The 144,179-nt window shown below is 41.5% G+C and overlaps 2 protein-coding genes, 1 non-coding gene and 1 pseudogene across 6 annotated transcripts; 3 read left to right on the top strand and 1 right to left on the bottom strand.

The window, feature by feature from the left end:
• Nucleotides 1–11,757: 11,757 nt before the first annotated feature.
• On the top strand, nt 11,758–12,781 carry LOC139005745 (large ribosomal subunit protein uL10 pseudogene; annotated as a pseudogene).
• A 16,444-nt stretch (nt 12,782–29,225) lies between these two features.
• Nucleotides 29,226–71,027, top strand: APPL2 (adaptor protein, phosphotyrosine interacting with PH domain and leucine zipper 2). Of its 2 annotated transcripts, none has more exons than XM_070410961.1 (21): nt 29,226–29,429; nt 37,406–37,504; nt 45,686–45,745; nt 46,268–46,339; nt 50,827–50,914; nt 53,219–53,260; nt 53,375–53,433; nt 54,140–54,286; nt 58,153–58,235; nt 60,000–60,158; nt 61,166–61,354; nt 62,764–62,806; nt 62,889–62,945; nt 63,045–63,133; nt 64,129–64,287; nt 64,404–64,456; nt 65,934–66,108; nt 67,298–67,334; nt 67,523–67,663; nt 68,392–68,439; nt 70,127–71,027. In XM_070410961.1, exons 1-21 carry the CDS (start codon nt 29,376–29,378, stop codon nt 70,151–70,153), a joined length of 1,881 nt encoding a protein of 626 aa, XP_070267062.1. In that variant the 5' UTR covers nt 29,226–29,375; the 3' UTR covers nt 70,154–71,027. The 2 variants fall into 2 exon arrangements, with proteins under 2 accessions (XP_070267062.1, XP_070267061.1); XM_070410960.1 differs by having other exon boundaries at nt 29,228–29,429; nt 69,918–71,027.
• Nucleotides 71,028–75,179: 4,152 nt separating this feature from the next.
• Nucleotides 75,180–142,508, bottom strand: WASHC4 (WASH complex subunit 4). Of its 3 annotated transcripts, XM_070410957.1 has the most exons (33): nt 142,393–142,508; nt 139,474–139,613; nt 138,415–138,468; nt 138,250–138,315; nt 137,245–137,290; nt 136,582–136,649; nt 134,173–134,255; nt 131,066–131,108; nt 130,495–130,598; nt 129,595–129,715; nt 121,562–121,685; nt 121,324–121,451; nt 119,347–119,507; nt 113,683–113,809; nt 108,503–108,628; nt 106,098–106,205; nt 105,437–105,583; nt 105,235–105,314; nt 99,891–99,996; nt 97,944–98,060; nt 96,376–96,544; nt 95,933–96,087; nt 94,775–94,849; nt 94,397–94,501; nt 92,382–92,516; nt 90,744–90,852; nt 90,216–90,282; nt 89,217–89,303; nt 83,220–83,367; nt 80,047–80,143; nt 79,254–79,450; nt 78,862–78,961; nt 75,180–76,771 (listed from the first exon to the last, which is right to left on the bottom strand). In XM_070410957.1, exons 1-33 carry the CDS (start codon nt 142,451–142,453, stop codon nt 76,704–76,706), a joined length of 3,522 nt encoding a protein of 1,173 aa, XP_070267058.1. In that variant the 5' UTR covers nt 142,454–142,508; the 3' UTR covers nt 75,180–76,703. The 3 variants fall into 3 exon arrangements, with proteins under 3 accessions (XP_070267058.1, XP_070267060.1, XP_070267059.1); XM_070410959.1 differs by lacking the exon at nt 92,382–92,516; XM_070410958.1 differs by lacking the exon at nt 108,503–108,628.
• LOC139007872 (small nucleolar RNA SNORA24) lies at nt 123,695–123,822 on the top strand. Its single transcript, XR_011471010.1, has one exon. It is a non-coding gene; the product is annotated as a small nucleolar RNA SNORA24 (small nucleolar RNA).
• Nucleotides 142,509–144,179: the final 1,671 nt, after the last annotated feature.

The raw sequence follows: 144,179 nt of genomic DNA, 5'->3' as shown, positions 1-144,179 counted from the left end.
TGTTTAATCCATTCAGTCCAGTTGGGCTGATTTGGCCTCCAAAGTATAACCACAACTCTGTGTCTCACCACCTCCACTTGTACCGCCTACATTGAAGCCACAACATCCAGCCTGATGTGTGCAGCAGCCTCCCAACGAGTCCCCCTGCCCCCACTCTTACCCAAACACCATCCATCCTGCACAGGGCACCCAGAGCAATGATCAGACTCCTTAACTCCTCTTCCTGGCAACTGCCAGTGGTTTAACACTACCCTGGGCTCAAAAAGCAAAATGTAACCACATCCTATAGGCCTCTACAAGATCTCCAACCTCACCTCTGACCACCTCCACCCTCACTCCCCACCTCCTCCTTCCTGCCATCCCTCAAACTCTTCAAACTTTTGCACTGTGGAGCTTTGTGCTTGCTGCTTGTTCTGCCTGGAGCAATCATTCCGCTGGTCTACACATGGCTCCTTCTCATCGTTCCAGGCTCAACCTGGATACCTTCAAGAGGTCTCCCTGTCACATACCTTTCCACTCATTCTTTACCATACTGTGCTATTTTGTTCTCATTACCCCAAATCATCTTATTTTTCGGTCACATGATTATGGCCTGTCTTTCTCAACTAGCAACTAAATTCCTGGAGGGCAGAGAGTCTGGCTTATTTTCTGCTGTGTCTCCACGTAGAAGGTGAGCAAAGGCAATGTGCCCCCAGATCGACTCAAGGTCAGAGCCAGTCCTCCTCAGGCAAGGGAGAGGAATCTGGAACCGGGGCCCTGGACCAAAGGCTGCTGTGGTCTGGGGCTCCGATGGGTGCCCATGAGGATAACTTCTCCGGAAATAGGGGATTCTTTCCAGCAAAGCTTGTTTCCATTGGCTCAGAGACGCAAAGGGGCTTAGCCTCGGAATGCCAGGCCTTCGGTCTCCAGTGCTGGAGAGGGCGGGAGACAGGAGGGCGGGGCATTTAGGGACAAGTTTCAAGGATTGTAATGAGTGTTAATAACAACAACATGGGTTGAATGTGATCTGCGTGTTAAACACTATGCCCAGCACTTTATAGGAGTTACCTCATTTAATGCTCACAGCTTCCCTGAGGGATTGGTAGTTAAATACACATAACATAAAATCTACCATTTTAACCATTTTAAGTGTACAGTTCAGTGGCATTAAGTACATTCACATTGTCGCGCAAGCATCACCACTATCCATATCCAGAATTTCTTCATTTTCCCAAAATGAAACTCCATACGCATCTATAATAATAAAAGTATAATATGCTAATTAGACCAGACAGCCAAATGACCTTCTGGATGTCCTTCCAGATGACCTTCCGGACAAAGCCAGGGCTGTGAGGGCTGAGCCCCTTGCACGAATTTTGTGCATCAGGCCTCTAGTTAAATAATAACTCCCCATTTCTTCCCCCCGCCCCCAACAGAGCCCCTGGTAACCACTATTCTACTTATGTCTCTATAAATTTGACTATTCTAGGTACCTTATATAAGTAGAATCATATAATATTTGTCCTTTTTGTATCTGGCTTATTTCACATAGCATGTTTTTAAGGTTCATCCACTTTGTAGCCTGTATCAGAATTTCCTTCTTTTTGTGGGTAATATTCCATTGTATGTATATAGCACATTTTGTTTGCTCATTCATCTGTCAATGGACACATGAGTTATTTCCACCTTTTAGCTATTGTGAATAATGCTGCTATGAATGCTGGTGTAAAAATATCTTTTTGAGTTCCTGCCTTCAATTCTTTTGGATATATATACAATCAGAAGTGGAATTAATGGCTCATAGGGTAATTGAATTCATATGACAATTCTGATTAATTTTTTGAGAAACCACTTTTTAAAAAATAATAGTCATTCTAATAGGTATAAAGTGCTATCTAATTGTGTTTTTTATTTTCATTTCCCTAACAATTAGTGATGTTGAGCATCTATTCACGTGCTTATTGGCCATCTATGTATTTTCTTTGGAGAAATGTTTATTAAGCCCTAAGTTCATTTAATTGGGCTGTTTTTTGTTTTGTTGAGTTGTAGCAGTTCTTTATATATTCTGAATATTAATCCTTATCACATATTTGATTTGCAAACATTTTCCCCCATTTCATAGGTTGTCTTTTCACTCTGTTGATAATGTCCTGAAAGGCACACGTTTGTAATTTTGAAAAAATCTTCTTTTCATAAAATTTTATCCATTTCTTCTTTTGTTGCCTGTGCTTTTTTGGTGTCATATCTAAGAACTCGATGTCAAATCCAATGTCATGAAGTTTTCCCCTATGTTTTCTTCTAGGAGTTCTTTTGTTTGTTTGTTTTAGCTTGTATGTGTAGGTCTTTGATACATTTTGAGTTGATTTTTGCATATGGTATAAGGCAAGGGTACACCTTCATTCTTTTGCATTTGGATATCCAGTTTTCCCAGCACCATTTGTTGAAAAGTCTGTCCTTTCTCTATTGAATGGTCTTGGCATCCTTGTTGAAAATCATTTGACCACATGTTGAGAGTCTATTTTGGGGCTCACCACTCTATCCCATGGGTCTGTATTTTTGTCTTTATATGAGAACTACGCTGCTTTGACTACTATAACTTTGTAGTAAGCTTTTAAATTAGGAAGTGTCAGACTTCCAACTTCGTTCTTCTTTCTCAAGATTGTTTTGGCTATTTGGGGTCCCTTGAAATTCTATATGAATTTTAAAATGGAATTTTCTATTTCTGCAAAACACTGTCATTGGGAATTTTGCAGCAATTGTATTGAATCTGTATATTGCCTTTGGTAGCATTGACATCTTAATTATGACATCTTTCAGTCCTTTAACATAGGATGTCTTTCCATTTATTCAGGTGTTCTTCAATTTCTTTCGCAATGTTTTATAGTTATCAGTGTGTACAAGTATTTACGCCTAACTATTTTACTTTTTTAAATATATTTTATTGATTTTTTACAGAGAGGAAGGGAGAGGGATAGAGAGTTAGAAACATTGATGAGAGAGAAACATCAATCAGCTGCCTCTTGCACACCCCCTACTGAGGATGTGCCCACAACCAAGGTACATGCCCTTGACCAGAATCGAACCTGGGACCCTTCAGTCCGCAGGCCAACGCTCTATCCACTGAGCCAAACCGGTTAAGGCTACGCCTAACTATTTTATTCTTTTGGATGCTATTGTAAATAAAATTGTTTTCTTAATGTCTTTTTTAGATTGTCCATTGTTAACATGAAGAAGCACATATAGACAGTCTAACCCTAATTTTTGTGCATTGACTTTGTATTCTGAAACTTTGCTGAATGTATTTGTCTTAACAGTTTTTTTCCATGGAATTTTTAGGATTTTCTACATATAAGACCATGTTATGGGTAATCAGAGATAATTTTATTTCTTCCTTTTCAGTTGGTACTATTTTCATCCTCACTTTATAACTTAGAAACTGAGTATACCAGATAAGAATGCATTCTGGAAGTAACATAATCTACTGGGGCTTGACAGGTGAATTGTTTGTTTTTCTCACTGAATGAGAAGTCCAAAGTCCAGAGCTGGTGCAGAGGCTCCATAACACAGTTCAACCACTAGTCTCTGTCTGTTTTCCCCTCTCCCTTCTTAGCACGTCGACTCTCTTTTCCAAGCCACGGGATAGTTGCTGTACCTCTAGGATCATGTTAGCACTAGGAAGGAAGAGCAAGGAAGAGTTTTCTCCTCTCAAAGATTTGTCTTACATTTGGGATGGTTCTGCCCCACCTCACCCATCAGCTGATTTGCCCTTACATCTCTCTAGCCATAACTGGGTCACAGCCCACATTTAGATTAATCCCTGGCCAAAAGGAAAGAGATATCTATGACTATTCTTAACAAATCATGATTCATACCCTGGGGCTGGGTAAGATATGGGTTCATCTGAGGTCAGCGATGCCTTGCCAATACTAAATGAACAGATTCATGTTCTGTAGGCAGACAGAAACGAAGAGATGGCTCTTGGAAGCCCAGGGTATCAGTGAAACTGAGGCACAGAGTAGTTAAAGGGCAAAACCAAGATTCTAATCCAGACAGTCTAACCCTGAAGCCTGCTCTTTAAACCAAATACATAGCGGAACAGGAGGTCTGGTATCCAATAAACCAAACCAAGACAATGATTGAGTACGCCTTGTTATCTTAGGGCATGCATGGGAATACCGAGAGAGGTGGCGTTACCAGAGTCCCCTGGCGGGCTTTTTCTGAACTACAGCTCTCCCCAGACATTCTGGTGTGACCCTCCAAAAACACATGTGGCCCATGGCCCAACCCCCATGGGAATCAGCGCGTTTGTGAGCCACGGCTATCAATAGCTCTGTTGAATTAGGGGAAAGGTTAAGAACCACTGTGATAAGGAACATGCAAACTATGCATGAATTCAGTGTTATACTTTTTAGTTGATTTTGAGAGATTTGCTTTTGTCTTTTTCATGTTGGGTGACATTATTTGTTTGCAGGAGGAACTTCATCGGGGATGGAGGAAAATTCCAGCCAGTGGGTAGAGATGAGAACATGGTTTAGCCTCTGGAGAGAGAAAGCTGGCAAAAGTCCTAGCCATACAAGTAATGATTTATAGCTCTGCCATTCAGATCAGACATACAGTGTGGGTGACAGAGGAAGGCTAGAGTTGGTGGCTCCATTGGTATCAGCTTCAATTAATACCCATCGTGGGGAATGGCAGAAAGTCCAAATTCCTACTTGTGGTGCACGTGGGGCATTTTACATGCTATCAGGCTTGGTAAACATTGACTTAGGAGCTGAGCCTATGGGTTGAAAATCTTAGATCATACCTTCGCATTCGTGGATTTTTTTTTTTTTTTAGTGGTGGTTAGCACAGCGAAATGCACAGAAAATCAAATAACTCAATTACAAATAACAACAACTCTGTCTCTCCCTGATACGAGAAGGGAAGACACCAAGTAAGTGCAGAAAAATTTGGGGTAAAAGGGATAGGACTTGATAAACTTGGTTTTGGGAGTAAAGACTTTCTTGCAGGCACTGATTCAAGCAGGCTTATAAAATTATTCAGTAACCGTAGGCATCAGTGAAGAAGAGCTGTCTGACTGTAGAACACAGTAGCTAAGGCAGCATAGTATAATGATCACCAGCATGAACTGCAGCAAGACAGCCTGGGTTCAGATCATGGCTCTGCCACCTACTGGCTGCTTGACCTCGGTATTCCTATTTGCTAAATGAGGGTATAATAGTCTTAGCTCATAGAATTGTGATGATTAACTGGGTTAAATTTTGAAAAGAGTTGAGAACAGTGTCTGACACACAGTGAAAGTTAAAAATCATCATTAAGGCAGGGGAGAGAACCATCAGAGGGTCCAGAAGGTGAGAATATTTTAGGATCTGGTGAATTGATGAGTCATATGGCCCAAAGCAGAAAGGGAAGAAAATAAAATGAAGCCAGGATGGGAAGATAGGCTTGGTGTATACGGGAAAGTCAAAAGGAAAAGAATGAGTTTGATAACCACAAGATAATGGAAGAGGTAGACCAATATGGGTATTTCAGAATTTTAGTTTCTAGAGATGACCCATTTGGAGAAATGGCAAGTACCAAGATGCAACGAGGTAAGTAGAGGTGGCTGATGAGTGTTATTGAAGCAGAAGAGGTGGTGGGGGGGGGGGGGAGTGTCACGTATCTGGGAGGATTGCCTGGCTGTGTGGCTCAGTGGTTGAGCATCAACCAGGAGGTCACGGTTAAATTTCTGTTCCAGGCACATGCCGGGTTTTGGGCTCGATCCCCAGAAGGGGGCATGCAGGAGACAGCCAATCAATGATTCTTTCTCATCACTGATGTTTCTCTCTCTCTCTCTCTCTCTCTCTCTCTCTCTCTTCCTCTCAGAAATCAATAAAAATATAAATTTAAAAAAAACGAATCTGGGAGGTCAGGGATGTTAGGTGACTCGTCTAAGGTCTCAGTGACAGTAAAGGCAAAGCAATAGAAAGCCAATGCCAAAATTCAGTGGTCTAGCTTGCTCTTCCCACACGTGTCCTCCATCCTTCCCCCATTTCTAAGGCACCCGAGGATCACACATGACATGTTAATAGTGTGTGAGCTTCGGGGTCAGGCTCGTGTCAGTCCTGACTCTAGCTGCTATTTATGTGCTGCTAACATAAATTTCTTCACATCTCTATTTTCTCATACGGGAAATGGGACTTATCATATCTGCCTCATAGAATTGTAAGAATTAAATGAAATAATATGTGCAAAGCACCTAACGCATAGTTAGTGCTGAGAAAGCAGTCATGCTCATGTTGTTCATAAATAATCTCACTGAACATAAATAATCTCACAAGACATTGACACCAGACAAGGCCACTCTGAGACCATGATAACATGAGACAAAACAAGGTCATGCTACAGCCCACAAGATACCAAACATCCCCCTCTCTCTGCTAAAATGAGCAACTGCTACTTTTTTTTCTAATTACAGCTTTGTCCCCTGTTTTAGTCTACCCTCCCTGGTGCTAAGATTTACTGAGATGCCCAATCGTAGGACTGCCCCTGCTTTCTGACAACATCCAATCTAGAATGGGCCCTTGCTTCATTAGACCCTCCCCAAGATTACCCCACCAAAGCCCAGGTCCCAGAATAGGATCCCTCTAACGCCCTCCTACTGGGATGCCCATGGTTCCATGTGGTGTGTGTTCTCTCTGGCTGCAATGAGCACTAAACACAGATTGTTCATCCACGGTGTGTTCCTGGTGTCCAAACCAGCTCCTGTTGCTGAAGGACATCGACAGTGTTCCACTAATGATAGTTATTATGTGGAGAGTTTGTTTTTCTTCCTCTTCTGATGTAGGAACTTGTTCACAAAATGTAAACATGCTATTTGTCCTGGGTGTTAAATTGGAAAATCGAAGTTAAGCTTAGCTCTATGGTTCTGAAAGTCTGTGATTCTAAATTTGACACTCCCAAATATGAATTAAACTCATTAACTTATTCAATATTATTTGACTTACAAGCATAGAAAGAACAAGCATCTGCCCAGCCAGCGTGGCTCAGTGGTTGAGCATCGACCTGTGAACCAGGAGGTCATGGTTCCATTCCTGCTCAGGGCACATGCCCAGGTTGAGGACTTGATCCCCAGTGAGGGGGGGGCGGGGGGGCTTGTAGGAGGCAGCCAACCAATGATTTTCTCTCTCATCATTGATGTTTCTATCTCTCCCTCTTCCTTCCTCTCAGAAATAAATAAAAATATATATATTTTTTAAAAATCTCACCAATATGTCCATGTGCAGCCACTGTTCTTAGAGTTTGCTATAGTAAAAATAAATTTCAGAAGAGTGGTTGAACCCCTGTGCTCTACATTATGATATTGTGGGTTGGTTGTGCAAAAAATAAAATAAAAATAAAATCTTGGTGGTATTTTTAATCTCCTCTGGGGTCCCTGAGTGCTGACTTAAAAAAAAAATCTCAAGGTATTACAGAATACTTTTCTCTTTATCTAGAATTCCCCGCACAGCAAGTGCCAGATTATTATTTAGTTCATAATTACTCAGCCCTTGTCAGTTCAGTATGTCCCAGATTTGAAATGATACCAAGCTTTAGCCTTGTTTGTGTAAAGGCCCATTCTTGAACCTAGTACAGTGATAGCCCCATAGGACTGTAGGGATATGTTGGTCCCTTTGAGCAGGGAGGGAGCCAGTGACCTTGGCATTATGAAAGGACATCTGAAATGACTGTGGATAGACTGCTACCACTCCCACTCGATATTTTTTCTCTCATCATATCCACTAGAAGATGAGTAAGGTTCTTTCTAATTCTAAAATTCCAGAAGCCTAGTATTATATTTTAAGGCCATTGCCCTAACTTGATACCATTCTATTTTTCTTCGCCTTACACTATGAAATAAATTCAGCAAACATTTGCTGAACACCTACTACATGCAAGGCACAATTTTAGGCAATATAGAGACTATAAAGATGCAAAAAGATGCAACCTCACTCTAAACAAGCAAGAGAGTGGGCGGCTGGGGGAGGGTGGTACAGGGATGCAGATGGTTTCATGCAGAATGTGAAACGTGAGTGTGTGAACTTCAGCAGGGAGGTGCCTTGTTGGAGGGAACTTGATATTGGTTATTGCTTAGTTAATTGAAAAGAATTAACGAGAATATGGTATCATAAGAAAAATTATAAATCCCTTAGGCATTTTTTGAATTTAGGACACATCATTGTATATGGAATCACCATTCAATTGACACACTATAGCCAAGGCCTTTTATTTGAATCTAGGTCTGTGATTAGAGTTCTGTATCATGTTTCTAGAATCAACCACACTCATAAACCATTTCGTGGGCAGAATCCTTCCGCAGCTTTACCATATTCCTCAATCCATTGCACTAGTTTGCCCACATCTAATTTTGCAACATTTCCTTTTAGCAATTCACTTTCATCGAGTGTTCTCAAAACACTCCCAAGGCATTCAAAAGAGGTTTTGCAGAAACAAATCTCGTTTGGCACTTATATGACATTGGTTTGGTACAACTTAATTATGTAATTATAATAAAAGGCACAACTGGAATAAAACAGTCTGAGGCCAATTGCAGCTCAATGGGTGAGAACAGAAGTGTCCAGATATTTGGCATGCCATTGGCATCTCATAGGTGTCTATCTGTATGTTTTAAGAAGTAATGGAGAGTTGCGTTCAATCAGATGGATGGGTTAAGTAGACGGTAGTTAGTCCTGCTTCTAAGAAATATAACATTAGTTGCATTCTTAATAGATCCAATCTTGTGAGTGTTCCTTTGGCTTTATCCCATTTAATCTTCTCAGCAATCAATGAAGTGAATGCCATTATTATCTTCATTTTAGAAGTGAGAAAATTGAAGCTCGAAAAGATTGTCATTTTTTCAAGGACCCACCAAGTTAGTACATGGCAGTAACCGAATTTTAACACAGAATGTCTTATTCCAAAACTGGTGTTTTTTTACTGCTTCTTTAAAATATTCCTTTTTGAGAATTTTGGTGGTAAACCAGAGGGCAGAGACAGGTAGCCTCAGGGGTGTAATGTATACACAATTGTTTTGCCCCTTGAGAATAGCACCCTGGTTTTCCTTTCTTGTACCTCAAATAGGATCTACCTTGTTTCCAGCTTAGCTCTAAGAGTCAATATGTGACCCAGAGATGTCCAATGATAGTATTGTACTTTATCCCCCTAACCACAGTGATTGGCTGAGAGATGGGCACATGACTCAAGTCAGGCCAATGAGTGTTAAGCCTAGACTTTTCCTAGAAATATTGGAAGAGTACTTTTCCACCTCTTACACTCCTACCCTTATGTTCACTGCTGTTTGCAAAATCCTGTCTGACCAGGAGGTCAACACAAGAAAGCAAAGCCAAGAAGTAGAAAGAAAGAGACCAGTCATTCATCAGTCATTGAGCCTCTGGATCCAGCCATGCCTGAATTCTGACATACCAGTTCCTGATGATGTTCAAAACCCAGTTCCTATCCTCAAGGACTGGTGGTGGGACTCAGATCTCATAAATATGTTTAACGTATATCAAACAAAAAATGTTTAAATCATATTTCATTGTCTGTTTTTATTTACCTCCCTTTTTCCTTATACTTCTCATCATTCCTATTTTACCTTTCTGACTCACTCCAAGTGGATAATTAGAATTTTTCTTGTCTGGAAATACTGTATTTCTGGTCTAAGCCTACAGGAAGATGTATATGTACAGAACCACAAACAGTTTGGCTGTGGAACCTCTTTTCAAATGAAATCTTACCTGGGATTCCAGGATATAAAATTGTAGCTCTTCAGGTTGAAGGTAGTACAGGGGGGCTGAGGAGCACAGACTGATGACCCCTGCTATGACAATGCTGTTGTCTGATAAGTCCTTGTATTTATAGTACATGATGGTAGGTCTTGACAAAGTACAGAATAGAATTTTAACAAACCTAACCATTTTTGAAAACTCTTTGTCAAATCTTGTCATATGTTATGAGGATCCATCAAAATGACAATTTGCACATTCTGCCACATCATTATTTCTTTAAAACAAAGAGAAAATTCATGACATTAACTGTAAAAAGAAAATGTAAAAAGACATGTCTAACATCATCTCTCTCTCTGTTTTAACAATTATGTGTCTTATAAAATAGAAGGTAGATATGGAACCAACACTGTAATTTTACTAGGGCAAAAGTTTCAAAAAGACTATATCAGAAAATAGAGAGGGGGATTTTTGGAGAGTTCAGGTCTGTATTTTAAACCCCTGTGGCTGCAGCAGCAGCAACTCAAAAGAAAAATGAACAGCTGTAATGTTTTAGGGCAGGCAGTTTTAAGCAGGAAGTTAACAAAATCATCACCACCATCATTACCATCATTAACATCACCGTCACCACCAACACCATCATCTTCTCTAATGTTTTGAGCACTGAGCCTGTTTTGGACATCATGCTAAGTGTGTTGTGTACAGCATCTCATTTCATCCTCAGCATGGCCCTCAGAGGGAAATACTGATATTATCCCTGAGTAATTAAGTGACTTGCTCAAGATCACATAGCAGGTAAGTGGCAGAACTGAGACCAGACCTGAAGTCAATCTGGCCCCAAAGTTCTTCAATGCAATCGAAGCATGTGAGCAAATATTGGACTGTGAGGAACAAAATATCCCAATGCAGGTCCACCAGCCAGTGCAGGCTGGTCTCACCCTCTTACTCACCCAAGGAGAATGGCTGTACAGTTGCACAAGTCTGAGATTCATGACACCTTATGCATGCCATTGTATAGTTCAAAGACCTGGAGCAAAGATTCTCTCCTTCATTTTCTCAGCTAAGGAGAGATTGTTTTTGAACTCACAGAAATAGAACAGAACGTTGGCTGCCAGGGGCTGCAGATGGAGAGAATGGGGAGATGCTAAGAAGATACAAACTTCCAGTTATAAGATGGCATGGTGAAGATAGTTAACGATACTGTTTTATATGCTGGAAAGTTGCTAAGAGAGTAGATCTTAAATGTCTTCACCCCTAAAAAAGTGGTAATTATGTTAACAGACCTTATGTATTAACCATTTCACAATCTATGCGTGTATCACATCATCACATTGTACACCTTAAACTTATACAATGTTATGTGACAACTATATCTCAATAAAACTGGGGGGAAAAAGAGAGGAAGGTTTTATTTCTTACACGTATTCTAAAGAAGAAAAAACAGAGACACAGGAGGTGGTGAAACTTTCCAGGCCACACAAGAAATTCTTACTCCTTGTGCACATCTCTCTGACATAAGCCACTGGATACATAAGAAAGGACTTTTGCACTGATCTCTGATCTTTCTAGTTCCAACTTTGTGTATTCCAGTAAAGGTGATGGCCAGAGGGGAGGGAGGGGCAAGGGCTGGGTAGAAATTGGGGTAGAGGAATAGTGTCAACAATAAAAATAAAGTTAAAAAACTTAAGAAAAAAATAAATGGGACCTTAAGAACATGATTATAATAGCTAATATTTGTGGAGCATTTACTATGTGCTTTATATACATTACTAGAGGTCTGGTGCACAGATTCGTGCATCGGTGGGATCCCTTGGCCTGGCCTGTGCCTCTCGCAATCCAGGACCCCTCAGGGGATGTCGGACTGCTGGTTCAGTCCTATCCTCACAGGCCAGGCTGAGGGACCCCACCAGTGCACAAATCTGTGCACCAGGCCTCTAGTATGCATATAAGATCTTTGGTTAGCTCTCACCAGGCATCCTCGTGGGAGTGATATTGTCTTTAAACCCTGCGTGGCAATCCCTGACACACTGCTGTGATGCCCAGGGAAAACAGGGCGACCTGGAAGTCCAACTACTTCCTTAAGATCATCCAACTTCTGGATGGTTATCCAAAATGCTTCACTGTGGGAGCAGACAATGTGGGCTCCAAGCAGATGCAGCAGATCCGCATGTCCCTCCGCGGGAAGGCTGTGGTGCTGATGGGCAAGAACACCATAATGCGCAAGGCCATCCGAGGACACCTGGAAAACAACCCAGCTCAGAAGAAACTGCTGCCTCATATCCGGGGGAATGTGGGCTTTGTGTTCACCAAGGAGGACCTCACAGAGATCTGGGACCTGCTGCTGGCCAGTAAGGTGCCAGCTGCTGCCCGTGCTGGTGCCATTGCCCCGTGTGAAGTCACTGTGCCAGCCCAGAACACTGGTCTGGGTCCAGAGAAGACCTTCTTCTTCCAGGCTTTAGGCATCACCACTAACATCTCCAGGGGCACCATTGAAATCCTGAGTGATGTACAGCTGATTAAGACTGGAGACAAAGTGGGAGCCAGTGAAGCCACACTGCTGAACATGCTGAACATCTCCCCCTTCTCCTTTGGGCTGATCATCCAGCAGGTGTTTGACAATGGCAGCATCTACAACCCAGAAGTGCTTGACATCACAGAGGAAACTCTGCATTCCCGCTTCCTGGAGGGTGTCCGCAATGTTGCCAGCGTATGCCTTCAGATTGGTTACCCAACTGTTGCATCAGTACTCCATTCTATCATCAATGGGTACAAGCGAGTTCTGGCTTTGTCTGTGGAGACTGATTACACCTTCCTACTTGCTGAAAAGGTCAAGGCCTTCTTGGCTGATCCATCTGCTTTTGTGGCTGCTGCCCCTGTGGCCGCTGCCACCACTGCTGCTCCTGCTGCTGCTGCAGCACCAGCCAAGGTTGAAGCAAAGGAAGAGTCGGAGGAGTCGGACGAGGATATGGGATTTGGTCTCTTTGATTAATTACCAAAAAGCAACCAGCTCAGCCAACTCTATTTGAGAAACAAGGAAATAAAGCTTACTTCTCTTAAAAAAAAAATCTTTGGTTAATTAATCTCTTCCTGCTCTCCCCCTCCCCACTTCCCTCTGAGATTCATCAGTCTGTTGCATGTTTCCATGCCAGTGCATTGACTGTCTGCCCCTTGGTGGTCATTGAGCGTCATAGCTACCGGTCAAACAGTCAAACGGTCGAATGGTCGCTTAGGTTTTTATATATAGAGATATCATTCATACCTCACAGCAACCCTCTGCAGTAGGTACTCCTTTCCCCATGTTAGGAAAGAGAATATAGAGGTTTAGAGTGGTTAAGAAACTTGCCTTAAATGACTCAGCGAGCTGGAAGCAGAGCCAGGATTTGAATTCCACCCACCTTACCTCCCATTCCTGCTCTTAACCTGGTACAAATCAACCATGTTCAGTGTACACAAGGATTGTGTTATTTTTCATTTGTTTTGACTTGGAACATGTTTTCTCATAGAAACAACTCCTAAAAGGGCTCCCAGATCAATGCACCGAGGCCTATTTGTGCCTTGTTGTTGTTTAAATTCTACCTGCAGGAAAACTAGCAGGAACAAGATGTTTCAATGGTGGTAATGAAAGTAAATATGAGGGCAAATAAACAAGGAATTTTTTTAAATCTTAAAATATCTATGTTGGGGAACTCCAAAATGACTATAAAAGGTGAAGGAGGGAAATGAACATTTTTGTTAAGATTATGAAAACTCCTCCCAACCAATTTCAAGCACTTTAGAGGTGATTACTGCTGGCCTTTTGTTTTGAATTTCCTGTTCCATGGTCCTGTTGCAGCAGTAGTACTAATAATAATAAATAAATAAAGATTTTTTTCAATTTTGCACACAAGTGAAAATGTGGTAATATAAGAGAAAATGCATGAATTTGGAACCAAACACACAAGAATTAAAAATCAAATTTCTGCCAAATAGAGAAGCAATTAAGAAATCTCAGTCCCTTTATAAGGCATGAGTTTGTAAGGGGAAATACATTTTGGGTTTTCTGCTCATTTCTCTGAACAAAATAGGGTTGAGAACTTGGGTATCATATGTAATAGATAGTTTGAGTAATTGGGTGACTAAGTAAAACGACTGAAATTAAGAAATACCATGAGAAACAGAGCATGATATCTAAGTTAGGAGAAATGAGAACGTTAAAAAAATCAACTCTGACTGTAGGCTTGAAAGAAATCCATCTGTGAACAAAATGAATATAGTAATGAATGCTGAAAGGTGAGCCTGAATTGGGACTTTTCCAAGGTGCCACATGAGGATAAGGAGAAACTGAAGAGTGAACCAGTTATATTTTCTGGTTCTGGCTCCAACTGCTCTTACATCACACCAGAAACCAAGTCTTGGCCCATGGCTTCTTAAAAACACTCAGAAAAGCCAGGCTGGTGTGGCTGAGCATCAACCTATGAACCAGAAGGTCATGGTTCGATTCCTAGTCAGGGCACATGCCCGGGTTACAGGCTCAATCCCCAGTAGGGGGCATGCAGGAGGCAGCCAAGCAATGGTTCTTTCATCATTGATGTTTCTATCTCTCTCTCCCTTTTTCTCTCTCTAAAATCAATAAAAACATATATATAGAGAGAGATGTCCTACTGTTTCAAAAAAAAAAAAATACTCAGAAGATAGCGTAAATCCTTTCTGAAGAACAATTGCTAAAAGTAGCATTCTTTTGAAACCTCAATACTGTTATCACCTGTTTTTATTGACCCTTTCACCTTCCTTTACAGTTCGTACTCTTGCAAAGAGGGTCTTCCATGATGTCAGTTGGGAGACAGATGGCCATTAAAATCCAAATCAAATTCTCACATGGAGATTCAAGAACCATTCAAATGCAGATATTTGCAGCCTTCTTTTTTATTTTTATTTCTATTGATTGACTGATGAGAGAGAGAGAGAGAGAGAGAGAGAGAGAGAGAGGAAGAGAGTGAGAGAAAAACATCAATTTGTTGTTCCACTTATTTATGCATTCACCGGTTGATTCTTGTATGTGCCCTGGCTGGGGATTGAACTTACAACCTTGACATACCAGGACGACACACTAACCAGTTAAGTTACCAGGCCAGGATCTACAGCCCCCTTTTTTTAAATGCAAAAACAATTTTAAATGCAACAGGACTTTACTCAGCATGTCAACAATACCTTAGTGACCTTATTGACAAAAAATAACATTGACCAAAAAACTAAAGAAAACCCTGTAAAATGTCAGTATCTTTTGTATAAAGGGTACTTCTTAAAAAAGGTATTTCTTTTTTCCATTTGGAAAACAAACACACAAGTAAATCAAGAGTTTATATTTGGTTCCTGTAGAGGTTTTATGAAACAATGATGATTTTCTCTTTGGACAGCATTCTTCTTCTAGGAACAGAGTTCGTTATTTACGAATGGGTGACACGGGGCCACAAGCTGAGAAGAGAACATGGAGGTCTTTCAGGAGTCTTGAGATACAGGGTTACCTTGGAAACCTGCAACCCTCCAGTCTCCTGGCAAGGGGAGGAGGACCACACCCCCAGCAGCTGAAAGGCTTGAGTTGGGGCTTGCACATAGGACTACAGACCGAAGGCAGAGAGCTCTCGGAAGTCACCTGCCAGGACTTTTTCAAAAGGTGCTTAAAACTCTGGGAGTAACTCTCGAGATTCTGTTTGTGTTGTATACTCATAATGGGGTGCTGATCTGACACACAAATGGGTCTTTTCTCTCCTGGTGTGGTTGGTAATACGTTACACTCCCAGATCAAAGTACCCCTTATTATGCACTCAATAAGAGGGTAGTTTGCTTGGTCTCATTACTCCAAGAATTAATAAATTCAAGAGGAGGCGAAGATAGGTTTACATATCAGCTAATTTGTTCAACACAATACTTTCAATCTATCCCTAAAAAGGGGGCCTCTTTGCCCCATTCACATTATGCAATATTTGTTCTTCAGCATGAAAAGTAACCAATATTTCAGGGGTAAATCATTGGACTAAATCAATTATTTAAGTCTAGCCAAGTTACATCATTGAAAGTAAGGAAAAGCTATTGTATTCTGTTCTTTCCTTCTGGTTCCTCAGGGCTCTCCCTCCCTCATTTCCCCCTAATTCTTTGCTTGAATCCACTTAGTTGTGCCAACAATCTCTTGCCTTCAGCTGAGAATACTCCCAGCAATTGTTTTTGGCTTGTGTCTCTTCATTTCTAAGAAGTTCCTCTTTATCTGCCAAGATCCCAAGCAAGTTGTTTTCAGTGAGAATTCCTCAGACCATGCCTATACCCTCTTTTCTAGAAGGTTTACTCATTCCTTCTTCCCTGTCTAATAAGATTTTGTAACCACCACTGGCACAGCACATAACACATTGTATTGTTAATATTGGGGAAGAAACCACTCCTTTTTTCTTTTTTTTTTTTTTTGTATCCCCAGTGCCTAAATTTCTGGCATGTGTGTCAGTGCCACGCATAATGCTGGGCCCTATTTATTGAATTAAAAATAATACAGTGAAGTGTTAGGGACCTTACTTGAGGTCTCTGAGTATGAATATCATGGGGAGAAATGGATGGGTATTTGTGACAGAGACTGTTTTCTGAATTCATTTCCCCATTCCTCAACTGTGAGAGAACCCCTGATTTTTGGCTGGGCATGTGGCAATGCAGAATACAGAACAAATTTTTCAGCCTCCTTTGCAGCTAGGTAAGGCCATGTGACTCAGTTTAGCCAATGGGAGTGTCATGTGGCAGCTTCCAGGAATTCTCCTTCAAAGAGAGCTGATATGTACCATACTGATTTTTTCTTTGGCGCTTTCTCTTTCTTACTGTCCAGAATATAGATTTGAGGGCTGGAGCTGAGCAACCCTCTAAGGCAGTGGTTCTCAACCTTCTGGCCCTTTAAATACAGTTCCTCATGTTGTGACCCAACCATAAAATTATTTCCGTTGCTACTTCATAACTGTAATGTTGCTACTGTTATGAATCGTAATGTAAATATCTAATATGCAGGATGGTCTTAGACGACCCCTGTGAAAGGGTCATTCAACCGCCAAAGGGGTCGCGACCCATAGGTTGAGAACCGCTGCTCTAAGGCCATGAAGTAGTGACTTAGGGAAGTTATGTACAGTGGAACATCAAGACAGAGAGAGGAACTGCCTAAATGTCCATCAATGGATGAATGGATAAATAAAATGTGGTATAGATATAGATACATAATATATGATATGTGATATATAATAAAATATTACTTGGCAAAAAAAAAAAAAAAAGAATGAAATTCTGCAATTTGCAATAATGTGGATGAACCTAGAGGGCATGATGCTAAATGAAATAAACCAGATAGAGAAAGACAAATACTGCATGGTATCACTTATATGTGGAATCTAAAAAATAAAACAAAATAAAATAAACCAGATTCATAGAAGCAGAGTAGAACAGTGGTTGCCAAGAGGTGAGAGGTGAGAGGTGAGGGAAATGGGGATGTATGTATCAAAGGTACAAGCTTTCAATTGTGAGATGAACAAGCTCTGAGGATGTAAGGTACAGCATGGTAACTACAAGTAATAACAATGTAGTGTATAATTGGAACTTGCTAAGCCAATAAATCTCAAGTGTTCTGACATGCAAAGAAAGATGACTATGGAAGGTGATGAATGTTTTCACTTGATTGTGGTAATCACTTCACAATGCATATACATAGCAGATCATCAAGTTATACACTTTAAATGTATAAATTTTAATCTGTTGATTAAATGAGGCCCTCATAGAGGAAAGCCACCATACCAACCCTAGACTACAAATTCTGGACTTTTATGTAAAAGAACAACTTCATGTTGTTTCACCATGATTAGTTGAACTTGCTGTTACAGCTAAACCTAGTCCTGATACTGTACTGCATTTTGCTCTTCATGGTTGGTGTGTTTTGTAATTTCTCATATAAAAAAAAAAAAAGAATCTTCCCCCAGAGATTTAGATGAGTCATATCTGGAATCTACAGACTGGAAAATTAAATGTTTCAATATCATCAATTATGATGATGTGCACACAAGCACACACATTTTGGGCATCAATTAGTAGCTTTTGTTATTGAGTGCTTTCTGTATACCAGACAGTATGCTATACTTTATATGCATTATTTTACTTAACCCTCATAAAAAACCTTCTGATGTAGGAATTTTATTATCTCCACCTGATCAGTGAGGTAGCTGTCAATTAGAGAAGCTAAGTAAACAGCCAGCCAATAGCCAAGGCAAGGTGTCTTCCCTCTAAGCCCATGCATTAACCACTCCAGGGTACTTGCTGCAGGAGCAGCTGCAGGAGAGACCCTTCCTCTGCCCACCAGAGAGCTTTACCTGCAAATCCATTAAGCTCCATACTGCGAATGCCAAGTTATCCAGGAATGGAATTCTACCGGCAAGGGGACCATTCAGTACCCCTTGGGAGAGCGACAGAGAAAACTGAAGAGGAAGGAACTCCTATGCTGGACTCTCAATAAAGAGCCAGAGGCTAGATAGACTCATGTTTTCATGAGTAAGTTGGCGGTGGGAGGTATGAATATGGGATTGTGTGGGGTCTCACCGCACAGCCACACTGTGGCACTGAAGTCCAAAGTCAGACATAATGACACCGGCACTTGGCAACCAGAAAATCACATTTCTATATAATAGACCAGAGGCTCAAACACTTGAAATTTATATTTAACAAGAAAGGTATTCAGAAAAAAACACCAAGATTTATACATTTTGCTACTCTGACCTCAATGATAACACCCCAAACATCCTGAAAGAGTAATTAATTTCCATTCATTTCCCCAAGGCATAAACACTCATTCATTCATGACATATGTATGGAGGCACTGCCATGTGCGCGGGCTGTGCTAGCAGGGATTTGGACACACAGTGGAATGAGAGCCCCCAGATGACGCAGTCAGTGGTGGGAGATCCATCTGTAAACAGATCTTCACAGTACAGGGTGCCATGTGCCCTAATGGAGGTAGATGGATGAGAAACATCCATCTACAGAAGGTCTTGGAGATGGTGGAGCAGAGTTTTGAGGATGACCAGGATTTATCCAAGAGAAGAGGTGACAAGGAGGAGATATCTTGTTCCTGAGAAAGGGAAGAGCTAGTGCAAGGCTCAGGAGGACCTGTCACCTTCCAGGAAATGTGCTTCCCTCTAAGGCTAGAGCCTTAGGGGTAAGGAAAGAAGAGGCAAAGAAGAGAGTGGTTCTTAAAGTGATCAGTTTAATGGTAAGCTGTATCAAATTTATATTCATATAGTCGAGCAGCATTCATAGTACTTTTCTTTGTTTTTCACTGTAGTGGAAAAGGTAGTGGTTTCAAACTCCAGTCCTCCAAAGAACAAAGCAATGAACCATTGTCTGGTAGTAGTGCCCAGTCCCCTCCCTCCCAACATACTCATTTCCCAGTTCTTCACACATGTCCACTCCTACCCCACGACTGGAGATGTTGTTTCATGTCCAGGTTCAGGGGTGGATTCTTGCTAGTCTAGGGCAGAGGACCGCCCATGGGCCTACTACCTGTTTTATAAATAATGTGTATTTGAAAACAACCACACCCAGCATTTCCTGTGGCTGCTTCTGTGGTGCAACCGCAGAGTTGAGTGACAGAGACTGTATGGTTAACAAAACTAAAATATTTATTACCTGGTTCTTTCCAGAAAATATTTGCTGACCCCTGATCTAGGCCAATCAGAGCACTGAATTCCCCTGGCAGATCTTATTGGTCCAAAGGTGGGCTTGTTGCTTACACTGGCCAATCATATTAAAGGGAAGAACTTAGGTTTTATGTTTGCAGCAAGGATTCTCTCATTTCCCTCAGTTTTTGCCCCAATTGCTGCCATGGCTGTTCTGATGTTCATGGCAGAACCACAAGATGGAAAGATCTGGGTCCCTGATAGCACTGTTGAGCCATTAAATCAAGCAACCCAGCAGCCTGCCCTATCTCTGGACTTAGTGTCGTTTGAGATAACACATTTCCTTATTGTTTAAGCCAGTTTGAGTAAGGCTCTCTCTTACTTGGAAGTAAAAGCATCCATTGTTGTGACATAAGCAATGCCATCTTGATCAAAGGCAGACTCTCACAGGCTGGGTCCTAAAGCAGAGTCACAAACCCAGAATTAAACAGAGGAAATAAAGGTAAGAAATAAGCACCATCAGAAGCCTGTGCACACTGCCCTTGGGGAGAGTCTAAGGGCAGCCACACACCCTACCTATGGTTGATTGAAATTTTTTGAAAAATAAAGTTTCTAATTCAATGACTCAAGATGGTTTTCAAAGACTAGCATTGTAGATATATTGAAAATTGGAGGGATGGGGAAATATCTAGGAAAAGTGACAGCTAACTGCCTAAGAGGAAGGAGAAAGACAGAAGAAACAGATACAAACAAACGAACAAAAAACACAAAAGTAGATCATGCCAGTTAATATAGAGGCAAAAGCTCCTTATAAGTAGCCTGCAATGGCCCCAGGAGTGACACTATGTTAGACAATCACAATCCGTGCTTATAAAAACTGGCCTTGACACGCCAAAAATAGAATTAGTTATGTCCAGTCTATTTTGTTTAAAACACACAAAGAAGAATGAAGGCTCTTTTATTCCAAGATTTTCTGACTCTGCTCAAAAACGTTTTCTCTTAATAACAAAATGACAATTCAACGATATGGGAAACACACCCTGTTCCTCAAATGCTAGATCAAAGGAATCTTTGCAAGAGGAGTCCTGCTTCATGACCTAGTTCCATTGTGCTCTGGGCCAGCAGGATGGTACTTTTCTAACATCAAATATTGGCTCAATTATATAGCATCCCTGAAAGCAGGATTCAGGTATGGAATCTCACATTTGGTACAGAGGCCAGTGCAGTGCAGTGAACAAAGCACACACACTGGAGTCAGATAGATCTGAATTCAAATCTCAGTTCTGCATTCAAACTAGCTATGTGGATCTCTGCTTCCTAACTCATAAGACAGGAACAATGTTACATTTCTCGCCTGATTATTGTAAGACCTCAAATATCTGTGTGTGTGTGTGTACACACACACACACACACACACACACACACACACACAAGGTCCGGTGCACGAAATTCTTGCACAGGTAGGATCCCTATGCCTGGCTGGCAATCAGGGCCAATCGGGGCCTTCCTTTCCCCAGCTGCCAGCTGCCGGCCCGAGCCTTCTTTTGTTTTGCACCACCCCCTGGTGGTTAGCGCACATCATAGCGAGCTGTCAAACTCCCAATCTGTGGGACTCCCAGTCGGTTGAACTCCCGAGAGGACAATTTGCATATTAGCCTTTTATTATATAGGATATATATATAGTTGGCATCTAGTGTAACACCTGACATATATTAGGCCTCCATTTATGGAAGCTGTTACTGTCTGTTATTGGTATTACTAGAGGCCCGGTGCACAAAAATTTGTGCACTCGGGGCGGGGGTGTCCCCCAGCCCGGCCTGTGCCCTCTCACAGTCTGGGACCCCTCGGGAGATAACGACCTGCTGGCTTAGGCCTGCTCCCGGGTGGCAGAGGGCACGCCCAATCCCTAAGTGCAGCCCCTGGTCAGGCTCAGAGCACGGCCGATTGGGGAGTTGGGGCGCCGCCCCATCATACACAGAGCAGGGCAGATCGGGAGGTTGCAATGCCACCCTCAGTCATGCTCAAGGTAGACTGATTGGGGGGTTGGGGCACCGCCCCCTGTTACACTCAAGGCAGGGTCGATGGGGAGGTTGCGGTGCCACCCCCATCACGCACAGAGCAGGGCCGATCAGGGGGTTGGGGCGCTGCCCCCTGTCACTCACAGAGCAGGGCCCATCAGGGGGTTGAGGAGCTCCCCCCTGTCACTCACAGAGTAGGGCCAATAGGGGAGTTGGGGCACCGCCCCCTGTCACACACAGAGCAGGGCAGATCAGGGGGTTGGGGCGCTGCACCCTGTCACACTCAGGGCAGGGCCAATGGGGAGGTTATGGCTCTACCCTGTCACACACAGAGCAAGGCCCGTGGAGGGGGGAGTTGGGGCGCCGCACCCTGTCACACACAGAGCAGGGCCAATCAGGGGGTTGGGGCACTGCCACTGTCACACTCAGGGCAGGGCTGATGGAGAGGTTATGGTTCTACCCTGTCACACACAGAGCAGGGCCGATCAGGGGGTTGGTGTGCTGCACCCTGTCAAACACAGAGCTGCAGGGCAATCGGGGGATTGGGGAGCTCCCCCCCTATCAGGCACAGAGCAGGGCTGATCAGGGGGTTTGGGCGCTGCCCCCTGGCACGCTGATCCCGGTGCCGGGAGCCTCGCTGCTCCGCTGATCCCAGTGCTGGGAGGCATATTACCCTTTTACTATATAGGATAGAGGCCTGGTGCACGGGTGGGGGCCGGCTGGTTTGCCCTGAAGGGTGTCCTGGATCAGGGTGGGGGTCCCCACTGGGGTACCTGGCCAGGCTGGCTGAGGGGCTGAGGGCTGTTTTCCCGCTGGCAGTTGACTAAAAGCTCCCAACAGCTCCTTGCTTTCTTTTTTTTTTTTTTTTTATTCTGGGCCAGCTTTAGCTCTGAGGCCTCGCTGCTGAAAACATGGATACAATGTTGCGGTCCGGGGCTGACTGAAAGCCGGTTTTGTTTAGCTTCTTATTTGCAACATAGTAATAGTTGCTTAGAGTTGCAGTTGAGAGTCCAGCAAGTGAGGCAGGGGGAACGTTGGAGTCTGCAGTTCCTGGAGGAAGCAAGCCTCCCTGCTCGCTTCAGTGCATGGCTGCCGGCCGCCATCTTGGCTGACAGTTAATTTGCATAAGGATACGCTGATTAGCCAATGGGAAGGGTAGCGGTCGTACGCCAATTACCATGTTTCTCTTTTATTAGTGTAGATTATTATCATTCTATCCCAAGTATTCTAAAACATTGTATTTGATAGGCAAATTTGCTATAGAACAATTTCAAGCCAGAGAGGGACAATCCCATCTGCCTTGTTTAAACCTTCAGTGACCTTCCTTTGGTTTCACTGGCCCCCATGCATGGAGTGCAAGGAAAAACCAAAGAAAGAGGCAGACTGCTCCAGATTGGCAGGGGGAATTTAATGAGCAAGGGAACTTACTGGCAAAGCTTGTCTTGGGTGGTAGCAAAAGGAGGCGATCTCCACACTCACGGACCAGAACCTTAACGTTTACACAGAGGCCTTCTCTGTGTTCATGTATATCATTCAGCGGTTCTCAACCTGTGGGTCGTGACCCCTTTGGCAGTCAAACAACCCTTTCACGGGGGTCGCCTAAGACCATCCTGCATATCAGATATTTACATTACAATTCATAACAGTAGCAACATTATAGTTAAATACATGAGGAACTGTATTTAAAGGGCCAGAAGGTTGAGAACCACTGAGATGGTCTTAACACCTTGCTCTCTCAGGCTGTGTCCTTGAAACAGCTCCCACTGTGGGAAAGGTGGGGGAGTGTATATTCCAAAGACATGGAGGTGTGAGGAGGCTCTGGTTGCCCAGGTCCAGCTCTCAGGTCAATCAGTGGCCATATCCTCTTGGGTACCCCTCCAACACCTTCCAGGGAAGCAGAGTGGGCCAAAATGCTGTGATGAAGAGCTGAGTCCTCCATAACAGTACTTTATTCAGGAATAAGAAGTCCATGAAAGCCTAATTCATGGATTGGAAATGAGTTTAAGTGGTCATTGGATCCAGCAACCCACTGCCCCTTCCAATGTGTCAGAGGTCAGATGGGGCCATCATTTAAATTAATAAAGTGCAGTGAATGGCTGAGGCAGTTGATGTGGTCAATCTAGCTTCTAATATGCCCTGAATGGTCCCACACTATTCAACAGTAGGATCTTCAGAGGACCCAAACTATTCAACAGTGACTGCACTTAACAGAGGCGTGTGGAAGTTAATGATGACGTCAGGAGGGTAGGAAGTCCAAGATCAAAGTGCTGGCTGATTCCGTTCCTGGTGAGGGCCTTCTTCCTGGCCTTCTCACTGTGTTCTCAAAGGTGGAGAGGGAATTATCTTCCTCTCTTCCTATTTTTTTATATAAAGCCACTAATCCCATCCTGAGGCTCCCATCCTTAAGACCTCCTCGAATCCCAACTACCTCCCAAAGGCCCATCTCCAAATACCAGCACATAGAGGGTTTAGGCTTCAGCATATGAAGTTGGGGGGGGGGGCACACAATTCAGTTCATACTATGACCCTTTCGCAACTTCTTCATCTAAAACATAATTGCATTCTCTATGTCATGAATAGTCTTTGAAGTGACTTTTCTCAGATTTTCCAAAATATTTCTTCTTTTAGCCGTGATTAAGCATAAAGAATTTCATCTCAGCTGGGAGAAGGTTGGAGAGAATCAGCTCTGTAGGAGTAAAGGATGCTTTTATAAAGGAAGCCCTCGTGACACTCTTCTCCACCGAAGAACACTTAGAAATTACATGAGGCCAAGGGAGGTCAGGGATAAGGGAAAGGAGGGTGGAAAAACAGGCTTATGTCAGCAAGAACTCAAGCATGCAAACAACGGCCTGCTCTCTCTCTGCTTAGCCTGAGTCCAGCTCTGGAGCCAACCACGCTCCAACTGAGGCTTTGATTACCAGATAGGGTCTGTGCTACAAGGAAATGAAACTCAAATTTGCGAGAGAAACAATTAGGTGAGGGGGAAGAGATTGAAAACAGTAGTCTGCATTTAGTGACTTTCTTGAGCCTAAGTGCAATAATCTCTGGAATAATTTCATAAGAAGGCCCAAGCTGGAGCAGGGGGTAAGGGCTGGTTTTGTGTTCATTCTATGTTGACCTCTGCAGTGGTTGAAAAACAAAATAAAACAAAACAAAACAAAATGACTCTGGCAAGATCAAACATCCATCTCGTGGTACCTGAGAATGGTGCAGAGAAAGAGAATCCTGAGCAGAAGGTGGAAGCAGAGAAAGTCTTAAAATATGTATGACTGATTCAGTTACCTCTTGGGAGGAACAGGGAAAGGAGGAGGAAGTAAATGACTTTTGCTGAGAGCCAAGGAGAGTGTAAGGTCTTAGAAGGAAAGGACCCTGCCTGTCTTGTTCCCAATGAGTTCCTAGCTCCTAACATAGGTCTTGACATGCAGGAAACACTAAGTATTTGTTTCAGGAAGGAAAGACATGACCCAGAGCCCATTATATAGTAGGCACACAGTAGGTATTTTTGAAAGAATCAACTAATGAATAAATGCCTACTGTATGCCAGGTATTGCTTCATTCTTTCATTCAATTCACAGGGATTTTATTGAACAAGGTCTATCATTTGCCAGACATTCTGCTGGACACTTGGAACCCAAAACAGTAAAGGGATAGTTCCTGTCCCTGAAGAGCTTACAGTGTTGGGGAGATAGGCACATGAGCAATGGCGATGACGATGCAATATGCAGGCTTCACCGGACTGCAGGCAACATCGGAGAAGGGATCTCAGTCTCCCTGGGAGAGTCAAGGCAGTCTTTACAGACTTTCAAGGCAGGCTTTGAACTGAAACTGTAAGATGAGCAGAGGATCTCAGACATTTCAGGCAAAGAGAATGGTGTGAGAGAAGATGACAAGAAGTTCATCCTTGCAGGAGGAAAAATTCAGGGGGCAAAGAAAGTGGACGAGTACATTGAGAAAGGAAAGAGATGAGGCCTAGGCCTCACTCATCATAAAGGGTCTGGTATTTCATTTGAAGTAGTTTGAACTCACCTTCTAGAAAGTAGGAAGGAGGACCAACTTCATGGACATGTGACCTGCCCAGTCCCACAGTACCCCATGCTCAGAAGGGCCCTGTGCTTGCTTTACTGTTCTGCTGTTGGCTGTCTTAAAATTCTTAATAATTTTGTCTTTGAGTGTTTGTTTTGTAAGGAAAGTCCAATGGGACAATGAAGCCAGCCCATGAGCAGAGAAGGTATTTGCAATATGCATTATCTTGCTGCTTCATTCACACGTGGGATTCATGAAGGCCCAAGAGCACTGCATCCCTGCAGACCTACTATGGGTGGGAGTTGAGCAAGTACAAAGTAAACACATTATGGAAGCCACCAGCTCCCACCAACTATTGATAGTATGTGTGCATACTAAGAAGTGAGATAAAACAGTTGGGTTCGTTTTGTGCAATGGGCTACAAAGTACAAGTTGTATCATATATGAGTTAAAGGCTCCCATATTTGCATTTAAAACTGGCATTGCACAATATAAAAATGGACAATAAAGTTTGTGCCATAATTTATAATTTGAATTTTTCTTTACATAAAATGGCAAATAAGAACACCATGACAAGTCGAGAGAGACACTACAAAAAACAATGGAAAGGAGGAAGTTTCTTATTTTCACATTTTAATACATTTAATGGCATTTCTCCTTGCTTTCTAAACATTTTGCACTGAGCCCCAGAAATTATGTAGTTGGCTTTGATGCGGAGCCATTAAAAAAATCTCCCACCCTCACCAGCGTGGCTCAGTTGGTTGGAGCATTGTCCCATACACCAAAAGGTTGCAGGTTCAATTCCCAGTCAGTACGGGAAGGTAATCAATGGATGTTTCTCTCCTCTCCTCTCCTCTCCTCTCCTCTCCTCTCCCCTCCCCTCCCCTCCCCTCTTCTCTCTCTCTCTCTCTCTCTCTCTCTCTCTCTTTCATCAATAAGCATGTCCTCATGTGAGGATTAAAGAAAGCAAAAAAAAAAAAAAAACAAGAAATAAAAACTGTTGAGCAAGGAAGACACACTACAAGACTATTTTATTTTGGAAAAACAATTATTACCAGAGTGTGTAAGTTACAAGAGAAGGAGAGATAACAAGGAGAAAGGCTGATGAGGTCTCTGTGAGAGCAGGGTCAGGGGGATGGAGAGAAAGGGATGTGCAAGGAGTTGGTGGGCAGAGTACTATGGCCAGTGATTCATTCCATAGGAGAGGTAAGCAAGGGGGAGCAGTATAGCTTGACTCCCAGATTTCTGGCTTCAGCCCCTGGCTGTTGCCATCCACTGAGATGTGGAGTAGGAGGAAGAGAGACTGTGGGATGGGTGAGGGAGGAGGGATGGGTTGAAGGTAAAGGTTAGTCTGGGACCTGGGGTAGACTTCTCATGCTTGGTCCATGCAGTGCTTCTCACTCCACTTTCTGGTAACAGACCGCTCCTCCTTTGGCCTCAAGGGTGTCGCTGTGACCTGGGCTGGGGCTCATCCTGGTTCTTGGCCACAGCTAGTGGTCCAAGGAGTGGGCAGGTTGATTTCCTAAACCAGGATTATCAGAGCCCTTCCCTAGGATTTTTCAAACTAAAGCTGGGAGGTGTCCCAGCACCAGAAGTGAGTCTGCAATTGCCAAACAACCCTGCTTCTAGTGAGCCAGAGACTCAGGTCGGAGTGAAGCCAATACAGAGAGGATGAGCAGTGAGCCCAGTGACTTTGAGTTCCTGGATCCCCCTTCATTCTGCCCGTCCAGGTAACAGGATCTAAGAAACCCAGCCTCTCCTCATTCCCCTCCACCCTCTCCCGGCCTTTTATGTTTTCCTTAAGCTAATTGAAGTTAGGGCTCGGTCACTTTCGACTGAAAGAGTCCTGGTTAATACAGGACCCGTGCCACATGCTCACGGAAACAGCTTGTGATAGGTATTATTCCCATACCATGGAGAAGTGAACCAAGGCTCAGGAAGGCTAGGGAACTGCCCAACCTCTCATGGCTAGCAAGCCGCAACTCGAATGCAGGTGTGTCTAACTCCAAAGTCAATCATCTCTCCACGATGCCACACTTTCTTCCTAATCTGTTCTGTATTCTTACTTTCCTTTCTATAAACTCAGGACTTCAAATTTAGGGACATTCATGCTATTGAACTTCCAAGTTTCTTGCTTCATGACCAACAGCAATGAGACCAGACGATGAGTTCTCTGGAGCGTTTCCCAGGCTCTGACTATTCCCACGTTGAAAGTCACGGGCACCAGAGGGCCTGGATGCTAATTTTGCAGAAGTTTAAACCTTAGTTTTCTACACTTTGTCTTGTTTTATGAGTTCAAATGGAAATTTAAGCCTTAATTCCTAACAGAGTTACAAGGAGGTGATAACAAACTGAGCCCAAGGCTTCAGAACTTGAGCAAAGCTCTCCGTGACCTTTTCTCAAGCCTGCCTCTCTGTTTGTCACTGAAAAAGTCCTGGTTATTCCAGAACACATAGATAGGTGTCTATGGAAAGAACTTGCATTCTTCTCCCCATTAGTCTTCAATGGGTAAGAGGTTACAGCTCCATAGAGTTCATCCCTTCTCTCGCCAAAGGATACGGCAGCTCTAAATTGCCCATAGTTGTACTTCCTGTCACCAACCTCACAGCCACCTGCGATTTCAGACACAGTTGGGTGAATGTTTGAAATCCACCCTCACAATAGTTTAATAGGGATATATACATACCCCTATTAAAATATATAAAAACATATTCCTCACCCAAGAACGTGCTTATTGGTTTTATTTTTTTATTTTATATGTTTATCGATTTCAGAGAGGAAGGGAGTGGGAGAGAGAGATAGAAACATCAATGATGAGAGAGAATCATTGATTAGCTGCCTCCTGCACGTCCCCAACTGGGGATGGAGCCCGCAACCTGGGCATGTGCTCTTGACCGGAATCGAAGCCAGGACCCTTCAGTCTGCAGACTAACTTTCTGCCCACTGAGCCAAACCAGCCAGGGCAACTTACTGGTTTTAAAGAGAGGGGAAGAGGGGAGGAGGAAGACAGACAGAGAAAGAGAGAGAGAGAGACAGAGAGAGAGAGAGAGAGAGAGAGGTGAAAGAGAAACATTGATCAGTTGCCTTTCCGTGTGTGTCTCAGCTGGGTTTGAACCCGCAACATTTCAGTGTATGGGCACACTTGATTATGAAATTTTTCAAAATGACAACACATGAGCCACGAGGATGAGACCTAATCATAGCGCTCAAATCCAGCTGCTGTGGTCCCCCCCCCCCCCCCAAACGATTACGTCTGATTACCACAAATGACTAAGTCCTCCAGTTATCTGAAAACTAGGTGACCCTTCTGTCCTCAGAGCTGTTTCGGGGGCACTGAGATTTAACTAGAAAAAGTGTGCAAGTGGAGGGTTTTCCATTAAAAAAAAAAAAAAGTGGCGAATCACAGCAGCAAAATCTGTTCACTCCCAGCTCCTCGGACCCAAAGATTTCCTGGGCAGCCACAGCAGATAAGGCCTTATCTTCCGCCCTCGGTTCCCTTCTCGGGCTCTGCACTGCCTGGCATACGGAAGGGGCCCCTAACCGCGGAGACCAGCGCCCCAGGCGCTCAAGAGGCAGCGGGGCCGCCGGCGGGTCTGCGGCTTCCCGCAAGGCAGGGCGCAGCGAAGGGGCCGCCACACTTCCGGTGCCAGGCCCGCTGTTGGCCACACTTCCGGTGGCCGGCAAGGCGCTCGCCACACTTCCTGTTTTCCGTGCGGGAGGGGAGGGGAGGGGAGGGGAGGGGAGGGGAAGGGAGGGAAGAGGAGAGGAATGGAGGGGAGGAGGGCTTGGGGGAGGTCCGGGAGGCGGCGGCGGCCCCTGTGCAGGCGTGGCGCGCGCGGGGCGGTCGCGGGCACAGAGCGTCCGCCTGGTCTCCGGAGCTGGGAGCAGCCTCGGCGGCCGCGCCTCCTGCCCTGCGTCCTTCCACCCGGCCCTCGGCCCCGCCGCGCGGCACCATGCCCGCCGTGGACAAGCTGCTGTTGGAGGAGGCTTTGCAGGACAGCCCCCAGGTACCTCCCGCCGCCCGGCCCCCCTCGCCCGCCGGCTGAGGCCGAGGAGGCCCCTCCGGCCGCCCCGGGGTGGAGGCTGGGAGTGCTCCCAGGGTCCCCTCGGGAGCGAGGAGGGCGGGCCCGGCCCTGCGTCCTGAGCCCGGGTGTCCCCGGAGGGGGCGTCCCCCTGGCTGAGTGGAGGACCCGGGGAAGCCCCCCAGCCGAGGCCCGAGCCTTTGTGTCCTGACCCCTTTCCAGAGTCCGCTGAACCCGAGGCTGCCCGGCCTGGACTCGCGCTCCGCCGAGGACTAGCCGGGTGCCACGGGCACAGAACTTAACCTCCCGGCGCCTCAGTGTTGCCATCTGTAAAATAGGGACATAATTACACCCGCCTCTCGGGATTGTTACAAGTAAATAAGGAGACGCCTGTAAAGTTGTTAAAGACAGTGCCTGGTGCATTGTTAGTGAGGAGTCGCCTCTATTATTATCGTCTCTACTCTTAGCGATGTCATGGGACCTGGTGGGTTTAGGGCCGGAGTGGGAGGCAGAGCCTGGCTCTCCCCCGCGGTACCAGGCCTCCCTTTGGCGCTGCTTTCCCAATTGTGAAGGGAACATTAACAATAGCAGCCCCATTTGTCTCGCAGGAGGACTTCATTAGCGCCCCGAGATGAGAGCCAGGTCCTCTGAGCTCTGCAGGTGAAGGCTGGTGTGTGCGCCCAGCAGATGAGTGCAGAAGAATGACACTGGTTCTCCTTCACCCAGGGAACTCTTCTTCTCCATTAACATTTCCCAGCTTCATATCTACTCACTCCCCTGCTTCTGCTTCCCTGGTTATTTAAATAAGACTGTACCCTGGAGTCCCAACTCCTGAAAAATTAGAATGAGATTGACCTCTTTTCCTTTCCCAGTTTCTCTTGTCTTTCTGGGTCCTTTCCTTTTCCTTCTCAGTGAATTGTAGTCCCGGGGTGATCCTGTGGGCTTAACCTACAGCCACCCTGCATCTCTCCAGTTCAGAATACGTCATCACAGGGGCTGTGTGTGTGGGCTTCGTTGCCTTGTGCCCATTTCTTTGTGAGGCATTGTAAGCAAGCTGTGATTTCGTCTTTTAAATTTGCATCTGCTGGTCTGATGGACTTTTCAGAGGCCTCTTTGAAGTCTCCACACGTCTGGCATGTGCTGGGACCAAAGCCCTTGGTAGAAGTCATTTCGTCCGTCCTCACACATATTGCGTGGGGTCGAAGACAGTAGTGTAGATTGTCTGACTAACATTTTGAACAAGGATTTTCATATGCTTTGAAGTTGGAGAAACGGAGGTGCAAGGATGTATTGCCTTCCTAACTGAGCATGGCGATGGCTGAGCCAGTTTCGAGGGGTTGCACTAACTGTTGCTCTCACTGATATGTTTGTTACCTGAATTTTTGTCTCTCACAAGCCTCTATTTTTGAGTGGTTTACAGGATTTTCTCAGCTGGCAGTAAGTAGAAAGAGGCCTGGCAAACAAGACAGGAGACTTGGGTCCTAATTCTGGCTCGAACACTAGCTTATCATGTGATTTGAGCAAGTCACTTACTCTATCTCCATCCTGGCTGAGTTTTCTCATCTGCAGAACAAGGGACATGGAGCAGATGATCTTTAAGGGGCTTTAGAAGCTTAAAATTGTACTGCATCTTCATGGTTTGTAACTCTGAGCTTGTATGTGGAGGAGGAGGTTTAGAGGCATTGTCATTCCTACTTAATGTTCCTCTTCATGTAGGGAATTTGTCATTGCTTTTGAGATTTGGGTGTCACCCCACTAGGTTTCTTGGTGAGGTTGTTGAATGGATGCTAATTTTCAAGAAGGTCTTTGGTAATCATCAAAGCATATTTATTTAACATTTTTGGATGGGGCATGTGGCTGGTGCAGCTTTACTCCCAAGGAAACTCATAGACTTGAAACTGGAAGGAATCTAATCCAGTTCCTTTGTTTTATGTGTAAAGAATAAAAACAATAGCAAACACCTATATCACACATACCAATCACTGTTCTAAATGCTTTACGTATATTATTTCACTTAATCCTCCCAACAACCATCTTCTGAAGTAGGTGCTCTATTAAAATTACCAAGGAGCAGAGAAGTTAAATAACTTGCTCAAGAGTATACGCTATCAAGGGGCAGAGTCAGGATTGGAACCCAAGCAGTCTGCCTGTATTGTTCACATTAGCCCAGCTACCTAACACCTGGCTTTTCTGTCATCAGTGACCTAAAATGTTTCACTGAAAGGAAAAGATCCTAAGAAACCACCTATTGTTTGTTTCCTCTAGTTTCCTGTTGAGTAGTTATGAGGGTTGCTCCAGTAACCTGGTTGCACAGGATTCATTAAATGAACACAAAAGCTTTTGTATTTGAACATAGTGACCCAGGAAGAGATGAATAGCAGTTGCCAGACCTTAACCACATCTACTCAAGTCCTCCTTTTTAGTACCACACGATGTCTCATACGGCTGGTTTATGTGCATACGCATACTAGTATTATTTCTGGTTACTTCTGATGCACAACATGGAGAGTTTTAGGCATTGAGATACTTGTCTCCATTGCTGTTTGCTAGTGAGCCTCTGCTTCTCGCCAGGCGCTGCTAGATGCTGGGGAGTAGTGACAAATGAGATAAGTGTGCCTGCCCTCTGCCACTTCACAGTCTGTTCCCGAGACAGATAAGGAGAGCAGCAGTTCCAGTACAGTGTGCATACTGCTGTGATAGGAACACAAATGCAGCGTTGAGGGATGCAGCCCATACCTCTTCGGGCGCTTATTCTCTTTTGTGTAAATAGTCCACTTTTGAGATAAGGAGAAGACAAAAGCACTATTGCTTGCTGTTTGGTTTTAACTTTTTGTTTGTTTGTTTCCTTAGCAGTTGGCATAACCGAAGCACAGAGAGATAAAAGGCTTAGTTCTGAGATTATGCAGTGAGTAGTCCAGCTGGGAATAGCCCTTTCTAACCAAACCAGGCCTGTCTTTAGTCAAGCAAGATGCCTCAGAACACAACATGGTGGTTATGTCTTCATTGTGGAGGGGTTTCCTCCCTCTCCCACGCTTCTCTTTGTTTACAGTACATTTCCTTTCAGTAGACAAGGTTCTACTGAGACCATTCTCTCCCTCTGCCAAATGTTAGGTATAAAAGCTTTAATTGTTTTCACATTACAAAATACTTACATATATAATTTAAATACAGTGGGGCCTTGACTTACGAGTTTAATTCATTCCTTGACGGAGCTCATAACTCAAATTACTCGTATGTCAAATCAAAACGTGAACGAGTGAGACACGTGATGCTGGGCTGATGTTGAGGCGTTCACTGTGATGTTCGCTGCGCCAACTAGTGGTGGGGTGTCTGAAGCTGGCTCATAACCCGAATTTTAGCTCGCAACTCAAAGCAAAAAATTGGCCAAGAGACGGCTTGTATCTCGAAAAATTCGTTAGCCGTGACACTCGTAAGTCAAGGCCCCACTGTATATACATATATTTTATAATCAGAGCTATTAAAATTATGCCATTATATAATTATATGGCTATTCTTTAGTAAAAAATGTCTAGGATTATTTTATTAGGTAACGCTCAGTTCCTATAAGATAGAGGGATGATGTGGAGCTGAGGCTGTGTCCATAGGGTGTCAGGTTTTGTGTTTCTGGCCAGGCATACTCTTGAGAGTATAGGGTAGTAGAAAAAGGATGGAATTCAGATCCTGATTCTGCCACTGTTACCCTTAGGCAAGTTACTCAACCTCTCTTAGCTTGTGTTTTGACATCTCTAAAGTTAGAATAAAAATAGGTACTTAATGGAATTCTTCTGAAGAATAAATAGCATATGTAAAGTGTCTTCATGCTCGCATGTCATTGTAACTCCATAAATGATTGCTGTTATTGTCTTTATAAGTGATATGCACCAATATCTTTCTGATATTTTTGTAGGATTTTTGAAAACCTGGTGTACCTTTGCCTGGTCGTTGGTCCCATTCCTTCCTTATGCCTCAGAACATCCCTGTTCCACATACAAGTTTAAGCAGATGTGGAGCTGTTAGTGGTGATGTTAGACCTCAGTTCTTGAGTTCTGCAAAGAATGAATTCAGGGTCAAGAACTCTAGCACAAGAAGTTGACTAACCTTTTAGAAAGAAAGTCACAGAAGCAGAAGCAGTGAACCAGCTGGGCTGTGTGCACTTGGGAAACAAGTCACAGAGGCAAAAGAAGGGCCCTTAGAGCTTAGGAGAAGGGAAGCAAAGATACATGCTGAGGAAAGGAGGCGGTGGGGAAGGCCTGGGCTCTGGTCCTTTGCCTTAAGGGTTTTTATGTGTTTTCCAAAAGGGGGGATTTTAGAAGTCTCAAGGGAGGATCTCAAAAAAAATTCATCAACTTTCCAGGTGGGTTTTTTTCAGGGTCATGGTCTCCACTGATTGGTTGGCACCAGGGTAGGGGGGTCACTAGTCATTGTATCTGGTCCTAATGTCAGTCATGGTGTTGCTTTGTCTGGTTTTGCTTCTTTTCTGGGCGGGGAGCTGAAACATAACTGAGGCCTAGATGTTATCTCTAGTTTGACCAAAACTCTGTCTCTATGGTCAGCAGACATGAGGCTTTGCTCCTAAGGTCATTTAATGTTGATCAGAACCTCATTGTCCCGTGAGCTTAATGCTTAAGGGAGTGGTCCAGCAAAGGAGAAAGAAGCAGGTGAGTCAGGGTGCTGGATGGGGCCAGTTTAAATCAGCCATCTGTCTGTTTTCCCCATTCTGCTTGCCAAGGAATTTTCTTAGCTTTTTACTATGTTGCCTAATATCCAAAAAGTGACTGAGATAGCTGGGGATATTATTATTTTCTAGGGGAGATCATGGCCTAGTTAAATTACAAAGGGAAGATTGGAATTTTCTTGTCAGTTTTAATGGGTGTCATGGTAAATATGTCCAAAGAAAGAAAAACAACACTTGCGATATGGTTCTTGGCAGTTATCATAGGTGAGAGCATGACAGTAGCCGACCAAAGAGAAGCCAGCCAGACAGCCTTTATCCTGCCTTCAGGCAGGACTGTGAGATGTGGACCAAAGTAGAACTTACCCAGCTGGGGACAGATGCAGCCTCCCACGGTGGAGGAAGCATGGCGGTTGGGGCCAGCCACACGGGGATTCACATCCCAGCCCTGCTGCTTCCCAGCCCTGGGAGGTTGAGCAAGTTTCCTAACCTTGATGAACTTCAGTTTCATTATTTGTAAAGTGGGGTTGGTTCTCATCTCCTTCAGTTAAGTTGTTGGAAGTATTAAATGAAGTAACAAATATTTAGTGCTCAGCACAGCGTCTGACACATAGGTACAGAGTAAATGGTAGTTTTAGTTTTCTATCATTTTTTTTCTTTCCCTGTTTTTATTTTTTATTTTCAAGAAAAACGATTTTAAGTATAATAATGTTACATGCAATAAACAATATTTCAAGGAAAACAATTTTAAGGATACAGTCTCTATGCGGTCTCCACTTTCGCTCCTCGGGTGTCAAGGTTCTCTCCTGCGAGTTTTCCGTTGATTATTCAGAAAGTTTTCCTGTATTTTGGTTGTAATACCAGTTTGTTCCTGGGAGCATGTCCATGCAGCATCCACTTACTCTGCCGCCATTTTTAATCTCATGTTCCCTTCCCTCGGTTGCAGGCTCCTCCTTGGCCCTGTTCCTAGTCGGGCACATGTAGCTAGTTTTCTTTCTATTCTCTTCATAGAGGATATTTACAGAAGTTCTCTCTTTTCATCTTATTTCCCATTTTCCATTCTATTTTATTCCTAAGAGTATTGAAAACAATAAATAGGACGCAACTAAATGGATGTCAGTTGTAGTAAAAAAATTAAATATCCCCAATCCAGTTGTATTCCTCTCTTTCCTTCCCATTCTAGACATATTAGTTATAGCAAAGAAAGATAATAGAATCATAACATTGGTGGGCTCCTACAGCACTGGCTCCGGGAAAAGTCCTCTACTATTAGATGGCATTTATGGACAGCTGCCTAGGTAACAGTGTGGCTGTAGTGTTAAAATGAAATCATACATGTAAAGCCTTTAGTGTCCAGAATATAATAAGCAATGAAAATTCATTATCTTTTGTATCATCAGTATCATTTGCTATCACTATATGTCAGGCACTGCTAGGTGCTTTATGTGCACTCATTATCTCACTAACTCTGCAAATTTGGATCCAGGACTGATAGGGTCCCAAGTTGATCCCAGATCCTTTGAGAGGCACCAGCAGACTAAGCTCCTGGAGAATGTAGAGTTGGTTCTCATCACCTTTGAGTTTCAGTTCCCAGCACAATGGTTCACCAGATACTGGATGAAGGCAGAGCTGCATGTGTAAATGAATGAATAGAGAGTGATAGACCATCCAGTGTAGGTTCTAAGAATGTCCTGCAACAATCGTTTTTCCCCCCAAAATAAAAAGTATACTTTAAAGAAAAGGAATGAAAAATTCTAAACCAATGTTTTTTATCTGCTGGTTGATATCCATTAATGGATGATTAGATCCAGTAGGACACAACCGAGATTTTATTTACAAGTGGAACAGAACAGAATGGAATAGAAAAAAAGTCTGTGTGTATGCATACTAATGATATTCTTTGGTAAAATGTGTTTTGTACTGTGGATTTTAACTGTAAAAAGTTTGAAGAACTCTGTTTTAGCAGACAAATTATACACTATCTGCACCCTGTGATATTTTGATCTCATTGAGAACTTTTTAAAAAACCGGTCTTCCATTTTCCTTATTCATTGCATTCTGGTCCTGTGGATAAGGATTGTCCTGAGAGAGTACAGTGGTCTCAGAGCAGGTATTTTTAGCCTCAGCGATTACCTGGGGCAAAGCCAGGCTAAGCGTGTACTGCTGTGAAGGACACCAGAGTTTATGGAACAAACTCTCCAAGTGCCTAGGTTTCTGCTCCAGTTTATTGAGGTGCTTTGAGGTCAGTAATTGCTCTCTTACCAGAGATAGGTTAGAAGAAGAAAGAAGGACTTGGAACTTATTTGTAGGGAAATAATAAGCTTTCATGGATTGTTCATTGTAAAGTGCTTTGCTATCACCTCATAAAGGCATTTCCATAACTTCCTCTCCATTCTAGGTCTGTTTTCTGAAATAGAGATCCCATGATCATTAACGTGGTATTTTACATTCCTACTCTGCTGGGCACATTAACAGAAGTCCCCTGAGTAGATATGGTCTCTTACCTGAGGCCTTGGTACTTCTTCAGACACCATCCAATGTATAACTACGTCCTTACTGCTCAGCGTGTGTCAGATAGGAGATACCTTTCACCAATGACATTGCTCCCCCGCTCCCGGAACACTGAGTAGTTATAGTTAGTCTTCCCGAAGAAACTGAACTAGAATTCTTGTTAAGTTGCTGTTTAAGTTTTGTGCCCAGATCTACCACTGGTGGACCCAGGGTACACAAAATTTCCTGGCCGTGAGTTTGAAAATTGGTTGGATAATGTATGATGAAAGACATGGAAATTGACTGTAGTACTGTAAGGGGAAAGAGTGACAGCCTCTTGCAAGATGTCCAAGACAGCAGAAACCAGACAGATGGTTAGCTGCTGGTGATGCAGTGCTGGTGTCCACGCCCTGGGTGCACAGACAGGCCTGACGTGCTGTTCAATTTATGGGCTCGAAGGGAGAGGCTGCCCTTTTAACACTTTTTTTTTTTAATTGGATAGACTTATTGGTGCTGAGGTAGAGATAGATAATAGCCCTGAGTCTTAATCTTTAAAAAACTGGCTTTCCTTTGCTGGCCCCAATACTCAAATTGTATTGTTTGCCCCGGTTCTGTGGTCTAAAAGATTAGAAAAGGAGTCCTAAATTAAAGCTTTAGGAATCAACTTGTACTAGTACCTAAAAGAATAAAGTCAGAGAGCAGGCACCTTCTCCCCCGATTTCTGGGTATGTGTTTTCTACCTCCTTTGTAACTTTTCCACTTAGAAATAACATTGTTCTCCTTTCTTCATTCCTTGCAGACTCGCTCTTTACTGAGTGTATTTGAAGAAGATGCTGGCACCCTCACAGATTATACCAACCAGCTGCTCCAGGCCATGCAGCGCGTCTACGGAGCCCAGGTATCCTGCTGCCCCTCACCCGAGAGGCAGAGTGGGGGCCCTCTGCCCTCATCTGGAACTTCCCTCAGGAGGTTGAGAAATTTGAAGTAAAACACCATTTAAATTTTTGAAATAAAATCAGATTTGTTTTTCTCACTTCTGTCCACCTTCAAAAACTGAAAAAAAAGAGGGTGATTTCTCTGTAACTAGTAGAAAGGGACCACATCACTCTTTCAATTTTTTTAAAAATACAACCCCAAAGGGAAACATCTGAGTCTCCTCTTCCTACTTGTGAATGAGTGGGTTCAGTATTATGAAACATGCCCTTTGTCTATCTCATAAGTAGGCAGTCTTAGATGTCAGTGCGGGTGGGTAAAGATGTTTTTTCAAGCGCTCCTCTGAAAAGACTTGAGTCACAGTTCTGAAACTATTGGTGGCTTCTTTGTTTTGAGGAACAACTATCTCTGGCTTGCAAAACCATGGAAAATAAATTGCTGAGTAGCAAAAGTGAATCTTTTTAAGATCAAGAAGTGCCCATGTATGTTACTTTTCAAGAGAAGACTTGAGAGTTACTTAAAAATAAAATTCATTATGTTACACATCAAAATGTTATGGCAACTGATGCTTTTGATTATTGATTTTTCTTTGCTGATTGAACGCTGTACATGTTAATGTTTCTTTTCCTCACTGATGATCTCTAAAGAAATACCACATTCAGTACATAATAACAATATATATTAATACTCATGTATAGTCATTATTATACTAGAGGCCCGATGCACGAATTTGTGCACAGGTGGGGTCCAGCCAGCCCACCTCGATGGGGGCCAATCAGGGCGGGCTGGTCAGGGGGTGGGGGGAGGGAGCCTCGGGCAGTTGGCTGGCCGGCCCCACCCCCAATGGGAGTTGGGGAGGGCCGATCAGGGGCAGGGATGGCTGGGGGGAGGGACCTATCCGGGTCCCTATTGGGCCGGTTGGCCACTGCTGTGCATGTCATAGTGACTGGTTGTTCCAGTCGTTTGGTCGCTTGGCTTTTATATATATATAGATAGCTCTTAATATGCTATATAATCATTTATTATTGTCATCATTGTTTTATTAGTCATTTATTCATGTCATATGTGGACTCAGTCCTTGCCATTAGGAGCTTACAGTTGGGCTGGGAGACAGAACAATTACTTCAGAGTGTTAGTTCTAGGAGAGAAGGGGACCCAGCGGAATTGTGTTGAGCACCTAAAAGGAGGATGATGGTGAGAGTTGAGGTTTATTGAATACTTTTACATGGATCATTTCATTTAAATTCTCAACAACTCTGTGAGGTGGGTATTATTCTTATCCTCATTTTATATAGGTCTAGAGCAGTGGTCAGCAAACTCATTAGTCAACAGAGCCAAATATCAACAGTACAAAGATTGAAATTTATTTTGAGAGCCAAACTTTTTAAACTTAAACTATATAGGTAGGTACATTGTTATTAACTTAATTAGGGTACTCCTAAGGCTTAGGAAGAGCCACACTCAAGGGGCCAAAGAGCCGCATGTGGCTCGAGAGCCGAAGTTTGCCGACCACAGGTCTAGAGGATTAAGAATTCTGTTGATGAGTAACTTGTCCAAGTCCATCCCATTAATACATGGCAGAGCAAGTCAGCCTGAAGTCAGAGCCCAAACCCTTAATACTAAGCATGGGAATGGTAGCCTGAACTAGGTTAGTGGCAGTAGAAATGGAAATGAATTTCAGAGGTATTTAGTGCGCGGATCAGAAATTGATTGGATATGAAGTGGTCAGGTGGGTAAAGGATGAATCAAGAGTAATGCCCAGGTCTTTGAATTGAACATCAGTGTGGATAGTTGGGAAAACACAGGAAGAGGTGTGTGTGTGTGTGTGTGTGTGTGTGTGTGTGTGTGTGTGTGTGATGGCTGGGATGTCAGTCACCCAAAGGTCAGGCCAGAGATGTAGATTTGCAAGCTAAAATGTATAATGCAACTATAGCTTACTAATTGGAACTAATTCTTTGACCAAAGGAATTGTGTTGATTTGTAATGTTGCTTGCTTCTTTGGTATGACATGCAGAAAGAAACTGGGCACATACTTTGTCAATTTTTTTAAGCCCAATTTATATTGTATGTCTTCGTATTTTTTCCTAATTATTCAGAATTGAAGAAAATAGAAAATTTTTTTTACTGGGCTTATATCTGAACTTGTTTGCTGTTCAGCAATTTAAATATTGTCGTGAAATGATTTGTTTTCTGTTTAAGGTATAAGAACACCAAGACTTAAGGGACTGTGTCTCTGCCACTCCCAGGGGTCTCTGTTCTGCCTTTCCATATCTGTCAGAGTCATTTGCTTGGAGATGTTCAAGCGCTCTCTTATGCATTTTGTCTTTTGAGCCAGAAAACTACGTTTTGCCAAAGCTAAGTAGGTTTTGCATTCCAAAAGGCTGGAACTGGCTTTTAATTCACACCACATGACCATCACATGGGTTCTCCTTCCAGCCAGAAACCCTTCCTCCTGCCTCGGCATTTCCTGCAGCAGAGGCTAGCGGGAACAGCTGGTTAATGCTGCCAGAATCAGCAACAGCACCAAGCTTTCACATCAGCTGGGTCAGGGTCATTGGTTTCTCAGGTTTAAAGACTTAGGTGTTTTGTTTTGTTTTGTTTTTAATTTAAAAAAAGAAAACTTTCCTGACTCCTCTTTGATGGGTTTATTTATATATATGTAGTATTATTTCCCAATATTTTCATTCAACTTTTTTCATTATGTTTTCTTGGTTTACTTAACATTGTTCCTTAAATACTTTATACCTAGATCTGTGGAATTAGATTGATACAGTTTTATTTTTAAAAACAGAGGTACTTATTAGCAAGATGTAGTTTTTCATTATATTTTAAAAACCAGGTTTATGCTTTCGATAAATGATAAATATTCATAAAAGATATTTTAAATCGGACCACGTAGTAAATTGCTGTATTCTGATATAGCAAATGCCCTTCGTACCTGTTTTAGGAAGAGGAAGGGCAAGGCAAACGAGGAAAGTTATGTGCGCAGTTTTGCTGATTGTGGCTGGTTGGGGGAGATTTTAAATTTTATTTGGCTTAAGTGCTAGAATGAAGTGGCAGTCTAAGCTGTCTTCAGCATTTTATAGCAGGCCTGGAGTCACATCTGGTCTTTTCACTGTCAGGTGTGCCTTTGCACACGGTGGGAATGGAGTACTCCATTATACGTTTTTCGAATGAAGGAAGCTGTACGCATTTCTCAGGCATTAACAAAGCAGAGACAGGTTACTTAGAAAGATCTGCTATGTTTCCAACTATTGGCTAAATAAGTTAAAAACCTCTATAGTGTCTGAATAGATGCATATTCTTACCTGAGCTATTGCAGCATTCTCCTAAATGGTCTTCCTGTCTTCAGGGAGGTGTCCCCTTCAATCCCTGCACCACCCTACAGCTACATTTATCGCATCCGAACCGCCCTTCCCTCCCTGGCTTCAGATGCTTCTGTGGCTCCCTGTGACAGCGCAGCAGAGGTTCATGAACTGAGCATCAGCCGCTCCTTGGCTCTTCTTTCTATGCCATTCCTGCTGCCAGACACCCCCACCTACCCCCTCCCCTGCCAAATGCTCTTCCTGGCTTTTAAGACTGACCTCAAGTCCGAGATGTGCCTGACACCTTTCCTTTCTAACTTTTTTCCCTTCCTGGCCAGAATGCACCTGTGTGCCCAGGTGCCTGTGTACTTGTTGGTCAGAGCACTTACAATATAGCACGTGGGGTTTCCTTGTCCTGCGGACTGTGAGCTCCCTGGGAGCAGATTCTCTGTCTCCCATGCCCAGCACCATGCCTCCCCTCCTCCCCACCCTCCCCCCCCTACCCCCCCGAATGTTTGACACACAGGTGTCGAATGAAGGACTGAATTCAGAACGTCCCCTCCTCAGGTCCTTAGCTAGGGCGCTACCATCCATCCATCATCCAGACTAGAGCCCAGTTTTCTTTGACTCCCACCTCCTTCCCCACTTAGAACATGCTGCAGTTTTGCCTCAGGAATACCCCGCAGATCTCTACCACCTTTGCCTCTTTCAGGTTCGGGCTCAGACGTTTGTATCTCTCACTTGACTTCTTCAGGTGGTCTCCTGACCCTCGTGCCATGGTCCCCTTCAGTGTTTCCTTCTGCCACAGCCACTCATGATTTTTCTTCTGCTCATGTCTGATCCTGTCATTCTCTTGCCCAACTCCCTCAGGGCTTCCGTGTTGCCTCCAGAATCAAGGCCTGCCCCAAACTCAGCTTTCTGCCTCCGTTCCTGAGGCACTCCCCCTCCTCCCATGTGCCTCCCACCCCGAGGTCTCCTGAGCTAGAGCGAGCCCTGACCCCAGCTCTTGGGTACGCACTGGCACATGGGACTGTCAGCCCCTTGGCTGTAGGCAACATTATGGCCACACACTTGGAATAGGTCAAAGCAGATGCCTCCATTGTGGCTGACTGTAGTGGGTTTCCTCTGCCCCTGCTCCCATCCTCTCCCTCACACTCAGCATGGGTGGCGCGTCTGCAGAGCCTTGCGGGCTTTCAGGTGGCCTTTGCAGTTGGGAAGCAATCTGTGCCACTACTTTGCCAAAAGCTCAGTTTTCCTTTCGGGGTTGCCAGTCGCTGGTCTTCCTGCCTTGGCGACAGCCTTGGGAAGTTCCTGTCAGTAAACCCTTCACCGGGTCACCTTTTTAAAGGATTCTTAGGAGGCAGCAAGGAGCACAGGTAGTAAGCAGATTGCTGTTGCAGAGCATCGAAAGAACCTGACTCTCAAACCCATTCAGGATCTGAGAGGCCACCTCTTTTGCTGAACCACAGCTAGAACAGTGTGGGATTTATGTTCCTATCACAGGCCCTACGGGGCCTGCCCGCTGAGTACTAACTAGCTATCATGTGGGGTTTGGGGTTAGAATAGCATGGTGTTAAGAACTTGGGCTTTGGGTTTTGAGTCTGCCAGGCCTGACTTAAGTCTTTGCCTGGCCAGTTACAAGTTGTGTGATTTGAGAAAGCTGTCCTTTCTGATAGTCCCTCTCTACCTCGTAGATGCATTGTTAGGATTAAATGTGATCATGTATGAAAAACATTTAACAGCAATGCCACGTGCTAGGAAGAACTCAGTAAATGTTAGCAGCCATCTTTATTATGATGATTACCAATATTTACTCTTTACTCAAGCTCGTTTTGCAAGTCTTGCTGCAGAGATAATTGTGCGGGCTTACCTGACAGGGTGTGGGTTAATTAGCTGCTGATGGTAAACATTTCATAAACCTTTGTCTACAGTACAGTAAGGTGAGTCAGGTTACAGCTGGTCTTGTAAGGTGCTCTGTACAGGGAAGGTTTGTTTCTTTTCAGGATGCGTGACGGACCATTTTGTGCTTCTGGCTTATTCCCAGTGAAATTGTGCTGATAGAACAGAATCTTGCTGCCTGAAGTCACACACATGAAAATATACAGCGTCTCCATACGGGATTTCTGGAGGAGACGTGGCGGAGTCCACTGGACACGGTGGTGTTGGAGAGCAGCTGTTGTGTGTTGTGCCCCGCTTCCCTACGCTGCGGTGGGTGTGTGAGCAACACACACGTGCTCTCCTGTAGCCTGGGTGCAGTCTGATGCTGGCAGCTGCCTGGCCGGTTTTTCCATTACATTTGCAGCGCTTACCAGAAAGCTCGAAAGAAGAGAAGAATTCAAGCAGCCTGTAGCCCTTGCTTGTTTTGAAGGCAGGGAGGGTGGCATCATCTCTGTTGGCCAGTCTCTAAAGGATACAGATATGAGGGAGTGATATTTTAGACTTAGCCAAAATAAAAAAAAAAAGAAAATAAAAAAAGAATGAGCTAGAAGAATAGAAAATGATTCTTGAATCTGAAATAGTGTAGCTTAAAGGAGAGCGTGCTGAGGGAGCGGTGGCAGAGAGGTGGGCCTTCTGAGACATTTACTGTCTAAAGCAGGATCAGCAATATCCTGTCCTATTTTTATTATTATTTTTTATTTTGGTAAGTAGAGTGTTTTTGGAATGAAGTTACACTCATTCATTTATGTTGTTGGTTTGGCTGCTTTCATGCAACAACCGCAGAGTTGAGCAGTTGTGACAGAGACCATGTATCTCACAAGCCAAAAATAATTGCTATCTGTCCCTTTGCAGGAGAAGTTTGTCAACTCTAGCCTACAGCAGAGATCTTCTCTACTATCTCTTAGCAGGACTTGGGATTTTAGAGAGTACTGTTTAAGCATCAGGCAAACTTGGATTCATATCCCAGCCCAGCTGCTGACTGGCTGTGTGGCCTTGGACAGGTGGCTTAACCTCTCTGTGCCTGTTTCTTCACCTGTAAAACTGAGTTAATAATTAGAACCTGCCTTACAGGGTTGTGAGAATTAAATGAGCTAAGGCCTGGAATGCGCTCAGGGTGGCATCTGGCATGAATTAATTGTAAATTAATTGTAAATGTTAGCTGCTGCTGTTAGGGTGATTCTGTGGGTCTATGAAGTGTAGTCTGCATGGTGCTGCCCCAGGCAGATGCCAAGGCAGCTTGAACAAATCCATTTTAAACCCATTGCCACTAACTCAGAGGAGTAAGAGAGTCTCTGATGTAGCTGAGAATTAGCCCAGTGGCTGGGCTAAGACCCTGTTCCCATGCACTCTGATCTTCAAAACAACACTGCTGAAGATGGGCTGTCTTCTGGCTGTTGCTTCATCCTTGTCCAGTCATTTGTGACGTTTCCTTGTAGGATTAGGAAGTATTTTCCTCCCTGACACCATGATTTCCTGGTATTGTTTTAAACTTAGAATTCAGATGAATCTTCTAAACTTGTTCATTCATTCACCAAACATTTGTTGAGTGCCTGCTGTGTGCTGGGAACTGCTGCACATCCCTGTTTGGATGCTGACACAGTGCTTGTGGACCGGTCACTGGCCTTCCTCCTGGCTGCCAGCTCTGGCTGGTTTTGAAAGGGGTAGCACCCCAGTAGGATGCCAAAGCCAGGAACTTTCATTATGTTTGTTTGGCTTTATCTTGGGGAAAAGGAGAGAGTGCCACATTTCAGGGTCCATTAATGCCTGTTCCTTGGAGCAACTGAAGGAATTTAGGGAAAGGGCTAGCCAGCTGGCTGTAAAGAGGGTCCAAAAAAGGAGGATGAGGCTCTGCTGGGTCTTGCAAAGAAGGACCGTGAAAAATAGAAAAGTCTCTGCAGAACTGAGGCCTTGCCCCTAATGGAACAGCAAACTCAGGAGAACCAAGGCCAAGGCAGGCTGGCCCTTCCTCTCCCCACCTCCATCTCCTCCAGGCCAGACCTGGTGCCTCTGCCCTTCTGTTAGGGATAAGCCGTGAATCTAAAGAGAAGCTTTAACCGAGCTTGGGAAACATAAGACACGTTTTCTAGGCTGGATGCATTGGTGGTGGGGATAGTTACAGAAAACTGCTGTGGAGCCAGAGATTAGAGGGATGAGTAAGAGAAGAGGAAAATGGACAGTGAAAATTGGCACAAAATGGGCCTCCCCGGCTTTGCAGCCGTGCTTCTGTGTTACAATCCATCATTACCGACCCAGTGCTGTTGGGTAGGATCGGATCATGTCCTGGTGCTGCTGAAATCCCCATTGCACCTAGAATGAAGTCTGAATCTGGGCCACCGCGTCCTGCGTGCCCTAGCTCTGCCTGCCCTGCCAGCCTCGTCCTGCCTCCGTGCCCTGCACCCCTTACTCCACTCCTCTCCCTTTATAGCTCTTCCAACAGGCTGTACGCTTTTCCCACAGGAGAGTCCCTCCTGGAAAGCTGTCCCCATGGCTCACTCCCAGTCTTTCGTCAGGGTCTGCTTAAAGCATCTCTTCCTTACAGACCCTCCGGCTCTTCCTGTCAGAACCCCCTAATGCATCCAGTATTCCCTTTGCGGTTCTCATTATGCTTACAACTATTTTTTTGATGTCCGCTTTCCCAGTAAGCCCTGTGGGAGCACAGGGACCATGCCTTTGTTGACCCTGTTATAATTGTTCCGTACATTTGTTTATTGACTCAGTAACCAGGAGCAATACTTTGTAAATGGTTGGGGGCGGGGCACAAGCTTTAACCTTTTATTCTACAAATAATTTCTGAGCAAAATAATTATTTTACACACATATTTTAAAGGAATTCTCCGAGGTGCCATTTTTCAGTGACTGTACACACATTGGACAAGTCTTACTTGCTTTTCTCTTCTCCGCAGAATGAAATGTGCCTGGCCACTCAACAGCTTTCTAAGCAGCTCCTGGCATATGAGAAACAGGTAACTTGATACTTATATGGCATGTGATGTTGTGCTCAGGACTTTCTTAACTGGAGTTCTTTAAAAGAAATTCTCCAAAGGCTTTTTTAAGAGACCTTCTATCCTCCTTCCCCCTTTCCCTCTCTTTTTTTCCATAATCCATTTCCATTTTTTCTTGCCTTTTCCTTTCCCCTGATAAATTCTCACTGGTGATTATCTTAGAGTCTGTATGATGCCTTCTCACTAGCCTATAGAATTAATCAGCTGCCCTTGAGGGAGGGTTCATGGTCCCTGAGAGACTACAAATGAATTGACACTAACAATTCCAGGAAATAAATGCAGATACCATGATGTCTGAACAGGGGGTGATGGCCAATGAAGGAATAGTTTGGGAGGGGCAGTTGTGTGCTCGACGCTCTAGCGTGCCCTGCTCTTGGGAGAAGAAAGGAAGTTGGTGTGGAGGATATGTGTGGTGGGGTGATGCCGTGGTGCTGAATTCCCAAGCATTCCATAATACCTGGCTCTCTTATTCTTTGGTCTTAGAATTTTGCTCTTGGCAAAGGCGATGAAGAAGTAATTTCTACACTTCACTACTTCTCCAAAGTGGTGGATGAGGTAAGTTAGCAACATGGCAAAAAAAAATTGTTTTATTCATTTTTGAACTTTCAGCTTTTACGTTGGTCCGCTTTCCATATTTAGATACCTACTTAAATATCCGAGATGTTATCTCAACTTGTTGATATTCCAAGGTTTGTTTCATAAAAGAGATTGTATACTATCATATGTTTCCAGTTTGAGAGGAAGGGCTTTGATATATATGAGCAATAAACCAAAAGAAAGATTTCCAAGAATTTAGTTTCCTAAGGAGGGTGCATTAGCCTCTCAGAACTGCTGTAATAAATGACAAGTATGTGGCTTAAAACAATAGAAATTTATTTTCTCACAGTTCTGGAAGCCAGAAGTGTGAAATCAAGGTGTTGGCAGGGCCATGGTTCTCAACCTTGGCTGCACATTAGAATCACCTGGGAATCTTTTTAAAATCCTGATTTCTGGGCCTCATCCTCCGGAAATTCTGTTTCTTTGTTATGGGGTGGGGCCACAACATTAGTAACAAAGGAACAAAATTTCTGGAGGAGAGGCCCAGAAATCAGGATTTTAAAAAGATTCCCAGGTGATTCTAATGTGCAGCCAAGGTTGAGAACCACTGCTCTGGCGGGGGGGGGGGGGGGGGGGGGGGGGATCCTTCCTCTTCTGGCTTCTGGTGGTTCCAGATGGTTCTTGGCTTGTGGCAGCATCACTCCCACCTCACCCTGCCTTCACATGGCCTTCTTCCCGGATTACACCTCACCCCCCATGTTTTTTCTCTTTTCTGTGTCCTCTCTTCTCATAAGGACACTTGTCATTGGATTTGGGGCCCACCTGGATAACCCAGGATGATCTCATTTCAGGACCCTTTGTTACATCTGCAGAGACCATTTTCTCAAATATTCACATGTTCGGGGTGAACATTTCTTTTTGGGGGAACAGGATTCCACTCACTGAAAAGGGTTTCATACAAATGTTCTGGTAGCTGTATCGTATAATGCTCTTGGAAGGTTTGTGGAAACAGGTATTATTGTAGGAAAAGTGCATAAATCCTAATTGTTAAAAAAAAAAAAAAAAAAAGAGCTCAGATGCTACTAGTGCTGGGCAGAATCCCCTGCAAAATTAGGTAGATTTAAACTGTTTCATCTTTCAAGGAGTTTGCAAACTTGTCATAGAAAATCGTGACAAAGAATAAGCAAAAAAGAATATGCAGATGCCACTGAACTGTTGAATCGTTAATACGAAGTAGCACTATCTTCAGATTATAAAATGAGAAACTAACATTCATGTAAAATTGTACTGATAGCATTTCATTCATTCAGCAAATCAGTCCAAGTTCATTCGACAACCGTGATTGACCACCTGCTGGTTAGCAGGTGCTGTTCTGGGCACTGAGGATGCACCAGAGCACAAGTTGACCGGTTCTTTTTTAGCTTCATCCTCTACCCCACTACTGTGACTTTGTTTAAAATGTGTGTTAAAATGGATGGATAATATAATTAGAGAGGAGCAGAAAGTAATTTTTTTGGAAAGTGAGGATAAGAATGTTTATTAATTAGCAGTGAATAAATAATCCAGGGAAAGAAGCAAAAACTACACCCACTGAAGCCATATGTTTTCTTGACTGGAAGACAGTGGCTAAGGACATGTGGGTAGTCGTCTGAACCAAGATTTCCAGATAAAGATATTTACTCGCAACCATATTTTCATGGGCAGAGATGATGATGATTTCAGTGGAGAGTGAATCACTCTCAAAGGATGGGGGCCTGGAAGTGTGACTGTCTGGTGGCATCATGGCCTCCTGGAAGTTCAGCACCTTAAGGCATTTTCAGAGATGGAAGTGAGAGCAGTTAGCTCAGGGAAGAGGGGAGTCGCTTTTGAGGTTATTTTTCTACCTGGGCCTATACCAGATTGAAAACTTTTCAAGACAAGTAATTTGGCTCCGAAGTTTAAAAAAACTCCAAATAAAAGTAGTTTATGCAGCTTATATTTAATAGAATGTCCTGGAAGCAGATCTCGCTGTAGTGGCATGCAGAGATTTTGGCATTGGTGATTCCCCCGAAAGCAAGGTTTCTTAGTCACTTTCTTGGAGTTCATCTGAGACAGGAAGTCGTTGTCTTTATGGATTCCATTGCTGAGTGGGTGTCAGGTCCTCTGCTCTGAGTGTTTTTTATTCACATTCCTGCTTTATCCTCACAGCAGCCATGCAGGGAAGATGATGGGTCCCCATTTTCTCTGTGACACTGCTGAAGTGCCAAGAGGTCATCTACACTCTGTCCACTCTCCTCAGAGAAGACACTGTGTTTAGAAATGGTTGTCCCATACCTCTCCAAAGCCCCAAGGCAAAAAGTGGGTGACACGCACCCTTTGAACCTTAAGAAGAAAGTAGGAAGAAAATGAGTAGCTAGGAAATTTGCCGTTCCTGAAGTGCATAACCATTGGAATGCCACTTATCTCACTGAGTTTTGGGTTCTTCATCTGTGGGAAAGCCCACTTAATTACGATGTTACAACGATTAAATGAAATGATGTATATCAGATGTTGAGCCCAGAGACAGGCACATAGTAGGTGCACTTGTTGACTTTCACTCAATTAACTTAGTAAAAAAAACAGTCCATTTCTTATTGAAGTTATTGAGGAAAAATCATTAACACATTCTATCCTGATGGCTAATTTAGAGGCGTGACTGTCTTCGTGTATTTCCAGCTGGACAAAGCTGCCATGCCTTGGCTTGATTGACAGATGGGGAGAACATTACCAGCTCGGCCTGTAGCTCCTTGCCTGGCGAAGGGTCGACCTTGGGCAAGGCTTTAAGTTTATCAAAGCAGCCTCTGCAGGAATAGCCCTGAAGGACCAGAGGACTGGGAGACCTCTGTGTGGAAGGAGACTCGGATATCACTGAGAGAAACTACCCCATGTTTACTCCACAAAGTGACTGCTGGGTGACTCCCCTATTCACCCAGCAGGAACCCTGGGGCATCCTCAGTGACCTCTGCCAGTCCGGGCCCAGGGAAGATCCCTTCCACTGTGTTTGTTTCTAATTGCTAATGTCTGGCTGCCAGAACATTTGAAGTTTTTGGCAGCTTTGTGAACATGAAAAAGTAACTCTATCTCAGACAGTGGAATGGGAAGAGCATGGCGTTTGGATCCTAATAGCCTGGGATTAAATCCCAGTCATGCCACTTACTTGCCTACCTGTAAAACAGGGATAATAAATAATACCTAACTCACAGAGCAGGTGAAACTGAGAACTAAAGCATAGAAAGCTGCCCTACAGAAAATGCTCCAAATGGTGGTACTGATGGGGTTCACTTATTTCTCCTTGACCACTGACAGCGACGGGATTTAGCAAGGCCTTGAGATAGAAGGGGAGGAAGAGAGGAAGAATCAAGAGCTATTAGAACTGTCTGGTGTGAAGGGTCACGTTTGGATACAGTCGTCTCATTCTTAGAAAGGTTTTTTTCTAAAGAGCAGAGGCCTGGGTCTGGCTGAGTTGTTTCTGTAGGGAGCTTTCTTTGCCAGAGCATATTCCCAGGCCCACGTCTGCAGCTGGCTGTGGTTTCAGGGTTAGAAGGCTCCCAGCAGGCCTGCCTTTCAAGTGTGACTGCAGCCCTCTGCGAGTGAGAGAGCTCACAGTGGCCTGGCGAGGCTGCGACTTGTGCTGAGCGCTCCACCCAGTGAGCTGTGTTCACTGCAAGCACATCACAGCGCTCTTGCTCCCCAGGGGGTGTGGCTTAGCCTGAGAACACTGAGCCAGAGTTTGCACAGTAAGCAAACGATAACTATGGCTCAGACTCCTTTAGCAAACTTAACCGGTCAGTTAGAACCTCACATTTAGCGTTTAATACCTCTAGGCCCCTGGTCGGCAAACTGCGGCTCGCGAGCCACATGCGGCTCTTTGGCCCCTTGAGTGTTGCTCTTCCACAAAGTACCACATGTGGGCACACCCGTACAGTGCAATTGAAACTTCGTGGCCCTTGCGCAGAAGTCAGTATTTTGTGGAAGAACCGCACTCAAGGGGCCAAAGAGCCACATGTGGCTCGCGAGCCGCAGTTTGCCGACCACTGCTCTAGGCCAACATCATTTACTGCTTTAAGAGGGTATTTATTTGCCGAAACCGGTTTGGCTCAGTGGATGGAGCGTCGGCCTGCGGACTGAAGGGTCCCAGGTTCGATTCCGGTCAAGGGCATGTACCTTGGTTGCAGGCATATCCCCAGTGGGAGATGTGCAGGAGGCAGCTGATTGATGTTTCTCTCTCATCAATGTTTCTAACTCTCTATCTCTCTCCCTTCCTCTCTGTGAAAAATCAATAAAATATATTTAAAAAAAAAAAAAAAAAAAAAAAAAAAAAAAAAAAAAAAAAAAAGAGGGTATTTATTTGCCAAAGAAGTATAACTGAGCTCTCTAACCACTCGGAAGTGTTCATCGCGATTCCTTGGTAAAATAAGATAAAAAATAAGATTCCTTCAGTAAAATAGTGGATATAATTTTCTTTAATAGATTTCTCTTTCTTTTAGCTTAACGTTCTCCATACAGAGCTGGCTAAACAGTTGGCAGACACAATGGTTCTACCCATTGTACAATTTCGAGAAAAGGATCTCACAGGTAAAGTAACTGAATTCAGTGCCAGTTACCTTTAAAATATTACTTCATTTAATAATAATTCGTACTGCATTAATTTCTTTAAATGTGTGGATTACTGAGAAATGCCCTTTCTTGTTGAGTAGCTCAGTTTAACTAACTTGCATTGAATCCCCACTGTGTTCTTGGCTCAGCTAAAGGAGGTCACAGGCTAATAAAACAGACTTGGAGTCAGACAACGGTAACATCACGTGGTGAGGGCAGCAGGACAGAGACGTTCAAGGAATAGCAAGAAGGACAGAAAGACATCATTGCCCTTTTGAGGACAGGGTGCCAGGGCAGGCTTCCTGGAGAAGGTGATCTCCTAGCGGGGCTTTCAGAGCTGAATTCGCGTTTACCGAGCACACAAGATAGCAAGGCTTGTGTTACCGCCTGGAGCATTTGTGAAGGCACGCTATTCTTACGGATGTAAGGTGGTGGGAGGCTTGGATATCATTTTTAACCATCTGTACGCCATAAGCGTCTGTAGACGCAAGCGGCGGACCTTTTTTAATTAAATTCAAAGTATCATGGCAGTTAACTGGTTAAAAGAAATGTTCTGGAAAGAAAATAATCATCCCCTAAGACCTGGGTTGCCTTTTGGGTTTTTTTTAAAATAATTTTTATTTCTTAAAGTATTACAAAGAGTATTACATATGTCTCCTTTTTTCCCCCCCCTTGACATTCCCCCGGCCCCTACCCACCGCCCCCCGCCCCGCCCCGTGTCTTGTGTCCATTGGTTAATCTTATATGCATGCATATAAGTCCTTCGGTTGATCTCTTAATCCCCCCAAGCCCTCCCCAGGCTTCCCACTGTAGTTTGACAGTCTGTTCAATGTTGCTCTGCTTCTGTATCTACCCCTGTTCATCAGTCTATACTGGTCTCCTTTATCTGTCCCAACCTCACTGGAGTAGTCTCAACCTCACCAGGGCCGTCTGAGCCTCACCAGGGCCGTTATAGCCTCACCGGGGCCGTCCCGACCTCACCGGGGAAGTTTCAACCTCACCAGGGCTGTCCCTACCTCACCGGGGCCGTTTTGTTTTTTGGAATTGAGAGTGTCTGCTCACAGCTTTGGTGACAGTAGTCTCATGACTCCAGGAGAGCTAAACGTGGATTAGGAGTATTTACCCAGGATGGTGATTTTTTTTTTTTAAGGAGAGTATCAATGAAAAAAGTTAAAGTGTCCTTTTCTGATGACACCAGGAAAAATTTGAAGTGTTGGTGCAGGTCATACTTGAGTCAGCATCAGAACCAATTTAGAATCTGGCACCTCCCACCCCCCCACACCCCTCCATCCCTGTTGGTGGTGTTTCATTTTGCTGCCTTACTCGTTTGCCCACCAATACAGGTATGGAATCTGGATGAGGGCAGCACAAGAAATATTAAGAAAGCTATTTAAATTGGTAAGGAAAAACATCACAGCTCTGCTCCAATAGGAAGAAAAAGGGAGAGAGAAAGAAGGGAAAATGTGAGAAAGTATCCTGATATCAAGAAATAAAATGAAGAGAAATTAAAAAGCTGGAGGCAGTTTTGAAGTAAATTGAGAAGCAATATAGATGATGTGAAAATGCTGGGCTTCAAGGAAGTAGAGATGGAGAGTGTTAAAATTGTAAAGCATCAATTTTGTTTAGGTGTCTGTGTTTTTAAGTGTTTAACCTTGGACTCCCATTGCTCTCATTGATCTTTTTGGGGGGTTTGTCTTGGACTTTGTTTAGCCACCTTTGTATGTAAAAGGGTAGCGCCCACATGGGGTAATAGTTATTGGTGTTGGCTTGCTGAAAGTATAGTACACTGGGTTGCTTCAGATCTTTTTCGTTAAAACAAGCACCCATGTTCTTTTGTCGGGTTTTAAAATGGCAATGACAGGAAATTTCTAGGGTTTGGTATAGTCAGGGCATTCTGAGGGGAGATGTCTGAGAACACAGTGGGGGCTGAAGAGGCGGAGCTTATACATACACTCCAGGTCTCCATGCATAGTCCCTGCCACCATGCCCTCCACCTGGTCCTTGAGTGCCCTCTCCTTCATAGATCCCCACAGGCTGTCTGGAGAGAACTGCCCCATGCTCCATGGGCAGTCAGGGTCCCTGGGTGTGGGTGCAGCTGAAGCCACAAGCTCCAGTGAGACCAAGAGTCCCAGCCAGGCCAGGGCCCCGTGAGGGCCGAGGGCCTGAGGTGCTGGCAGCGCCTTCCCGTCCTCGTGGACGGCTTTCTTTCCTTGGGCAAGCACGCAGCTCTGGACCGGCTTGCTTTGTTTCTCTGCTCTAAGACATCTCTTTTCTCTTGTGTAGAAGTAAGCACGCTAAAGGATCTCTTCGGACTCGCCAGCACTGGTAGGCACCCTCCCATTCTTGTGTGTGGGTTCAGTGAGTCTGTGGGCAGAGACACTGAATGATTGTTCTTGCCTTTCACCCTGTCTGGGTGCTAACATGTCTCTTTACTTTTAGAGCATGACCTCTCAATGGCAAAATATAGCCGGCTTCCTAAGAAAAAGGAGAATGAAAAGGTGAGAACGCCTGCCTTACATGTGCTCACTTCTTACGTCGCTCCTTTGTGTCTTCCCTTGTGAGTTGGTGGCATTGAGTGTATCTTGGTGAATTTCTTCTCTTTTTTCCTATACATAGATTTTTAAATTTTTTATTCTAAATCTCCTAAAGTAGATTTTTCACTTCCTAATTCTAGCTTTGAAAGTTAGTTTTCAAACACCAACTTGGGACCATTGTAAAATTATAGTCACACTATGATTTTAACGTAAGCTGGGCACCTCACATGATTGAATCATAGGCACTCAGGCACTTGTTGGCTCTGACTCTTTAACTCACTACTTACTGTAAATAATAATGGATATTTTCAGGCACGTACCTTTCATTTCTGTCACATGATTTCCTTAGAGTAGTCTCACAGGGGACCCAGAATGTGTGTGGCCTTCAGCGACTGGCCATGTTGTTTTCCTAACGAGTGTGGCGCTGGGAGTGCTACCAGGAGAAGGGACTGGCTCCACTCAATGCAGCCTCACAACATGGACATGCTATCCCTTTACTGTTTTTAATTTGGATATTTAAAAACATGAGGTGGAACCTTATCTATGCTTCATTCTCTTTGTTACAAAAATGGTTCTCATGTAGAAATCGGCATGGTTTGGAGTTGCGTGCTCTTACGGAATTGCCACGTCCGTTAGCCAAAGTGCCATTTTCCTCTCACCTCTTAACCAGGTGAAGACGGAAGTGGTGAAGGAGGTGGCAGCTGCCCGGCGGAAACAGCACCTTTCGTCCCTTCAGTACTACTGCGCCCTCAACGCGCTGCAGTACAGGAAGCGCATGGCCATGATGGAGCCCATGGTGGGCTTCGCCCACGGACAGGTAAGCAGTCCTTCCCCTCAGGCATAGGACCTACGCCAGCTGTGGAGGGCAGCGCGGCCTTCTGCTGAGGGAGCACAGGGGACGCACAAGCAGTGCCAGAGGAGGAAACACGTGCACAGCTTCTCAGAAGCTCTCAGAAGCTCGGCACCTGGAGAGCTTGCGGTGGGCCGGACCGTCAGCTGGGCTTGGGCTGTACACGCAGGAAATGATGGCCTTGATCCTGTGCCTCCTGTGGGCAGGAGCTGGCATGGTCCTTGTCTCTAATCCAATGACAGGAGGCCAGGCCCGATTGTCTGAGAAGCAGCTGCCTGTGCAGGCTGTGGAGCCAGGCTCACCAGCTAGGACTCCGCTGCTCAGTGTGGTACAGTCACCTCGGTGGGCTGTTCTCGTGATGTGTGGCGGAGGCGAATGCCAGCACCTGGGCCGGTAGGAGGTGGGGAAATGTTGCCAGTGATTGATGAAATCACTGCAGAATGTTTGTGTGCAGGGAGGTCCCAGGTTCAGGATGGGGCCTTGACTGTGGCACCAGCCTGGCAGGGACAGGAGTGGTGGGAATGTGAGGCGAGTGGCACCAGCCTCGCCCGCCATCCCTGCCCTGCGTTAGCCCCACTTACATTGACTCCAGACTCACTCCGGCTTGTGAGAAACGCATCTGGGAACCTTCTCTGATCTAGGAACAGAAAGGGATGTGAGGAAGCAAAATGTTGAGAAGGAAAAGTCAGCAACTTAAAAACTTACGTGTGAGCACCTATTATTTTCATAATACATTGAAAAAATACATATTGTTTTTTATGTTAATCCTCACCTGAGGGTATTTTTCCATTGATTTATAGAGAGTGGAAGGGAGGGGAAGAGAGAGAGACATCGATGTGAGACACATCAATTGGTTGCCTCCTGCACACATCCTGACCAGGGTTGGGATCGAGCCTGCAACCAAGGTATGTGCCCTTGACCAGAATCAAACCCGGGACCCTTCAGTCCACGGGCCATGCCTCTATCCACTGAGCCAAACTGGCTAGGGCTAAAAATACATACATTTTTTAAAAGCACATCACTTTCATTCAGGGAAAGGAGGAGCAAGAGAAGATTTTTAAACATCCAAATTCAGTTGTCTGTCATCTTAATATGGTTATTACCTTGATGAATAATGCAGACACTAAAGTCAGCTTATGCCCTTATGGTGATATTTAATAGAACAGTGTAATCTTTCGGTGTCATCTGAGTAAGCTGGGTTAAGCCAAAAACTAGCACTGCCCGGCTGTGGGCTGCAGCCCTCAGCATATCCTTGGGTTGGGCGAGCTTCCTCACCATGGGCACCTGTGCCCCCATGTGTGTCCTCTCTGTTGCCCCCTCTCTCCTTCCATCAAACATTGCACCTCTGCCTGGTGGATATCCTGCTTGTTGGAGAATGCCAGTACCCTCTGCTCTCTACTTAACACCTGGGCACGGAGGGCATGGGGAAATGCTGCCAGTGCTTGAGGAGTCATCCTCCCTGGACTGACAGGCCTGGCCTTTGGAGCAGTAATCCCTGCCCATTAGAGCCCCAGGGTCAGGGAGTGTCTGGAACTTAGTCTCAGAAAGATGCACGGCTGCAGCCTGGGACAGCCTTGGGAGCCTGGGTGGAGGAGGGTCCCTAAAAGAGCTAAAGGATGGGTTTTATCCGGTTGCTTTCACTCTTCATGGCTGAGAACTACACCAGTTCCCCCAGCCTGGACCTTTGAAGCGAATGCTGCTGGCCACAGGGGGCATGGTGCGGGGGAGGTAGAAGGACTATGGGCACAGCAGCACGAATGCGGCCCATGCCTGGGAAAGCAGAACAGAGCACACTGTTGTTGGGGACTGAGGCTGGCACATTTCATTTTTCATATGAAAAGTATCTAGATTTTAAGACACAAGACCAAATAGTCCCTCACCCTGCAGACTTTTTAATCCTGGTGAAATTGTAGTTGTTTCTCTTAGTCCAGGTTGTTGTCTAACCCCTGACTCTTTGAATAATTCTGAAGCAGCCCTTTTAAATCAGTGTTCGTTGAGCATCACCTTTGCTGGCTGCTGATCATTTGACCATTGTACTTCCCACTGCTCATGAAGGCGTGTGAACTTTGGTCTTTGGATGACTTTCCTCTGAATCAGACTTCTCACCACCACCCACCATAGTGGAGGTTGTTTGACTCCATTTCTGCCTTCCCTGGCCCCAGGCAAACAGGTTTTCAGTTAAGTCATGACTAGTCCTCCCTCCTGGAAACCAATTGAGGTGTTGTCAGCCTGTCCAGGTTTATGAGGGCACACAAATGAACTCCAAAGTAGTATTTGCAGGATAAGCAGTATGTGACGTGGCTGTGGAAGCCAGTATCTCATCCCTGCCTTCCACCCATTCATCAGATTTTTGAGGGAATACCTGAGCCCTGCCCTAGAAGCTTAGAGGATAGTGGAGGGGCTCAGACATGGGCTGGTGTGTGGAGTTCAGGGAGGGGAAGGTGAAGAAAAACCAGCATGAAGTTGTGCCCATAGAAATGCATAATGCTCATTCAACGGACTTTGATATTTAACATTTCAAGGATTCAGAATGCTCATCTCTCTCTGATTCAGAGATCACAGGGCCAGAACCTCTCCCTGTGTGGATTACTTTGCATTAGGATAATCCAATCATCATCTGTTTCTGTGCTGTGAGAACTAAGGACAGGTGTGTGCATACCTCCCCGGCCTCCGGGCGGTACCAATGACTCCTGCTAGTCTTCTTGGGGTGAGAGGTCAATGTCTGTGCTCATCACCCAGGCAGGGGCTGCTTCCAGATCAGACAGACCAGCTCTGTGACCTGAGCGGATACCCACGTCCAAGCTGAGTGTTTTCTCTTTCTCATGACAGAGGCTTGCAACCATCACTTTACAATCAGGGGTGCAAAATGGAGCGGCTCGTACCATATTCAGATTTTTAAAGGCCCAGCCTTACAGAGACGGAAGCTTCAGCTTTTTGGGAGGGATGGTTGCTGATGTCAGTAAGGCACAGAGGTAGTCCTCTTCTCTTTCCCGTACCCCTGCCCTCCAGGGCTTGTCAGGGGACCCCGGCCTTCTGGGAAGTGAATACGCAGGAATCACAGAAGCAAGGAATTCCTTCTGTTGGTTCCCAAAAAGCCAGCAATAGCAGTTTCATTTTCAAACTGTAGTCCTTAGGTCTCCCCTGGGCAGAGAGAGCACCCGCTATAGACATGGGGAGCACCATGCAGTGCCAGGGCCGCCTGCTTCCTTCACATCCACGTCCCCCTTCAGCTGACGTCAGGGGTGGAGGAGCCTCCAGCCTAGCTTTCCCTCTGGAATTCCACAGCCATGTCGCTGTGCAGCCTGTGCTCAGAGCTGCCGTGGCTCGGGGTGGGTCAGTCAGACGGCGGCCCTCGCCTCTCTGAGAACCTCCTGCTGCTTGTCTGTCTCTTGTTGGTGCTGTGCGTGTCACTGTCATACCGATGTAGCCCCTACAGATGCAAAGGTGGAGAAGACCTAATCCTTGTCCTAGAAACCCACTATCTAGAATTCACACAGGAAAAAGGCTGACAATATCAAATTATCAGTAGTAATTACTGACACACCTGGTGTATGCCAAGTGTTTCACTTACATGGTTCCTGAGCTTTACAGACTTCTTACAGAACAGCAGGATTCACCATCCCCTTCCTCCACACGCACTTGGGGCTTTGGGAATAACTCTCAGCCGGCGGGGTGGGGTGGGGCTCATGGAGATGCCGCCAGTGCTGGCCAGTGCTGCGGGCGAGGAGCCGGGCAGCCAGGGTCAGCCGCGCCCGCTGTCAGTCTCACAGTCCATGAACTCAGCCATCCACTTTCCTGAACGATTTTCAGAATGTCGTAATTATATCTTTCAGATTAACTTTTTCAAGAAGGGAGCAGCGATGTTTTCCCAAAGTATGGACAACTTCTTATCCTCCGTGTCGGACATGGTTCAAAGGTAATGCTGCGCTCCAGTTGGGGTCTTGGTGCTTTTACTTTCTGCCAAATCAGCCTCTCCGGTGGGGGTGGGGGTAGGGGGTCCCCCGCAGCTGCTGTCCACTCCCTGAACTCCCAGGAACAGCGCCTTCTTAGCTGCCGAAATGTGTGAATAGTGTGGTTAAAAGGAATGATTTCTGCATTTCCCAGCTTATGTGGAGCCCGCAGTCCTCTCCACTACATTTACAGATTATAAATCAATAAAAGATTAAAGGATCCACAGGGGTACTTTCCTATTAAGTCAGAGTTCTTCGGATCTTCTTCTGTAACAATCAGGTTTCACGTGTCAGAAGCCTCAGTCCGGTTTGGACTTGCTGTGGAGAGAGTGCCTTGTTCCTTTCTTGGAGAGCTAACAGGTTAGCAGCCAGAAGTGCTGCAACGTTTTGGGAACTTCAGATCATCACACTAACGTATGATAAACAAGGCAGTGAGCCTTTTTGAATTATTTTAACAACCTGGAGTTCAGTCTTGCAATTGCTTATTTTTTTTAAAAAATGCATCATCTCTGCACTCAGCCCTGCCACCCTTAGTGATGCTGTGGCCGCTCCGACTCCCTTTGCCTCCTGTTGTCAGCGCCTGTGACGGTGAGCTCAGTGGAGGCTCCGGGCTCCCCCAGCACCGGGCTTATTTCATTCAGAAGTCAGACATATGGCTCCTTGAGTGCTTTTCATGATTTCTGGGGTATAGAAATATGTCTGTCTTATTGGTGCACATGAGTATTTCTCTGGGGAGAAAATTCTTACCTTCATCGGGTCCTTAGAGTTTTATCACCCACAAAAGCGTAAGAAACTAGGTGTTTTTGTAAACCTTTGGCTCCCTCCCACCTTCCTTCTCTTGTACTGCTGCTTTTCCCGCGTATTCCATTTTCCTAGCCGTGGCAGTGACAAGCAGGGGTAGCTAATGAGGGTTGTTCTCCAGCTGGCCTGGCCCCAGGCCATTAGCCATGGAGTCCCGTCATTTCATTCAAATGTCAGAGTAGCCAGCCCTCCCCCGGAAGGCGGCTTGCACCAGCTGCTGCGTTAAACACGGTGCAGGCGGCGGACCTGGGATCTCCTATGGCAGAGTATGAGTGTGCAAGCCCAAACTTCCTTCACTGCAGACCCTTTGAGAGAACATCCTGAGGAACTCACTTGTGAAACACCAGGCAGCTGGCCCCCAAGGTTCCCTCTATTCTGTCTTACCTCCTTCCACACGGTTTGCTTTCTCCGATGGATGGGCCCTGTTCAGGCCTTTGTAGCCCATCCTGTCACCACCGGGTGGGGCAGGCATGTGGCTGTCTATCTTAGAAGGAAGAGCATTGCCCTGGCTTTGCTGGTGCACCTTGGTACTACGCCTGGTCAGTTTCCCCTCTCCAGTGGCCTTCTCCCGGCTCTTGCCTAAACCAAAGTGAGTGGGAATGACTGCTGTCCTCACCTTTCCGGCCCTTTCACAGGAAGCCTGCATGTGCCTCCCCTAAGAACGGGCTCATTGAAGCTTTTCTCCTGACGTTTGTATCAGCAGTTCTGAGCATGACACTATTGCCAGCAGAGGAACTGTTTAGCTGGGTTCAGGCGTTGTCCAGGGGGACCCCTGTGTTGTTTTAAAACAGCAGTCATGTGAGCACAGAATAATGCATCCCGGAGTGTCCAAGCTCCGGCTTCCAGGCCTAAGAGAGAGGTGGAGAGCTGCGCTGCCATCTGATGCCCAGCGCTGAGTGGCTGACCGGACGGACACCTTCTGTCTTAAGCATTCAGGTGGAACTGGAAGCCGAAGCAGAAAAGATGAGGGTGTCCCAGCAAGAGCTACTTTCTGTGGACGAATCTGTTTACACACCGGACTTCGATGTAGCTGCACCACAGATCAACAGGAACCTCATCCAGAAGGCCGGTTACCTTAACCTTAGAAGGTGAGGATGCCGTTGCCCGCCCCACGGAGTGGCTAAAGAGCTGAGTGCCCCATGAGTGGGTGGGGGGGACTCCCACTACAGCACCCCTCCTGCCTGGGATGCAGGAACAGTCGTATGAGTAAGAACCCAGCTGGTGGACTCCAAGACACCACAGGCCACCCCTGTTCCTGGTCATCATGGCCGTTGGTGGGGACTCGGTTGCCTCATCCATAAAATAGAATTGATAACTGCACCTACATTATACAGTTGCTACAAGGGTTGAATAAGGTTGTTTTTAGCAGGCAGTAAACACTCAAATGATAGCTATGACCCTCTTTGAAAATTATAATTTGGGGCAGGAAACCTAGTGCCTCACACATAGTCACTGCTCAGTAAACACTGAATCGGGTTGTGCATTTAATCTCCCCGCATTGGAGGGTCTGTGCAGAGGAACTGTCAGTGGTTTTCTTACTGGGAAGAGTCCCTCAAAGGTTTGTAAGCTTCTTGATCACAGGCCAAGTGATAGAAAACTCCACGAGGTCCTGGTGTTCTTTGCCAGGAACTGGATTTTCCTCTTGTAAACAGCCCACAAAACAAGAATAACATCCAGTTGGAACAAAACTGAATCTGGTGAAAGCCCCCGAGATTCTTATACCAGAGGTGACCCTGGTGACTCTAAGTAGCTGTCGAGCAGGGCAGCTCCATGTCTCAGAGAAGTGACCTTCCGGGTTTCAGTTCCTAATGGTGACGGACTAATTCTGTTCGTCTGGCTGAGGGGCAGGCGCACCGCTCACTTCCTGGAGTCGGCCCTGGGACTGGCCTCCCCGGGTGAGCTGGCCCATAATCTCCCAGATCCTCCAAGCTCAGTTGCACATCTCTGCTGCTCTTTGCACTTTAATTATTTCCAAAGCAGTTTTGCTTTAAAGGAACACATTGTAAAATGTGACTGATCCCCACAAAGGGCAGCAGAACTTTGAGGTGCCACTCATGTTTCCTAGTACTAATGGGCTTTCACACAATCCTTGTAGTAAAACAGGACTGGTCACCACCTCCTGGGAGCGGCTTTACTTCTTCACCCAAGGTGGGAACCTCATGTGCCAGCCCAGGGGAGCCGTGGCTGGCGGCTTGATCCAGGACCTGGACAACTGCTCCGTGATGGCGGTGGATTGTGAAGACCGGCGCTACTGCTTCCAGATCACCACCCCCAATGGGAAATCGTATGTCACATGGGTTTTACGTGGGTGGAGAACCAGTGTAGTGACCCCACCCCTGCCCAAGGCCTCCTGGCTCATTCCTCCATGGGAGCGGCTGTCTGGGCAGTGTGGCCTTTGGGAGGTGGTTTTGTGTTCTTTAGGCACATGACCCATATGGGATCCAACCTGCCTTACATAGGAGTGCCGGTGAGGACTGTCTGTGCTTAGATTAGAGATGACCGACTTGTCAGAGTGATAAAGGTGGTGTGAGTCAGCACAGGTTCTGTTCTCACTGAAGGCTGTGGCTATGCCTCACCGCTCCTTAGACAAGCATTTGTGTTTGTACTGGTCGGGGGGCAGGGACGAGGAGGAGTCAGGAAGGAGGGAAGACCTGCCTGAGGAGTCGGTGTTTCCAGCTGAAAGGTGAACAGGATGTTCAGCTGCGGGAGGGTCACTCCTCAGCCTGCTGTCCCATCCATCCTGGGCCCCGAGGTCCTCCTTTCCCGATGGCAGCCTGCAGTCGTTCACGTAGACCCCATCCCAGGGGAGCCCTCACTGGGAGCCCTCACTTAGAGCAGGGCTCTGGCGGTGCTCCAAGGGATGCAGAGCCCCAGGGGGTAGGTGGTGGGCGGTGCTCCGGGTTCCCCTGCCTGGCGGAGAGGGTGGCCCGTCCTTGTCAGAGCCGCCCTGTTGGCATTGGCTCTGCTGGGGTTGCGAGTTGAGATTTTATCTGAACTCTGGCATCGGGAGGGTGGGCAGTGTTGGTAGTGTTGACCGGCTCCTCTCCCAGCCTGGCAGGGCATCTTCCTTCCTCCCTGAGTGAAATAAAGTGCAGAAATGAGCTGGGAATGAAGACGCCCGGATTCTAGTCGTGCTCCTAGACCTAGACAGTCACTTAGTCCTCTGGGCCTCAGTTTCTCAGATGTGAAACGGGGATGAGGTCCCTGTTCCCCGTCTCCCATAGATGAAATGGGGACAAAGGAACTGGATGTGGAGCCCTTCAGAGTTAAACCCCCACAAAGGCTGAGCAGTAGTACTTGTCTGTATTCCCAGCCCTCCTTACGCAGGCTTTTCCGTTCTTGGGGAGGAGTGGAGTGGCTGCTATTCCTTCTTTGGGTGGGTTGGGAGGGGTGGCTGGTGGCCTGGGATCATCTAAGCGGGGCCAGAGGATGGTCCGCACTGTGAGAATCACAGGCTTGGGCCAGTGGGTCTGAGCCCAGCCTGCTCAGTTTACAGATGAGAAAGCCAAGGCCCAGGGAAGCGTTTGTTTGTCCACATGACAGAGCCAGACCCAGAAACCCATTCTCTCTCCTTCCCATTTTGCTGCCTTCCTACCCTTTCCCCCCTCGGGGCCCCAGTGGAGTTCAGTTTTGTGGAATAATGGTCAGTCCCTGCCATCTGGGAAGCACTTACTTGGATGCACTTTATTTCAGGGGAATAATCCTCCAGGCAGAAAGCAGAAAGGAGAATGAAGAGGTAAAGATTTTGTTTGTTTCACTTCCTTCTCACTGTAGTGGGGGACTCCGGGATTCAGCAGGTTTTTTAATGTCCTCCACAGTGGATATGTGCAATCAACAACATCTCCAGGCAGATCTACCTGACTGACAACCCCGAGGTAATGACCAGCCGCTTGCCCTGCACCTCACCCTTTAATTAGCCTGAAAGGTAAGCGGCTGCCTCCCGGGACTGAGCCTGTCTCCCTGTGGATTTTTAGGCAGTCGCCATCAAGTTGAATGAGACGGCTCTCCAAGCAGTGACTCCCATTACAAGTTTTAGAAAAAAGCAAGAAAGCTCCTGCCCCAGGTAACTAACGGACAAAGGAAAGCTAGCTTTTGTGGAGCCGAATTAGGAACTTGACAGAAGTTATTTCATCCTCACAAGCCCCGGGTGGTGTCCTGCAGAAGCAGTAACTGGTCAGGAAGGTTCCCGTGTGCACAGCACAGGTGAGGGCAGAGCCAGGATTCAGACCTGCCTGCAGTCGTCCAGCCTTCCCCTGGACCGCGCTGCTACAGCCCGAGCACACAGGACTCGCCCGAGGGCCCTGCTGGGCAGGAGGTCCCCCCGGAATGTTCTAGCAGCATCAGCAAAGTTAAGGAACCAGAACACATAGTGGAGCAGAGCTGAAGGCTTTGAGAACAGAGGTGGCATAGTCAGAACTAGGGTAGCTCAGGGGCACAAGACTGTCCCTGTGAACTTACTGAGAACCACAGGAGTGCAGAGGGAGAGCGTCAGCCTGGCTTGAAAGGTCTATGAATGACTAGGAATTTGAGCTGGTGTTTGAAGTACAAGAGGGTTGGGTGAGCAGCGTAATAGGGATGGAGACTGAGAGGAAGAGCATATGGTGTGCTTGCTGTAACTATGGGGGGTGGGGAGGGGCACGCATTAAGGGAGTGGAGAAGGAGGCTCTCAGGAGAAATGAGAGCCAGGTTGTGGTTGAATGCTAGGCCAAGAAATATTATTCATTCCGTTAACATTTCTGACTACTACTAGGTATCAAGTAATAAGTATTATTTAGCTATAACCCCTGCCCTCAAAAAACTGTCTCCCAGAGAGACAGATACCAACAGGAAACCAGCTGTAATGCGATGAGCAGGATAGCAGTGCAGAATGCTCTGCAGCAGAGCCACCTGTAGGTAGTGGCGAGATCTGAAGGATTTCAGCCAAGGAATGAAGTTTTCCAGAGAATACTTGTGAAGGCCTGACAGAAGTCTCCATCAGCATTCAACAGTATTCACTGGATTGTAAAGGCGTAAGATTAAAAGGGATTTGTTTTTCCCCTCCTCTCTCCTATACTCCAGCCAGAACCTGGAAAATTCAGAGGTGAAAAATGACAACACTGTTCCCAAAGCAACAGTCAGTGTACCTGAAGCTGAAGAACTAATTGCGCCTGGAACACCCATTCAGTTCGATATCGTACTTCCTGCGACAGAATTCCTTGATCAGAACAGAGGGAGCAGGTATGTGCTGCGGGAGGCCTCTGGGAGAAATGAACATAAATTTGCCATTCTGCCTGAGCTTAGTGCTCAGTGTCCTCTCGCTGACCTGAAGTGACTCTGACTCTGGCTCCCCCCAGGCGTATGAACCCTTTTGGTGAGACTGAGGATGACGCGTTCCCAGAGGCAGAAGGTACGTGGTGTTTGGTGTACTTACTCTCTCCTCTGCGCAGCGGCCAGGGCCACTGAAACAAGATGTGACATCATGTTCTAAGCTGGAACTTGAAATATGTTCATTGTTCTCTGAGAACTCATTAGGACTTGGGTAAAAACTGAGGGGAAGCTGTTGCACCACTAGCCACATTCATACCTTTCGCACTCCTGCATTGAAAGTTGCCAAAACTGAATTTGGTGTCACATCATTACAAAAACAAATTCAGAAGATAAAACGATCGCCTAAAAATGCAGCCTGGGTGAGTCACACGTGTGCTATTTCATTTCAGAAAACCAAAACCACAAATCATTCCTTCCTGAATTTTAAGATCACATGAATGTTATTGTTTTAAATTCATATCTTGTTTGGTTTACATCCCAATGTACATCAGAACATACTCAGTTGAGCTGACCATAACCTCCTGCTCCAGAGAGGACTTGAGTTCCCAGCCAAGGCAACTGAGTAGCTAGAAGAGCTGGAAAGACCTCATTGAAACCCAGCGGCAGGACTGGAGCCGGAGAACACCATCAGAATGAAGTGCCACTTACTTACATGTAAAAGGAGGACTTGAGAATTGGCACTTCTTAACCCTTTAGGCAAAAAAAAAAAAAAAAAAAAAAAAAGTTGCCTCAAACCTCTTCTCCACTTATGTCTAGCTGACTTTTAATGCAGTCCAATTTGTGAGCAAAAATTTTCAAACTTGTAAAAATGCTTCATATGGGAGTAACCACTTCAGTTATATTTTCCTAGGTTACTTTTAGGGGCTAGGATACTGATGGGAGGGCAGCTAGGCAAAAAGACTTCGTTTAAAGTGGTAGGTAAATGAATTATTCTGACAGAAAAAACTTTTAAACTGTCTTCATGGTCTGCCAGTTACTTGCCGTCATTGAGTTTTGTCAGGTGATATACTGTCATCAGGAAGCCAGTACTGGAAGTTCAGGGACTCAAATAAGCACACTTAGTTTGCGATCTCCATTCGTTTGTGGAACATATCACTGCCCTTCAATCATAAATGAGTAAGACCCAACGTCAGGTCTTATTTTCTTCAAATAAGTTTTCTTGAATTTCTGTTGTCCAGTGGAAAAAGCCTTTTTTCAGAGAAAAGATATGGTGCATATACTGCCACCTTCGTGTTCTCACCTAGGTTTGGTGCAGGAGACTGTTTACCTGGTACCATGGTCTTACTTTATAGATGGAGAAAAAGCAGGGCTTTCCTAGTATAAGGAAGTAGTTCCAAACAGACAAAGCGTAGACAACAGGAAGGAGATTCAGAGCTTCGACTGTGCATGGGGCTTGTAAAAGCAGAGTATTCAGAGATGTGGGTGGAAAGCCCTCCGTAGAAAGCAGACCAGTCCTGAGGTCTGGCAGCTGCACTCAGACCAGCAGCCCTGGTGCTGGGTGCAGGTCAGCAGGCAGGACATGGGTGTGATCCTGAGCAGAAAATGCTCTCTTGCAGATTCTCTTTTGCAACAGATGTTTATAGTTCGGTTTTTGGGATCGATGGCAGTTAAAACAGACGACACTACCGAAGTGATTTACGAGGCGATGAGACAAGTGTTGGCGGCACGGGCTATTCATAACATCTTCCGAATGACAGAATCCCATCTGATGGTCACCAGTCAGATGCTGAGGTACATGTGGTTTCACTCTGGCTTTCTTATAGCTTCCTCAGTCCCCTCTGAAGGCACGTTCCCCCACCTGCAGCTCATAACTAGAGCATTTGGTTGGATTAAGTGTCCATTTCGATTCTGTAAGATGTACTGGGTAGAAGATGCTCCCTTAATGATAATCTAGAAATTCAGTGGTGGGTGAATCCTGTTGTTTATAAGATGGCCATCATTCTAGAATTACTCTCTACATCTAGAACTTGAAAATGGAAGGTGGGTTGTTTGTTTTTGTCATTTCTGAGAATACTATTTGTAAATAACAACAATGAATATAGGACATAAAACTGCCTGAGATAACTACACCACCACAAGAAAATCTGCTCAGTATTTGTTGGACTGAAAATAAAGAAATTAAATTACCTGGTTTGGGGGCTCAGGCAGTAAGGTCTTTATGAACCATGGTCAGGACATGGTTAACAACAGAGGCTTCAGGAGCTGCTCTGTCCAGTTCTGTAGCTACAGGCAGCCAGTCTGAACTGAGATGTGTTGTCAGTGTAAATACAGGATATAGCAAATCTCTAAGATCTCCTCCTGACCCCGAGAAAGAATACAAAACATCTCATTAATTTAGTATTTTATATTAAATAATGTAAATGGGTGCTAGAAAAATGTATGTATGAGGTTTACATTCTATTTCTATAGGACAGCAGCATTGCATTAGAGCCAGAATGTCTAGGCTTATTTCTGGCTTTGGCATTTACTAGTTGTATAACCTTGGGCAAGTTATTTAATCCCTGTGCCTTGGTTTCTTCAGCTGTATCTACACCTCCTGGTGTTGTCATGAGGAATAGATATGAAACATTTACAACTGCAACTGGCACACAGGAACTGCTCAATAAATGTTAGCTTCAAAAAGTGAACTAGGTGTTGGCAAAAATCAGTACTTTTCCTTTGTTATGAACCTTGTAAGAATTGGCTTCTCAAGAATAAAACATATTTATTGACAGCTTTTCTCCAAGTATGTCCTGGATCTTTTATAGGCATTGGTTCATTGTTCTTATAATTTCCACACAAAAAATCAGAGCAAATACATATAAAAACACAGAAACTATACTGCATCAAAGAACACTATTAAAAAAGTACAGAGACAGCCCCACAAACTCTTCTAAGTTTATCCAACATTTGTGACATAATGTATCTGTTAACATTTCAGGTTAATAGATCCTCAAACTCAAGTATCCAGAGCCAATGTAAGTATCCTCACACTTGCCAATTTTAGTGATTACTTCTCTTCATCTTTGTAGCCACCTTAAACACAAGTTAAATGACTGCCACTAATAGTGCACTTTTTTTATGACTTTTTCCATGGAGGATGACTTTGTCTGTTGTTTAGTTCCAGTTTGTTGCGTGATATTCAGTCTATTCTTTCTTTTCCCAGTTTGAGCTCACCAGTGTCACCCAGTTCGCTGCTCATCAAGAAAACAAGAGACTGGTTGGCTTTGTCGTCCGCTTGCCTGAATCCACAGGCGGAGAGTCTCTGAGCACATATGTTTTTGAAAGCAACTCAGAAGGCGAAAAGGTCTTATTTTTTTCATCTTAAGATTCCATAAGATCTAAGTATAAAAGGAAGATATTTAAAGGGCGTTTTTTACACCACTGCCTGGATAGTTAGTTGATTATTCTGCAAGTCCCCATTGAGTTTAGATAATAAAACCTCCTAGGAAGGCCCCACTGAAAACTGCCTGGAAGTAAAATTTCCCTGGGGTAAATACGTATTAACCAAAATAGACTGAATACAGAAGAACTTTAATGCTGAGTAATAATTGTTTAGTAGACCTACCAGTAATTGTTAAAAGCAGTTCCCCTCAAAGCAGAAGTTACAATCTAGTCTCAGCAAACCAAGGGAGCAGACATCAAGAAAGTACATCTAAACTGTTCTCGTTTAGTAGAAAAACTTTGTGACTGCATTCGCTACTTAGAATTAATCAAATTTAACCAGTCCTTTTAGCAGGTACCTGTTTGCCACTATATGTGTGAGCATGCAGTGGCTAATGTGGCCAAAAGAAAAAGGGAACAGCATCCTGTTAAGAATTTCAAACACTGGAGTAATTTCAAGTTCCACTGGCTGGGTATTTTCTGTATGCACAGATTGGCAACAGGAGTCCAGGGACAGTAGACACTCATGTTGACATGAGTAGACAGTGACCTCATTGTACTTCTATAATCACATCCCCGCCCCCCCCACCCCCCTAAAATTCTTTATCCTTTTCTACCTTTGCCAAACACCACTTTTCTTGTGTTTTGCAGATATGTTATGCTATTAATTTGGGAAAAGAAATCAATGAGGTTCAGAAGGTAAGGTCCACTTTAGTGCTTGTTTAGCAGCTACTCAAAAGATACCTACCTATACATGTCAGGGTGTCTCTCCAAACGGGAAATGATGCTCACTTGGCAGTGTGGTCAAATTTGGGATTTCCTTTTTATGCATTCTAACCACATTCTTAATCAGTTCCACATTCATTGGCAACACGTGTGGAGTTCTTAAAAACATCACTTCTGTAGCTCTTGCTTTACTTATTTGTTGCTTGCTGCTGTTGCCTAGATTTCCTGTCTTTCAGAGTAGGATGACACAAGCTTCAGCATCTATCATGTGCTCTTTTTTTTTTTAAATATTTTTATTGATTTTTTACAGAGGAAGGGAGAGGGATAGAGAGTTAGAAACATCGATGAGAGAGAAACATCGACCAGCTGCCTCCCGCACACCCCCTACTGGGGATGTGCCCGCAACCAAGGTACATGCCAGAATCGAACCCGGGACCTTTCAGTCCGCAGGCCGACGCTCTATCCACCGAGCCAAACCGGTTTTGGCTATCATGTGCTCTTAAGCCTTGTTCCTTAGTCCCAGGCCGGCAGCACTGACACACATCATCCAGAGACTTCCTAGAAATGAAGACTCAGACCTCCCTGTCTTTCAGCAGCTCACAGTCTCATTCACCCAGCAAGTTTTTAAGAGCCCCGTTTAAAAGAAGAAAAACCCTGGAATTAGAGCAGTGAGCGAGACAGATCAGTTCCAGCACCGGAGGGCTTCTATGAGTTACTGTCCAGGAGAACTTTCTGCAGTAATGGAAAATATGCAGCTCGAATGTGGCTAGTGTGACTGAGGAACGGATTTGTAAATTTTATTTAAACTTAAATACTAACGTAGCTAGTGAATACCGTATTACTATGGTTCTAGTCTACAGGGAGGGCAGAAGGACCAAGGACTGAGACTGATGTACATGAAATGACAAGCACTGCAAGTTAGTATTTTATGGTCCAGACCAGATGTTGGCAGACTTTTTTTCTAAAGGGCCAGATAGTAAACCTTTTGGGCTTACTATCTGTCTCAATGACCTCAACTCTGCTGTTTAACACAAATGCTGCCAGAGATAGTATGGAATGAATGGGCATGACTGTGTTTGAAAAAAATGTTTACAAAAACAAGCCAGATGGCCATAGTTTGCAAACTCTTAGTGTAGATTAAAAGAGAGAAAACAGTTTAGAGACAAAAGACAAAGATATGTTGTGAGGGAAGTCCTCTTTGGACTCTTTCTGGGAAGATTATTATGACTTGGTTATGTAGTGATGTTTTTACTGAGAGGAAAACCAAGGCCTACTAGATTCTAGGAATAATGCAATTGAGTTTTTTTCAGAGAAGGAAACCCACCTGAAGGCACACACATAGGCAAGTAGAAGGAATAAAAGCTAGACTACAGACATGAAGCTAAGCCAAAGGGGTGTTAAGTGCATTTTAAGTGTTTTCTTTTCTCCTTCTTAAACTCCCATAACTTCAGGATCCAGAAGCATTGGCTCAATTAATGCTGTCCATACCACTAACCAATGATGGAAAATATGTACTATTAAACGATCAACCAGAGGACAATGATGGAAGTCCACGCGAAAATACAGGCGCAGAATCTGAAGCATAACTCTTGCGCTTTTGGGGGAAGAGCACCCAAGGAGAGCTACCTCCTTAAGGGTTTTCAACTTCTCTGATACACAGGCTCAAGAACTGATTTCAGAAAGCTGACAATCGCTTGTGGAATGGACTCTCGATGCCTTGGTACTGAGACTTGGGAGGGAAACAGTAAGAAATGTTTGACAACAGTCCTACCCATCTACAAATGTTATTTTAGGTGCTTTGTGGTAAGTCCTTTTCTTAGATTATTATTCAGCGCTCAGATTGAAAGTTATGAGAAAATGCATCGTTCACTTTATTTGAATGTCATCTTTTTTCAGTTTCCAGTATCCTTTTTTTAAAAATGGCAAAAGCCTAGATTTATAATTAAACACTAAATATTTCCTATTAATATACTCTATTTTTGTATTTTACTTAATAAGCTTTAAGTGCCTGTCATTCTGAAAATTGTATTTATAATCAAGCTTGTCTCATAATTGGACCTAATAAGCATTAATCTGTGCAGTTAGGTGCCAAGCCCTGCTCTGAGGCTCGAGCACTAGCAGCAATGCAGGTCTAGTTTGGATCATTGTTCCAGGCATCATGCAATAAAAACTAGCAGATGAGTACCACAAAAGAACTCAGTTTTACAGTGGATCCTTAATGAACCAGCATTCAGAAGTTTACGATCCTTTAGATGTTACTGTTTTTAGTGGTGGATCACCATGAACAGCTCTGCCAGGTCCTGTTTCTTCTGAGCCAGACCCTCCTCAAGGAAGGGGCCAATTAATTTTAAAACTCACTTGAAGAGCAGTTGGTTTAAAGTTCCTTTTTCCACTCTGGCATCCCAGCCCACTCCACCATCCCCTCCTACCCATAAAATAAGTATAATGATTTTGAATTGGTACAGTGTGTTTAATTATAACCAAGTTCAACAGAATGTTATTGTCTTTGTAATAAATTAACTTAGCAATAAATGCTAGCAAATAAAATCAATCATTCTGTTTCTTTTGCTTTTTGTGGTTATTTTCTAGAACATCCCTGGAAGAAAACTAAAGTTGGTTTTATAGCTTTAACAGTTTTATTTGCAAAAACTAGGGCAGAATGAAATCACAGCAGAGAGGATGACTATCAAAAAATACCTATATTCAACCTGAGTAATGGGATCTCAATGCCAAATTTTTAACAGGTGTTGCTTTTAAAATGATGGGTTAATAAAACAATTTTTGCAACCCCAAATTAAGTTAATGTTATATAGGATCCATCTGAGGAATCCACTTCTACAATGTGTACCATCAGAGACAGTGAGCTGGTCCAAGTCAGTATGAAATTACACACTAATGCCTTACAACATACATATCATAATGATGTCAGGTCTCTAACAGGCTGCAAGAGCCACAGTCCTCTGAACTTCTTTTTCTTGCTTAGAACTGTTCGAGTGGGAGGGGAAGAATCTCAAGTCATGAACAATGCTGGAAACTAAAATCAAGCTTTAAAAAAAAATTTTTGTTTAAAGAAAGAATGGCTTAACAAAGCCACAAAGCATGCAAATCCTAAGAAAAGCATGAAGGCTGAAATTCAGTACAGTAAGACTAATCACAAAAACAGCAGAGAGAATGAAAACAAAAATTAACTGAGCTTATTAGCAAGCATGACCCACAAAACATTAGTATTCAGAATACACAATTGGGATAGGACAGTTTCTTCAATAAACGATCTTTGGGAAACGACCACTATTGTACACCACACACAAAAATTAAGTCAAAATCAAGACTATATAAAATCTGAAATCATAAAACTCCTAGAAGAAAAACAGAGTAAGCTCCTTGACATAGGTCTTGGTGGTGATTTTTTAAAATCTGACACCAAAAGCAAAAATAAACGAGAGAGACTGACTACAGATTTCGCACAGCAAAGAAAATCAACAAAATGAAAAGACAACCTACTGAATGGGAGAAAATATTTGCAAATCTTATCTGATTAAAGCGCTAATACCCAAAACATATAAAGAATTCATACAACTCAGCAGAACACTCTGGTTAAAAATGGGCCACAGATAGATGAAAAGATGCTCTACATTACTAATCATCAGGGAAATGCAAATCAAAACCACATTTCACAACTGTTAGAATAGCTATCATCCAGAAAAAAAAAAAAGCACTGGTGAGAATGTGGAGACAAGTGTTATCGGAGGGAATGTAAATTGGTGTAGCCACTATGGAAAACTATGGAAGTGCCTAAAAAAAAAAAAACTACCAAAAAATCCAGCAATTCCACTCCTGGGTGTTCATCTGAAAAAAAAAAAAAAAAATACTAGAAAACATCTACACCCCCATGTTCACTGAGGCATTCTTTACAATAGCCAAGACATGGAAACAACCTAAATGTCCATCGATGGATCAATGCATTGACAAACTGGTATACCTCTACAAGAGAATAGTCTCCAGCCATTAAAAAATTAAAAAATAAAGTCTTGCCATTTCCAACAACATGGATCTCGAAGGCATTATGCTAGGTGAAATAAATCAGAGAAAAACAAATACTGTATAATCTCAAATACTGCATGTGGAATCAAAAAAATAGGTAAAAATGAAAGCTCATAGATACAGATTGATGGTTACAGTGGGAAGGGAGAGTAATGAGTGAACTGTTTCTGGTTTCACGTACATAAATTGAGTTTTTAAAATCTGATTCATTAATGTTTTCCCCTCATTTTAAGGATGAGAGCATTGCTATAGAACAGCGATGGAGAACCTATGATGTGCGTGTCAGAAGTTATACGCAAACTCTTTTTTGGTTGATTTTTCTTTGTTAAATGGCATTTAAATATATAAAAATAAATATCAAAAATATAAGTCTTTGTTTTACTATGGTTGCAAATATCAAAAAATTTCTATATGTGACACGGCACCAGAGTTAAGTTAGGGTTTTTCAAAATGCTGACACGCCGAGCTCAAAAGGTTCGCCATCACTGCTATAGAATGTTTCACTACACACAGATCTTACATGTGTTCTAGAATGTATAATGCTTGAAGATGATCCCAGAATTCAGACATCAGATGGATACTGATTGAAAAATAAATTTCAGCTACTCTCCTGAGTATGTCATGTCTCCACTAATGGGAACTGGAGCTATCAAGTAAACCAGGTAGTGAAGAGCCAAACTATTAAAATAGAAGAAAAAATTTATAAACTTGTCCATATAGACTTATTACACTACATGTAAGAACTTACCATATGAACAACTCCAACTTTGTCATCACCATCTCTCAGTTCACAGTCCTATGACTCACTTAATCTCTACAGATTTCCCACTTATTCTGGATTTTGTTTTTAACTGAAATCTTTGGCAACCTGTTGAACTGTTCCTAACATCTAAAAACCTTTGTTGAGTTTTTTTTTTACTGTAGCATTAAAACTTTCTTAAGAAATGGAATACTGTCAGTCTAAAACTTATTCAACTTTAGCTGGGAAAAGAACTAAAATTTTTAAAACTGGTTAAAGTCTACCTTTTAATACTTAGCCAACCCAGCATAAAAGAGAAACATGATGATGTATGTGATGGTATTATCTCATCTTTCTCACAATCTTAAAAATGCAATACCTCAGAAAAGGAACATCAATCAGACTTCACCGAGGACAATTTCTGCTGTTATTTAAAAGGCTCGTGTCTCATCTCCAGCATAATATTCAAAAGGCACTCATTGCTCTGGCTGGGTGCTCAGACGGTTGGAGCATAGTCCCGTACACCAAAAGGTTGCGGGTTTGATCCCCAGTCTTTGATTCCTGGTCAGGGGAGTACAGGAAGCAACCAATTGATGTTTCTCTCTCACATCAATGTTTGTTTTTTTCTCTCTCCCCCTTCCTCTCTCCTTTAAAAATCAATGAAAACATATCCTCAGGTGAGGATTAAAATAAAATAAAAGGCACTCAATTGTTGTTTTAGTTTGATTCATGTTTGCAAATGGCATCTGAGTTATTTCTAACATTCAACACTGCAAACTAATGATCCCTTCCCAGGATTAGGATTTTAAGTTAATCATGTAGGTTCTTTTTATATGAAAATAGCAAGCAACAGAAAGATCAAGAAGGTACAAAGGAAAGAAAAAAAAGTCTTCATTTGGGATGCACGGAGAGGAGCCAACAATAATCATACTTCAAATTCCTTGCCTATGTGCATGCAAGTATTTTTTTAAAGATAGAGTCCATATACTTTATTAAAGGGACTCTAAAAAGGTTAATGTTATATATTGTTTTAAGGTATTTAATTTTGAGGGGGAAAAAATATTTTTAATTTTGGCCTGGCTGGCATGACTCAGAGGTCGAGGGTCAATTCCAGATCAGGGCACGTGCCCTGGCTGCAGGCTTGATCCCCAGGGTGGGGCATGCATGAGGCAGCTGATCAATGATTCTCTATCATCATTGATGTTTCTATCTCTCTCGTCCCTCCCTTCCTCTCTGAAATCAATAAAAATGTATTTTTAAAAATTATAGCTATTAAGATATTTAATTTTGAACATAAACATCCAGGGGAAGTACATTCTTGAAATTACATTTATTGTTTTATTATACATATTGTACTCTATTAGAACTGAGGAAAGGGGTGGCCCCACTCCAGTAACAAACTTGCCATCTTTTACAAAATTTAATTAGAACTGACAGTGTTATGGTTAGCATTTAATTCCTGAGATTTTTAACATTATTGTTTTCTGTGAATTTACAACAAATGCTCACACTAATTTTAAATTACAGTATGTCTGGAAAAAAATGAAAATAGCATTAATATGTTAGCAAGGAAAACAATCATCCAAATGTGTATATTAACTTAGGCATGAAATTCGAGCCCTGTTAACTCAGCACTTTAATAACATTTAAATAAACTTAATCTTTTCAGAAATTTTATTTCAGCTATGTGAACTTACTATAATTTATCCAGACTGTAGTGACATTATTTTGACTAAAGGCAAAATAATAACCTATCACTTTCTTCTCAACTGCCAGTACCCATACAGTCAGCATGTGAATTCTATCTAGGATCAATAACTGACGTGTGGGGATAATGAACAAAGACACCTGATTCTCTTGTAATTACATTTTCTATCCTTTTAAATGAGATGATTTTAGGGAAGTTAGAGAAAAAAAAACAGAAAAGCAATACTTTGCTACGAAATGGTGAGTAATTTGATAGAATCCAATGCAAGATCATTCATATAAACATTTACAACAATGAAAATATAAATTATTAATTATGCAGCATGCTTTAGGGCCACTTCTACAGTTAGAATGAATTACAAATATTAAATGCCTTTAGTCCATTCTCTGTCCATAATTCGGTAAGTCACATTTACACAGTTAAAAAATATATATGTCCTATCTATTCGTTTCTTCTGACTTTTAACAGTGAAAGCGTTTATCTTGGGCTGGGAAAACAACCCTGACTGTAACCGTGAATAGAGGGGGCATTGTACACCTGTTCCAAAAGCTGGAAATCAAACAACGTTAGAATTACTTACAGGATTTACCTGAAGAAATGCTTCATAGGCAAGTGCAATGGAAAATCAAACATTTCCCAAAATGACGTTAGTATTACATGTAAAGTTTTAAACTTCCTTGTTTTCATTGTAAATGTATGAGTTTTATATTGAAAGATTATAGGCCATGATTAATAACCATTTAACTATTAACTGACATAAAGCTTTACAAAAATAAATCTAGTAGCTTGCTGGGAGCTAAATTTACTCAAAATCTTTCTATACTTTTTAAAGCAGTAAATGATTTATTAGAAACTTTATTATCACAGTGCTTAATCTGATGTCTTAGATTATACTTGGTTTAAAGAAAAGTCTGCCCAAGCCATCACCAAGATTTCAGTTCAGCCTAATGAAGAAGAAACCTGAGTTTGGATGTAAAATAAGCAATCATTCATTTTTCTCAGGTGTCATACATGTGCCTTCAACCCAAAGTGAAGCTTTAAGCAGAACTCTATGGCTTTATCTGAATTTTCTTTCATCCTGTGTACGAAGTAAATCTTAAATTTAAAGCGGCTGTTAGAGGTTAAATGTTCTCAAAGCAATGTAAACTAGTATAAAATGTCTCACCAAGACACCAGTAGCTCTTGTGAATCCCATGAAATTAACAATGAAATCAGTTTATATTGTACATAAAGGGTACATAACACACTGTGCCTCGTCTCCAATATCAAATCCATCTTCATACAGTCCTTTATAATATTGGTATGTATGCTTCATAAATTTCAGGCTCAATTCCTTTTGTTTAAACATGTATTTACTGGCTGTACATAGCATATGCATTGAATTTCCAATGACTGGACAAATATGGGTCAAAGATCTATGCAAATACAAATTCTAAACATTCATGTAGATTACAAGAGATCTGAGGTGGCAGTTTAGGAATCTGGATTGGCCCTTTTATAACTCCACTTCCTAGGCACATCTGGCCTAAAGTCCAGGCAAAAATCCAACTTTAAAATCTCATTCTCAAGCTTTGAAAAGTTGAGCCTTTGGAAGAATGAACTTCTCTTTAGAACACTGCCTTAAAGAGTCCCAACATATTTCCCAGAGATGTGGCCCAGGAAACACTTCGTTAGCTTACTAACATCCATGTCAGTGGCAATAGTAATGACACATTCCGATGCTGTCACAGGCACCGCATACCATCAATATCATTTGACAACACGATCTGCAGACACAGTGCTGTCAGACAGGTCTCCATTGCTTGTTTTAGTCTCTTCTGGAAGCATAAGTGAAAATAACAACAGACATATTTATGTTCATGAAAAATTGAATTAAGTAAATAAAAATTGAGAAGAGCTATATTGCTAAATTTCAAATTAAGAAAATGTTGCATCTATCAAATATTTCTCTAATATCACAAATTATATCTAGATTACCTTAATTTAAAAAAAAAAAAAAGCTAAATATTGCAATTGTCATGTTTTGACTGCTTCTTAAAGGGAGTATAGATTTGTGAGAGACCAGAACAGCATCGGGGGTTGACAATGCATGTATGAACTGCTATTACAGTGTAGGCTGTTACAGAAACATGGCTGCAAATTCATTATAATACTGTCCAGACTGGGTAACTTTTTATTTGTAGTTATAATTTACTTTTAAAATCAATTATTTATTATGATTGTGATAAAATGAATTCCTGGTTTTCTGTATGACACACACACATATATCTTTAACAGCGAAAAACTATGTGACTAACGTATTCAGCAACTATGACTTCATCCCTGAGCAACCTTTAACTAAAATAGAACAATCTAGGCACATGAGTGATGTACATCAACCAGAAAGAACCCAGAGTTCCTTAAGTCCAGAGCAAGGTGTTCCATGGAGACAAAAGGTTTATTTGTTTTGTGTTAATGCTTTAGGCCTTAAAGTATATTAAGAACTGGAGACAAGGTTCTGGCATCATACAAAGCCAACTAAATTCTTCCAAATGGCTTTGTTAAACATTATCTTAGAACCAAAATGTAACATATACATATTTTCATTTAATAAATACTGACTATCTTCCAGGTAACAGCCTGAAATGATTTTTCAAAAACAATTATTTACTCAGTCTAGATTCCAAAAATGCCTGTGTATGCTCCTTACCAATAAATATTATTTAACTTATGGGACTAAGACTGTTGATATAGTGGTCTGTCCAGTTCAATCACCTCTATTCAATGTGAAAAAAAAATTGTAAAATTTGACAAAATAAGATTAATAAAAACATCTTATTTTATGAAATATAAGTTTTGTTTTGATTTATGAAATACAAATAAAAAGTAAAAGAGAGCAAACATGAAAACTTTCAACTCAGTTACTTTCTATACCTAATTTTGAGCTACCAAGTGAAAAGGAAAACCTAAATTATGTAATTTCCATGAAAAAACAAAAGGAAACATCCATTTCTCAGGGAAGACAACTGTTCCTAAATTTCAAATCTGAGAGAAATGTCTCATGGTGGTTGGGGAAATGGTGTCCTTAAGTATGAAACACTGAGCAATGTTCTTAAACATTAAAATATACAGATTGAGAAAAGAAAAAAAACTCACGGATATGAACAACAAGAGGTTGAGGGGAGGTGAAGGAACGTATGGGGGGATAAATGGTGATGAAAGGAGATTTGACTTGGGGTGGTGAACACACAAGACAGTGTACAAATCATGTGTTGTGGAATTGTACATGAAACCTCTATTATGTGTTAACCAGTATCACCCCAATAAGTTCAATAAAAAGGAAAAAAAAACATTAAAATATATAAATACTTTCCCATTGTCCTGCATAGAATACAATGCACAGAATCCTTTCCTAAATGACTCGAGCTCATTGCTATGACTATCGGTGATTATGGCTGTATTACACTCTGACTCTCCAAGGCTGGCTATGGAGAGCGGGAAGCTGTGCCTGTGTCACTAAATGGCCCCTGCCACTTTAGACCTTCTTAATCACCACCTCATTCAATGTCTAGTTACCAGCAACTCTGACTCCAGCAACGTTTAGTGTTTCCCCTCCAAACTGTTCCTTCTCACTGATACAGGGTAAGGGGTGAAAGATAAACAATAAGCTTGTTCATTTTATTTAAATTAAGAGATGAATGAAACTGAATATTGAGTTGCTCCAGAATGAAATACATTACTATGGCACTTTCTTTTCAGTTTCACAAATGACCTATGGAGGTTTTATTTTTTAAAAAGACATTTCTAGTCTGTGTTATTTTTCAAAAGGTGAAAGGAGCTGGAAGTCTGACCAGATAAAATGGGGGATTAGTGTCTCCTATTAAGGAAAGATTTGTTGGTTTTTCCCAAATTTAAGCCACTCACTGACCTTCCTTCTCTTTCTTTTCTTGGTTTTCTTCAGCTGCAGTCTTGTCAGCTCTGAAGAAAATTCTTGCACTGCTCAGTGAGAAATAGAGCAACTCAAATTCCTAAGTAAATAAAAAAAATTTGAAATGAAAGCTGAAAATGCTTATTACAAGCAAAATATCCAAATCACATTTTTTATTATTTCTAAAAAGCTCCAGTAAAAACAAGAAACTGAACTAAATAACCAATCTACTTTTAAGATCTGAGTCAAATGGCTTCCAAATACCATTCATTTTAAAATATATTCTAATTACCTCTATTCATCTCACTTATTAAAATGGAGGTTTTCATATGATTTATGTTTTTTCAGATATCAAAACATCAAAGCAGATTTAACTATTACTCTTGTCTAACCTGTAGGTAGACATCCAGTCGCTTCTGGGTAAGATTCATGGTTTGTAGTAGTTTTTCATCTTGACAAGCTGACTGCACATTCTGTTGTTTAGCAACTGCTCTTATCTCCTTCAGGTACTTCTCTCTAACAGACTGGAACCAGTGAAGTGAGTCAAATTCCCGGTACTGATCCAAAAGCTTTAGAATGTAAGCCACACCTGCAGCCATGAGCAAAACCAAAGCAAAATACAATGAGTATAGAGTTGTGTTGACTCTACCAGTAACTACTGCTAACATTAAGCTAACCATTTTGAATTAATTCTCTTTTAAATTACATTTTACAGCATAAGTGAGTAATTCTAGAAATGTGGCTTAATTCCTCCTAAAAAAAATGTGCAAGTATAAAAAATGAAAAGCAGGTCAAGCAAGAAGAAAAAAAAAAGGACATGGCCATGAAAATCACCTGGAAACAACATATGGCTGTAAGGACGGGAAAGTTCCACTGCTAACTAGACAATGAAGGAAGCTACTGGGAAACCAGGAAAACTAAACACAAGATGCTAAAACTGTAAATAAAGCCTAACTTAGTCCAACAATACTAAGTGGTTAGCAATACTAAGGGAGCATGAATGATAGTTACAAATTACGAAAAACAAGTATCAAGCAGATGACCCAGCTAAAAAAATAAACCGTAAATACTGTTTGTGAAAAACAAATTTACAAAGAGAACACAGATCTATTCTCTAGCAAATCTCTCTGAAAATCCAGCATAGGTGAACATAAAACAACGGGAAAACAATTCCATTAAACTTACCCATGGCAAAGCCATCATCAGTAAAAGCAGCTCCAATTTTATTTTTTTTATTCAATTTCTCCTTGCAGCTAATGGAATGCTCTACGAAGTTGAGGGTCTAAAAAGATATGACAACATATTAGAAAAACAACTGTGCTAAAATATCTTCAGAACTTAATTACTAAAACAGAGATTGCAAAAAGTATAAATAGGGTCTCTTATGGGCTCCTGTCCTTTTGATTTGAAACATTTGCCTCAGATAAAGAGCCTCTTGGACAAGTCACAATCTGTGCAAGTATTTCTCTCAGTAGCTCTTTTTTCTAAGTTCTTTAACCAAGAGCCCTCCCCTTCAATCACTGCTTCCCCAAGCACACTGCCTTTAATATCATGCAGGTTTTACACAATAGGACTAGGAGGCTTGAGAGGTTCAGTAACTGGCTATACTCTAAGTGAAAGTTGGGTTCAGAAAACTAGGCCTGCCTTCCTTTCAAAGCAGCACTCATAAGCACGCAGTTCTTACTCCTGCCCACCCAATTCATTCCAAAATACCATTATCATATTCTTGGGTAAAAATGATTAGTAGTCATTTGGGTAAATGAATGCCCCAAAAGAGCACTTCCATAAAATTCAGCTCTAATACCTCTCTAATCTTACCATTTATTCAACAAAGATTTGCTGATGCTTACTATATTAAGTAATTACGATTACAAAATGAATACCATCAAAAAGTTCATGCTCTATAGCAGCGCTCTCAGCAATGTCAGACATGCTATATATCTTGCAGCGCCCAATACAGTAAGCCCCTAGCTCGTAGAACCAATGAGCACTTGAAATGTAGCTAGTAAAACTGAGAAAGTGGATTTTTTATTTTATGAAATTTGAATTAATTAGTTTAAGTAGCCACTTACGTCTACCTACATATGGTAGCACAGCTCTAAAAGGATAAAGAGAGACCTGTTTAAAATTATGATACAGTGTGATAAGTACTATAATAGCTTAGGCTGGAAACAAAGAATCAAGTTTCACTTTTAGTATTGCTTATAAAACTTACTTGGCAATTAACTACATATTTGCGAAACCTTTATCAACTGTTATTTTAGCAATCTCATTTATGTTTGTCTTTTTTCTGGGATGGATCATAGACTCAAGCACAGGAAGTGTCCTATACTTCTTTGTAGTGCTCTTAATCCACCTGGTTTTCTCCATCACTAACTAAATTCTGACAGCTGCCCTAAAAACTCCACTCTTCCCCAGACTCACAATGATTTCCCATTACTGTTTACTATGGCTTGAGTATACAGCCTTCAAATTTTAAAAAATAATGGCTTGAACTCATCCTAAGGTAATTTACACTGTTATCAAAGTATAACTAAGACAGGCTCCTCCAGTTTGACACTAACTTAAGCTGGAAAGATAACACAGGTAAATGTGGACATTTTTGCTATATGATAATTATTGTGATAGAACATTAATGATAAATGTATAAAAAACAGAAAATTCATGAAGAAAAAAGCTGCCAATAGACCATCAGCTACTTTCAATGGCTATAACATGCAAGAAGATATCTGTAATTCAGGCAGCAATATAAGTCATTACTCTTAAAGTTAATCAAAAGCTACTAGTACATCTAATTAGTGATATTTAGATTTCAGATCTATCCATTTTTAAAAGCAGCTTTATATAAAAATTTTTAGGGAAAAATAACTCTTACCACTAATATATACTTCTCTAATTTCTTAACTCCATTTTCCCCACTGTAACAATTGCTTTTATAATGCAATTTTGGGTAACTTGAGCTATTTTAGATGGAAACTATAGAATTAGAACAGAACACATTATACCACCAGTGGTCCGTGAGGTTCAAAAGGTTGGCGACCGCTGCTATCTATACTAATAAAAGGATAATATGCTAATTAGACCGGACATCTTCCGGAAATCCTTCCAGACAAAGCCACGGTGGTGGGGGCCAAGGCAGAGGCAGTTAGGAGTGATCAGGCCAGCAGGGGAGCAGTCAGGGGCGATCAGGCAGGCGAGCAGTTAGGAGCCAGTGGTTCTGGATTGTGAGAGGGATGTCCGACTGCCGGTTTAGGCCTGATCCCGCAGGGACATCCCCCGAGGGGTCCCGGACTGGAGAGGGTGCAGGCTGGGCTGAGGGACCTCCCGCCCCCCAGTCCCTGTGCATGAATTTCATGCACCGGGCCTCTAGTATACTATAAGGAAGCACTAAAAATTTAGTTCAGATGTTAGTATTTACTACTGAATAGTGAGAAGTTGTCCTCTAACACAATGCTTTTTAGAGATGTGGTAGAGCCCAGCTGGTGTGGCTCAGCAGTTGAGCGTGGACCCATGAACCAGGAGGTCCTGGTTTGATTCCCAGTCAGGGCACATGCCCCGGTTTCAGGCTTGAACCCCAGTAGGGGACATGCAGGAAGCAGCTGATCAATGATTCTCTCTCATCATTGATCCCTCTCCTGCTCTCCCTTCCTCTAAAATCAATTTTTAAAAAATTTTTTAAAGAGATGTGTTAGAAATAACTTCATGCTGTAACATGATGTAATTAAAGTTAGTCTACATTAATCATTTAAAATGCTTATGTGATATAATTTAGCCCCAAAATGATATATATGTAATGGTATACACTCAAGTAATTTAAATCACATTAGGTTTCTCTAGCAGTTATCTATATATATAAAAGCCTAAGCGACCAGCCGACCAGTACCTATGATGCGCACTGACCACCAGGGGGCAGACACTCAATGCAGGAACTGTCCAGCTGTGGTGACTTGGCAGCTGCGGTTCTAGGGTGACGCACCCAGAACCAGAGAGGAGGGAGCCCGAATCCGGGGTGCATCACCCAAGAACCGCCCTCTCACAATCCGGGACCCCTCAGGGGATGTCGGAGAGCCAGTTTTGGCCCGATCCCCACAGGCCAGGCCGAGGGACCCCACCGGTGCATGAATTCGTGCACCGGGCCTGTAGTTACCAAATAAGAATCTATTTTAACTATAAATAAATCTCATTCTGCATAACTAGTAAGTAAAAATTCTAGGCCATATTCACTGAAATCACATTTAGCTTTATCTACAACCAGAAAGACAGTAGTAATACAGTCTGTGTGCATTCTCTGCTGCAAAGAAATTAGATCTACTTATTAATACTTTTAAAAATTCATTTTAAATACTAAAAATACTCACCAGGGGGGGGACAATGATATAGAAATTTCGGAGATGTATATTCTTTGGCCTTCGAAATTCTGGTGCAAAAACATCTACAAGCATTTTGAAATACTCTGTGCCTTCAGCAGAATTTCGTGTGTGATCACTGAGGACTGAATCCAAATGCCTAAAATGCAAAAAATTACTTGGTTCCTTTCTCAAAAAAAGGTGTGACTTTTTAAATCCATCTCTCATCAAATTAAATAAGAGCATGCAAAAGTACATAATATTATAAGACATTTCTAAGTAAATTTTCTTAAGAGTTCAGAATGAATTCATTTTCTGACAGAAGCTGATCAGTATTATTTAAACTTAGTCCCTAAAATAGGTTATGTAGGGCATCTTGCAGTTAAAATATTTTGAGTTTTGTATTTCTTCTTCTGACAAGGAGCCCTATAGAACTCCATTTCATTTAAATAGAATGCTCTTCATCTTAAATCCTTTCACTAATGCTTCTTCTCTACAATTCCTTACCGCAACTGAAATCTTGTTTTTTCAAGAACTTAGAATCCTATTCAACCTTCAGAAACATCAGCTGCTTTTTCTCCTGCATCCTTCATGTATAGCTACTTTCAAATTATATACCATTTTCAAATTATTATCCCCCCAGCATTAGAAGGTAGAAATCTTTGAGACTCACATAATCCAACTATATCCAACTACCTAACTACTTCCTCCTGTAAGCAGGCATCTTTACTAACCCTTTAACCACTACCCTACATTAATTTATCTTGGACTCTGAAACCTACTCCAGTTCCCCTCATGATTCTGGAAGATTCACTCCCCATTCAGATCATCGATTCATCATTATAACCCCAGAGTACTTAACTTCACCTGCCATGAACTTTCCTTCACTTGATGTTAGTCATCCATTCCTTTGCACAGATCTGGACATCTTAAAAGGCAATATCCCACTCTGCCCTCAATGAACTGCTTCAAAATATTTTTTAAAGGTCATCAACTTTTAAAAGAATAACATCACTTAATAAGAGGAAAAATGGTCTGATTTTCTTCTTTGATATACAAGCCACAAACTCTTTTAATCATTTTAGGGCATGTGATTTCAAATAGCTTATTATCTGCTCTTGGCTTCTTTAATTAGGCAGAGAAGTAAGCTATCTAGCAGGATATTTCAGAGCAAATCTTCTGTATGTGTTGGGACCTTATTCTCATAAAAATATACACATGCATTTTCCAGCATATTTTCTATTTTTACTTAAAAAAAGTTAAGCCTATCAAAAAGTTAAAATATAGTATAATGGGCACCTGTATACCTTTCACTAGTTCACCATCTAATATTTTAATATTTGTTTTCTTTTATGAAATATTTAAAAGTTGCAGACTTCATGTCACTTAGCCTATAAGCACTTTCATATGAATCTATTAATAAGACATTTCCCTACAAAGGCATAATATATTATTATACCCAAAAATAAAATAAAGTAATATATAACACATGTTCAGATTTCCCCAATTTTCCTCAAATGTCCTTCTTTTATCACTATTTTTTTTCCTTATCTAAGATATGATTACAGATCATCCACTGCATTTGGTCATCAGGTCTCTTTAGTCTCCTGACCTAGAATAGTCTTCTAGTCTTTTTTGTCTTTCATGACATGTGATATTTTTTAAGTGTCAAGACTAGGTGTTTGGTAGAATGCCCAACATTCTGGATGTCTCCAATGGTTTCCTCATAATACATTCAGAATAAGCATTTCTGGCAAGAATACAACATAGGTACTTGCTATTACATTTGCAGCAAGATGCCACATAATGTATGTCCTGTTATTGGTGATGCAAAGTTTGATCATCACTTGATGAAGGTGAAATATAGCAATCTCTCCACTGTAAAGATACTTTTCCTCTTTGTTATTAATAAGCTATTGATGGGATAATTTTTTGATGAAATACTCTATTCTCCAAAAATATTTTAGAATACACTGATAATTTTTGTCTGCTTTCAAGTATTATAGTAGTGATTGCAAAATAATTTTTCCGCCTAAATTTCCTCATCCCTTCTTTGTTAGCGTTCTTCTGTAAAAAGGAACTTTCCCTCTGCTCCTCTAACCTTTATTATCACTATGACGCATGGTTTCTATTTTTTATTCAATGTATTAATGTATTTTATTCAATATATTACAATAGATTTCTATCATTATTCTTTCTGAAATTCAAATTGTCTCCACCTTGCCTTTTCATGCCTGACTCAATAAACTGTTATAATCTTATATAAAAACCTATGCAGAGAGAGGAGACCAAGATGGCGGCGTAGGTAAACACCGGAGACCGCTGCCGCAAACAACCATTTCAAAAATACAACTAAAAGACTGAACGGACATCACCCAGAACCACAGGAAGGCTGGCTGAAGAGAGACTCTACAACTAGAAGGAAAGAGAACAGCAAATCGAGGCTCAGAGGCGGCGCAGTGTGGAAAATACAAAGGTACCGAGGTGCGCGCGCAAAGCGGGCTGGTGGCTGAGGGCGCGGTTGTCGTTTTCTGTCGGGAGTGAGTCTCAGACTCTGGGCTCCAGATCCGGGCGAGTCTCTAGGGACCCAGACTCAAACGGGAGAAGCGGGATTATCCGGCATCAGTTGGAACCTGAGGGCAGCTTTCTCTCCGAAGTTTGCAGCGGCTGCCGGGGTTCTGAGAAGCAGAGCCTCTGGGAACGGGACTGAGCGTGGCCATAACTGCTCCCTCCGCCCGCCCTGTTGATCCCGCCCCGCCCAAAGCCTGCGCACAGCCATTTGCCGATCGCCTCAGGCAAAGGCTGGATTAGCGCCTCCCCAGAAGGCAGACGTTTTCCACACAGCTGTTTCCTGCAGCCAGTCGGCCTGGTGGTCAAACCCCTCTAGTGTTAACTACAACAATTAAGGCTTGGCTAGAACAAGACTGTGCACAGAGACCACAAGGGGGTGCACCAAGAAAGCATAAAAGATGCGGAGACAAAAAAACATGACAGAAATGGAGGATATGGAGCTAAGAATCGCAATTTTGAGGGCTTGCCATAAATTTGTGCAGAACCTCACGAAAACTAATGAGACCCTCGATGCTACGATAAAGAAATTAGAAAGTAAGCATACACGGACTGAAATAAAGAATATTATACCCAATAGCAGACCAGAGGAGCACAATAATCAAACAACAGATTCGACAAAAAACACCCAATTGGAAAAGCAAAATGAAAAAAGAATCCGAAAGTGTGAAGATAGTGTAAGGAGCCTCTGGGACAGCTTTAAGCGGTCTAATATCAGAATTATTGGAGTGCCAGAAGATGAGAGACAGCAAGATATTGAAAACCTATTTCAAGAAATAATGGCAGAAAACTTCCCCCATCTGGAGAAAGAAATGGACTTACAGGTCCAAGAAGCGCAGAGAACCCCAAACAAAAGGAATCCAAAGAGGACCACACCAAGACACATCATCATTAAAATGCCAAGAGCAAAAGACAAAGAGAAAATCTTAAAAGCAGCAAGAGAAAGAGGCTCAATTACCTACAAGGGAATACCCATACGACTGTCAGCTGATTTCTCAACAGAAACTTTGCAGGCCAGAAGGGAATGGCAAGAAATATTCAAAGTGCTGAATACCAAGAACCTACAACCAAGATTACTTTATCCAGCAAAGCTATCATTCAGAATTGAAGGTCAGATAAAGAGCTTCACAGATAAGGAAAAGCTAAAGGAGTTCATCACCGCCAAACCAGTATTATATGAAATGCTGAAAGGTATCCTTTAAGAAGAGGAAGAAGAAGAAAAAGGTAAAGATACAAATTATGAACAACAAACATGCATCTATCAACAAATGAATCTAAGAATCAAGTGAATAAATAACCTGATGTACAGAATGAACTGGTGATTATAATAGAATCAGGGACATAGAAAGGGAATAGACTGACTATTCTTGGGGGGGAAAGGGGTGTGGGAGATGCGGGAAGTGACTGGACAAAAATCATGCACCTATGGATGAACACAGTGGGTGGGGAGTGAGGGTGGAGGGTGGGGTGGGAGCTGGAAGGAGGGGAGTTATGGGGGGAAAAAAGAGGAACAAATGTAATAATCTGAACAATAAAGATTTAATTAAAAAAAAAAAAATTAAAAAAAAAAAAAAAAACCTATGCAAATCGAACAGCCAATCCATGATTCTCTCTCATCATTGATGTTTTTCTCTCTCTCTCTCCCTCTCCCTTCCTTTCTGAAATCAATAAAGGATATATATATATATCCTATATAATAAAAGGCTAATATGCAAATTGACCAAACAGTGGAACAACCAGTTGCTATGACGTGCACTGACCACCAGGAGGCAGACACTCAATGCAGGAGCTACCCCCTGGTGGTCAATGCGCTCCCACAGGGGGAGTGCTGTTCAGCCAGAAGACGGGCTCACGGCTGGCAAGTGCAGCATCAGTGGTGGGACCCTCTCCCGCCTCTGCTGCAGCATGACTGCCATCTCCCGAGGGCTCCGGAGTGCGAGAGGGTGCAGGCCAGGCTGAGGGACCCCCCTGAGTGCACCAGGCCTCTAGTTATTAATAACAAACCTTAGTTTTCTAAAGTATTTCTCAGTTCTGCATTCTTCTCTCAAGTTTTAAATTATGTTCCAAAATCACTACTGACTCAAGTCTATAGATCTGCAAAGTCCAATAAGACAGCCATTAGCTATTTATTTACTTTTTAATATATTTTTATTGTGTTCAGAGAGGAAGGGAGAGGAAGAGAGAGATAGAAACACCAATGGTGAGAGAGAATCACTAATTGATTGCCTCCTGTATACCCCCCACTGGGGATGCAGCCTATAACCGGGCTTGTGCCCTGACGTGAACTGCTGGTTCATAGGTTGAAGCTCAACCACTGAGCCACACCAGCGCCATCAGGGCCCATTAGCTACTTAAATGTAAATGAAATAATATTTAAAATTCAGTTCCTCAGTCCCATTAGCCCTACTTCAAGTGTTCAAAAATCACCTGTGTTCGCAGCTACCATACTGGACAGTGCTGGTCTAGGTTACATGGTATTCTAGAACAGTGTTAGCAAATAAAAATACAAAAAAGTAAAAAGAAACAGGTGAAATTGATTTTATTAACCAGCTATTTGGCATTTATTTTATACTTTACACTTTGGCACATTTCCATTTGGACTAGCTACATTTCAGATGTTAAACAGCTGGGTGTGGCTAGTGGCTACTATGTTAAATAGTATGTTCTAGAACAGCAGTCACCAACCGGTGCTCCATGGACCACTGCTGGTCCGTGAGGTCCGAAAGGTTGGCAATCGCTGGTTTAAGGAAACCTTTGGAGCAGCGATCGCCAACCAGTGGTCCATACAACACTGGTGGTCTGTACACCACTGGTGGTCTGTGAGGTCTGAAAGGTTGGTGACCGCTATTCTGGAAGAGCCCTTTTTATTGAAGTTGGAAAGGTCTCAGAATACTGTAGTCTTAAAAAAAAAAAAAAAAACATATATAAACTGAGACCATAACTTGTATAATAAAAACAGTAACTTATGTTTATATAGGGTGTCCCAAAATTCACGCAAGAAGTAATTTTGATAGAAAACACAGGTTTATAATTAAAAATTGTAAATTTTTTATTGATTCATAAAGTATACAGTATAGGTTTATGTATGGAATAGCACATCGGGTAAATGGCCTTCACAGCTTTGCTGGCACATACACAAAGCCACAGTCTTCATTGGTCTTCACTGTCCCTGCTCCTGGGCCATAATTGGTACTTGGTAATGCTTATCAAATTGAAGGGATTGTAATCAAAGGGTAACAGATATTAGAATCTGATTCAATAAAACAAGTAAAATTAGGCTTTTATTTTTTGTTGTTGTTGTTGTTAATGCTCACGCAAAATTCAAATCTTGTGTGAATTTTGGGACACCCTATATATTACCCCCTAGTCTTTCTTCTTAAGTTTTATATAAACATATACTTTATAAATCTCCAAATATAGATTATTCCAAAATGAGATTACCTTGCTGCTTTTATTGTTTCTTCTGCAAGGCCTTCTTCTTTTACTAATTCTTCAAAATTTATAATATCTTCAAGATCAGGTACAAATCTACAAAGAATTTGAGAAAGAATTTATGAAGGCAAGATAAATAGGTACAACTTAAACAGAATAGTACTGTTGGACTCTAAATTTTTCAACTACATATTTGAAAAGAACTTTGCATTTCAGTTTTATTACTAATATCATCGCTTCAGTTCCAAAGTTGAATTTTATATATAAACTAGAGGCCCAGTGCACAAAAATTTGTGCACTCGGGAGGGTCCCTCAGCCCAGCCTGTGCCCTCTTGCAGTCTGGGACCCCTCGGGGAATGACCACCTGCTGGCTTAGGCCTGCTCCCCAGGGGATTGGGCCTAAGCTGTCAGTCAGACATCCCTCTGGCAGCCCAGGAGCCCTCGGGGGATGTCCACTTGCCAGGGGGGAGCAGGCCTAGCTGCAGTCAGACATCCTTACCACTGCTGAGTAGGCAGGAGAGGCTCCCACCACCACCGCTATACTGGCAGCCATCAGCCTGGCTTGTGGCTGAGCAGAGCTCCCCCTGTGGGAGCACACTGTCAACCAGGGGGCATCTCCTGCATTGAGCATCTGCCTCCTGGTGGTCAGTGTGTGTCATAGTGACCAGTGATTCCCAGTTGCTCTGCTGTTAGGGTCAATTTGCATATTATCCTTTTATTATATAGGATAATCAAATTTTAATCTTTAAAATCACATCATCTTTAGAGCCATTTACAAACTGTACTGATAAAATAAATTAAAAGAGAAATAAAGATTTTGCGGAAGTCTGCTATAATCTTAAATTTTAAGAAAAATATTTTAACTAGTAGAATTAATAGTTTTCTTCCATTTTTTATATCAAATTACATCAACAAGAAAAAAATCTTCTATACAATTTTAGAATAGATTTAAGTAACATAAAAATTTTAAATGGAATAAACAAAGCAAAAGTGATGTTTTATCCATACCTAATGGCATTGCTGCTACAATGAAGACCACCAGATCTTATCATTCGTACATAGCCCATAGCATTACCTTGAAAATTGCACAGATAAAAAAATCAGATATAGTTATATGTAGTAATCAACTACAAGGTGTACACTCCTTAGTATCCAAAAGATTCAGCTGTATTTTATTTCAATTCTTGCTCCATAAAAATGAAACTTACATATTTGTACACTTAAAATATAAATATACATACTTATATACATCTATATTAAATCCTTTAAAAATAAATTAACTAATTTGATAAACTAAATGCTGACTACATTAAAACGTTTTTACTGTAATTTCTTTACTCTCATATTGAGTCAGTCTATCAATTATTTCTGCACCAACAGTCTAATCATGCTTGAAAAACTTTTGAAAAGTTACTCTAGTGAAAGAAAGCTAAGCTCAGACACTCACATATTATGTTATTTGTATGAAATATTTAATATATGAGATAGATTCTTGGGATTTGTACTTTATTTCCCAACACTGTGATTATAACTTACCAATTTGGCTGATGAGTTGCCTGAACTGATCGAGGTAGCTTTGCCCTTCTGGGGTTATTCCAAGTTTTCTGATGCCTCGATTGAATTTTTCTGCTCTTTCAAATGGATACTAGAGAGAACATTTAAAGACTACTTTTAGTAATAAAGACCCCTAAAATATAAAATGCCTACCAAATCAACCAGGCCAATACCACTTTCCTCTCTAATTTTGTATTTCCATTGTGCTTAACAAATCACTCAAGTCTAATAAGAAAATTTATAGCACAAAAACTACCAATGTTCAAAGTCAGTATAAAATAATTTTTTTTACATAAGCTAAGGGGAATAATTATTAATGTCACCAAACTTAAGTTTCTCACCACCATTATTAGTCTCCAAACACCCAACTATTCTATCAGGTAAATAAATGAAACCAACTCCTCCCTAGAAACATTTGTTCAGAGACGTGTGAAGGCATTTCTGTGGGCTAAATAGGTATTAGGGACTTATATAAACACACTTTTCCCAAATAACACACATCGGGCAAGCTAAAATTTCTGGTAGCTATCACCAATAAGAAATTATTTTTCAAGTCTTAGGTGATTAGAAGATATAGGAAATGACTCATTTTTATTAATAACAAATGAAAACAATTCTTACACAATAATAGCATGGTTATTTCTTTGTCTGAATACTAGTAATTTCTATTTCAATAAAAATGAAAGTTAATATAATTATCTGATAACTTTAATCTATAATTTTATCATTTTATAAGAAAGCAGTATTTTTCTGCTCTGACATTGAAGAGAACTACCAAGTAGTATATAAGAGAGTTGGAACTAAGTGATGCTTAAGAAAGGTTATTAAAATAGTTCTGGATGTGGCAAATCAAATATATGACCCAACTAAGGCTACTGGTTCTCTATCCAAGTGGCTATGTGCCTCTGTACTGTTACCACTTACAATTCTTTACCTCACTATGAGAAAACTCAGCCTGGAGGATGAAGAGAAAACAGCATTTTTATAAATTACTAGAAGCCCAGTGCATGAAATTTGTGCACGGGTAGGGTCCCTAGGCCTGGCCAGCAATCAGGGCCAATCGGGGCCTTCCGGCTGCCGGCTGGGGCTTCCCTTCCCTGGCTGCTAGCTGCCTGCTGGGGCCTTCCTTCATTCCACGCTGCCCCCTGGTGGTCAGTACACATCATAGCGAGCGATAGAACTCCTGGTCTCCTGGTTGAACTCCCGTGGGGACACTCTGCATATTGGCCTTATATCTATAGGTAGGTTGGAATGTCAATTGGTACAGTACGTATCCTAATTTTAAATACACATATTCTTTGCCCTAAAAATTTCTCTTCAAGGAATATGTTTTTCAGAAATAGTCTGTGAACACACAGATAAGGATGCTACCTGTAGCACTGTTTGTATCACTGAAAAATGATTTTAAAAAATGAAATATTCATCAGTGGGAGAAAGTTAAATAAATTTTGGTATACATCTTTACTATCAACTGTTAAAAAGAACGAGGTGGATTTATATGTACTGACATGTAATAAGCACACTGTAAAACAATATATATAGTATTACTCCATTTTTGTTAACCATTTGCTATACACACAACAGCTGAACTGAACTACTTAAAAAGATTATGTAAAATACCTTATGATCATTTTGGTCCTTTATTTCCCTGAAAAATCGAATATCTTTAATCAATCTGGATTTGATATGTTCATCATACATAAACTGGCTAAATATATAGAACTTCTTTTTCAAAAACTGGTACGTGAAATTAACCTATAAAATTGGAAAAATTAATATAAAAATTAACTTTAAATCAGTATTACTGAATTATTTATATCATAAAGTCTAATATTTATAAAGTCTAATTTACATTGGACCTGAAATATTTAAAAATTTTTATTCCCTAACTTTACAGAACTTCCTATGAATTCCTCTTAAATATGTTTACTACAAAAGGAAAAGAAAGGAAGAAATGGAAAATACTTTCATAATAGGTCTAAGAACTATAGAAAGAATCACAATACCAGATTCAACACTCTTTAAGTCATAAGCCAGTCAGAAGTTTCTATGTTTCTCCATCTATAAGATTACTTATTACTAACATTCATGTCTAGAATGATACTGAAGACAGTAAGCATTCAATTATTTATCAAATATTTTGAGCATTTCTTACATGCAAGTTATGTAAAACACAGCTCTCATCACGAAGTTTATAGTCTAACAGGAGTGACAGACATTTTAAACAAGTATACTTTAAAGAAGTTATTAAATCTCAACTGCAATTTCTAAACTGAGAAGTGTAGGTGCTTTGAGAATGAATAACAAAAGGCCTCAACTAAAAAACCTGAAAAACTAAAGATTTGAGCTGAGATTAAAGTCAAAATAACATAATTAATTCTGACCTACAGATGGAAGTCCTGTACTAAATTCCATCCCTACCACCTTCAAATACTAATTGTTTTAGCACATGTATGCCATTTTTAAGAGTCTTTCATTTACCCTGTTATAGAAATGGGTGCTTTCTCAGAACTTCCCGTGGCTTAGTAGTAGCAGTCTTAGTAGAAACAGTCTCTTCTTTATCTTCCTCACTCTTAACACTGGGTAACTGTGCCAGCCTCTAATCTTCTTCTTTGCTAACTATATCATTATCAGACACCACAAATTTACTTTCATTAATGTGATTAATTGATTAAACAACTATATCCCCTGCCAGACTAATTACTAGGAGAGTAGGAAATGTCTGTTTTTGTCACCCTAATGCCTAGCACAGTGCCTTACATATAAAATGCCTTACATATAAAATATGTGCATAATTATATCTCTTATATGAGAATTTGATAAAGAGTTTATTTATCCTTAAACATTCAGACATGACCTTTACATGGATGACTCCCTTATTTTAAATTTGAAACTCTAACTTTCTGTCTCATTTCCGTACTGGTAACCACTAACATAGAGCTCCAATTGTATCATTTATCAACTCAAATACTTTAATGGCTCCCCCACTATATACTACAAAGGACCCTATATACTCTTCCAGTTATATAACTTCTATTCCCTATTCCAAAATATGTTTGTAACATTTTACTATTTTAGCATTCACATTCTTTTTTCCTCAAGAAGAAATACTAGTAAGTATGCCCTGAAAACCAGGCAAATTCAAAGGCTTCTCTTCTTCCACAGAAGGAAAAACAGCATAAAAGTGATTTCTTCAAGTAATTGATGCCCATTTCTAAGATTCAAAATACTTTGAGTAAATTGCTATTCTTATGGGTATCAAATAATTAGTATGCCCCCCCAAAAAAACAGCATGAGTAATACTATTATCAATGATTCCCTTTCAAAAGCAACTTTCAGAAAATATCAATCCACACAAACATATAAATTCATGCTGATGCTCTCAAATCTGTATTGCTTTTCATAATGATGACCCTGAGATGGTAAGATATTGTAAAGTGCATTTTGTATCCAGAGTTTCCATCACATCCAACACAATTTTAGTGCCATATATTTTAATTATACCAACCAGAAAAATGGAAATTCCAATATAATATAAATTAGTAGTAGTGTATACTGACCAGAATATTCTATGAAAAAAATAACAAATTAAACAGTAGTCTACTACCCACCCGACCCCCAAAAAAGATTCTTACTGTTGTATTCATGATTCCTGTGCCATGTGTTCGAATTGAATTAGCAATATGCCGAATATTAATAGTATTCAAATGTTTGTTATTGCTTGTTCGTTCAATAAAAATCTGCAATGAAACAAATTTATGCTAAATAACAATACAATACATAGCAATCCCTGGTCAGTTATCAAAAAAATTTCAGAATCTATTTCATTAAATTTAATTGGAAAGTTATTCAAGATAATAAAATCAAAGCAAAGGAATAAACAAGATGAACTCTAAACAATTATTTTTTGCTTTATTTTGCCAATTTTCACTATTGAGAATCAATTCTTTACTCTTCAGCCTCCCTATTATATATCCACACACATTAAAAAAAAAATTCTAAGACCCACTCACCTGATTGTTGAGATTATAGAGGTATCGAGACACAAATATATGAATGTTTCTCATAATTTCTAAAACATCCAAGCCCTGCAAAACAATCCACAAAGAAGCTCTATTATTATTAATTTAAGATAACCAGTAACGCTTGTATTAATATAGTGACTTACTATTTATATTCATTTCCCAATATAGATAGATTGATAGATAGACAGATAGACAGACAGATAGACAGATAGATAGATAGATAGACAGATAGATACTAAAGGCCCAATGCACAAAATTCCTACAAGGGGCTTGGCCCTTGAAGCCATGGCGGCTTGCCTCGGTCCTCCAACCAATCACATCACACCCGCCTTGGCTGGCCTGGCGCCAGCGCGTGTCATAGCGTGGTCGTCCGGACGGTCATTCTGCTGTTTGGCCATTCAGTCAATTTGCATATTACGCTTTTATTATTATAGATAAATTTAAGCATTTTTCCTAAGATATTAAAGTTTATATATTATATCTAGGTTTACAATCAGTTGTGACCTTAACTAAACTTTTTATAATTCTGCAGAAATCACCTGGATATCCCAGTATGTTTCTGGAAAGCTATATCAAAACCTATATGCATGGGCATACCTCACTTTACTGTGCTTCGCTTTATTGCACTTTATACATATTGCATTTTTACAAACTAAATGTTTGTGGCAACCTGCTTGGTCAAGTAAGTCTACCAGAGCAGTTTCCAACAAGCTCAGATGATAGCATTATTATAGCAAAAAGTATTTTAAATTAAGGTATGTATATTTTTTTTAGACATATGCTATTGCACACTTAGATTACAGTATAGTATACACATAACTTTTATATACACTAGGAAACAAAAAAAATTGTGTGACTTGCTTTACTGGGATATTCACTTTAATTACAATGGTCTAGAATAAAACCTGCATATCTCCGAGGTATGCCTGTATTTCAAATGTTCACCAAAAAGTGAAGTGTAAACAGGAAGCCTATGGTAATTTCTCTAAAAAAACAAATTAGCACCATCTAATTTTTTATTCTTGTTAAGTATGAGATTTTATAAAGCAAATATTTTCTTAAAAAATAAACATGTAATAATAAAGTTTAAAAAAAAGATTTCTTAAAGAAATGTTATGCTACAATCAGAAACATTTTATACCATACCTGTTCCAAAGTCTGACTAGGAAGATGTGCCTCTGTCATAACCAATCCATAGCGCTGAGTAGCTAAATTTCTCATTTCACTGTAAGTGGCCCAGTCATGAAGAGCTACTGTTGTAAGATTGTAGAACGTCTTATCTAGGTAGTGAGTTACATAAGCTAAAAAAAAAAAAAAAAAATTTTTTTTTTTCAAAAAATTTCAGATTCATGAAATGATAGAAAAGAGAAATAAAACTAAAAAGGAAACAACCTGTCTTTGAACATTAAATTTCCTTTTTCTAAATAAGATGCTGGGAAAATAAAAATACACAAAACAAAAAGGAATTAAAGAATGGACTAATACTAAAAAAGATATAAGCCCAAAGTTTCATTTTTGTTATTTGTTCTTTTATAGTGAGGGCAAAAAGATATAGAATATGACTTTCAGAAGGAAAGCAGAACACTCACCTCGAATGTCAATGAAACGATTGAAAAACCGAATTGGATTCAGAGAGAAAAAAAGGGCCAGGTCTTTCATGCCAACTTTGAAAGGGTTTCGGTCATCCAGCTTCAAATGAGTATGCACAGAAAGGCGCAGATCCTTCTCTATTTCTTTGCACAACTTGTCCAGCAAGTGCTATTCACAAAATAATTAATATCTTAATTTTTCAAAATTCAATTATACTGTTCTGTCTATGCTTTAACCATTAGCATTTTATAATCAGTGCAATGATAAAAAATTTGTCAAACTGGTTTAAGATTCCAAATACTCTATGGTAAAATATTATTTTTATTGGGAAAGTGAAAATTACTTTGCTCTCCATTTTAAACCAATGATTTTTCTGCCCAGGAAGCAGTTAAACTCTAAGTTTTTATTTTCATTAATACTTTAACACCCTTGAAAGAAAATCAAAAGCTAATGCCAATGGCTTCATTACAAGAAACGGGAATGTATACTACAACGCATAAGATTTATGGGAACAAGCAACAAAAGAAAAATCTTGAGAAAATGGAAGAGAAGAAATATTTTTAAAGCTTTCTTATAATAATCATTAAAAATGACAAAACTCATTGAGCTAAAAGTAATGATAGTAATCATCTTTTCTGGTCTACTATGGAGTTCTAAATACTGTCAAGTCATATTTTATTTTCTAAATAATATGTAATAGAAGAAATTATGAAAAGTCTCCATAACTTGATCAAACCTGAATAAGGTTTATATTGTGAAGTTTACTCATTTTTAATTACTTTCCTTATGAAAATATCATTAGATGTAACTTTAATTTTAAAGATAACGGTGTTTATAATACTTCATTCAAACAGGGGAAGATGCACTATATTGCATTTGAATTATTTCTGCTACAAAAATAAATCTTTCAAATACATAATGTCCTCCTTTTAGTCAGTAGCACTCCAAATGAATTTAATAAGATACTGACAGTTAAGTTTAATATTTAATAAAATATTGACAGTCTTAAGTGTATTATTAGTAGTAGCATTCAATATTCAAACCAATTTTGTATTTGCATTCTTCTAATAAAGAGAAATTTAAATATAAAAATACTATTTACTAAAGTAAAGAAAATTTTCCAAATTTCTACTCTGGATCTCTATATAAAAAATTAGAAATTAAAGACCAATTTAGCACAATAGTGATACTATAACTAAAAATGGTTTCTTTGCTCTAGACCAGTGGTTCTCAACCTTCCTAATGCCGCAACCCTTTAATACAGTTCCTCATGTTGTGGTGACCCCCAATTTGATTGTTACAAATTGAACATAATTAAAGCATAGTGATTAATCACAAAAACAATATGTAATTATATATGTGTTTTCCAATGCTCTTAGGTGACCCCTGTGAAAGGGTCGTTCGACCCCCAAAGGGGTCGCGACCCACAGGTTGAGAACCGCTGCTCTAGATAGTGATTTATAAATTATTTTAAATATGTGAAAGCCTGCTTCAACCCAAAATGTTTTTCCAAACATTGCATTCCAAATACATGTTCTAAGGTTTTCAATCTCACATATGATGTTACCTCATTTAAAATTTCCATAATTTCCTTGTCATAGCAATCCAGAAGTATTTCATACGACTCTAAATGTCTTGAATGCATCATAGCAGGTACACAGTCCCGTAAAGCACTGAACATGTACTAAGAAGAAAATGAGAATGTGCATAAATTTATAAAAACCAGGTCTCTAATCTAAATATTACAAAAGTTAATTATCTATCTTGAAAGACAAAACCTCACTCTGAAGGCTAATTGCTCTTTTTATACATGACTGTCTTCCTTTCCTAAATGAGTCAGATTTTAGTCTCTAAAGTACCTATTTTAAATATACAAATAATTCACATTCACTTATTCTTTCCTATTTTGAGCATTCAAATACATTTCTTTCCATACAGAAATACAAAGGTCTAAATAATTGTGACATAAACTAAAATCAAGAAAATGAGAATGATTAGGAATATGAGGGGAAGTGTTAAATTGTATATTAAAATTAATTTTCTAAGTATTAATATGAAATTTAACTATAGCCTATATACCAGGTGTACTGGTTAATAATGTGGATGTTTTTCAATAGATGGAGTTACACATATGTTGATATATATGCAATTTGATATGTATGTTATTTTGTTGTATTGACAGCAAGCTTCAAAACTTCATATGTCAACTTTGCTGAAGGTGTTAACATCATAGATATTTTTAGGCTTAAAAATGTTGAATTCCGTGCCAAAAAAAGAGCATTTGCAGGAAGTTTTAATTCATTACTTTATTTTGAGGAGAAGTGCTGCTGAAAGCTTCAGGAAGCTTATGGTGAACATGCTCCATCTCAAGATACTTGTGAACGCTGGCTTAAACGCTGTAAAAGTGATGATTTCGAAGTGAAAGACAAATAATATCCAGGTCAACCAACAAAGTTTGAAGACCAACAATTACAAGCATTATTGGATGAAGATGCATGTCAAACTCAAAAACAACTTGCAGAAAGATTAAACGGTGCTCAGCAAACAATTTCCAATCGTTTACAAGCAATGGGAAAGATTTTAAAAAAAGGAAAATGGGTGCCACATCAACTGAACGAAAGACAAAAGGAAAACCAAAAAGTCATCAGTAAAATGTTGCTTCAATGGCACGAAAGAAAGTCTTTTTTGCATCGAATTGTGACTGGTGATGAAAAGCGGATTTATTTTGAGACTCCCAAATGCACAAAATCATGGGTTGATCCAGGTCAACCATCAACATCGATTGCAAGGCCAAAGCGTTTCGGAAAGAAGACAATGCTCTGCATTTGGTGGGATCAGGAAGGTGTGGTGTACTATGAGCTTCTAAAACCAGGTGAAACCGTTCATCCTGATCGCTACAGACAACAAATAATCAATTTGCACCACGCTTTGATCATAAAACAACCAGAATGGGCCAGAAGACACAGCAAAGTCATTTGCTTCATGATGATGCACCATCACACACTTCAAAACCAGTTAAAGACATGTTAAAAGATCTTTCCTGGGAAGTATTAACCCACCCATCGTATTCACCAGACCTTGCTCCTTCAGATTACCACTAGTTCCGATCAATGGCACACGCACTTTCTGAGCAGCACTTCAAAACATATGAAGAAGTAGAAAATTGGGTCTCTGAATGGTTTGCCTCAAAACAAGAAAAGTTCTATTGGGATGGTATCCACAAATTACCTGAAAGATGGGGGATATGTGTAGCTAGCGATGGACATTACTTTGACTAAAGCACTTTTGATGTTTCTCTTAAAATTATCGTGTTTCCTTTTATTATAAAATCCGCACTGTTAACCGGTACACCTAGTCAATGCTATTGAATATGCCTACCAATGTATAAAACAGCATTAACATTCAATTTTTAAAAGATTTATTAAATCAAATGATCTATTTTAAAACTAATTAGAATAGTATGTACAGTGACTAAAAAGTGATGGGTTTATTATTTATATTATCCTTTACTTACATGTAATCTGGCTGCGTCAACGGCATTTTCATATACGTCATCTAAATAAATTGGGAAGACAGCTCGATGCCAGTATAAAAAACAACAGTCACACTGTGCTTGCACTCTACAATGTAAAGGAGTAATTAGTGGTACCAAAATTGAAGTACTCCCCCAAAACTAACTCCTTACTCATTTTTGTGTCCGCTATATCACTTAATCCAAAATTAGTACGGAAAAGCCACAAAATGTTTCAAATTGGACAAGGGTAACAAAATACTCTAATACCTGACAGTTTCAGAATTCTGCACACATGATTTAGCTTTAAAGAATATATGAAAAACAATATAACTTTTAAATAGATTTTAAAATACATTTTCAATGTCATCTGATATGTCTACACTTACAATACTTGAATCACATGCACTTTTTACCTGTCTCAAAACTGAACAGCAAAGCCTTTTTAAAAACTGTGACCAAAAGAAAGACAAAAACCAGTTACAGTTAATATGTCTACGATCTTTGCAACTGACTAGTTCTGACCTTATGGGGCATCAAAATGATCATTAAATACCTTATAAAGAAGCCGATTCAGTATTTCTTCCAGGGATGGGCTGTTAAATGCCACTAACTACAAAAATTTCAGCTTCTCAGAACAAAAATATTGTTGTAAATATGAACATTAAATAGAAATTGTGCTGTAACCTTAATTTGGCTGGGAATTGAAATTCAGAAAACTCGTTTTCCCTTTAAGAAAACTGCTTACTCTTTAGTTAAAAATAAATAAATAACGTCACAGGAGTTACAAAGAAGCCTTCCCAAAATTAATTCATCTTAATGATTGGCTACCAACAATGTAATTCAAATTCAGATCTCAAAATAAAATTACAGAAGACTATCTGACAGGGATTTCTAAGCCTCTCATAAACAGATGAAGCCTTATGAAAAAGCAACAATTTTAAATGTCCACTGGAGATACCCATCACAACAATCACAATGAGCATCAGGGTCCTCCAAATGCTTTCACGGCTACAACATGTGGTCTCCTGTGAGTTCTTCCAGGAGCTATATCCTTACTATAGGAGCAAAGCTAAAGAAACATGATTCCTGGTAACAGTCTAATTCTAGTCATGCTCAAGAAATTGCAGAGAGGAACTAATGGTCTATCTGGGTTACATTTCTCCTCTTGCTATGCTAAAAAGACAACTGATGTCTCCATTAGCCCCACCATTTTTTCTTTTAAGATTTTTATAATTAACTAGAGGCCTGGTGCACAAAATTTGTGCACATGGAGGAGCAGGTCCCTCAGCCCGAACTGCACCTTCTCGCACCTCCATGGAGCAGGCCTAAGCCATCAGTCGGACATCCTTAGTGCTGCCGTGGAGGCGGGAAAGGCTCCCATCACCGCTACTGCGCTAGTCAGCCATGAACCCAGCTTCTGGCTGAGCGGCGCACCCCCTGCAGGAGCATACTGACCACCAGGAGACAGCTCCTGCATTGAGCATCTACCCCATGGTGATCAGTGCATGTCGTAGCAACCAGTCGTTCTGCTGTTCTGTCGATTTGCATATTAGCCTTTTGTTATATAGGATAATGTCTTATTATGGGCAAGGCCTCTAATTCGATTTTTTTTAGGTAGTTAAAGGGAGGGGCAGAATTTTCACTTGAGCCTGAAGCTAAAATTGCCCTTAGCTCAAAAATCTGCATACCACTGAGACACATCTTGGTGAGGCTCATTCTAAACCTATACACTGTGTATAAGTATTGGGAGCCATCTTATCTCTTTAGTGAAAGGAACCTTTTGTTATGTTACAATGACTAACTTTATCTCATGAGTTGTGTTTTGGCTTCAAGCCTGCAAGTATTCATGCAGCAACTTCAGCACTTCTGTTCAATATTTATCTGGCATATCTTTTATTTTCTCTAAAACTTTCTAGAATTTTATGTATTAGATAGGAATAGCCCATGGACACAGACAGTAGTCTGGCTAAGGGCTGGAAGGGGTGGGTGCAGGGTGGAGGAGATCAATGGGGGGAAAAAACTAACTAAAACAAAGGACATCTGTAATACTTTCAACAATAAAGATACATTTTAAATAAAGAACAATATCTTAGTTGAAAAGAGTTTTATGCAAAATAATGTAAGTAATTGCTCTACACTGTACTTCATATTCTCAACTCCTCTCAAAGAGATACTAATTGATCCTATGTCACTTACTATTAATTGACCCCATGTTCAATGACTGGAGGACTGACTTCCACCACACCAACCCAGCAATGACTGCCATGGTGCTGCGATCAGACCCTGCTTTTCCTCCCGGTCTGTTCCAGGCCGAGGGTTCCATCTCCGTGAAACCTGGGTCAGTCTTTGCATCAGGCAAGTGGAATCGCTGAGGCCTATTTGAGAGTCGCCAAGGCTGGGAGCGTGATCTCAGAATAGTTAAAAACACGTTCGTGAAGGGATGCCATGGGTTCTCATCAAAAAGCCCACACGTGTCTGTGCTCCACCAACAGGGTTGCTTTAACAGAAACCTCCATCCAAAAGCCCACCGGCTCCAGGAGCGGGCGGGAGGTTGAAAGTGGCCGTGGGTAGATGAGGCTGGTGCCAGGCGACCTAGCAGGTGTCAGCGGCTTGGCTATCTGAGCCCCAAGCGTGGGGAGACAGGCTCTGACATCACCACCGCGCGGAGGATTTGACAGCAGCGGCTTCAGAGCTTGTTGCTATTTTATTTGTATCTCCTTTTCCCTTTAAACCTCTAGGTTGCCTTTGTTGGAGAGGAGCAGCATTTGCAGCCTCCTCGGTGGAGAGCAGGCCTTCGATCTGGGTTCACACGCAGCCAGACAGAGTCCTGTTTAGAAACACGTGTGGGCCTTGCATTATTTGCTCTGTTACCAATAAAGAGGGTTTTAGATTCTGGCACATAAATATGTTTCCTGCTTATCCATGACGGCAGGCTGGGCACAGCCACAGTTCTTCACTCCTTCGCAGGCCTCTGTCCAAGGGCGGCGGTGCAGGTGCTTCACACAGGGAGGGGGACGGGGAGCAGGTGGGGCAACCCTGCTTTTCCCAGACCTTCTGTCTCAGTCCCCATCTTCCTGCTCCGGGTCTGTAGGGTCTTCCTTTTGAGGCGGATTCAGGCGTATGGGGAACATGTTTATCATATGCTGTTTTCCATGTGGGTGGTCAACAGGGGGGTGTTCCTGAATCAGGCTTCCTTCGGCATTGCAGTGGAGGGTGGGGAGGAGAGACAGCATGAAGGTGCGAACACAACCCGTGGGGACTTCTCGCTGAGCGCCTTCTGTATACCTTCTTTATACCTGCTGGGCGTCTCCCCTCAGAAAGGGCATGCCCTATGTCTGCAACCAGTAGGTGTGTGTGTGTGTTGGGGAAGGGGAGGGGGGCGCATGGACGAGGCTGGTTGGCTGCTGTAGTGCCCTCATAGCCAATGTCAGCGGGTGGGGCAGAGTACCTGGGACCCTGGATTCCCTCTGGGGTTTGCAGAATCGCCCCCTCCCTTTGTTGTCCCATTCTCCGCAGAAGCGGCAGCTGCTGGCAGACAGCAGGTCAGATGGATCCACCATCAGACCTACCGCCCGAACTCCAGGGAGGTTTCCTGACCCCTCTGTGTCCCCCGCTCACCTGAAGCCCCTAAAACAGTTGGGGTGCCCACTGCTCAGAGGCTCCCATGAGCTCATGGAGGTGGGCCCTTGGTCATCGGTTTTTGTTTTTTTTACTACATTTCTTCCATGTGCAGTGATCACACTTCATCTGGAGCAGGGCGGGATCAAGTGACCTTGTGGAGCGTCTAGGGAGGGGAAGCAGCTGCAGTGCCATGGTTGTTAGTGCCTGTAGCTCCGGACCACCCCACTTGGTTTTAAACGCAAACCCGCCTTGGACAGGTCTTCAAGGTCTTTTTTCCTTCTGTCTGCTCACATTCAAGTGCTGGCAGTGCTGGTCCCTTGGTGCCTGGCCTGTCCTCTTCAGATTCAACCTGCAGGACTAAGGAAGCCAGTCCAAGGGAGGGGAAGCAGCCTCAGTGCTGATCGTGATCACGGGGCTGCTGGCAAGGCGGCACCTCCGATCGCGATCACCGGCTGGGGGGCGGGCAAAGGCAGCCCGGTTCTCGGATCCAGGGCTGGGGGGCAGGGCAAAGGCAGCCCTGGAGGCCGCCTTTGCCCTGCCACCTGGCTGTTGCCTGCCGCCTGGGTTTCCAATCACCATTCTTCCGTCCTTCCCCTTTCACCTCCCATCATTGTGCCTATGTATGCAAATTAACTGCCATCTTTGTTGGCGGTTAACCGCCATCTTTCTTGGCAGTTAATTTGCATATCGCCCTGATTAGCCAATGGGAAGTGTAGTGAAGGTACGGTCAATTACCCTTTTTGTCTTTTATTAGATTAGACTAGTAGCCCAGTGCACAAATTCATGCACACTGAAAGGAAATTTATTAGAAGAAATATTTTAATATCGCTATTCACCCTTTCTCTATAATAGTAGTGTCAACCAAATTCACAATCGACAATGACAGATCAAAACACACATTTGCGATTGGAGCTAGCGAGAGCTTTGTATGTATCGCGCATGCACGAGTCAACTTAGCCCTGTATAGATATAGAACAAATTTGCTTAATTAGACCTGCTTTCTGACTTAGGTAAATTTTTTCCAGTCCAGTGAAGCACCCCAACTTCTCTTTCAGGTAATTGTCAGCAACAGAGCAGTAAATATCAACATGAAGCAGATTATTATTATAGATCACACAAGGAGAACAAAGAGTAAAATATTTAACTGCAGCAGTGTTTGACTATATTCTGCGCAGTGAGAAAACCTGAAGTCATTTTCTTACTTCCTTTTAGTCGGGTCAATTTTCTAAGCTTTCTAAATCTGTTTTCCAGCTAATGAAAAGAAAATAGGATTCTACCAAGTCTCCTATCTACCTATTCCAAGACTTCCATGAGGATCAAATGAGATGAGGCTCGGGAAAACACTTCACAGAAATTTGGTTACAGTGTAAAGTGTTTGCACCTGGCTATAAAACAAGTCGTGGTCCTGGGCTGAAGAAACTGCAAGGAGGCTAGTTGTCACTAGGGAGAGGAAGCCAGTCGTTGCTACATGACATCATTACTCGGACAGCGGGAAGGACACTTAGCATATTAGCCTTTTATATATATTTTTTTTGAAAGAAAGAGGGAGAGAGAAACAGATGTGAATGAGAAACGATCTGCTGCCTCCAGCATGCCCCCAGGCATGTGCTCTGACCAGCAATCAAAGTGGCAACCTTTTGGTGCACAGAATGACACTCAACCAAGCTACACAGGCCAGGGCATTAACCCCACCTTTCGAGTATCATTATAAATCCCTACTTACCTTTCTCTAAGTTCACTGATAAGATCCAGCTTTTTCAAGACTACTTGAAGTGGAAAGAGCTCTTCATCTTTAAATGTTTTCTATCAGGGAAGAGAAAAAAAGGCAGAGAAGTTGCAGTCAAAGTAAGAACAGGGTCAATGAGAAGAAAATTATGAAATCTCAGGTCTTATTTTTATTACATAACTAATAGCAATACACTTACCAATTGTGTGCCAACACTGAGTGCCAAAGAAACAATAAGGCGTCTTTGCTTTGTGCTTGGTCCATTTAGAGTGTTTTCAGCCAAAACTAAAGCAGAGAGCACATCAAGACGCTGTTCACTATATTTTTTGTCAGAAATTACTCTTTTCTTAAAGATAAAAGAGAAAACAGGACATATTAGCTTTATTTCTGAGGCAGTAACAAAAGATTCAGAAGAACATCTTCTCAATAATCTTTTCCATGATTCACTTTAAAAGAGCTTCAACAATACTTTCCCTGTTGAGTGTCTTCTGACACTGTTGTGTGCTTTATTACTCCTGCAACATTATCAATTAGCACTGTTAGGGACAGCAAATCTATATCAGACATACTTTAAGATTTCCATTATTAATTTAATAAGGAAATATTTTCTTTTAAAAAGATACATCATAATTTAAAACTACATACAATATCACTTTTTAATGTGTTTATTACATGCTACAAGTTCGGAGAAAGATAACCCTGAGCACTCTAGTAAAAATCACAAAATACTGTGGAGATAAATAAACAAGAATATTATGTTTGAAGAAATGGAGTAACAGGCTGAACCAGAAAACACATACAAAGCAACAGAAAAATAAACTAAATGGCTAATTATGCTGAATATATAACAACTTTCATACCTTGGCCACAGAAATGGAATTAAGAGCCTGATGTTGAAGGTGCTGTGTTATATGTGAAACTGAATCAGCTACAACCATGCTTCTCCTGTAGAACATATGCTCTATGGCCTAAAAAAGACCAGAAGTAATTTTGAAAAAATTAACTTAAAACTTTTAGGCAAAATTACAGAATATTTTTATTACCTGGGGCTAGGTAAAGAACTTATAAATGAGATGCAAAAAGCACTACCATAAAGGGTAAGGTTGGTAAATTCAAGTATTATACAATTAAGAATTTCTGTTCATCAAAGACCACTATAAAGAAAATAAAAAGGCAAGCCAAAGTATGAGAAAATATTTGCCACACACAAGGGATTAGTAGTTAGAATATTAAAGACCCCAAGTGCATGAAATATTTTTAAAGACATAATTCAATATAAAACTGAACGAAAGACATGAACAAATTATACACAAAAGAAACAGATACTAAATTTTGAAAAGATACTATCATTAATAATCAGAAAAATAAACATTAAAGTCATAATTAAAACCATTTATATACACTAATTTTTCAAAAACAAAAACAAATAAGCCTTATAATACCAATATTGGTCAGTTGGGGAACAATGGGAAGTCTAATATATTGTGGGAGGTATGTAAAGTGATATAACTACTTTGGAAAATAATTTGGCATCATCTTGGAAAGTTGACAATGTACATAACACAATCCAATCCTATATAATACCTCAGAAAAACTCTTGGCACAAGTACACCAAAAGACATATACAAAAATGACAGCAACCCGAAAATTCATCCACAGGAAAGCTGCACAGCAATGGAAAGGTCAGAACTACAGCTATTCATCTCAACATGGACAAGTTCAAAAACAAAATTTTGAGTAAAAAAGGTAAGTCAAAGAATACATGAAGAATTATTCCATTAATATAAACTTCAAAAACATATATAACTGAACAATGAATGGTCTATAGATTCATCCTTATGTGGTAAACTAAAAATAAAAACAAGGGAATGATAAGCATAAAATTCAGGACAACAGTTTCCTGAGGGGACAGGATAAGATGCAATCAGGAGAGAAAACACAGGGGGGTTTGAAAATATAAATAATACTAGTATTCTATTTCTTAATTGTGATGATAGTTTTTTAGTATTTATTATTTTTAATTAGCTGATTACATTTCTGTATTTATATTTCTTAAAAATTAAATATAGCTGGTAACATTTCCTTAGAGAAAAAAAACTAAAAATCCAAAGGCACAATTTCCAAAAAAAATCTCTATTTCCTAAGCCAGTGATGGCGAACCTATGACACACGTGTCAGAGGTGACACGCAAACTCATTTTTTTGATTTTTCTTTGTTAAATGGCATTTAAATATATAAAATAAATATCAAAAATATAAGTCTTTGTTTTACTATGGTTACAAATATCAAAAAATTTCTGTATGTGACACAGCACCAGAGTTAATTTAGGGTTTTTCAAAATGCTGACACGCTGAGCTCAAAAGGTTCGCCATCACTGTCCTAAGCTAACCTAAAAGCATTACCAGCAGAAATTTATAAGTATCTCTTAATTTCAATTTTTAAAAGAGGTTATGTAGACTCTTCTGCTTAAAGGGGCTTTTATTTTGAATTATATAGAGTAAGCTAAGAAATACTTTACCGTATTTCCAGAAGTATACTCTGGTTCTTAATTTATTTGACCACTCCTATAAATACTACTAGACGACTATTCAAATCAGAAGATTACAGCACTTCCTCTAAATTACAAAATAAACAGCCACATGTTTACTATCCTCATGTGCATTTGAACACCACAAAATAATGGATAATGCTCCATGGGTATTATTTTTTTAACTCATACAACATACTTAAACTTCCACAAGTAAATCTTTACTAATACTTAGGCTAACCTTTTCATTTTCTTTCTTTTCTGTCTCATTACATGTAAAATTTTAATGTAGTTTCAATAAATTGGCCATTCATAGAATGTTTTTTGTTTTTTGGTTTTTTTTAATATATTTTATTAAATTTTTACAGAGAGGAAGGGAGAGGGATAGAGAGCCAGAAACATCAATGTGAGAGAAACATCGATCAGCTGCCTCCTGCACACTCCCCACTGGGGATATGCCCGCAACCAAGGCACATGCCCTTGACCGGAATCAAACCTGGGACCCCTTGAGTCCACAGGCCAACGCTCTATCCACTGAGCCAAACCGGTTAGGGCTAGAATGTTAATCATAAATTTATTTCAGTGGCTAGTTCCTTTATCCAACTAAGAGATAAGTACATTTTCCCATAACTTGTTATTCTCATATAATCAGAATGTCAAATTTTAGAGGATCATCATAATTTAAGCCAGGGGTCATTTCTAAATTATAATGGCAAGGTAAAATAATCTAAAACCTACCTTGAGAAGTTCAACAAGCCTGCATAATGCCTTAACTGAGGTTTTGGTCATTGGCTTTTGCATGGACATGTAGAGATTCATTGTGGTTTTAATAATATTACTAATACTATATGCATATAAGAAGCCCTATAAAAATAAAACATTGATTATAATCACATAAAAATATTTCATTTCTTCACAATTTCAATCTCTATGTAATAATTATTCATCAATTTACCAATAATTAATATTTCTAAACGTCATTTTAAAGTCACCTCTTATGACTTCCAAATACTCTTCCCCCCACAATGTTATACATTGTGGTTAAGTTTCAAGCAGCCCTTAGAAGATTTTTTAATCTATCACATGCCAGAAATTTAGTACTGTTGAAATTATAGTATACAATCACAGTTAAAAGAATCCTTACATTAAAAAAAACACAAACTTCAGAAAAATTATTAGAATGTCAGGAAGATACCTCTTCACCCATACCTTATCTGCCACACAAGAAGATAAAGGCTCCTATCTGCCTGAAGCTTAAGACAAGAGCTGAGGACTCTAAAGAACTACGAATTTCAAAATGCTCTCTGGCCAATAAAGAAATACAAATGTATTTCTCAGTTTGAAACCACTGCCCCCTTTCCTTTTCACCTGGGCCAATACTCACAGTCCACCTGCTACCATGTTCCCTGCCTACGCTGGTGCTAATCAGGACTTTCTCTCCTCCCAGCCCAGTAAGAACAAACTCTTGCCTACCCTTCTATTCATGAAGGAAGCACATGGGTCTTTTGAGGTTTAAAAAAATATATATTGCTAATAAATCCAGGGAAACAGTAGGGCATAAGAAAATGGGACAAATATTTACATTTAGACCCAAAAAGGACTCAGAAACACAAAAATAATAATGGAGACTCTTTGAGTTTATAAAGGACTAAAAAAGATACACTTACAGGTTAGAGATGAACCTAAACTATACTACTGTGGACATGTCCAAGGAGCTCAGCTGAAGCTATATGCCAGTGATTCTGAACCTCTGTCTCGTGCCCTACCATATGTGAGAGATCAGGTACTCTCCCATCAGTAACAGTGGCTCACTAAAGGAGTGACACTCAATGTGGGGTGGGGGTTTCTCTGAACCAATAATAGCTAGGCGGTAAAAAGAGGTGCTAAATTAAGAGAATTAAGAAATGAGAGGGTAATATCCTAAGAAAATTGGCAATAAGACCAAAGCTTGGGGATTCATGCAGGTAAGAGCCACAACCTTTCCTTGTCAGCTACAAGACTATAATACCAGACTTTGCCCTAGAGCAGTGATGGCGAACCTTTTGAGCTCGGCGTGTCAGCATTTTGAAAAACCCTAACTTAACTCTGGTGCCGTGCCACATATAGAAATTTTTTGATATTTGCAACCATAGTAAAACAAAGACTTATATTTTTGATATTTATTTTATATATTTAAATGCCATTTAACAAAGAAGAATCAACCAAAAAAATGAGTTCGTGTGTCACCTCTGACATGTGTGTCATAGGTTCGCCATCACTGCCCTAGAGCAACACTGGGAAAGGTTAAAAAGCAGAAACAAGAAACAGCAAAAGCATAACCCTAAGGCAGGGAGAAAAAGGGGGGGGCTATCTTTTTGGGGGTAAAGAGGATACAGAATTCATGGGCTGATATCACACCACTCCCAAATAGATGGTCAATAATTTGTGAAGGATCTATATATATAAAAGCCCAGTGACCAGAACGGCAGAAAGACCGGAATGACTGGTGGCTATGACATGCACTACAGCAGCCAACCAGCCTGATCTGGGCTCCGATCGGCCCCCAACACCTCGATCGGGGGTGGGGCTGGCCGGCCAACTGCCCACGGCCCCTCTCCCTGGCTGGCCTGGTGGGCCCCATTGGGGTGGACTGGCTGAGCCCCACCCATGCACAAATTCATGCACTGGGCCTCTAGTGTGTGTGTGTGTGTGTGTGTGTATGATTATAGTATTTTAAAAGTATAAATGGGGAGGGAGATGTCATGGGTCTGGTTTCTGTTAACAGCAGAATAAATAATTTGGACCCACTTTCCCACTGACAACTAGAAAATCCAGGAAAAACATTTTTAAAAACTTCTTGGAAGGCATTAAAGCTATCAAGAAAAAAGGAAATGCAAGACCAAGATCTGGGAGAATAAAGTGAGAGAACTGAGCTTGGCGATGAAGGCTACTTTCCCTTAGAGCAGTAATTTTCAACCAGAATGCCATAAGGATTTTTAAAACATGCAATACTTATTTGGTCAGGGGCACTGACCTCTTTTCCCTTAGATTGTCAAATAAAAAAATGACAAGAGTCAACACAGCAATAGCCATCCAGTGTGAATAAATCAAAAATTATATCTATTTTTTTGTTGGATCGGCAATATATGTTTATTTTTGGTATGCCACAGAATTTTAGTAATTAATTAATGTGTGCCATGAGACGAGAAAGCTTGAAAATCACTGCCTTAGGGGCTTCTGCACATTCCCAAAAGAGGAAAATAAAGACAGAAGCCAAACATATCTTTCAACATCTCACAGGAAGGGAAAGAGAATAAAAGTAGGAGTTCATGGCCCATAGGAGAGGAGAGTATCCCGGTAAACCACTAGACTCTGGGTTGGGATCTTGAAAAACTGCCCCTAAAAGGTAGCAGTGAACTGGGGGGGGGGGGGGGGGGACACACAAAAAACAGTCATCATAGTTGTCCTAGACTAGATAGGTAACGCCTCTTTGGAGGAATAAAAACAATATCCAGATACTGAAATTATATCTATAGTTTTTCATACATAATGTGTAACACTATAAAATAACCAGGCATACAAAGGTAAGACAAATCCAAGAACAAGAGAAACAATAGCTAATAGAAATACTGTATCCAGATGATAAAATTATTAGATAAAAGCTTCAAAATAATTATGCCAACTATATTGAAGGAAATAAAACAAAATTATTTCAGAAGAGAACTGGAAAGTACACAAAAAAGAAACAAACTGAAAAGTAAATTGATTAAAATTAAGAACTCCATAGATGAGCTTAATAGCAAAGTAGACATAGCTGGGGGAAAATTAGAACAAAGAGAAAAGAATAGAAAAGTATTTGAAAATTTAATGACTAAAATTTTCCCACAAATTCCAGAAGCTCTACAAATCCTAAGCAGCACAAAACACCCACAAAAAACCTACATGTGGACGCATTAAAGTATATTAATAACAACCAAAAAGTAAATCTTATAAGCAATTAAAGAATACATATATTAACAGAGCAACAAAACTGACAGCTGACTTCTCAACAAAAACAAAGGAAGCCAGAAGACAATAAAATGGTACCTTTAAAAGCTGGGGGGCGGGGGGGAGCAGGGGAATTCCTACCATCCTAAAATTCTACATATAGCAAAACTACCTTCAAAAATGAAGTTAAAATTAAGACATTCAGACAAAAAAACTATGATTAACTCATCAACAGAAAGTCATTTTAAATTAAATACTAACAGGTATTCCATAAATAGAAGGATGAAGAGATGCAGGAAGGAAGAAAATCAATAGAATGGGAAAAAATTGGGGTAAATCTAAATGAACACTGACTATAAAAAACAGCAACAGCAGCAATAATACCTTGTGAGGTTTAAAATATATAGAGAAACAAAGTACAGAGGAACAGCACAGTGAGAGGATGATAAAGAGAATTAAAGTGGTTTAAAATCCTTACACTGTCTGAAAAGTGGTAAAACTACTACTTTACGTTGGAGGTGAATGAGTAAATCGTGCATCTTAAAATCTCTACAGCAAGCATGTCAAACTCAAAGGCTAATACAGGCCAAATAAACGAGGCATGTGGCCCATGGGCCGAGAGTTTGACATGCTTGCTCTACAGTAACTATTTAGAAAACAGTATTCAAATTCAAAAGACAGCAAAAAAGAAAAGGGACCTAGAAGAAGCAAGACAAATAGAAAGCAACTAGTCAGGTGATAGTTTTAAATTCAAATACATCAGTAATAACATGTACAGAAAACAGTTTAATGAAAAAATAAATATGATCAGATTGGGGGAAAATGTATGGTGCTTATAAAATACACACATTAAATATCAGGAGCCAAACAGGTTGCAAGTAAAAGAACAAAAAAAGACATACTACATAGACCTTAACTAAAAGAAAACTGTTACAGGTATGTTATAATCACACAAAATAGACCTACAACTAGAGAAAAAAAGGGACATTTCATAATTTAATTCACAAGGAAAACAATTCTCAAAGTTATGCACTTACTTAGTATCAAACTATATACAACAAAAACTGACAAAGCTACAAGGATAAATGGACAAATCCACAGTATCAGTGGGAGAGTCTACCCCAATTCTCTCCATAAATGATAGACTACGTAGCAAAATCATTAACAAACATGACCTATTTGACATACACAGAACACTATAACCAACAAATGCATTAAACATTCTTTTCAAGTGTCCATGAAATGTTTACCAAAGCTACCAAAGGCTGGGCCATAACGCAAACCTTAATAAATTTCAAAATACAGAAATGATTTTAGTATTGCTAAAATTAATAAAAAGGTAAATAGGAAACCCTCATATACTTAGAAACTAATAAATCTCTTTCCAAATAGCCACAGATCAAAAAAGAAATCACAGCTCTAGCCGGTTTGGCTCGGTAGAGCGTTGGCCCGCGGACTGAAGGGTCCCGGGTTCAATTCCAGTCAAAGGCATGTACCTAGGTAGCAGGCTTGATCCCTGGCCCTCATTGGGGCTCATGTGGGAAGCAACCAATCGATGTGTCTTTCTGTCTCTCCCCTCCCTTCCACTCTCTCTAAAAATCAATGAAAAAATATCCTTGGGTGAGTATTAGCAAAACACACAAACAAACAAAAAAATCACAATAAAAATTATGAAATGTTTTGAACTAAATGATAATGCAAACACAACACATTGAAACATATATACAGCAAAAAAAAAAAAAGTCTTGCTTTAAAGAAAATGTAGAGATTGAAATGCATATATTAGAAAATCTAGATTAATTACAAAAAATAAAACAGACCAAATATAACCTATTTCAATTACACACACACACAAACGTATCCTATCCTTTCCAATTTTTTTGAAGTGTAACTTCTGTGAATTATATTAACAAATAAATGAGACCCAAAATATTCTAAGAGGATGCAACTACCTGTATAAAAACATTACATCTACTGGTGAGGTCTTCAGCAAATTTATCCATTCTCTGCTCTTTAGATAAAATAGATTCCATTTTCATCATCCATGAGCTCACAAAGACGTAGTAAGACTGTACATCTCTAACAAAGGAAAATATTGGGGTTACTCAGCACAGAAAATAAAACTTATTTCCATTTATTTGTATTAGTTGGAATATTTCCTTAAGTAGCCATTTCATCTTTCTGATTTTCAAAATACAGATATGATACATATATAATTCATTCATTCAACAAATATTTATTGAATGCCTATACATACCTATGCTGAGAACAAAAATCAGCAGTAAAGAAAATAGGCAAAAATCCCTATCCCCATGAAGTTTACATTCTAAAAAGGTGCATTGTTTAATAAAGAAGTCAATAATTAAACTCTCTAAGAAGTCAAATGATATGTGCTATAGAAAATATACAGTCGGGAAACGAGATAGGGACTGGGATAGTGGGTACAATTTTAAATACAGTGATCAAAGAAGGTCCATTGAAAAGGTGATTTTAAGCAAGATTTGAAGATGAATGAGTAATCTATGCAAATATCTGAGAAGAAAATTCTAGTGAAGTAACCAATAAAAAACATGTTAAAACAGGAAGTGTGTCTGGCATGTTCAAGTAATTCCAAAGAAGTCAGTGGAGCACAGAGAGCCTGAATGAAATCAAAAGGAGACCAGAGAGGTAGAGGGGTAGGGGGTTGGGGGAGCAGGAAAAGTGGAGAGTGGGGCAGGCCTTGTAAAGAGTAAGAACTTCAGTGGTAACTCACTAGAGGATATGAGCAGAGTGACTTGATTTAACTTTGAAGAGGATCAATACACATTGGCCAATATGTTGAAAGCAAACTATAAAGGGAATGATGATAAAAGCAGGAAAACCACTTAGGATGCTACTGTGATAATGCAGAAGGGGATGGCAGCTTGAACCAGAATGGGAGTGGAAATGGTCAAAATCCTATATAAAACCCTAATTGTAAACTGACCAAACGGCAGAACGACCGGTCGCTATGACGCGCACTGACCACCAGGGGGCAGATGCTCAATGCAGGAGCTGCCCCCTGGTGGTCAGTGCACTCCCACAGGGGGAGCGCTGCTCAGCCAGAAGCCGGGCTCATGGCTGGCGAGTGCAGCAGCGGTGGCGGGAGCCTCTTCCGCCTCCGGGGCAGTGCTAAGGACTCCTCAGGGGATGTCCGACTGCTGGCTTAGGCCCGCTCCCCTCAGCCAGCAGTCAGACATTCCACGAGGGGTCCCGGACTGTGAGAGGGCGTAGGCCGAGCTGAGGGATCCTCCCCCTGCCCTCCCCGCCCCCGGCAGTACACGAATGTCGTGCATCAGGCCTCTAGTCTGACTATAAAAGCCAATATTTATTGCATGCTTACCATACGCCAGGCACTGTTCTAAGCACCTGACACAAATTAACTAGTTCAATCCTCACACTAACCTTGTGAGATAGGCATTATGATCTCCATTTTACAGTAGAGGAAACTGACACACAGAAGTTATGTGCCCAAAATCATATAACTAATATGTGAGTCAAGATTCAATCCCAAATCTAAGAAGCTTTCCCATCCTGGAAAGACTTAATATAATTACATGCAGGTTAAATACAAACACTAAAGCACTGTACCAATGCATCTCAAATCATTCAAGACAGGAACTTTTAGCCCACATGATGTTTAAACTATACTTTAAAATATAATTTTAAAAAGTTAGTGTGCAAAAAATGAACAATTCCCCTCTGTGAGATCTGACTTTACCAACTCTTTTTAAAAACCATCTAGTTAGATAAGGTTGAGAAATGTCAGTACTGCCAGTCAGAATTAGCTAAAGAACACTACTTCAGGGCAAGAGACAGAAGAGACTCACTTGATTAAGATGAGAATCCCACAGAGGTTGTTGGCCAGCCATACTGCCAAGCAACTGATAATCTCAAAAATTCCGTTAGTCTGAAGACGGATTATTCCAAAATTTATAATAAATGTGTTTTAAGGAGGTGAAACCTCACCACCAAATCTGAGAAAAATGACTTCTACTGAGACAGGATTTCATTAGACAAAAGACACCAATACTGTACTCTTGGCTTCGCCTAGAATGATGCTAAAGTGTATTATTTGACTTGTGGGTGATTCAGTGTAAAAGTCTGGAACACACAGAAAGAGCAGGGTCCTAGGGCAACACCTCCACTTCTGAGGAGGAGACTATGATCAGGACTCAGCAGGGATACCATGTACAGAAGGGAACAGAAAGGTTGTGAACAAGGACAGAAGAAAGGGGCCTAGGCTATGGAGCTCTCCCAGACAGCAATCATGTCAATAACATGATGAAGAAGACTAACACACAGTATTCACTCAGTTTTAGATCAGAGTATGCAGGATAAAGCAGAGGTTTGTCTGTCACCCCTACATCCAGACACCAGATAATCTTGGTCTGCTGTAAATATATACAAATGAAGCTGCTTTTAAGTTTTAAAAAGTTAACTGACAAAGAGAGTCCAAAAATGGCCAAGGGTCCTGTCAGACTATCAGCTTAATTTCCAAGTACAAACAGGAAAAAAATAAATCCCCTGCCCCAATATAAAGCACTAAACAGTGTCAACACAGAGTTTAAAGCAGTGGTTCTCAACCTTCCTAATGCCCCGACCCTTTAATAAAGTTCCTCATGTTGTGGTGACCCCCAACCATAAAATTATTTTTGTTGCTACTTCATAACGGTAATTTTGCTACTGTTACGAATCGTAATGTAAATATCTGATATGCAGAATATATTTTCATTGTTACAAATTGAATATAATTAAAGCATAGTGATTAATCACAAAAACAATATGTAATTATATATGTATTTTCCGATGGTCTTAGGCGACCCCTGTGAAAGGGTCATTCGACCCCCAAAGGGGTCGCAACCCACAGGTTGAGAACCGCTGGTTTAAAGCAAAGGTTAATACCTCTATCCTCTAACGTCAGTATTCCCAGTGTCAAAATAATTGTGAATGAAAAGCAAAATGCAGCAACCTACAAACCTTGAACCCCAGTCAAGAAGTGGCTGATGCACTTGGCTAGTTGGGGCCTATAGTATAGTGAGGGGCAAAAAAACTGTCCCCAACTGCTTCTTCCTCACTTACATAATGAACTCTGGAGCATGACTGGGACAGCTTGGTCACCCCTACAACCTTTTCTAAAATGTTAGACAAAGTTCATATTGATCACACCATCTCCGTCATGGGTTTCACTAGAGTGGAGTTTCTATGACAGAATTGAAGGACAATGAAAAAAGCACTCTCCCCTTCAGGTCCATGGAATTCTATAGTGACTGTATATCTTTAAGATCAAAGAATTTAGAAATATAAAACCTTAACATGTGGGAGTCTTTGAAAGTCAACTTATTCAACCTCCCACCTATCAGACTCACTTCCCACAGCACCTTGGACTGATGGTCATCATACTCTGCCCATGTAGGTCTAGTGAAAGTGTACATTACCTCTCAGAGCAGCCTACACAACACTACCCGTTGCAGAGGCTCCAGGGTAGGATCGGCATATGTTTGCATGCCTTCTCTGACATGTACTTAGCTGTGTGACCTGGCAAAGTTCCTGTCTCTAAGTCTCATTTTTCCTATCGAAAAACGGGATAAAATAGTACTACTGAGGAGTAGTTAATAGCTTATGCTCTAGAGCTGGACTGCCTGGTTCTGCCACCTACTAGTTGTTTAATTTTGGGCAAGTTTAATCTTTCTGTACTTTAGTTTTCTCATCTATAAAATGGTAATAACAACCATATCTACCTCATATCGTTTTTTGATGACTAAAGATGATACATATGAAATTCCTGAAATTGTTGCTGGCTTATCAAAAGTACTGGACAAATATTAGTTGTAACGTTTATTACTTTCCACATAAGAAGATTGTTACAGGTTTTACATAAGACACTGTTTAAAGCCTTTAGCATAACGCTTGCTAAATAGTTAAGAGCACGATAATGCTGGCAATTATTATTAATGGCATTTTCATCTTTTGGTTCTAGTTCAACATTCTGAAGCCACAGAGATCAAATCTGTTCCCTCCTAAACCTGAGTGCCACTCGAATACTTAAAGACATCCACATCTTCCTCAGATTTCTCTTTTAAAGGCCAAACCATATGGAGACTCTTCAGTGAGTGTTCAAAGAGCATGGCTCTCAGATCTACTGATATCCTGTTCAGCTTCATCCACCTATGCTGCAGTTTGTGACCCTCTTAAAATGTGGTACCACCAAACTCCAACCATGATCTGATCAATAAGAATTTCGATGGAACTACCAATTCTCGTGGTCCAGATATTATAACTACTACTTACCATAACCTGAGTATAGTTATTAATGTATTCTAAGTACGTATTGGCATTTTTAGCAACTGCATCAAACTGTTAAAGAATATTCAGTCTCTGATAACTAAAACATCCACATCTTTTTTTTAATTTAAAAAAAATTTACTGCTACTAAAGTTGATCCCTGTCTCCCCATCTTATGGAATTCATCTCTTTAATCTAAATCCCAAATTAGGTCTTCTTCCCTTCTCAACTGTTTCACAATGTATTAGAGCTCTAAGTCTCTGCCATTAGTAGTCCTGTCTGAATTGAGTTGCTGTCATTTTCCACTGACTTTAATCACAGATCACAGGAGGACTAAGAGACGCTTTAGGTGCTTTCCTAAATTCGATATACTCCTCCTTTCCCCATTGTACAGCACTGGCCCAATTTTTCCTCAGTAGTCAAGCTCATCAGAAAGTTAAGACCAACAAAAAGTGGGTAAGTATCCCTATTATTCTTTAAACGTGTCACAGAAAGAAGCTGTGTCTAGCACAGGGGCCAGTGGCAGAGATCTGTGTCACTTCCCTTAAAATCTCCGCCCCGGTCAACATGTGATTTTAGCACTTGTGCTCAAGTAAGAATGTGCAGTAAATTTAATTGCTGATGCTAGGTGATGAGAACATTGGAGTGCTTTATAATATTCTATTTTGTGTATATTGAAAATTTACAAAATAAGAGTTAAACAAAAAACAAGAGGTAAATATCACAAGAAACTAAAAGTTTAAAGTATTCCTTTAGGGAAGACTAAGATACAGGGGGCTAATTGTTTTTCCCTTTAAACCTTTAGTTTTAAACTTTTTAAATATGTACAAACATTATTTTAATAAAAATAAAGAAAAGGAGTGTATCAAATTAAAGTCAACTCCTCCAAAAATCATCATTGAATCATGGACATACTATATTTTAATGTCATCAAACGACATCTACTCTAGACTGCACTTTAAACAAAAACTATTTCATGCATCTGATAAAAAGTATGTGTACATATATATGTGTGCATATATATGTACACATGTATATACATGTATATATATATACATAATACGCACACATATATCTCCAAAAAGTATAATTTGCCTAAATCTTAAACTAAGTTTAAGCCTAAAACCAAACCAAACAAACAAAAAAACCTCCTAGAAAATAAACCTCCTAGAAACTGCCCAACCTTTTCTCTGGTAATGATTAAGTATGTTTGATTTTATAATTCAAATGCTTTAGATATATTTGGAATCACTGTAAAATTTTAAAATATAAAATATCTAAATATTTCCATTGTGGGTACTTATTACACCTACTTGGTAAGCGATTGAGCTTTCTGCTGTAGGAAAGTATCTCTGTGTATTTTAATGGCTTGAAGACTTTTTCTGTCTAGAAGTTTGGCAGCTGCTGGTATTTTCTGGATCAAAAAATTATCAGGAAACCAAATAATATTAGCAGTTAAAGTGATGGCTGGTACCTGAAATAATAAATATAAGGGGAAACAAGTCATTAAATGCAGGCTAAATAAGTTATTTAATAGTTCTACAATACACAATGAAAGACAATTGTTCATTTGAAGGAAAAGTAACCATGAAAAATACTCATTAATATATTATGAAACAAATTATCTTACTATGATACAGAGTTAAGGCATTCCTATATCTGGTAGAGAGCATGACAAGAATTTTATCCTGCCTAAATATTAAATCTCACACACACATATGTACACACATACACATACTCTCTTTGATTTTAAGATGAATAAATATATCAGGTCGAAACGGCCCCGGTGTGGTAGGGACAACCCCAGTCAGGTTGAATCGGCCCCGGTGTGGTAGGGACAACCCCGGTGAGGTTGAAACGGCCCTGGTGAGGTCGGGACGGCCCCGGTGAGGTTGAAACGGCCCCCGTGAGGTAAGGATGACCCCGGTCAGGTCGAAACGGCCCCGGTGTGGTAGGGACAACCCCGGTCAGGTTGAAACAGCCCCGGTGTGGTAGGGACAACCCCGGTGAGGTTGAAACGGCCCCCGTGAGGTAGGGACGACCCTGGTGAGGTTGAAACGGCCCCCGTGAGGTAGGGACGACCCCGGTCAGGTCGAAACGGCCCCGGTGTGGTAGGGACAACCCCGGTCAGGTTGAAACGGCCCCGGTGTGGTAGGGACAACCCCGGTGAGGTTGAAACGGCCCCCGTGAGGTAGGGACGGCCCCGGTGAGGTTGAAACGGCCCTGGTGAGGTTCAGACGGCCCTGGTGAGGTTGAGACTACTCCAGTGAGGTTGGGACAAATAAAGGGGACCAGTATGGACTGATGAACAGGGGTAGATACAGAAGCAGAGCAACATTGAACAGAATGTTAAACTACAGTGGGAAGCCTGGGGAGGGTTGGGGGGGGATTAAGAGACCAACTGAAGGACTTATATGCATGCATATAAGATTAACCAATGGACACAAGACACGGGGCGGGGGGGGGCGGGGGGTAGGGGCCGGGGGAATGTCAAGGGGGGGAAAAAAGGAGACATATGTAATACTCTTTGTAATACTTTAAGAAATAAAAATTATTAAAATATTAAAAAAAAATAAAAATGAATCCCACTTTAAAAAAAAAAAAAAGAAAAAGAAAATCACATTTATGTATGTTTCATTCAAGCTAATGAAAATAAAAAGTTCAAAGGAAAAAAAAAAATGAATAAATATATGAAAAAAAATAGAAATCTTCATGATCTTCACTTTCACTCTAAATTAGAAAAAAATAAAAAATAAATGGGCAAGATTGGTTGGGTTCTCATGGTCACAGATTACTTGATTCTTCACACAAACTAAATTTTCAGTTTTTAAGTCAGGTGCCACATCATGGAAATAACAGATACAGAAAAAAAATTTTTTTGATTCAATAATGAAAATGAGTGGCAACAAGAGGAAGAAGAAGAGGGTTGAAGGGCCCAATGGGAGGGAAAAAGTGGGACATCTGTAATACTTTCAACAATAAAGATAAAATTTAAAAATAAATAAAACAAAGAGCTAAAAAACTAAAATAGCAAATGTAAAAAAGAAAAAAAAGTAGTAATAGAAAGTTAATGTATAGAAGAAAATGTGGAAAAAAACACTAATATGTATTTATATTAAGTGGAATTATAAGGTATTTTCATTTACTAGGTTACCTATTTCTGGAATGCTTGGAGATTTTAAATGAATAAATATGTAAACAGAAATAGAATACATTTTAAATTATCCACTTTTATCCAAAATCTTTTTAATCTACTCAAATTGAAAAAAATAAAAGTTCCAAGTTCTTACCTTCTTACAAATGTCCAATAAAGACTTATAAAACTTTTTATCAATAGTTCGAAAAATTTGAAAATGTAGTACAAAAAGTCCACAAATTCCAACATACTTGTCTCTCTGGTCAATTTCAGAAGGCTCTCCTTATAAAATGATAACGTGAGAGAAAAACAGAACAACTATATTTAAAATTCTACTTTCAAGAAAATGCAAACTTTATAAACAAAAAAACAAAAAATGCACTTTACATTACCAAGTCTGGCTTCAACATTTGCAAAAACTGAGCGAATACTATGTGCAAATTCTTCTGCAAAAGTGCTATTTTTTGACACAGATACTCCTCCATTGAGAGAATCAAACTGCTGCTCTATACAGGCCTAGAGAGGAAGCATTTAAAGAGAAGTTTAGACTCTCAATAATAAGTATTAAACAGATTTAAATACCCTGTGTGTGATAAACAGCTACATTAATCATTTTAATTTTACTAACACTGAAGTTCAGGTTTTTACCTTAATCTATTATCTAAATCCTTTTGAATGGAAAATTTACCTGTACTTACATAACTGAGTACTAGTTATCCTATATAATAAAAGGGTAATATGCAAATTGACCAAGAGGCGGAAAAACCAGTCGCTATGACGCGAACTGACCATCAGGGGGCAGACACTCAACGCAGGAGCTGCCCCTGGTGGTCAGTGCGCTCCCACAGGGGGAGGACCGCTCAACCAGAAGCCAAGCTCGTGGCTTGCGAACTCAGCGGCGGTGACGGCAGCACTAAGGATGTCCGACTGCCGGGCCTAAGCTGTCAGTCGGACAACACCGAGGGCTCCTGGACTGCAAGGGCACAGGCCGGTCTGAGGGACCCCTCTCTCCCAACCCCTGAGTGCACAATTTTCACGCACCGGGCCTCTAGTGTGAAATAAAACTGAACCAAAAATCTATAATCTACACTAATAAAAGAGAAACATGGTAATTAGCGTACGACTGCTACCCTTCCCATTGGCTAATCAGCATATCCTTAAGCAAATTAACTGTCAGCCAAGATGGCAGCTGGCAGCCATGCACTGAAGCAAGCAGGGAGGCTTCCTTGCTCCAGTGACTGCGGACTCCAACTTCCCCGCCTGCCGCTGCAGGCCTCTCAGCTGCAACTTTAAGCAACTATGTACTATGTTGCAAATAAGAAGCTAAACAAAACCCCAGAAACCGGCTTTCATTCAGCCAGGCTTCAGCCAGCCAGACCGCAACATTGTATCGATGTTTTCAGCAGCGAGGCCTCAGAGCTAAAGCTGGCCCAGAATAAAAAAAAAAAGAAAAGAAAAAAAGGAGCGGTTGGGAGCTTCAGTCACCCGCTTCCGGAAAACAGCCCTCAGCCCCTCACCCAGACTGGCCAGGCACCCCAGTGGGGACCCCCACCCTGATCCAGGACACCTTTCAGGGCAAACCAGCCAGCCCCCACCCATGCACCAGGCCTCTATTCTATATAGTAAAAGGGTAATATGCCTCCCAGCACCAGGATCAGCGGAGCAGCAAGGCTCCCGGCACCGGGATCAGCGTGACAGGGGGCAGTGCCCAAACCCCCTGATCGGCCCTGCTCTGAGCGTGACAGGGGGTGGCGCCGCAACCTCCCCATCAACCCTGCCTTGAGTGTGACAAGGGGCAGTGCCCCAACCCCCCAATCGGCCCTACCCTGAGCGTGACTGAGGGTGGCATCAAAACCTCCTGATCCGCCCTGCTCCCCAATTGGCCCTGCTCTGAGCCTGACCAGGGGCTGCACCTAGGGATTGGGTCTACCCTCTGCCACCCGGGAGCAGGCCTAAGCCAGCAGGTCGTTATCTCCCGAGGGGTCCCAGACTGCAAGAGGGCACAGGCCGGGCTGGGGGACCCCCCTCCCACCCCCACTCTCCGAGTGCACAAATTTTTGTGCACCGGGCCTCTAGTTCAATATAAAGAGATACACTCAGTGATGTATAAAAGATGTATCTGATGAAGCACTGGAGAACCTGTTTTATTATTTACTTTGCACTTTTAAAAGTAGAGTTTATTGTCCAGCCAGCATGGCTCAGTGGTTGAGCTTCAACCTATGAACCAAGAGGTCGCAGTTCTATTCCCAGTCAGAGCACATACCCAGGTTACGGGCTTGATCCCCAGTGGGGGACGTGCAAGAGGCAGCAAATCAATGATTCTCTCTCATCACTGATGCTTCTATCTTTCACTCACTCTGCCTTCCTCTCTGAAATCAATAACAAAATATATATATTTTTTAAAAGATCAATTTTGATCTTAAAAAAATAAAAGTAGAGTTTATTTTTTCTGTTTACAATTACTTTCCTAGCACTTTATTACAGCATGTAATAAATGTCTCCTGGAAAAAGAATCAATGACAAAAAAATATGCCTTCTGGACCTGTCACTATGGCAATCTCCCTTCCTAGCCATGGAAGAGCATTTTCTTATTTATTGGCAAAACTGTCACCATTTAATTGGTATCAAATTCTGACTTGCACAAGTAACATTCTTCACTTTTAAAACCCTGAAGGGTTCTGGGTTATTGCGCAAACATGTTTTTCAAATGTTTCTGCAAAGTTTAACTAATTGTTGCAGTAGGTGATAGGAAATATAAAGGATCAAGAAATCAAGTGATGTGGGTGAAGTCTCCTGTAGCTTCCTGCAGTGCACAGGACAAACGTGATTTCAAGTCAACAGCTCCAGGATTGAGTGGGAAATGATGTGATGGGAACAAAAGAATGTTCTGGAAACTACAGAGGAAATATTTTCAGTATAAGCCTGAATGTTTTTTTAAGTAGTGAATAAGTGAGTGCTTGTTCTAATTAAATAAAATGTTTGGTTCATCTGGGGAAAAAAAAAAAAGACAAGGATAATCCAGCAATTCTAGCAGCTCTCTTCAGGAAAAAGTCTGTCTCAGGCAGAGGGCAATGAGCTATTGTATATGTTCCTTGGACTAGAGCAGGAGTAAGAAATTTAAAGGTTTCCCTGACCCCAATGGGTTTGCAAAGGAAGTGATTTAACTGTTAGAACATAATGACCCCAACTATTCTGACCTATTTCAATTAATATATCTTCTGGTTTCTGAGACCAGAATAGCTGAGTAAAGTTTGCTGGAATACTCCTGCAGAGGATTTTTTTAAATTAAATTTAATGGAGTGGCATTGGTCAACATGAACATATAGGTTTCAGGTGTAGGTTTCTCTGTTACAAGATCTGTATATTGCACCATGTTCCCACCACCCAAAGTCAAATCTTCTCCTGTCACCATATATTAGGACCCCCTTCTCCTCTCACTCCCTTCCCTCTGGCAACTACCACACTACTGTTTGTGTTCACAAGTTTCAGTTTTGTATCCCACATATGAGTGAAAGCATGTGGTTCTTGGCTCTTTCTGACTGACTTATTTCACTTAGCATGGTGTTTTAAAGGTCCATCCATGTTGCAAACTCCTCGAGGATGAGAAAATGCCAGTATCAGATGGACACAACTGTCCTCAGATATCACCAAGGCCTGTATACCAATTGGGAAGTAATGATTTTAAAGGAACTTCCACAAGAGGAAAATACTGAAATTGAACGTTTGTTGCAGGACATTCCAATGCAACTTTGGGCCCTTTCCAGTAGATATTGATAAGATCAAGTCCTGTTAAAATAACTATTGAGCCCGGCGAGTGCGGCTCAATGTTTGAGCATCAATCCATGCACCAAGAGGTCACCGGTTCAATTCCCAATCAAGGCACATGCCCTGGTTGTGGGCTTGATCCTAAGGAGGGGCGTGCAGAGGCAGCCAATCAATGTTTCCATCGCACTCCCTTCCTCTCTTTCTAAAAAAATCAATAAAAACATATTTCTTTTTAAAAATTACCTTCTGAGTCTAATGGATTAAAAGTTAAACTGATAAAAATGAGAGTTGGGATGAATCTGTTAAAATTGTGCTCATGTAAAATAGAAATTAAAGGTAACCTTGAAGCAGATATTACATGGAATATAATGCAATTTCTGATAGATACTATCCAAACCATTGCTGCTCAATGGAACTTTCTGTGATGATGGAAATGTTCTACATCTGATATGATGGCTGGCCACAAACTACATCTGGCTATTTTTTCTCCCAGCCTGTTGAAATATTATTGACATATAACACCATTTATGTTTAAGGTATACAGTGTAATGATTAAATTACATGCAGTTATTAAGCACTTGAAATGTCACTGTGGCAGAGGAAGTGAATTTTTTTATTAATTTAAATTTAAATAGTAACATAGGGTTATAAGTTACCTGGACTATGCAGACCCAAGTCATATTCTCAGGAGAATTAAACAGACTTTTAAAAAGTAGTCTTACAAACTTAAATCTAGAGGTTAATAACAAACACAATACTTAACACACCTGCTTAAATGTTAATCCTTGAATAACTTTATCCTTTTACATACTTACAAAAGAAACAACCTTCACTCCAAATACAACTAGTACACTAATTTTTTGCTATTAGATAATGAAATAATTACATTTTAGTATACTAACAAAGTTTTAAGACAAAGCACTTTTAAAGAAAAATCTATTCAACAGTATGCTGTAACAGTGTGTGTATATATATATACTAGAGGCCCGGTGCACAAAAATTTGTGCACTCGGGGGGGAGGAGAAGGGGGGGCCCCCAGCCCGGCCTGTGCCCTCTCACAGTCTGGGACCCCTCAGGAGATAACGACCTGCTGGCTTAGGCCTGCTCCGGGGTGGCAGAGGGCTAGCCCAATCCCTAGGTGCAGCCCCTGGTCAGGCTCAGAGCAGGGCCGATTGGGGAGTTGGGGCGCCGCCCCGTCATGCACAGAGCAGGGCAGATCGGGAGGTTGCGATGCCACCCTCAGTCACATTCAGGGTAGGGCCAATTGGGGGCTTGGGGCACCGCCCCCTGTCACACTCAAGGCAGGGTCGATGGGGAGGTTGTGGGGCCATCCCCTGTCACGCACAGAGCAGGGCCGATCATGGGGTTGGGGCACTGCCCCCTGTCACTCACAGAGCAGGGCCAATCAGGGGGTTGGGGCACTGCCCCCTGTCACTCACAGAGCAAGGCCCATGGAGGGGGGTTGGGGCGCCACCCTCTATCACCCACAGAGCAGGGCTGATGACGGAGTTGGGGCACCGCCACTGTCACACTCGGGGCAGGGCTGATGGAGAGGTTATGGCTCTACCCTGTCACACACAGAGCAGGGCTTATCAGGGGGTTGGTGTACTGCACCCTGTCAAACACAGAGCCCCAGGGCGATCAGGGGATTGGGGAGCTCCCCGCTATCAGGCACAGAGCAGGGCTGATCAGGGGGTTGGGGTGCCTTCCTCTGTCACGAACAGAGCAGGGCGGATAGGGAGGTTGTGGCCCCACCCCCTGTTACACACAGAGCCACAGGGCAATCAGGGGGTTTGGGCGCTGCCCCCTGTCACACTGATCCTGGTGCCAGGAGCCTCACGGCTCCACTGATCCCGGTGCCGGGAGGCATATTACCCTTTTACTATATAAGATAGAGGCCTGGTGCACGGGTGGGGGCCGGCTGGTTTGCCCTGAAGGGTGTCCTGGATCAGGGTGGGGGTCCCCACTGGGGTGCCTGGCCAGTCTGGGTGAGGGGCTGAGGGCTGTTTTCCGGAAGCAAGTGACTGAAGCTTCCAACAGCTCCTTGTTTTCTTTTTTTTTTTTTATTTTTTATTCTGGGCCAGCTTTAGCTCTGAGGCCTCGCTGCTGAAAACATCGATACAAAGTTTCAGTCCGCAGGCTTTCAGTCGGGCTGGTTTCTGGTGTTTTGTTTAGCTTCTTATTTGCAACATAGTACATAGTTGCTTAGAGTTGCAACTGAGAGGCCGGCAAGTGAGGCGGGGAACGTTGGAGTCCGCAGCAAGCAAGCCTCATGCTCGCTTCAGTGCCTGGCTGCCGGCCGCCATCTTGGCTGACAGTTAATTTGCATACACTCACTGATTATCCAATGAAAAGGGTAGCGGTCGTACGCTAATTACCATGTTTCTCTTTTATTAGTGCAGATATCTTCACTAAGATATCTACACTAATAAATCCCCACAGATTAGTGAAGATATCTACACTAATAAAAGAGAAACATGGTAATTAGCGTACGACCGCTACCCTTTTCATTGGATAATCAGTGAGTGTATGCAAATTAACTGTCAGCCAAGATGGCGGCCGGCAGCCAGGCACTGAAGCGAGCATGAGGCTTGCTTGCTGCGGACTCCAACGTTCCCCGCCTCACTTGCCGGCCTCTCAGTTGCAACTCTAAGCAACTATGTACTATGTTGCAAATAAGAAGCTAAACAAAACACCAGAAACCAGCCCGACTGAAAGCCTGCGGACTGAAACTTTGTATCGATGTTTTCAGCAGCGAGGCCTCAGAGCTAAAGCTGGCCCAGAATAAAAAATAAAAAAAAAAAAAGAAAACAAGGAGCTGTTGGAAGCTTCAGTCACTTGCTTCCGGAAAACAGCCCTCAGCCCCTCACCCAGACTGGCCAGGCACCCCAGTGGGGACCCCCACCCTGATCCAGGACACCCTTCAGGGCAAACCAGCCGGCCCCCACCCGTGCACCAGGCCTCTATCTTATATAGTAAAAGGGTAATATGCCTCCCGGCACCGGGATCAGCCTGACGGGGGCAGCGCCCAAACCCCCTGATTGCCCTGCGGCTCTGTGTGTGACAGGGGGCAGGGCCACAAACTCTCTATCCGCCCTGCTCTGTTCGTGACAGGGGAAGGCGCCCCAACCCCCTGATCAGCCCCGCTCTGTGCCTGATAGGGGGAAGCTCCCCAATCCCCTGATTGCCCTGCGGCTCTGTGTTAGACAGGGTGCAGCACACCAACCCCCTGATCGGCCCTGCTCTGTGTGTGACAGGATGCGGCGCCCCAACCCCACCCCCCCCCCACCCCACGGGCCCTGCTGTGTGTGTGACAGGGTAGAGCCAAAACCTCTCCATCGGCCCTGCCCCGAGTGTGACAGTGGTGGCGCCCCAACCCCCTGATCGGCCCTGCTCTGTGGGTGATAGAGGGTGGCGCCCCAACCCCCCTCCATGGGCCTTGCTCTGTGTGTGACAGGGTAGAGCCATAACCTCCCCATTGGCCCTGCCCTGAGTGTGACAGGGTGCAGCGCCCCAACCCCCTGATCCGCCCTGCTGTGTGTGACAGGGGGCGGTGCCCCAACTCCCCTATCGGCCCTACTCTGTGAGTGACAGGGGGGAGCTCCTCAACCCCCTGATCGGCCCTGCTGTGTGTGTGACAGGGGGGAGCTCCCCAACCCCCTGATTGACCCTGCTCTGTGAGTGACAGGGTACGGACCCCCAACTCCCCTGATGGGCCCTGCTGTGTGTGTGACAGGGGTGGCGCTGCAACCTCCCCATCGACCCTGCCTTGATTGTGACAGGGGGCGGTGCCCCAACCCCCCAATTGGCCCTACCCTGAGCGTGACTGAGGGTGGCATCGAAACCTCCTGATCCGCCCTGCTCTGTGCATGACGGTGCGGCGTCCCGACTCCCCAATCGGCCCTGCTCTGAGCCTGACCAGGGGCTGCACCTAGGGACTGGGCGTGCCCTCTGCCACCTGGGAGCAGGCCTAAGCCAGCAGGTCATTATCTCCTGAGGGGTCCCAGACTGCGAGAGGGCACAGGCCAGGCTGGGGAACCCCCCTCCCCCCGCCCCCCGAGTGCACAAATTTTTGTGCACCGGGCCTCTAGTATATATATATATATGTAAAAGCCTAAGTGACCATTCGACCGGTAACTATGATGTGTACCAACCACCAGGGGGCAGACACTCCAACCGGTAGGTTAGCTTGCTGCTGGGGTCCGGCCAATCGGGACTGGGCAAGACAGGCCAGACAAGCCCTGGAGACCTCCTGCGGTCCCTCCCCAGCCCCAATCAGCCCTGATTGGGACTGGGTGAAACAGAGCCCTTCCATGGTCCCTCCCAGCCGGCCGGCCCCAATCGGGATTGGGTGAGACAGCCCCAATCAGCCCAATCGGGACTGGGTGAGACATGCCAGACATGCCCTGGAGCCCTCCCTCGGTCCCTACCCAGCCCCAATCGTACACCTGTGGGGTCCCTTGGCCTGGCCTGCACCCTCTCACAATCTGGGACCCCTTGGGGAATGTCAGAGAGCCGGTTTCAGCCCGATCCCCACAGGCCAGGCCAAGGGACCCCACCAATGCACAAATCCGTGCACCGGGCCTCTAGTCCTATTATAATTCTGAACTAGGTCAACTAATATAAGCCCATTTATTCTACTCTAATTCAGCTCTCATACCTGAAATATCATTCCATCAAGTAACTGCCCTTCTAGCTTCAGCAAGAACTTTTCAAATGGCTTTAGTTTTTCTTCCTGAATTCCAAATTTTGAAGGATTGTGATGGACAGATTTCAGTAACCTTGTGGAAGATCAGAAGAAAGACCATAAGTTTGCCTAATAAATTTTTAAATTAATTTTTTTTCCAGAAATCAAAATTTTATATTTATATTTCTTTTTTGGCTCTATACATTTAAAAATCTAAACAAAACAAACAAACAAAAATCCCAATACATTTAATTTTTTAATCATGCTTTTTAATATTATCTTAAATTTAGATATCTGGTGCTCTCTAGATACTAGACATTTAGTAATACTTATAGATGGAATAAAATAAAATGCCTTGACTTAAAAAAATCTTGAGTATACAATGAAATAAAACCAAACTCAGGAAAAACAACTGTCACTTAAATAGAACCCAAGGGAAAAATAGTATGAGTCCTGAGGTAGTCAAGACTTAGGATGCCTGCCTGGCTATTGTGGCTCAATTGGTTGAGCATCATCCCATGCACTGAAAGGTCGCCAGTTCAATTTCCCATCAGGGCACATGCCTGGGTTTCAGGTTCAGTCTGTCAGGGTACATGCCAGAGGCAACCAATTGATGTTTCTCTCTCCTCTCCCCTTCCTCTCTCTCTAAAATCAATAAAAACATGTTTGTTAAAAAAAGACTTAGAATGCTTTATACAAGTGTATCATACTCTCAAACAAACCCATCTGAAATTAAAGAATGGTTACTGTTTTCATAAAAACATCTGACCTGAGATCCTTCTAAATATATACCTTTAGGTCTTTTAAAGGATCTGCACTATTTATATTTGTTTACTTTTTACTAATACAAAGAGAATATTTTAATTGGCTCACCTTTTGTACATAGTCCAGTGGTCTTTTAATGTGATATGATTATCAATAATTTCATCCAGGGTAAGCAAAACTGTTAGCAGCTCTCCCAAGTGCTCATACATAGTCTGTCAAAAGACCTTTAATGATTACCATTTAATCACTAGTTAGAAGTTAAGGTTCATGTGGATTTTTAAAGTTCAACACATTTTAGCTAATTATTAAATTAGTTAAAACAGTGGGTAAACCAGTTTTATTAAGCTACAGATTAAACTACTGATCCTCAGATGAAATAATTAGCTTTAAATACATAAACACTTTGCCCAATATCTCATCCTTAATTGTGATATCGCAGATTTGTTTTACTCTCCACTCAACTTGAAGAATCTACATTGGGCTACTACTGTACTGGGAAAAACTAAGAGTTACACTGATGGTGGGTCAGTGATGCCTCATCAGCTTCACAAATGAAAGAGAACAAATTCAAGAAATAATCCTTTAAGAGTCTTGCTATACTCGTACTCCCCGATCATACAAACTCCAAAGTAAAATATAGTAAAAACTAGTTTTACAGATCAAGTTAAATTACTTTTACCTGAAAATGAACTCCAGTTGTCTCTATAATTTTGGGTGCAACCCTATAATAAAATAACACTAAAGTTAAAAAATATATCTTTTTTTGTCATAGTTCATTTTAAGGAAAACATATAGCAGCAGGGGCTCTTGGGATTTTAATATGAATTTATCTTTATTTAGACTTTAGTCCATAAAATTTAAGAGATCCAAGAAATTACTACCTTTTCTACTTTCCCAAGAAAGAACTAACTTATACATAAAGAGTCTGGGCTATACCCAACTCAGTGGGTAGGGATATGACAATATGTGGTCCATGTATAATCTTAGTCATTTAAACCAAGCCTAAGAGGGAGAGGGGAAAATAACAAAACTGATATTCATTTCTTTCTAAACTATTAGATTTCCCAATTCCCAACTAGAATCCTTGTTATCCTACCCAAACTGGCACTGGGGAACTAGTCTTCTCTTCAAACAGGTTTATTTCTGAGTTGTTATCCCTACTGAAAAACAGTGCATACAACTAGGATTATGTCACAATCGAAAGTCCCAGAATAATTCAATTTTACTTCCTAGAGATTCCATTTACTCAACAATAAATAATTTAAAGTAGTACTTATAGCCCTGACTGATGTAGCTCACTTGGTAGGGTATTATCCCATGCACCAAAAAGTTGCCAGTTAGATTCTTGGTCAGAGCACATGCCTGGGTTGTGGGCTCGATCCCCAGCAGGGTACATGCAGGAGGCACCCAGTTGATGTCCCGCTTTCACATGGATGTTTCTCTCTCTCCCTTCCCCTCTCTCTCTCTAAAAGTCAATTAAAAAACATTTTTAAAATAGTGCTTGCATATCAAAGTACATATATTCCACAAGACAGAATATCTTAACATTAAACACACAACCAAATTTCATCTTTCTTGAGCAGGGCTGTGGTGGGGCGTTACAAACCAGGTACTGAAGTACACACTAGGTACTGCAGTGCAGGGATTGGGGAAGCTATGCTCTCATTCCCCTGTGCCATGAGGAGAGTTTCAATGAAAGGACAGAACACAAATATCTGGCTGAGGGGAAAACATGAGAATGAAAAACAGTTAACACTGTCTTCCAGATTATAAAAGAGAGTTAGGATGTAGCACGGTATGTAAGAACAACAATGAATGGATTAGTGAACAAAAGAATAGTACCTAAATAACGATGGACTCTTGACAAGTAATTCCTCTAGGCTTCAGTTATCTCTTCTCATAACTGAGAATCCCTAGTCACATACCTAAACCAAGTTTATTGTAACGATTAATTAAATAGTCATGTGCTTAAGCACAGAGATACAGTCTGGGAAAGGCATCGTTAGGCAACTTCGTCACTGTGCAAACATCACAGAGTGCACTTACACAAACCTAGATGATGGTACAGTGGGGCCTTGACTTACAAGTGTCCCGACTAACGAGTTTTTTGAGATACCAGCTGCCTCTCGGCCAATTTTTTGCATTGAGTTGATAGAGTAATTTGAGTTAACGAGCTCCTTAACGAGCTCGGTCTCCGAACGAATTAAACTCGTAAGTCAAGGCCCCACTGTATAGCCTACTATACACTTAGGCTATATGGTATTGCCTACTTCTCTGTAGGGGAGAAAAAGTAATTTTCCCTCTATCTCTGGGTTCTTGGTTGAAACATCCCTCTAATAATAATAATAATAATAATAATAAAAACAGGTTTTATTTTAGTACTGGGAGTGAGCCACTTACAAATGGAGATTCCCTTACAAATGTAAATGCCTTTTACAAAGAGTAACTTTTCCTTGGTTTTCAGAGCTTCTCCCATGTCTGTTGTTTTTTAAAATTAATGAGCCTAAAATAATCCTTATGTCAAACAGACATACTTCAGGGCAGTGGTTCCCAACGTGGGGCACATGCCCACAACAGGGGGGCAATTTGATTTTTAAGGGGGGCAATTCGAGAATGAGTTATTAACAGTGAATCGTTTGCATTTCCTATGGTTCTAGGGGCCTCATATACAGTATATAAGTATATATTGTGACATATTTATACATTTCAGTTCTCTATCATGTTTTGAAACTTTATTTGCTATTTTTTCAAATCACTTCATATTATTTTTTTTTTTACAATTTCTTCCTCAGTACTTCAACTGTCCTTTCGTTCTTTTATTTTTCTCTTGCATGGATGCCATGTCTTTTGGAAGGTTGCTTATACCATGTTAATGGCCTTTTAGACTTCCTCCACGTGAATGGGAGTTCACTTTTTGAATAATAAGAATTATATGTCACAGGGGGCATCAGGATTTCAGAGATGCTTAGGCAGGGCATGGCCAAAAAAAGGTTGGGAACCACTGATTTAGGGTGACAAATTGTTCTTCTACAGTCCCTAGGCTACCAACTTAGGATGTTATGTACAGAATACTATAGGCAACTATAACACAATGGTAAATATTTGTGTAATACATTGTGCTACAACATTACTTTGGCTAGTCACTAGGTGACAGGAAGTTTTCAGCTCCCTTAAAAGTTTATGGGGCCCACCATCATATATGCGGTCCATTGGTAACCAAATGTCATTATGCAGCAAATGACTATAGTAAGTCGGGAAAACTTTAAATATAAACTATCAATCACACAAAATAATTATTTTATGATAATAACAAAGGTGAGGACTATGTAAAATTTAATCATTTTTCTTTATATAAGGCAGTAGTCCCCAAACTTGGAAGATCATTAGAATCACTCACTAAATTTTTTCATATAGATTCCCACTCCCAAAGATTCTGTAATGAGTTAGGGAACCGTCAATGTAAAGGAGGGAGGAAAGGCGTAAGAAGAGAAAACGTGGTATGTTGCCTTTTTCTATATAATCAAATTTCTTTATGATTATTCTATCCACATTCTCATTCAGCTAGATAATGGGTTTATTCACGATGACAGAAACTGTCTCATTAACCTACCATTTTTCTATTACACACATCAAGTAGTATTTAAAGTGAGTGTTCAAAGAATGCTGAATAAGTGAATGAAGGAATGAAATGAGTGAACAAAAAACGATTTCAGGTAATTAGCTAGTTTTAGAAAAACATTTGCTATATCTCTATTTTAAGTGCAAAAATATTTCTAAATCCATTACTTGTTATTGATATAGAGGACAGCCAACTGATGGACTACATTCATCACCACTTCATAGCACCTCGTAACAAAACAAGACAGTTCCTGAAATGACAAGTTGGGTATATGTTACAAAGTTGCTTTTTAAATGTCACCATTTCTGACTGAATTTTAGGCTAACAATGTTAAAAACAAAATAGTTTTCAAATAAGAACTCATTAACTTGCAGCCAACTTCAAGCATCCATCAAGCAATCAATTTTTAACTCATCTCCTACACCCCAAGGTCATTTCTACCTGTCTGACCCCACATTTCATTCATACTTCTATTTTAAGTCTTATGTTTTACTCATGCAATTCCTAAATAACAGAGACAGTCTCATTCCTTCTTTGAATATCCACTGCCTAGCACAGTGGCTAATCCTCAACTGCTTCTTAATATATATCTGTCCTATCAAATGAAGAAATGAATGAACATCTGAATGAATGAAAAAGCACAAAAGCTGCCAGTTTTAGAAAGTATGACAATGAGGGGAAGGAGTCTCCAGAAATCACTCTGACATAACTTCAAATGTTTACCTTTAACCTTAATTATAAACAGACTTGGCACACAGCAAGTGAAACAGTATTTATGCCAGGAATATGTTTGTGATTAAATAACGAACTTGCATCTATCATGTCTCACACCTCCTAAAAATTTTTCAGAATCTCTCAACTTTCAAACCTATAGAAACAGATTATCCTAACATACTTAAAACCTGATTAAACCTGTAACTGTTCTAAATTTTATGCTCCATGAGGGCAGGAATTTCTGTTGGTTTTGTGCACTGCTGTATCCCAGCACCAAGAATGGTTTGTAACATATGCTACACTCATAAAACATTTGTTGAATGTTTAAAAACGGAATTTTATGCAGCTGTCAGTTAGGTCCAAAAACAGTAACATTTTTTTAAATAAAAATAACACATTTCAATTTTACTTAAACAGTCTAACTTTACATTTCTTAATAAATTTCTAAAGGTTTAATAAAAACAAAGAACAGAAAATGCAAGACAAGGAGCACAAAATAAGAAGGCAAAAACAAGTCCAGATATATAATAAACTATATAAGATAGAAAAAGAATAAATTAGACAATTAAAAAACAAAGATTTCCAGGTTGGATAAAAAAAAAAAAAAATCCAGATACATTATATGCAGTTTTAAAGAAACACAACTAGCCCTGGCCAGGAAGCTCAGTTCATTAGAGCATCTTCCAATAAGCCAAGATTGTGGGTTCAATCCCGGTCAGGGCACATACAAGAATCAACAATGAATGTACGTATAAATAAGTGGAACAAATCAATTTTTCTCTATCTCTCTGCCTTCCTCTCTCTCTAAAATCAATAAATATTTTTTTAATCACCTAAAACATAATGACACTGAAAGATTGATTGAATAAAGAAAGATAAATCAAGAAAATGTTAACTCAAAAGCTGGGGCAGTGGTATTAATATCAGACAAAACAGACTGTTTGCATTATTACAGCTAATTACTATAAATAATATATACTTATATAACTACATATTATATACATAATAACTATCATCATAGTTTAAGAAGGTCACTATATGGTGATTAAAAAATTCAATTTAGCCCAGCTGGTGTGGCTCAGTGGTTGAGCATCGACCTATGACCAGGAATCAAACCATGACCTCTTGGTTCATAAGTTAACGCTCAATCACCGAGTCCTCCAACTTTTATGTAACCAATTGTCAACATTAAATCTCTTCTTTTGATATATCTTGTGTGAACTGTTTTCTGGACTGGACCTTGACTGACCCATACCATAATACAGGATAATTTCAACAAAATGCTCTCAAAATTAGGCCAAGTAGACCAAAGAAAAGTAATAAAGATATAAAAGATCTGCACAATATATTAGCATTCTTGATTCAATAAAATAATCAAATCTTGTATCCAACAATCAGAACGTACGTGGAATTTTGGGTAATTTTACCTCAGCTCCAATTTTTGCTTTTATCATATTGTACAAGCATTGCTCTTTAATGGAGAAGAAATGTAAGTTATTTCATTCTTTTGAAAAAATTAAACCAAAAGACCTAGAATAAAACTTTGCAGTAATATCTAAATTGAAACATTTGGTTAGGAGCATCAAGTGCAGTTGCTTTAAACACCTCACCATTGCTCATGTAACAGCTTAATCATCTCCATGAACAACTTTTCCTGACATAAATGATTTCTTCCTACCTAGTACAAAGTTTAAATTATTTTAAAAGGTATGATCTCTTAAATTATAATCCAATGCCAACTAAGTGTCTTACCCTCACAGTACAAATTTTTAGCATTTGAAGGTTTCAGAAATTTTTTAATTATGTATAATTCACTCAAACTTTTCAAAGAAAAACCTCAGTAAAAAGTAAAAATCAATTACCTGTAAGAATGAAATAAATCTCCCCATTTGAATTTGGCAATCACCTTCCAGCATGCTAGAATCTGTGACTTTAAAAGGCAACATGAAGAATTGTATTTCAATTGTTTATATATAAACTCAATCAACACCAAAAACTAAAACTATGATTTTTATTCATTAGTACATCTTCTAATCTATATAGCATTAACAGAATTTTTACACTGAAGAGAAAAATGAGAAAATCATTAATTATACAATTGAAAGTAACCATCTGTTTCACTATTTAATAAATTCAAGGAAAATTCTTATATAGTTACAGTGCTTTATCCTATATAATAAAAGTGTAGTATGCAAATTGTCTCCTCCACTGGAGACCGGAGTTCTTCAGGGAGCTCGACCAGGGAGCAGGGCGGCCAGGGGAAAGGAAGGAGGCCCTGGCCGGCAGACGCTAGGGACCCTACCAGTGCACGAAATAAACATATCACAAATAGACATTAGAGAATTTGCTGCTGCTTCATCACTCAGGTTTTCTTTCACCTGTTCACCAAACGAGCAAACCAACAAAAATCTGAATGCTTATTTTCTCACACTAATACATTATGGTAGTCCTAGAATTGTCTGTTATCTTTTTGTTCATTTCAATCTCAGTATCACAACACTACAATGTGAAATTTTAAAACTTACCTCCTTCTCCATAGAACAAGAGACCGTTATAAAATTTAGTTTCAGCCTGTTTTAAAAAAATTAAAATAATTTTACAAGTTGCTCTTTTGTTTTTAAATTACTAGGCTCTCTTAGTTATCCATATTTATAATAAGCAAAGGACTACATCACTTATACATAATTTCACTCAAAAACTGCTTACAATTCAGATACACTCAATTTATCTTTGGAGTACCCCAAGTATTATTAATAGTCAAAGTTATTTCCGGATTTCTTTAGCCTTTACTTTGTATCACATCCTCCCATTATTTCATGGGAGAACAGAAAGCAAACTCATTATCAAAACGGTAGAGAAAAAAAGATGGAAGTTTACCAACTTCTTTCAGAGTTTTGATTGCTCTGGGGCAAGGAAACCCAAGATATTTTTAAAATTCAAAGCTTTTTTTAAAAATTAGTTCTAGCGGGGCTAGCATGTCTCAGTGGTTGAGCGTCAACCTATGAACCAGGAGATTATGGTTCAATTCCCAGTCAGGGCATATGCCAGGGGTTGCAGGGCTCGATCCCCCGAGTGGGGCGTGAAGGAGGCAGCTGATCAATGATTCTCTCTCATCATTGATGTTTCTATCTCTCTCCCCTTTAAACCAATTAAAAATATATATATATTTTTAAAAGTAATAAAAAATCAGTTCTATCTAGAAAGCAAGTATATATGTCAGGTAATACAGACTTTGAAGGTATGCAGACCCATACTTAAAGTGTTACTATCAGTAAAATGTTAGGCAAGTGACACCCTCTTTAAACCTCAATTTCCCCACATATTCCTCACATACCTCCCCAGGTTGTTGTAAGTATTAACAGGGTTAACATGGAATTTGGTACATAGTAAGTACTCCGTCATTATTACTACTATTACTTTAAGTAAATAATTCATTCAACATTCAATAAATATTCAGGCACAATGTACACATATAAGCACATATTTGCTTTTAAATCATGTTTTAACATCTTACGAATACAAATAATTACCTCATATTTTAATTTCTTGATTTCACAACAAAGTGCAGCATAAACTGTGATGACTTTGTTTAAGACCTAGTTTCATGAGTAAAAAAATTTAAAAGTTACAAAAGTAAATTATAGTAGATAAATAAAGCATTTTTTTAAAAGATTTTTTGGTTTTAAATTCTGTACCTTGTTTTCAGTCTTTATAAGTTCCAAAAGGGAAGACTGCTCATAAGGCAAAAGCTGTATAAATAAGGAAAAGAACATTTCTTTTTAATTTGAAAAAAAAACAATGAAATCTTAAATACACAAATTAAGACTAACTCTATTCTATTTAATCTTGTGTTAGACCCTATACTCTGCAATAGCACCATACCAGATAGGGAGTGACTCCTAATGGGTATGGGATTTCTTTTGGAGGTGGTGAAAATGTTCTAAAATTGGCTCTAGTGCTGGTTGCACAATTTTGTGAATGCACTAAAAACCAAAGAACTGAATGATATGTGAACTATATCTCAACAACCCTGTTATTTAAAAAGTCAATATGTGACTTAGGACTGTGTCTAGCACATAATGAATGCTCAATAAATTTTAGTTATTAAGTGGTAACAGGCTATAGTTATCACTTAATAACTAAAATAAGATAGAACTACCTTGAAATAGAATAGAGCAGGAGTGACCTATTTCATACATTAAAAAATTACTCCCACATTAAAATCCCCTAAATAACATGAAGAGATTTTTAGGAAATGATGAAACTATTCTGTATCTTGACTGGGTATGAGTTACCTGGGCATATGTGTTTGACAAAACTCATTGAAAAGTACATTTTAAATCTATGCATTTTACTGTATATAAAATAATCTCACCAGAATATTCTATTCCAACCCTCTTCATTTTCTTATTGATGAGAGAAATAAAAGCTAGCTCAAAGAGTCTGTGTCATTTTGACACTAAAGGCTTTGAATTTGTGTCACCCTTTAACCAGTCAACTGCCACAATATTTTGAATTTAATTTAAAAAGTTCCGCCACTTGTGTCTACAGATGCTTACGGCGTACAAATGGTTAAAAACACAAAAACATACAAAAATACCTGTATGGCTTAGAGAAAAGGAAATTAACAATTTTTCTCCATGTCTCTTTTACTTCTCTAGATCCCAAATAATATATGCTCCATTTTTAGCACTTAAGTTTTCAAGATAAAGCATGTCCTGAAAATATATGCATAAATATTTAAAAAATCAAACCTTTAATGCTATAGGATCAAGATTGAAATCCCAGACATCTCCAATTGAATCATCCAGTGCATCCTCAATTCTTCTCAATTGAGACGTATACTCCTCAAGAAATTTCCCATAATTCTTAAGCTGAACTTCAGCATGAATTTCTAAATTTAAATTTTAAAACAGTATGTGAGCAGCACAAAATTACAGGACATTTACTTCAAATAGTCTCAAAAGTCACAGCAAAGTAAATACTAAGCATTGTGAAATGTATTTAGGAACATCTTAACTTCTTGGAAATAAAGTTTCAAAGCTAAACAATAATTCAGCTTTCAACAATTTCCAGATAGACAAAATAATTTTAAAAGCAGATGTTGCTATATGAAGAGATATATATCACTTTTTAAAAATATATTTTTATTGATTTCAGAGAGGTAGAGAGAGAAACATCAATGAGAGAGAAACATTGATCGGCTGCCTCGCGCATGCCCCCTACTGGGGAGTGGGCATGCAACCTGGGCATGTGCACTTGACTAAAAACCAATCTGAAACCATTCAGTTCAGTCCACCGGCCAGTGCTCTATTCACTGAGCCAAACCAGCCAGGGCAAAGAGATATATATGATTTTGAACCTAACTTGAAAGTATTATGAAAAAGTCACAATTTTATTTACCCTATAATTTAGGGCTTTTAAACATAAAATAATTTCTCAGACAATTCAATGTCCTGACTCTATGTTTTAGTCAAAAACAACATTGGGGGAAGGGGAGAGTAAAAATTCATGACCTGAATCAAGTGCAAAAATGTGTGCTGTCATTTGAGCAAAATTTAAAAGCATAATTATTAATTCCATACACAGTACATTGTTTAAAAATACACCTATATATTGTTTTTAAAATGCATTTAGACTTGCTTCATCATCATATTATTCTGTAGTCCCCCAAATTCACCAAGATATTTTATTTTACTATCATAATAGAGTTGGAAAAGCCAGTAAAGAACAGTAAGTATAGAATATTGGGTTATTTACAGAACTTACACACTAACAGATTCTAAAGAATCACTGGAATAAATTGAACAATAAAGGTATACATCAATATTAATGAAAGTAAATATTCCACCTTATACATAAGAATTGATTACTTATTACAAAGGCAGCAAATTCAATTCCGACTCAGTTTTTTTTAACGTGAATAACTTTATTCAATCTCTGTATTCTAATAAAGGTAACAATTTTCCCTCCTCAAATTAGCAATGCAAAGCAAACTTTAAGATAAAGTATCTTCTGATTTATAAAGGATAAAGATCTAGCTCCCCATCCTCCCTTATCTTGCAACTAATGCAGAGTCAGGTGGATCAATTTAGTTCATTAAGGTTCCTACCTCATTACAGCATTAACCTAGTCCTAGGCAATTTTGAAAAACAATTAGTCTAGATACGATTCACAGTCCAAAACTTAATGAAAATCGGGCACGGAGATGAGAAGTCATTTCCCTACAGCTTAAATTAAAAACAGCGTAAGGCTCTCCAAGTCCCAAGAACGTACACGTCTAATTCTCGGTTACATGGAAAATTACGGTCGCTGTATTCAACCAGCAAATGAGTTCTTAATGACAAAACTACAAAAACATGCCAATAAATTACTCATTTCGTCTGCCTGGGAATTCACAAAGTAGCAGGCAACAGAAAACATGCACTAACATTTAAGTTTCTTGTTGGTAAAAATAAGGAATAGTTATAAAAATTAGTAAAAGTTAAAAAGACTTGAAAGAAGAACTACATGGTGATTCTTCAGAATGAGATTTCAAAAACTCACTCACATGCTTCTCTCTCTGAACAGACGGCATTCTTCCTTCTGTCTCTGTATCCCTAATGCCTAGCACAGTGCCTGGGACACCAAAAATGCCTGCTGGATAAATCTGATCATTCTCCTCTAAAGGGAACCGCTTTTTCAACCCCAGTAACGTATTTTTATCCCAATTCTTTGAGGACGAAAGCAAAGATTCCACCTCACGCATAAGAATTCATTACTTATTCCCAAGGCAGAGGAGGGGACCTTTGTCCTTAAAACTTCATAGGTGACCGACCAGGTGCAGCTCACTGTACACCAGCGAACACAGGATCCTGTACAACTTGTACTAATCTCAAGTAGCGTTTCACTGGGATCATTAGTTTGGCTTCTAAATTTTGCAGCATGGACTTGAATGTGGGGGGCGGGGGGAGGCGGGGGGATGGGGGGATGGGGGGGCTGTGTGTTGCTGGACTTCTAACTTAAATCAGGCAATTCGATCTTCTGGAACAAAATCGGAAGCAGATTTGCTGTAACTTGTGAAACCCTTCCAGCTGCAATGGAAACTGCAGGACAACACTTTTATCGAACGTGGAGAAAAGGCTGGAAGAAGAAGATGCATTAGCATTCATGTGGAGCCTGGGGGGTGGTTTGTTCCATGTGAAGAATTCTTTTTCTCTATATTCTATGATTATAAGAGTAAAGAGGAAAAAAAACACCGAACTTCCAAAAAGTTGGCTGGGGAGGAAAGAAAGAAAAACAGGAAACCGAAACAGGAACCGGGATCTCAGCCTCTCCTAGAAGCGAACGCTCCGAGGATCCGGCGAAAGCCCTGAGCGCCCAGACAGGGCCTCCCCGGACCCGCCCTCGGGCTGCAGGCGGTGGACGCCGCTCCCCCCGGGGCACCGCGGGTTTCCCAGGAGTCGCCGCCCGAACCCCAAGCCCGGTCCGGGCCGGCCTGGCCTGCCATTGCTAGGACCCCACCACCCCCACCAACCCCGAAAGTAACGCTCGAGAGGGCTTCCTCTCACACCCCAAGGGGCAGAAAGTGCCCCCAAGCAGAGGGCTGCGCAGCAACCACGACGCAGAGCCCTCCCGCAGGAGCCCGCCGGGGCGGAGGCCCGCGCGGGAGCGTCCCCGCGCCGCTCTCTTACTCTGCGAGCCGTCATCCACGCGGTCGAACTCCCAGTCCGGGGACAGAGTCTCCACCGCCATGCCCGCGGCACCTCCCTCAGTCACAGTCCCCGGCAGCCGGGATGACTACGGCGGCCTCACCCCAGCGGCTGTCACGGCACGTGACTTCCGGCCCTAGCCCCGCCCCTGCTTGCGAGGGTTGGGCGGGCTTAGGCCCCTGCGGCCGCGGGGGCCGCTGGGAAAGCGAGTCCTCCGCGGCGACGGGGGCGGCTGCCGTGGTGGTGGCGGTGCTCGCCACCGTTTACTTTTCGTCTCCTGCCGCACCGGCACCCTCAATTTCGCCCTGCTGTGCGCCGGCCATGTTTAATACCTGGGGAGTTGTTCCCGCAGTCTACCCTGGAAAGGGCAAAATTGATGGGTAGGGGGCTTCCCAGGAAGCTTGGTCCCCTCGGACGTCGCGGTCCAGGCGCTTGTTCCAAGAAGCCGGTATTTCCGACCCCCTCCCTGTCGCCGCCCTCGGAGCGCTTCCAGCTTTCTTCCTGCACGATCTGTGCGATTCCTCTCGAGAGGAAACTGTGCGAGAGGAGGAGGTACTTTACCAACACCAGGGCGAGGAATTTCACTCTTCTGCCTACATTGCATTCGCCCGCTCTCCACACCCTCCTCCCAAAAAGGTGGAGGGTGGGAGGTGGAGAAGAGCGCTGTTTAAGCGTGTGTGTTGTTTTGTTTTTTGTTTTCAGAGAGGAAGGAGGAGGGAGGGAGAGAGAGAGAGAGAGAGAGAGAGAAACACCAATAATGAGAATCATTAATCGGCTGCCTCCCGCACGCCCCCTACTGGGGATTGAGCCCACATGTGCCCAGACGTTGAGGCTCAAGCACGGAGCCATCAGCCAGGCTAGGTGTATTTTTTTTTAATATATTTTACTGATTTTTTACAGAGAGGAAGGGAGAGGGATAGAGAGTTAGAAACATCGATGAGAGCGAAACATCAATCAGCTGCCTCCTGCACACTCCCCACTGGGGATGTGCCCGCAACCAAGGTACATGCGCTTGACTGGAATCGAACCCAGAACCCTTGAGTCTGCAGGCCGATGCTCTATCCACTGAGCCAAACCGGCAAAAAAGAATGTGTTACCCAGTCACTCTCTAGTAATAACAAGGTTCATTACTGCCTGATTTTTAATACATACTAATGGGAAAAGATCTAAATGTCCATCAACAGGGAATAATTACATAGAGTTTAATCATCCATACTAATTTATGAAATACTATACAAGATAGCTATTTAGAGAAATAAAATAAATGAATAGAGGCATGAGAAAATGTTAATTTCTTCAACTAGTATTTAATCAGGACCTCTCCTGGCCGATATATCACAATGACTAAAATCCTTCAAAGAGCTCAGTTGTCTGGTAAGAGAAATTATTAAGATATCATAACTTGGGAATCAATAAAGTACAGTTGGCAGATCTGCACTTGCTTTTGTAAATAAAGTTTTATTGGAACACAATCATGCCTTTTTATTTACATACTAGAGGCCCAGTGCACAAAAATTTGTGCACTGGCAGGGAGGGGGTGTCCCTCAGCCCCACTTGTGCCCTCTCACAGTCTGGGACCCCTCGGGAGATAACGACCTGGTGGCTTAGGCCTGCTCCCGGGTGGCAGAGGACAGGCCCAATCCCTAGGTGCCTGCGCCGCAGCCCCTGGTCGGGCTCAGAGCAGGGCCGACTGGGGAGTTGGGGTGCCTCCCCCTGTCATGCACAGAGGAGGGCAGATCGGGAGGTTGCGATGCCACCCCCAGTCACTC

Source organism: Myotis yumanensis, unplaced genomic scaffold (genome assembly GCF_028538775.1).
Source record: "Myotis yumanensis isolate MYYU_CA2020_CCGP unplaced genomic scaffold, mMyoYum1.0.hap1 SCAF_3, whole genome shotgun sequence".
Taxonomy (NCBI): Eukaryota; Metazoa; Chordata; class Mammalia; order Chiroptera; family Vespertilionidae; genus Myotis; species Myotis yumanensis.
This window is presented reverse-complemented; position numbering and strand designations above follow the sequence as displayed.

What these genes read in the sequence shown, in the direction of transcription:
- APPL2 (XM_070410960.1), top strand. Translation starts at nt 29,376, where the DNA reads ATGCCCGCCGTGGACAAGCTGCTGTTGGAGGAGGCTTTGCAGGACAGC. An exon ending in CTTTGCAGGACAGCCCCCAG is followed by an intron (nt 29,430 to 37,405) that starts GTACCTCCCGCC and finishes CATTCCTTGCAG; the next exon opens with ACTCGCTCTTTACTGAGTGT. An exon ending in GTCACCAGTCAGATGCTGAG is followed by an intron (nt 66,109 to 67,297) that starts GTACATGTGGTT and finishes TTAACATTTCAG; the next exon opens with GTTAATAGATCCTCAAACTC.
- WASHC4 (XM_070410957.1), bottom strand. Translation starts at nt 142,453, where the DNA reads ATGGCGGTGGAGACTCTGTCCCCGGACTGGGAGTTCGACCGCGTGGAT. An exon ending in TTGATGGAATGATATTTCAG is followed by an intron (nt 121,686 to 129,594) that starts GTATGAGAGCTG and finishes CTTCCTCTCTAG; the next exon opens with GCCTGTATAGAGCAGCAGTT. An exon ending in GACTGGATGTCTACCTACAG is followed by an intron (nt 78,962 to 79,253) that starts GTTAGACAAGAG and finishes TTATTTACTTAG; the next exon opens with GAATTTGAGTTGCTCTATTT.